The sequence below is a fragment of the Rhinolophus hipposideros genome (genome assembly GCF_964194185.1).
Source record: "Rhinolophus hipposideros genome assembly, chromosome: 6".
NCBI lineage: Eukaryota > Metazoa > Chordata > Mammalia > Chiroptera > Rhinolophidae > Rhinolophus > Rhinolophus hipposideros.
Window position 1 is genome coordinate 91,627,537 of NC_138052.1, and position 144,179 is coordinate 91,771,715.

Sequence of the window (144,179 nt, forward strand, 5' to 3'; positions counted from 1 at the left end):
CCCCAGCTTGTCCTTTGGGAAATGAGGGGCAGGGATGATTCCTAATGTGGATTCTTGCAGTGATTAAGAGATTTGGGTCCTGCAGTCTGACTGTCTGGGTTGGAATCCCAGCTTTCAGATATGTACCCTTGGGTAAATTTACTTAATCCCTGCAGAGCTTCAGCTTCTAGATTTTGTAAAGTGGAAAGAACCAGAATGCTTACCTCAAAGGGTTCTTGTGAGAATGAAAAGAGCTGCGGAATGCATTTATTCCATAAACCTAGCCTCTGGCTCTGGGAAGGGCCCAACAGTTTGGAGCCTGAAGGGAGATCACAGACAACACATAGTAAACACCAAATAAGAAGCAGGATGTCAGATAGGAAGAACTGTGAAGAAAACACTATACAGCCATGCCATGGAAAGCAACGTTGCAGGATGGTGGTGGGCTGCAACAATAAATGGGTCGATGGGGCTGCGGGAAGTTGCCTGCCTTGGACGCTTGGATGATGTCGCCTTCCTCGTAGTGGTTCTCAGCTGGTTGATTTCGTCTCCCATCTCCCACGGCTCCCCATCTGGCAATGTGTGGAGATTTTTGGTTGCCAAACTATGGGGGGGGGACGTCATTTTGGCATCTAACGGGTAAAGGGGCCGGATGCTGCTCAGCTTCTTACAACGCACAGCACCGTCCCCAATCCCCCAAATTATCTAGTCCCGTATGTCAGTCGTGGCAAGGTTGAGAAACCCTGATACAAACAGAAGAGCAAGGGCAAGAGTCCTGCGTGGGAAGAGAGCTTGCTGAGGTCCAGTGCAAAGAGAAATCCGGGGTGGTTGTGTAAACCAGGATGAAGTAGGGTAGGCTGGGCTAGCCGATGGGGCGCTGTTTAGGGCACGGTGAGGAACCTGGAATTATCCCCAAAGCAATGGGCAGCCCTTGGAGAGTTGTAAGCAGGGGAGGAAGGTAACCCATGTAATGCGCTTAGTACATTTAAGAGCTGAAACAAATATCGTCTACTGTCATCATCCCCTTTGTGTCTTGTCTTCCCTGCGTGCCCCAGCGGGAACTCGGGCCTCCGCGGGACCGCAGTGACTCCTCCTGGCCAGTAGGGGGCGCCGGCCGGCACTTGGCCTCGGGCCGCCCGGGGCGGGCCTCCTCTTGCCGTCCCCCTTCCTCGTCTTTTCCCCTCTGGAGAAGTCGGGAAGGTGGCGGCGGCGGCGGCGGTTGTCCCAGCCGGGCCGGTGGTGTAGCCCGTCAGCCCGCGCCCCGCAGCGCCCGCGCCGCGCCCAGCCCAGTCGAGCGGAGCGGCGGCGGCCAGGTCCGGCGCGGGCGGCGCGCGCGGACGGAGGGCGGCGGCCGCGGCCAGGGCGGCCCGTGGGACCGCGGGCCCCCGGCGCAGCGCCGCCCGGCTCCCGGCCCTGCCGGCCTCGTCCCTCGGCGCCGCGGCCATGGCGGCCAGCGCGAAGCGGAAGCAGGAGGAGAAGCACCTGAAGATGCTGCGGGACATGACGGGCCTCCCGCACAACCGAAAGTGCTTCGACTGCGACCAGCGCGGCCCCACCTACGTGAACATGACGGTCGGCTCCTTCGTCTGCACCTCCTGCTCCGGCAGCCTGTGAGTGGGGCCGCGGGCGGGCGGGGGCCCCTCCCGGCGCGGGGGGGGGCGGGGGCGGCCGTTGGGGCGCGGGCTCGCGTGCGGGGCTGGGGATGCGCTGTCGGTTTCGGGGCGGGGGTCCGGGCGGGGGCCGCGCGGGGGCGGGGCGGGGCGGGGCGGGGTCCGGACGGGCGCCCGGCGCCGGCGCCTCTGGTCCCCGGGGAGCCCGGCGCCCCCGCCCGCGGCCTCCGCTCTGCGCGGCGCGGACCCGGCAGCGGCCGGGGGAGCGCGGGCCTTTGTGCGCCCCGCCTCTCGGCGGCACCTGCCGGGCGCCCGCGGGGCGGGGGGGGGACACTGCGGGGGGGGCACTGCGGGGGGCGACACTGCGGGGGGGCGACACTGCGGGGGGCACGACACAAAGCCTGGGCTTCCCCCCCCCCCCGGGTCAGGAGTGCCCAGGTCCTGGGGGCGGCAGCCACTTGGGCGCAGTGGCGCGACGACGCTGTCCGGACGGCCCCGAGGTGCAGCCCCGGGGAAGGAGTCGCAGCGCACGGGAGCTGGAGGGTCTTGGGGCCCGGAGGGTCTCGAGGAGCCGCGGGAAAGTTTTAAGGCAGGTCCAGTGGTGACGCGGAGCCGCGTCGTTGTCAGCGTGGGGCGGTCTCTGTACGATTGCGCGCTCGGTCCCCGGGGGTCCTGACTGTGTGTGTGCGGAAATGGAAGGACAGCCGGGGTTTCAGCCACGTCTTGGATTATTAGGATGGTCTGTGTGTTTGTCCTTCGCTTCGCTAAGCTTCAGTTTGCGAAGATGTGTGTGGCTGTGCAATTCCTTTTGGAAAGTGTGCAGGGGCGTTTGGAACCGACGATGAGGCGCTTTTACGCACTGATTATCACAGATGCACAGTAAGGCCCCAGCGAAGTCGTGGTTCCTAAGTGTCTTTAAAAGCTTGGTTACTGAATATTTTTAAAAGCTTTTTAGAACATCTGAAGTTTTTTTCCTTTGTGCCATTCCTTCAGATAAAGTCATGTGGTTACCCCCTCCCCAAATTGAAAAAAAAACTTTGTAAGATTAATATCGCGACAAAGTACACGGTATATGAGAAAACTCATATTTGGGAAATGCAGGACTTCGTGTACGATTTACTTTTTTTTTTTTTAAGTTGGGCTAAGAGGCATTATTAGTCTCCCAGGACTATTATTTCATCAAGTATTTATTGAGTGCTGAGTAGGGTCTGTGTGAAGGCTTGGGGTGTTCTGATAAGTAAGCAAAATCCTTGTTTTCTTGGTGCTTATGTTCTAGGGGAGATGATAATGCGTAAGTAATTAAGTGAGAAAAATGTCAGAGGTAAGTATGCACTAAACAGTATGATAGGAGAGACCTTGTCTGAGAGTTGCTTTCAGATTGTGTAGTCAGAGAAGTACCCTGAGGAGTTGACAATTAATGATATTATTGAATTGCCTCAGAATCTTGGAGGTTCTCTGATTCATGCTTTTCATTTACAAATATTGGACAACTTTGGTTCTAAAATGAAGCCAATAGTCCCATTCGTTTTAAGTATATTTGACTTTTATTATGTGCATAAGTATGTCCTGCTTTTATGAAACACAAGGTCCTTCTATAGTATTTGGTTTGAAAAATGTATGTATATATTTACTGTTCTGGATTTCTGACATTTCGGTGTAGTCCTTTGTAAGTATAGCAGAGCAACATTTAGTTTATTGCAGAAAATGCATAATTATCAAGAAATATTTACAAATTTCTTCTAGATTACACATCTCAGAAACATTCTATATTGAAGTATACTTCAGTATGACAATTGTTTACTTTAATGGGATTTAACATATGATAAATAGGGCTTCATATCTCTGTTGAGTGGTGATTCCACAAATACTCATTGCTCACTTAGCTTGTGTCATACACCATGGGAGGCACTGGTGGTACTGGAGTCTCCTATCCTTAAGGAGCTTGCATTCTAAGAATATCAGCTTAGTACATTATAACATTTCCTTTCTCTGAATGAAATATGCAAATGACAGGAAAGTTTCACAGAGGATTTGGTGACTGAGCAAAAAGACCACTAAAGACAAGATCCATGTGGCAGGCGGGTTCCTGTATTTGAAAGAACAAGTATTTATGAGCTAGGTAAACCTGGTTTTGAATCCTGGTTAGTTATGTGGTATTGAGAATGTCACTCAGTCTCTTTGAACTTGAGTTTTCTTATCTATGAAGTGGTGAGGATAAGGTTTACCTTGTAGATTTCGGATGTAGATTAGTTTTCAGTATTTGAGATAATGTGTGTTTAACGGCTCATGCAATGGCTGGTACATGATGGATACCCAGTAGATGAGAGACATTAGTAATAACAAGGGGGCGAGGATGTCCCATGGAGTAGAGAACAATATGTGAAAGACATAGAAATGAGAAGCACCTTTTATCTCCATTTTGATTGTTTTAGATGTAACTCAAAACCTGACTCAAGTTGGTTTTAAAATGTGAAGGGAATTTATCATTTGGTTTTCATTTTAAGTAAGGCTTTATCCAATGGCCGAATGATGTTGCCTAGATTTCCCTCATCCAGAGATGGCTGCCTCCAGCTCTTGGAGCTATGTACTGTTGTTCCAACTTTTCCAGAAATTGTGCAGTTCACTCCGGGTTCGCATAGGTCATAAGGCTACCTTGAACCAGTTCCTTTATTGGTCACACGTTTTACACTGGCTTCATTGGAACAACAAGGATCCCAAAACAGAGTTCCTAAATCAGAAATCTGGGGTTCTTGGGAAGGAAGGAATGGATGCTGGATCAAATGTCTGCTGCAGAAATATTGAAGGGACAATAAATAGCTCTTAAGGGTTCTTTTCCTTTGAAAGGCAGTAGTGCAGGAAAATAACTTAAGAATAACAATCATCGTGTCTACTAATAATTATATATATTATTTAGATGACATGGTATAATTGAAGTCAGATTTTGACATTGCCACTAGCTTTGGGACTTAGGGCAAGGTATGAAGCCAGGCCACAATGTGCAGGTTGGCCTGGATCCATCCTCTCAGCCTCAGTTTCTTTATTTGTGATAAGATGATAATGTATAGTTTAAGATTGTTATGAAGATTAAATGTTACAGTTCACTGAGCAGTGAATATATGTATGTTAAATAAATCCTGCTAGCTGCCACTTGGAACCCTGGTGTGCCTAGAAAACGCTGGTACACAGTAAAGGGTGTCTACTATCAATTCTAACTTTTACATAGTCCTGTACCTTTTATCATGTAACAATCTTTGTTTAAATAAGTGTTAATATTACTAGACTCAGAGCTAATCTTTTTTCCCCAGAGGGCTGTCCTATAGGATGTTCATTCAGGGTATATAACAATTCAAATTGTGAAACTTTAAAATAGACTTTAGATTTAGATGTAGTTAAACTTCATTATTGAGGGAGGAAGGGGGTGATGTAACAGACTGATTTGTCACTTTCAGGTTCTATCTACAGAAATTCTTAAAATTATGAATTGACACTCTGTTGCAGCCAATAATAAAATATTCCCGTCCTGTTAAAGATGTTTTAGTTGAATTAAAGACTAGTTTTAGACCAAAGTATTTGTTTCGTGTAGAGTAACATTAATTTAATCAATAAATAATATAAGAATTGTTCTATCCTTAAAAAAGGATTCATTCAGAGAGGGTTTAGATAAAATAAAAAAGTAACATTTGAGAAACACTTTGTTTCTCTTAATACCAGCTATTTTATCTGGATAAATATTTGAACTTGGAATTTCACAAGTGGATAAATGTAGCTGGATAAATTATACTTTATTAATTTTGTGTGCATTTTGACTTATGGTGAACATTGCGAGAATTTTAACTTTTTAAAATTAAAGTTGGACAGATGCAAAGAGGCATTTAATTATCTTTTATACAATTATTAGCATTAGAGTGGATTGCAATCAAATACCCTTTAGGAGCTCTGCTTATAGTATTTAGGACCTTACATCTTTTCCCACCTTTTTTAGTACTCTACATTCAGGGAGATATTTTGACAAAGTAGTACAATTTCAGTTTACTGTCAGTGGGAAAACTATTTGATACGTTGTTGCAAGCTCTTTGATGGGGGAAGTATGAAAATGAGTACAACTAACAATGTGGGAAGATACGAAAACTTCCTTATTTCTCTCTTCATACCATTATCTCTTAATAAATTTTGGTGGCTCTAAATTGGAACACTAACTTGGAACAGTTGTATGCAGTAGGTACATACTGTGTTTACTCCAAAATAAGACCTAGCCAGACAATCAGCTCTAACAAGTCTTTCGGAGCAAAAATTAATATAAGACCCAGTCTTATTTTTACTATAAGACCGGGTCTTTATGTAAGACCAAATACAATATAATGAAATGTAATATAATATAATACCGGGTCTTATATAAGATCGGGTCTTACATTAATTTTTGTTCCAAAAGATGCATTAGAGCTGATTGTCCAGCAAGGTCTTATTTTCAGGGAAACAGGGTACTCATATAAAAAGATTGCTAGTGTTTCGTAAAGAAACTCGATATTTTTGAAATGCAAAAATTACTCAAGGTTTTTAGGAATGCTTTTTTCATCAGTTAAAGAAAACAACCTACATGTCAGTTAAGTTTAATTTTGACAAGATCCGTTTTTATTCCATTCTTTTTTGTTTAATTTTTGTTTAAATTTTAATTTTTATCAAAAGAATACATGCACATAATTTAAAAAAGGAAAGGCTATAGCGATCAAAACCAGTCATCTGCGTCTCCATTTCTGATCACCATAGACAGGGGCTTTGGACTCTTGTCTGTTTCCTCCTTCTGTATTTATCTTAATATTTCTAAGTAACATACTCAAAATGTAGCTTTTTTAAAATTTTTTTCAGTTTTAGCTTTTACTGACTACTGTACAAGGAGGAAGGTAAGGATACGACCCTCTTAACACAACCTTATTCCACTATACTTTGCTTCTACCATTAGTATAATTATATCCTAATTTTTGATTAAATCACTATTCAGTATTTGTCTTATTGCAACTGTGTACAGGTTATTCTCAGCTGTATTAAGTAGGTAGTATATTACTACTACAGATATTTTTCTTTTTGTACAACCTTCTTTCTGAAATTTACAATTGTCTAGTTTTCTTCATTTGCTTTGTTTTCCATGTATACTCGTATAGCATTAGTATATTCTCAGATAAATGATCTGTCTGAGGTATAAAACTTCTTTCAATATGATCAGACACATTAGGTACTTCCCTCACCCCCCAAACCTTTTCTGGGTACTTCTGTCATCCTCTGTTGTGGAAATGCTCTGGTCCTGCTGTGCAGCTGCCATCCTGGGACTTTTCTTCTGCCGCCGCCATAACATGCCTCACCTGTGTGCCACCCTCTCTTCCTGGGATCCCCACATCTCCATTAGCCTTCTGATGAAAGGTTAATGGGAGATCATTTTTGATCATTTTGGTCTCAGCTACGTGGCTAAGAATGTCTTATTCTGTCCTCCTTTTTAACCTAATAGTTCGTCTATGCTCACAAAGGTGAAATATTCTACCCTTGGAATGTTTAAGGCATTGCTTAGTTGTCTTCAAACCTGCAGTATTGCTGTCTGGCTATTCTTACCTCTGGTTTTTTTGTGTCCCATTCCTACCCCCCCCCCCCCTTTGGAAGTATGTATGATCCTCTTTTTTTAGTCCCACTGTTTTGAATTTTCTATTGAAGTATTTTGATATAGATCTTTTGTTCAATGTTTAGACATTTTTGGGACTCGTTGGTTTGGAAACTCATGCTTTTTTTTTTTTTAGTTCAAAGATATTTTCTCCGATCTTCTTGTTGGGGAAAAATCCTGGCTGCCACTCTTCCAGGAGCCATGTTGAGGCCGTGGACTGGGGGCATATATGAATTAGCGCTCAGCATGCGGAGTGCCAGACAAGCCCCCAGTTTTTAGTATGGTACCTAATAACAGTCCTCCTTTGGACTCTTGTCTGTTCCCTCCTCGGTATTTACCTTAATATTTCTATTAAGATATGCCTGAGTCCAGAGTCTGCTTGGTGTAATCTCTGCAGATTAAATTTCCTTCAGATTTTTCTGCCTGTGGCCTGGTATATAGGGGTAGTCTTGTGGCTGTTGGGAAACAGGCGATTTTTGACCCTATGTAAGTTGTCCCCCCTTCTGATTCCTGTGGTAATCTTTCCGGGGTTCTGTGGTCGTGTCTTCCCCCAGCTCTGTGGGAGCTTCCACTTTGGCTTTCTCGACTCTGTGAAGTCAGTTGCTGCTGGTATATTCACGTCCAATCATCTTAGTTTTCTTAGAGAACCAGTGTGCTCTTGGGCTCCTCCCTCGTTCTCTGTCCCTCTGTCTGTGATAAGACCTAGCTGGACAATCAGCTGTAATGCGGCTTTTGGAGCAAAAATTAATATAAGACCCGCTCTTATTTTTACTATAAGATCGGGTCTTAATATAAGACCGAATATAATATAAAATAAAATGTAATATAATATAAAACCGGGTCTTGTATTAATTTTTGCTCCAAAAGGTGCATTAGAGCTGGTTGTCCAGCCAGGTCTTATTTTCGGGGAAACAGGGCATTCGTATAAAAAGATTGCTAGTGTTTCATAAAGAAACTTGATATTTTTGAAATATAAAAATTACTCGTTTTTTAGGAATGCTTTTTTCATCAGTTAAAGAAAACAACCTATATGTCAGTTAAGTTTTATTCTTCTGCTTTTTATTCCTCTGCTGTCATTTCAGTGGGGTTTAGAGAGAGAGTGAAGTCACTCTTGGGTTGTGTCCACTTTTAACTAGAATACCTTAATTCGTTTAAATTGTTACTTGAGTATTTTTTTAAGTGCTTGCCCTAAGTGTGTTATGAGGAGCTTACAGTGTAATATTTTTGACTTTCAAAAAAATCCCCAAATAATAATTGTGGTTTACACTATGGGGGTGTGTGTGTGTGTGTGTGTGTGTGTTTTCAGTGTTTTAAAGTTGGGTTCTGGATAATATTTTGGACTATCCGATACATACAGTGCTTGGCGTCAACAGTCTGTAGAATCTTGATAGAATCTTGATAACCTGTTAAAGGCACCTTCCATCTGTTGTAGATTTTAAATGTATAATTTTTATACTATGAAACATTATATGGAATATCTTTACTTAATAGGATTGGAATAGATCTTAATGTCAAATTAACTTTATTACTTTATGCCAACAATAGCAACCACATAAAATTTCCGTAGCCTATTACAGTGTTTTAACCAACTTCTCCCCCAGCAGGAGAAAAACAATTAATAAAACTAAATAAGCTTTCTTAATCATCCAGCACATATTGTCATTTGAGTTGAACAAATGGCGATTAGCAAGATTGAGGCATAGTTAAGAGCAGCGCACTGGTGGACATATGGAGTGAGTCACACCATCTGGTTGCAGTCATACCTGGGTGGGGGTCGTTAAAACGAGCACCCCTGGGGATCTGCATATGACTTAATTACACTGCAGAAACATTGGGCTCCACCAGTAGGTGACTTTGGAACTTCTTGAAACCAATTAGCTGGCAAACATGCTTTCAGAATATCAATACTACTGTTACTAAATGAGTCATTATTTAAAAAAATTTTGCAGTAAACTGGAGATTTAAAATGTGTGTTTTAGACTCTGGAATGGGTGGTACTTTAATATCGGCACTGTAAAAATGTGTGGTATGAATCTGCCCCAACTTTTATCCAATAGTTATGACTAATGTCATTACAGTAAAGTGTTTTATAAACACTGAATTCACAGGGCAGTTACACTAGGCTTAGCAAAAGAGGGACGTGGCACCAGCTTCCAGGAACACACCTTAAAAAATAACTAGATAAATAAAAATTCAGTTTGATCAATTAAAATTTTGTTTATCTAAATGATCAAACCTGGTAGGTGAATGTGTTCTGCTAATGAGAAAAATGAGTGCCCCCTTGATTCAGCACAGTACCTTTAAGATTAATTCAAGTTAATCGTTATGTATACCAGTCATTTTTGTTTCTCCTTTTTTTCTGAGTAGTATTCCATTGCTTGTGTATTTATGCATTTCCCATTTAAGGGACAAATGGGCTGTTTCCAGTTTTTCATGCAGATGAATAAGTCTGCTGCAAATATTTAAGTACAGATTTGGGGGTGAACATAGTTTTTATTTCACCTGGGTAAATACCTACAAGTAGGTTTACTTGTCATAAGGCAAGGGTGTATTTATTTTTTGTTTTGATTTGATTTTCCTTTTATGCTGGGTTGGAAGCTGTAAATTCTGTGTGTGTGTGTGTGTGTGTGTGTGTGTGTGTGTGTGTGTTTGTGTGTTTTTATGGTCACCATTGAAATGTTATTCTCCATACTAGCATTCTAGAGTTGATCAGTATTTTAACCTTCCCCTAATGATGCAAGGTGTTTAATAATACAAAGTACCCTCACTTAAGTGCTATTGCTGATGAAATGTTATCTCCTCCCCCCATAAATTGGATATTTTTTAATCAGATGATGTTTGTTTAGGTTCGCCTAAGTATTTACCAGTTTCTTTGCTCACCCCTTTGTGTCTTACAACCTTCGTGGGGTCAATTTTTTTCTTTCTTAAAGTATGTATAATATATGTTGCTTGAGTGAAGATCTCCTGGGGTAAACTCTTGGTTTTAATTTATCTGAAAATATCATTATTTTGATCTTACACTTCAAAAACATAGTTTTGTTGGGTTTACATCTGTTATTTTTTCTTACTGCTTAAAGATAATATTCCGCTGTCTTCTGGTTTCTATTTTCTTGGATCCTTCTTTTTCTTCTGTTTATTTATTTATTTTTTATTTTTTCTAGTTTTTCTTTTTTCTTTTCCTTTTGGTTTCTATTGACAGGTCTGCTTTTAATCCAATTATTATTCCTTTGTCTTTTCTCTCCGATTGCTTTTAAGATGTTCTTTTTGTGTTTGAAGTTTCACCAAAATGTTTCCAACTGTGGATTTTATTCTGATTTTGATAAGTTATGCTTCCTCTATCTGTAGATGCATGCCTTTCATTGGATCTGAAAAATCTCCGCTCTTATCTCTTCACATATCACTTCCTTTATTCTTCAGTTCTCTCCAAAGCAAGGTTGTTGGTTAGATATATGTTATACCTCCTAATGTCCTCCCCCCCCCCCCAATCGCTTGTCTTTTCTGCCCCTTACAGCCTACGCTGCCCTCTTGGTTTCTTCTTTGCTATGTCTAATCTGCTCCTTAACTGATTTGTTGCATTTTTAATTTCTACATTTATAATTTTTCATTTCTAAGAGTTCTGAGTTTTAAATTTGCCTAGTTATTCTGATAATTACATATCTCTGTGTATTTTATTTCATATTTATTTTAATGTTTCCTGTATACTGTTTATTTTCCATTTTGTATTTGATAATCCCAATATTAAAAGTCTTGGGGCGAGGTGGTATACATCTGTTATTTCTACTGACTCAGGCTCAGTGGATTGTTTTGTTGTGTGATGATTTTTATTGCAACTTAATATTTTATTGAGTTTAATATTTCCAAATCCTGGTAGCATAGATTGGAAATGCGTTTATTTCTCTTCAGAGGATTTGCATTTTTTCCCATGGGGATATAAGGATTAAATATGCAAAATGCCAGTCTAGATATTTTATAATATTAATTTCCTTTTGCTGTATCAACTTATATTTTGTCTACCAAATTTTATGAGCATACTTGACATCATATAGTTGATTCTTCGTTATTTTTTGTGGCTACACCTTAGTCTATTTTAATTTAAAATTTATGTATTCTATACAGATTTTAAACTTGCGTATTATCATTTCATAGAAAAGTGTTCATTTCTATTTTCTGTTATGGAAATAGTAAATTATGGGATAATTTAAGTTTTTGTTGTGTATGGCGTGAATGTGTACAATGTTTTGTATAAGGTTGAACCCAGGTAGAAGTTATTACATCTCAATGGAGATCCAAAGGAATTCCACTAACTTTTTTTGCTTGATAATTAACATATTTAGAACAATGATTCTGAACTAGAGGGATTTTTACCACCCCCTCCTCCTGGGGGGGAGATTTGGCAGTATCTGGAAAACATTTTTGATTGCCTCTACTGGATTGGGGGTGCTGCTGGCATTCAGTGTGTAGAGGCCAGGGATGTCATTCTCCATCTTAAAATGCATAGGGCAGCCTCTTTTCCCCCCAGTAGAGAATTGTCTGGCCCAAAATGTTAATAGTGCCAAAGTTGAGACACCTTGAATTAGAGAAGTGAAGATGAAGTGTTACTGCTGGTACCATGTTTCCCTGAAAATAAGAGTAGGCCTTATATTAATTTTTGCTCCAAAAGACACATTAGGGCTTATGTTCAGGGGATGTCATCCTGAAAAATCGTGCTAGGGCTTATTTTCGGGGTAGGTTTTATTTTCGGAGTAATATGGTAGGTATATTTGGGAGAAAAAGTTTTCCACACCTTTTAAAGAAAAACGGAGAGAAAGACTTAGAAAGGAAAATTCCTTTTTCCTTCCCTATTTTCTTTCTCTAATTCTTAGCACAGACATTCACATCCATAAAGCCAGGACTAAATATTTTACTGTTACTATTAGGCAGTTGGACTTCCCATTATTTCTTACTATTTGTTATAGGGTAATGCAAATTAATTGTAGGAAACTTGGAGAGAATAGAAAAAAATCATTCAATCCATTACCTGTATGCAAGGACTGTTAAGATTTTGCAGAATTTGGTTTGTCTGTTTTCTTTACAGATATTTTTTATATAGTTTTGATAATTCTTAAATTAAAATTTAAGCATAAGTGTGCATAATATTATGCAGTTTTGTTGTCATTTATTTAACCATTTCCCCTTTGGTATCGAAGTGTTTCTAATGTTTTCCTGTTATGAGGAGCATTTTGTACATAGTTTGCTATGTTTCAGATTCCTTCTTCAGAAGAGATTCCTAAAAGAGTATTACTGGGTCAAAAGGCGTGAATGAGGTTCTTGATACGTTGGTAAATTTATCCTGTTATCAGTGTGTGAAGACTGCTCGCTTTCATTGCAGACCCATCAGTCTGCATTCTACTGAAGAGACTGAAAAAGTCAGTGTTTAACTTTTTTTTTACCAAATTATTTTATAAGCACATAATATCCACGTAGAAAGTATTTGGAGGCTAAAAGAAGAGAAAAATCCTTGTACATCTGTGCATAAAGAATCTAGTTAATCTGCTTGAATAAATTTAAAGAAAAGCTTTAAAGAAAGCTCATTTAAAGAAATCCTGTAGTAAGTGTTCTTGATAAGTGGGGGAAAAAAATGTCCTTTCATAGTTTGGTTATGAGCACATTTTGGTTGTATTTGTTTCATAAGTTCAAATTTTTGTTCACTTATTTAAGTAATGGATACTTTCTTGATGCATAAACGGACCCTGTGATATGGTAGGAATTCGAGATGTGTGACTGAATAAGGAATACACTGTACTGCTTTCATGAGATCACGTTTGTGTAATATAATTTAAAAAGAAAGAACTAGGGCTTTCCTCATGTAATGATTTGAGAAGTTTAGGGGAATGATTTGTTGCTGCAAAATTTCTATCCAAACCATACACCCGGTAACTGTGTTTGATATTTTCTCATTAGAAAGTAATTATTTTACTGTAGGGGAGGTGGAAAAGTAAAGGATTGGCTGAAACGAGGAGGTGTTAGGGAACAAGGAGAGATGGGGTAGCTGAGAGGAAGAGACAGGAATTTGAGAGAACAGTAACTTAATTCTTTCAGTTGTTTTGGAGCTAGGTAGGGTGTAAATACATACCATACATGAATGAGCTTCCCTGAAAATGGTGAATTTAGTCTTGTTCCCATACTAAAGATGAGTTGGGAAAAACAGTGTCATGATTTAAATGAATAATAATGACTTTCCAAAATTTTCACTTTTGGAAATTTAAAAGTAACCTTGAAAGCCTTAATTTGTTATTGCAAATTGTAAAGGTACTTGAAAGTAATTCACACTGTAACTATTTTTTCATAGTTAAATTTGATAATTTCACTAGGATGAAATTGCTGTGTTCAGTTTCTTTTGCTGTGAAATCTTTATTTCTGTCTTAGGACTTACCAAGGGCTAGAGGGAAAATAATTTGTTAATTGAAAATGTAAACAAAGCAAAACAAAGCAACAAAACCTAACTTAACGTTTCTCCACTTTGAAATGTGAAACAGATAAAGTGCAGCTTGTCATAATTCAAAGCATGATCTGAAAAGGGCGCCTGCCATCTCTCTCTGACAGGAGGAAGAGAAAGAAGCAGCTGCGTATAAAAGTTGAGCTTCTGTTAATTTTGAATCTCCTTATTGTTTTTAATTTGGACTACTGTGAATGTCTAGAATGTTACATACCACATTTAATTATTCTAAAATGTTTCCAGAAGTTTTTTGAAAGACTTGGTTCATGTGTTATTTCACCTCATTATTAAGTCTCTCATTTAATTAGCATGGATGATTGCAAGATGACTGACAAATTCTGTAAAAATATTGCTAATCTGCTCTAGGACCAAGTGAAGCCTTTACCAGCAGACATGACTGGGCAGTAAACTTTGCACAGATTATGTTGTTACTTTGCATGGAGTATTTAAGCCTTGTTCTTGTGGGTGAATAGCCACTTTATGGCATTTGGACAAGGTGTAAACAGTTCTTATTTTCTCCGAGTGCAGTGCTATTTACTTTTTCATGTGCATATAACACATCTTCAGGAAACTTAGGATAATGTCCTCTTAAGGCCATATGTGGAGAAAAGGCTTCAAGGTTGTAAAGGACCTTAAAAGTCATTTAATCATGTATCCAGCTGTTTCTTCAGTCCCTTCTCCTTGGCCCTGTTGTTTCTTCTTGAACACTTACCTGCCTCCCGAGGTGTTGCAAAATGTTCCTTATTGTCAATCCTAACTGAATTGATGGAGAGATGGGACTTTATTTTTATCGGTTAATAACTTCAAGTTTCCTTAGGTTCGTTTTAATTTTCTAAATTAGCCTCAAACTTACTATTTGATTAGAATATTTATATAGCTCCAAACTTTTTAGGAAGTATGAAAATACTTAAAAAATTAATTTTTGAATTCTTTACCGTAGAGCTCTTCACATATATTGTCTTTTCCCTCCATTAAAAACACACTAATGCAATATTTGTATTTCCTAGAAGCTAATGTGTTACAGGTACTATGTGTTCCTAACTAGTTGGTTACTTGAATTTATCTTTAAATATATTATTCAGTGTGGGTCTAGCCAAACTTATCTTGACATACCTGTTGTGGGGATTAATAGTTTCAAATAATTTTAAAATACTTTTAGTTTATGAAATGAAAATACTGTTCCAAATTTAAATGTACTAACTAAACATGTTTTGCAGTGATGTGTAATTTTAAAAGTATATAGTAATAAATTTATAAAATATTTTCTCTCTTAGGCGAGGATTAAATCCACCACACAGGGTGAAATCTATCTCCATGACAACATTCACACAACAGGAAATTGAATTCCTCCAAAAACATGGAAATGAAGTAAGTGTTTTTACAATTTCAACTTTTTTGTTGGCAGTCATTTTAGTAAAATTTAATAAGTTGTTTGGAATGATGTTCACTGTCTATAAAGTTTTTATATTTTATACGTAGGAATTTTAGAATGTGTTTGTTTAATAATATGTTTTGAATTAACATCTACTATCTAAGTACTTTGTTTTTAACCTGAGGTAAAACACATTTATTTAAAATTCTTCAGTGTTGACTGTAAAAGGCATTTTTGAAGGAGTGACTGTTAATCTTTGCTTTAAAAGATAAAAAAAGGGGAGGAAAAGAAGGAACTTGGTGGTATTACTGTAAACTTGTGTTAGGCTGTTGAGTGGTCAGCTTTTACTTGAGGTCCCCTCATTCCTTTTCACTACATTTTTAACTGTGGATGTGTATGTGATGTTTAATGTTGACCAGGTACTCAGTACGGAGGGGCTTAATAGTTCTCAGGGGACAGCTTGGTGTCGTGGGGAACGCAGTAGTTGTGAAGATTGGGAGAGGAGCTTTTCCTTCCACTCTGCTTGAATGGGCTTCCAGTAATTTCCATTCTGTTTGTGTGCTTTCTTCTTTTTAGTTTCATGTTTTGCATTAGTAAAAGTGGCAATCTAATACTTGAGGAAAGAACTGTAACATTAACAAAGAAAGTGGGCATCTTTAGAATCTTGAGTTAAAGATGAGCCATTCACCCCTTTGGTTAATAGTAGCCATTATTATTTCACAGGCAAGTTTTATCACTTTCCAGAAAGGAAATGATAGTTTAGTTGTACTATTCTAGTTGCATGTTTTTGAGAGAAGAGACAGAAAAGAAGTTAAATGTTAAGATTTTATTAGTTTCAGTCTTCTCTTTCCCCTTCAGAAGATGTATACAAGCATCTTGCCCTCTGCTTCCCTTTCTTCGTAACACTTTAATGGTAATTTCAAACTTTCCTGCATTCTTGTGATGCGTGTGTGCTTTTGTTTCTAAAATAGTGAAGAAGTGTAAATGAAAGATGATGAAATATTTTTAAATACATGACTTATGAAATGAGCACACTTTGAACTCTCCAAATTGCACTGATAAAAAATTATTTTGAATAATCAAGCCAGACTGATATGGGTACATTACAGGGAAATCTAAAGCTAGATGAAAGGGCGGAAGGTTTGTAATGACAGTTACGTATAGAATAATGTATTTATGGAATAAAATACAATTTGAACTACACGTATAAAGTTTGGCATTAGCCTAGCAGTGCATACTTGAAGTTATTTTCTTAGAATGTTGGCCTAGTGTGCAAAACTTTGGACATCAGAACAGAAGCAGAAATAAAAGAATATTATTCTGTTCTTAGATTAAAAGTCTAATGACAGTAGATAAAACCAGAGTAACAGAACTGGAAAGTTAAAAGTCTATTGGAGGGGTAAGTCAAAATATCTGAACCTCTGAGAAGATTAGGTTAGGTGGAGACTAGTCCCAGAATACTAAGATTTTTTTTAAATTGTGACAACTGCACTTAACATGATATCTATTCTCTTAAAACACTTTTAAGTGTCCAGTATAGAGTTACTAACTCGAGGCAGTGTTGTACAGCAGATCTCTAGCACTTTCTCAATTTGCATAACTGAACTTCATACCAATCAAACAGCAACTCCTCGTTTCCCCCTCCCAGCCCCTGGCAGCCACTGTTCTGCTTTGTGCTTCTGTGACTTTGGCTGTTTTAGATGCCTCGTATAAGTGGAATCATACAGTATTCATCCTTCTGTCACTGACTTATTTCACTTTAGCAAAATGCCCTCAAAGTTCATTCATGTGTCACATATGGCAGGATTTCTGAAGAAACATTTTTTTAAGACTAACATCAAAATAAATTTAGACTACGTGAAAGGAAATACTTGGTTTTAAGGCAACCTGTTATATCAAAAAGTAGAAACAAAAAGTAGAGATGACTGGAATGGACATATGAATCTTAAATTCTGAGGAGTCATGCAAATTGTAGGTCATTTGAAGCACTCACATGACAGTCACTGCTCCGAACTGTGGGTGCCATGACAGATGTGTTAGGAGGCCGACAGGGCACACAGTCTCGTTGAGGGAGAGGGATCTGTAACATAATTATAACACGGTGTTTGACAACGTGATCAGAATAAGAAGATACAGAAGTAATATGGAGGAGGGACTCAGTCTCTTGGTGAAAAGGAGAACATTAGGGTGATCTCACAAAGGAGGTAAATCATTTGCTGGTTTTGGAGGGTGACTACGACTTACGTTGGCTGAAAAGATGGTGAAGGCAGACCGAACAGTGCACAAAGGAAAAGGGAAATTTGCAATAGTTTTTACTACTAGAAGATGCACCAGCCTTTTAAGTACTTGTTAAGGAAGACAGACAAACCTTTTTGTGTCCCTAAGGACATCTTAGAACCGGAGTATCGGGTGAGGTATATTTACAATATTAGCAGCACCTGTGTTCTTGAAAACTTGGGCTGTGTAGGATTAATGTATTAGGGTGTGTGGGATAGTTGGTACAACTGCATAAAAATACTGATTTCAAGTGCTTTATTATCAGTTTATCTTATTGAAACATTTAAATCTTAAGTATACATGCATAGAGCAAAGTATAGGTTTTAATTTTTTATTTCAAAATATGTCACCATATTTCAGTTGTGTGTCATCTTGCGTTTGGAAAGAACCGTATCAGTCACATACGTTTTGGGTTACAAAGGCACTGGCATGCATCTTGTGCAGGAGTAGGTTGAGGCCTGAATCCAGATGAGTGTTCTGAAGTTAGAAGGTCAGGAAGTGTGCCGCCTCCAGGAGCAGTCTCAGGGCTTCTACCCCCACAGGGGAGTTGGGGTGTTCTGAGGGGCATGTCCGGTTTTCACGATTGGGGGTGTTACTGGCTTAAGCAGGTAAGCTCCGTGGTTGCTGGATGACTCACAATATGTTGAACAGAATTAACCTACATTCCACATGCTTTTCATATTCCTCCAGACATTTATATGTGGGAAAAGGCTGTTTACAATTATCTGCGTGTGTAACTTAAATCTATTTTATATGCTTGCATTATAGTTGTAAACAACTTAACTGCCAAATAGAGTCATGCTGCCAAGTCCAGAACCAGTAGGAGGGGACTACCAAGTGACAGGGCAAAGGGCATGGACATGGGGAAGCCATTGAGACCAGTGCAGTGGCTCAGCACATGTGTACCTCTAGGGAAGGTTTCACTTTTCATTCAGAGTTCTAAGAGTTGTTGGTGTTCTGATGGCAGCACAACTCATGATATCTGAGTCACTAGCAGAGTGTATCTGCATTGGTCTGCATTGGTAGCTGTGGTAAGCGAACAGTGTTATTACTATTTGTAAATATGTATCCACAACACGCTGAATATTTATAACAGTATATTAATACTAGTTTCTACATATACAGATTACAAATTACTTGAATGTTACTTTAGTTTGCTCAGACTCCTACAGTGTGTTCAGTGGAGCAGATTTGTACGTTATTAGATTATAGAATATATTAGGTTGGTGCAAAAGTAATTGTGGTTTAAAAGGTTAAAAATAATTGCAAAAACCCCAGTTACTTTTGCATCAACCTAATAGTATGCCAGATGTTAGTCAAATATTTTACAGCAAAGTACTTTACATGTATTATTTGCTGAAATGGTTTTGACATTTTTTTCCAAAAGTAAAATATTTCACAAAAAATTTCTACATATTGTAATGCTTTCTTTTGCATCAGAATTTACTTTAAAAATTGTGTGTGTGTGTGTGTGTGTGTGTGTGTGTGTGTGTGTGTGTGTGTAGTGCTTTCCTTCATATATGTCCTCTTCTAATATGTGGGTAAATCATGGCTCTGCAGTTAGAGGAATTTCACTATTGGCTTAACCTCTGATTATCAAAGTTAATGGTAGGAGGGCTGGTGAAGAGTGGTGTAGATAATTCAATAAAAAGAAAATGTAGCAGTATTTTTATTTTGAAACATAGTTTTTCTGTTCTAGTAGCAAATTAATCTTCCTGATTATGTTTTAGGACCGAGAGTAAAGGGGTTACTACTGATGCCCCACAGGCATATAGCCTGCATGTTGAAATAAAGTCAGGCGTTCGTTGATTGCCAGTATTTGATCTTTATGCTAGATCACAAAAATAATCCCCAAACAGCACCTATTACTTTTAAAAAGAATCCTTCTAAAACAGTACCCCATGAGGTAAGGTGCACATTTCCCTAGCTAACATTTATGATGGAGTCATTCTTCATTCCTTTTTTCCCCCCTTCTTCCGTCCCCCCCACCCCGTCCCACCACACACCGGTCCAAGCCGTTGTTTCTCAGTCTAGTTGTGTGGGACACAGCTCTCTGACCCACGCTGGTATTATGAGTCTTGTGCTGCCCCCGGCTGAGGCAGTCGGTCACCAGTCATCCGTCGGCAGTTCACTCTGGCTGCCGGCCACTCAGCTGGCCGCCGGCCGCTCCTGGAAGCACACAGCGGCTTACACCGACCTCCGCCTGCTCACAGCAGCCCAGCTCCAGGAAGAGCTGTTCACAATCTTAGCTGTAGAGGGCGCAGCTCACTGGCCCTTGTGGGAATTGAACCTGCAACCTCAGCGTTAGGGCGCTCCTATCACCTGAGCCACCGGGCCGGCCCCAGTCTTCATTCTTGAAGCAGGCATTTATTAATCACCGACTGTGTACCAGGGACTGTTCTTGGGTGTTAGGGGTACAGTGATGGGCAGAACCAGAGATGATACGTGCCCTGTTAAAGCTTATAGTCTGGTGGGGAGACAACACAAATTACTGTTTATTTCAATTCCCTTTTGGTGTAAGAGTGAGAAGGTCTTCAGTCTGGAGTCGCAGATGCTCGGGAGTGTAGACACAATATTCTTTAAACAGTTATACTTGGGGTTTAAATAGTCCTTATTTTATGAGACAGCTCTGTAGGCCTTTGGGCACTTAAATACCATCTTTGAGAAAGATTGGAGCTATTTTATAATCGGGAACAAGCAGTGCCACACATAAAAATATTTTTGTTTCTAAAAAAAATTTTAGATTCGAAATTCACATGCTGTGACAGCTTAAAATGCAGGTATCATTTGATGTACTATGCTCAGAATCTATTATGAGGTTAAAGAGGACACTAGTGGTTATTTCCTAAATCATCCTGTCCTATAAACTAATCAGTGTCGGTCATTCTCAGTACAGAAATAGTGGATTCTGAAGTGTCAGAAAGAGCCATGGACGTTATTAGAGCAAAGACACGAGCTTTTGAATGAATCCCAAGTCAGTGCATGGAAATGTCATTTAAGTTTCTTTTAAAAACTAACCAGTCTAACTCAAACTACTTCTCTATAGGGAAATTGATAAAATTGGGCAGGGCTTGTTAAATATTTCTTGAAGTGCAGTGGTCTTATGCCTAAAGGGTGAGATTTGGATTTGGCAGGCCAAGAATGTTGGACAAGATGCCCTGAGCCTCGATTTCTACAACTGTAAAGTAGTAACAATAATATCTTCATGTAGAAAGGTTAGAATATTTTGAACTCAGGGAACCTGTGAAAGTTACCAGCATATTTCTTGTTGAGTAATATAGTCAGATGTTCATTGAATTAGAACCTAAGATAGCAGATGTAATAGGAGAAGGATTGTTAGTATTTTCTTCACTCCTTGCTTAGAGTGGACTCCTTGGTGTTTTTCAGTTTTCATAGAACATAATGGTGTTATTTATTTTAATATTTAGGTTTTGTATTCAAACTCTGGGGCATTTTAATTTTGTGCAAGCTTAAATAACACAAATTGGCAGTTATTTTACATATTAAATGTCATTATTGAGTGGCAGAGTTAAGTTTCATACATACTACTCTAGGATTTACAATTTCCTTGTTGCTTATAGCAGAAGTGGACAAACTGTTTCTATAAAGAGCCAAATAGTAAATATTATAGGCTTTGTAGACTACCTACAGTCTCTGTTGCATATTCTTGTTTGAAATTATAACCCTTTAAACGTGTAAAAATCATTCTTAGGTCGGGGACAGTACAAAAATGTGCCAGTGGGCCAATTTGATCTGCAGGTGTTAATTGAAGACTCCTGGTCTGTGGAATTCCAAAGTTTTCAGTTCTCAATATAAATCCTTTTATAACCTGACGTTTTTTCCTAGTTAATCTTTTTCTTGCTTTATTTTCAGCAGAAATATTTAATTATAGTGATCTCTGTTTTTGTTTTCCATGTATGCTATCTGTATTCAAGTTTTCTTGCCATTTTGCTCATGCTGTTTTATTTATCCTGAATCTTTTTTTCCAAGCCCTATGAATTTTTTTTCTCTCCTACCAAGTCTTCTACTAGAAGTATATTAGCCCACAGACTAAAACCTCCACTCTTATTGTAAACTTTTTTTAAAAAAATGGCATTCACTGTAAGATTTTACATGTTTAAAAAAAATGCTTTCATAGTTTCTTCTGTATGGGTTTTATTGTCCTCAAAGTAATATAGACATTTTCATGGCATAATCTTCCATTCTTGTTCATTATACTTGTTTTGTGAGAATGTACAAGAGAACATTCCAAGGGAGTTTCAAGTTTTATACCCACGTGAGTTTCATTGAATTACTTGTGGTGGGTTTTAAAATTTTTTTCCATTTTGGTGGCTGTTTAGCTCAGTTTTAGAGCACGGTGCTGGTAGCACCAAGGTTGCTGGTTGGATCCCCACATGGGCCATTGTGAGCTGTGCCTTCCTTAAAAAAAAGAAAGATTGAATTAAAGAAAAAGTGTTTTTTTTTGGTAAAAATTCCTAGGCTCCACTCCCCAGAGATTCTGACCCTGGATGTGAGGTGAGGCACAGGAGTGTCTATTTGCATTTTCAGCCCGAATCCCATGTGATTCTCATGCTGACTGCTATGGACCATCATTTAAGAAAACCAGGATAATAACTAAAGGCCCCAGACTGGGACTCAAAACAACCTGTAGTCTAGTTGCAGTATCAGTAATTAATGACCCTCGTTACCTGGGCAGACTACTTTACCCTGAGCTTCCTTTTCCTTTGTAATCCATGGGAAGTACCTGTCCTGCCTGTTTTACGAGGTTGATTTGAAAACGGTGTATGTGAAAACATTTTGAAAACTGATGTATTGTGTAAATGTACGATGTCAGTTTTATGAGCAAAGATACTTTTTCAATTGATTCCTGAACTCAGGAAAAAAGTGTATTAGGAAGTGGTTTGATTTGCACTGAATTTAGTGAGTTTAGCGTAGAGAGATTTTTGCTGAATTTCAGTCAATATGATGGTATTAATAAATATGAAAAGTTACTTCAGTAATAATAGCAACATTTAAAAAACTAACTATAAAAATGTAATTATTTGAGAGAATATCTTCCTAGTGAGGCATTTGAGGTTTAAAACCATCTAACTAAAATATTGAGGCACACTTTTGTACTATTTAAGAGGATATTTGCTTAATTTTTGAATGTTTATGGGGAAATGCTTAACATGGTTTAAAGCTTGGCCTCTATTTTCAAAGGAAGGTATGGTTTTAAAGTTCTCTTTTTAATTCTAGCTGAATCTAATCAGTACTAACATAGTAATCTTTAAAATATTCAGTGTACTATTTGATATTAATTGTTGGGTTTTAGAGAATATTAACAAAAGAATGAAGGAACGGTAGCTTTGTTTTTGTACATGTTGTAACATGTGGGTTTTTTTGAACGATGACTTTAAACCCAAAGTATTGTAGGAGAAGCTAGATGTTAGTTTGTAACTACTGTGAGCATTTATTTAGCTTTTGGTTGGATTGATAATCCCAAGTCACATCGCAGGTCACATTATTTTCTTCTAGCTATTCATTCCTCTCAGGCATTATAGCTCCATCTCATCTGTTTTTCTTGTTTATATCTTTTTAAGTGTGTTATTTTTATCTAATTAAAATTATGAATTGTTAGACTTTTATTTTTTTTAAACTTTTATTTTGGAGATGTTCATATATTTATAAAAGTAGACAGAATAATATAAGACTCCCATCAATTTATAGTCCTGTCCCCCCCTTTTCCCTTCTTCCGCCCCACCCCCACTGTGGTTCAAGCCGTTGTTGCTCAGTCTAGCTGTATAGGACACAGCTCCCTGGCCCAGGCTGGTACTATGAGCCCCCCTGCCCCCCGCCCCCCGCAGTTGGTCGCTTCCAGTGGCGGATCAGCAGCTCACAGCAGTTTACTCCAACCTTCAGCGGCTCATGGCAGCCCAGCTCCAGGGAGAGCCATTGTCCACAATCTTAGCTGTAGAGGGCGCAGCTCACTGGCCCACGTGGGAATCCAACCGGCAACCTAGGCACTAGGAGCAGGGCGCTCCAACGACCTGAGCCACCGAGCCGGCCTGTTCCGTCCCTTTTTTATCATTTCGAAGCCATCCATGTCATACAGTTTTATCTGTAAATTCATCAACTAATGTTAATCTCTAAAAAACTAGGACTTAAAAAATATAATATCATTTTTGAGTCCATAAAAAGTTAACAATGATCTAGTTATCTAGCTAGTGTTCAAGTTTTCTTCAGTTGTATAAATTTTCTTTTTCCCCTTCCCTTAAGAGCCAGTTTGAATCAAGCTGCAACACAGGACTACGTGTTAGGAGTAGAAATACGGGTTATAAAACTGGACTGCTGGTCAAGGGTTGGCGGCTAGATGGATCCCAGTCTGACCTGCAAAGGCCTGGCTGGGAACAGGCAGCTACCTGAGGCCTGTGTCACTTGCTCTGGGATAGAGACATGTTTGTGTCAGGACGGGGGCCTCAGACCAGGTGTCAACTCTGGGTCTGGGTGCTCTGGGGCCTGGGGGCCCTGCCATCTTAAGACCCTGGGAAACAGCTGCTCAGGTGACTTCCCGGCCTTTGAGCAAACGTACAACACAAGTGCCCCGTAGTATACATTGTAGGTGGAGGAGTTGTAGCCTTTCACCTCTGTCTTTCCCATTGCTCCAGCATCAGCTGCGGCTCAGGCTCCTGAAAATCGACGCTGGGTTCTTCTTACAGAGCAGGAAGCCCATTTGGCTACTGGGGCAGCACCTGGCTTTCATCTTGGCAGCAGAGGGTGCTGTCTGGTTGTGGGTGCGTTATGATCCGGTAAGAAGAAACTCAAAGCAGGCTCTGGGCCCATAGATGTTTGAGGAATTGGTGATGACTGAAGTTTTCCTGGTTCTTTTTCATGAAATGCAAGCCATCCTGCATGGGTGAGATCAGCTATGAATAGAAATAGCCAGAGGCCATGGCCAGGAACTTCTTGAAGATTTAGATACGTTTTTTCAGTCTTCTACTGGACCATGATGCCACCACTTCCCCCACGATGAGCTCATACGGGCCTGTAATGCGAGGATCTCTCCAAGGCCAGGGTGGCTGTGAGCAGTCATCTTCTGGTACCAGAACTTGTTCTACTTTCTGCCGCCTGATGCAGGTGGTGCCGTGGGTCTCCCGGTAGTGTGAGTGCTGTGCTGCAGCCGCGGCCCTGCTTGCGGGGGGCCGGGCTGGGCTACCTGCCTGCCTGCTCAGAACCCCCTCTCATGGATGGATGGCTGTCACAAGACTGGGCTGGGTCAGAGGCTGCTCAAAGCCGCGGCACAACTGCCAGGTCTGTCTTCTCCTCCATGCCTCCCACCATTTTACTATGAAATATTTAAATATACGTAAAAGTTGAAAAATTATGCCTGTTCAGTAAACATTGTGTTATATTTGCTTTAGATACAAATATCTATGTATCCATTTGTCACCCATCTTTTATTTTTCTTGAATTTCAAAGTCAGGTGTGTACATTAGTTCACAGCACCTCTGAAACCTTTAATATATCATGAATTAGAATTCATAATTTGTTAATTTTTTGAGGTATAATTTACAGACAGTGAAATATAAAAATCTCAAGTGTATCACTGGAAAAGTTTTGATAAATGCATCTAGTTTGGTACCTCAAATCCCTAAAAAGATACAGAACATGGCCGTCTTCCCAGAAAGTTCCCTGACCTCCCTTCCTACTTAAAACCCTCTCCCTTCCAGAGGCAACTACTGTTTTCATTTGTATTCATGTTCCTATAAGTAAAATAATAAAGAATGTGCTTTTCTGTATAAAAGTTCTTTTGAGAGCTGTGCGTGTGGCTGCATGTAGCATGTTCCTTTATTACTGAGTACTGTTATGTGAATATACAGAACTTGTGTTCATTCTTCTTTATTGTTTAGTGAATATTTGCTCCCAGTCTGTGGCTTTCTGGTTTATTTTCTTACAGGTGTCTTTTGACAAGCAGAAGTTTGTCTTTTTGATGAAATGTATCAATTCTAAGTTTTATAATTACTGCTGTCTCTGCTCTGTCTTAAAAAGTCTCTGCCTGCTCCCAAAAATGAGAATTACCTCATTTTATTTCAGAAGCTTTGAAAGCTTTAGCTTTTATGTTTATATCTACGATCCATCTCAAATTAGTTTTAGTGTATGGAATAATAGAGGTCAGGGTTCATATTTTCCCCTGAATCTGTATAGTTTTCCAGCTCCATTTGTTAAAAACACTTTCCTCAGCCTTTGTCAAACTTGAAATGACCTTGTAAGTATGGATGTGTTTCTCTATTCAGTTTCACTTATTGATTCGTTGGTCCTTTTGCCTGTACCACAGTGTGTTGAAGTAAGTCTTGAAGTCAGGTAGTGCAAGTCCTCCACTTGCATTTTTAAAAGATTGCTTTATATATTCTAGGTCAGGGGCTGGCAAACTATGGCCACCTAGCCAAATGTGGCCTGTTGCTTGTTTTCATATGGCCCACTTGAGTGATCTACCATTGACATAGAGAGACCAAGTTCAGTTGTCCCCCTCTGCTCTCGCTAACTCCCTCCCTTTGGCAGCTGCTGGTACCAAGTGGTGGAATCTTAGGTGGGAGTTGGTGGCTCAGTCACCTTTGGCCAGCTGCTCAAATTGAGATGATTGGGCAATCTAAGAGTGCAGAAAGGACATTGAGATCTGAGTGCCATTGGGACAGAGGATGAAAGGGACAGCGGTGGTCATTCAGATTATGTGTTTTTCAAATCAGTGTTGATAAATTGTATTTCTCAGGGAATGTCCCCATTTTATCTAAGTTGTCATATTTATTGATATAAATTTATCCATAGCAGTCCCTGTTTTGTAATGTACAAGGGTATATGGTCTATAATAATTTTGCTTTTCATTATATCTTCTATTTATTTTGGGTTATTTGCATTTTATTAGCTTATTAAGGTGAAACCTGAGGTCATTGATTTGAGAGCTTTCTTTTCTAATATTATTTTAAGGCAATAAATTTCTGTCTAACCTCTGCTTTTACTACTTTGCATAAATTTTGATATGTTCTATTTTATCATTCAGTGCAAAATGTAGAGTATTAGCTGACATTGTTGTTTCTCTATAGTGATAGGCCACTTTGAAGCTTTTTAGCTTTGTTTTTCAGAGTGTGATCCATGTTTGCTGTGTGTGTGTGTGTGTGTGTGTGTGTGTGTGTGTGTGTGTATCTTTCTTGGGGTTTGTTGAGTTTCTTGATTTATAAATTTGTTTCATCAGATTGGAAAATTTTTGACCATTTGTTCTTCAGCTTTTTCTCCCCTCTTCATTCTCCCTCAGCTCTGTCTAAGGCTTCAACTGCATGCATGCCAGACATTTTGCTGTTTCCTCACAGTTTTTTGAGGCTCTGTTAATTTTTTTCCCCCCAATATTTCTATTTTTCAGACTTCTATTTAAGTCCAAGTTGACTACTTTTTTCATCTCCAGATTAAATGATTTCTTTCTGTTTATTTTCACCTGACTCTTCTGTTATCTACAAACTCAAAATTTTAATTTGGAGTTAATTTGACAGTATCTTTTCTGTTCTAGAATTTACATTTTGTTATTTTTTATAATTTTATAATTTTTAATAATTTCTATTTCTCTGCTGAGATTTTATACAGTTTTATTCATTGTAAGCATATTTTCTTTTATACTCTTGAATATACTATGTGTTCTTGCTGCTTTAAATCATGGTCTGCTAATTCCAAATTTTTTATCTTCGCAGATCTGTCTCCATAGATTGCCTTTGCTTTTGATTATGGGTCATATTTTCCTGTCTCTTTGAATATCTGGTGGTTTTGGATTATATTCAGAACATTGGAAAGGGTAGGTTGTGGAGCCTCTGGATTCTGTTTTGTTCCTCAAAAAGGGTTGGTTTTGTTCGTTTTACGCCTTGTTTACTGGATCACACTCTGCCTCTCCAGGTGGATGCCAGCTGAAATCCCTCTTCAGTTCCTTTGGTCTTGAATTGCGCTGCTGGGAGGCAGTCCTGCCTATGTATGTAGGTCAAGGGTGAGCCAGAGATTTGGACAAAGTTGGCATGCCAGTTTTACAGCTCCTACTCTGATTCTCTCCCTTCTTTGACTTACCCTTCACTTTCCAGTTGGCTGTGGTTGTGGAGAACTCTGCTGTACGCTTTAAGCTTCATGGATTTCTATTGAGTTTTAGCAGCTCCCCTTGGCCCTCGCTGGGGCCTGCTTTCAAATGATGATCCTTACAAAGACAGCAAGTATGTGGTCCTGTTTCTTTCTTACAACTCTTCCAGTTTCTGTTTGCTTGTGGTTGCTCCCTGGAGCCTTCTGATAGATTGTATAATGTATCCAGAGTTGGGTTTTAACATGAGCTGGAGGTGGTACCTACTCAGCGTACCTTTTAAGTCTTTTTTATTTTATAAATTTACCCTCCAGTTGTTTACTCCTGTTCTCTCTCCCCCTCTCCTCTCTCTCATCCTTTCTCCCTCCTTTTCTCCATTTCTCCCTCTCTAAGCCCAGTCATTTGTTCAGTAGCAGTTTCCCCCTCTCTGGACTTTGTTGATTCTATTCATGCAGTGTTAGTGTTCTCAGTCATCTCAGTTACCTGTAAATTGATCTGGTAGCTTCTTGGATCTAGTAGCTTCTTAAGATTCACATTTTATTTGGGTAAAGAGGAAGAACCACTGTTTAATAGGTTGGGTGGTGTGTTCATCTACGGAGATACACATTTTTTTTGGAGGAGGGAGGTGGTTATATTAGCTGCTGATACTAACTCTATGCCTGCATCCATGAATTAGGATTGTGAAATGATGATATTCTAATTTAATTATTTTCCAAGTATAGACTGGGAACCTGTGGGGGATGCTTGAGACCTTTTCCGGGATTCCGTAAAGTCAAAATTTAATTCTAAGACTAGATTTGCTGTTTTTCCTCCCATTCTCAGGAGTATACAGTGGAGTTTTCCAGGATCTCCATAAAATAAAAATGCAGAAGCAGAAGAGAAATCAGCTGTCTTTAACCAGATATTAATGAAATTTATAAAAACGTAAAACAGTGCCATTCTTTTCAGTCAGTAGTTTTTTGTTTTAGAAAACATCTTATTTTTATATGTAATAGGTATTTCCATTAACTTGCAGTAGTTTTACTGTTATTGGTAAGTACATTAAAACTACTCAGAAATGTCACTAGATACAAGGACTTTGCATGTAAACAAAGTCGTTTGTGGTTCTCGATATTTAACTGTTTTCAAAATACTGAGGTGGTTCCATAGCATCTTCTAACTGTTGGGTTTTTTTTCTATCACTACGAAATTATTTATGTGCTGTTTCGGTCACTTGCAATTATTCTTATTGATGCTCAAATTGTACCCTTTGGATCATGAGATGATAATCTGGTTTGGAAACTTAAAACTCACTTCTTCTGCAGATCGTATTTTTACTTAGAAAACCTTTGCCTGCATATTTCTTTATCTCTTTTTTTAATTAACCCGTGAGCCATTCATATGTTTGCAAATGTCCAAATGTTGCAAATGTTCAAAGAAAACTAAATGTTTCTTCTCCTCCTTATCATCAATTTACGTAAAATATGATGAAGATCAGGTGTACATCTGAGGCCTGTTTCGCCAGTTAGTCTGTGTCTTAGCCAGAAGGCTGCATTCCCAACTTAGCTGCCTGGCAAATGCATGCCTTTGGTCACCAGGGCAACCAGACAATAGAGTGTCAGTACAGATCCATCACTATCGTTGAGCCTTAGATTGACCCAAACAATGAATGAGCAGTGTTCATGTTAGAAGTGGTACTCTGGTATTGATGCTATTCCTAAAACAGCAATCATTCACAAACAGCTCTTATTTCATATCAAGACAAATAAATAAAACTTTGTTCTTAACGTTCAGTTCCACACGAAATATGGTCCGACCAGCTTGCCCATTCACCTCCCTTGCTCAGCTCTTCATTTGTTCTAATTGTATTCTGGAAAATGTAAAAAACGTAAAACGCACTCTGTGACAAGAGAGAAATGTAAGCCTTTGGTTAACTTTTCCTCCTTGGCCAGCTTGTTTTTCAGACTCACAGTGGTCTTTGAGAATGGAAATGCTTTGCCTTAAGAGGCTTCATAGATTAGGTTTCGAGCAACTGGAGCCAAAACACTGGAGAGAATTTTTTCTTTACTTTTTAGAACGTGATCCTAACGTTCATCCAAAAGAACAAAGATGTGAAACTAGCAGGGAAGAATTGTAAAACAATAAATAGGATTGGCTCTACTTAGATATTAAATATATCTCTGTAGGAATGTGCAATATAAACTTGTAATTACCGCAATCTGAAACTAGTGCAAGAAGAGGCACAGATCTGGGGACTAGATCTTGGGATATACTCTTAATTTTTATATACAGAAGTGCCAGGAAAATGTATACACATTTGAAGAAAGGAAAGAACTATAAAATTGTAATACTCAATATATACCAATAACAAAAGATGAACACAAGTCACATTTGACTTCTGCAGTTACAGAGGTGCTCTAAGTGGTTACCATCCAGACACTTCTGATTACAGCCAACTACTGCTTGAGCAATGCTGACCAAAGTGCCCACTTGTATCGCTGCGCATGCCATTTCAATTTCTTCACACAGGACCATGCGTCTCACACTTACCACAAATGTGTGCAGTTGTCAGGCGTGTTGGAGGTGCTGCTGCGTGCTCTCGCCTCCGTTGTCGTTGTGCTTCCACGACGTTTTCGAATTTCATATTCCACTTCAGAAGGGTCTTACGCTCCTCAAACGACAAGTATGCTTCCGCTGTTTTCTTTGACTAACCTTCGTGTCACATGGTGACGCTAGGATTCATTTGATTAATGCCATCTTTTGAGCAAACGTCATACTACACATTGCTCCCATAATTCAATTCAACTTCGCAAAGTAATACATAGATAACATCTTTTAAAATGTATATACGTTTTTTGGCACCACTGGTATGTTAAATGTGTGTATGACGTTATTATAAAAATAAGAAGTTCAGCATCCCAGTGTGGGAAGAAGTAGTTATTCAGTAAATAGCGAGTCAATTAGAATGTTAACTGACTCGGTATACCAAAATAAATTTCATAAAAGTTTTAGAGTTAAAATTTTAAAGCCATAACGGAAGCCATAAAAATGTAGAAAATAGTTTCAGAGTAGTTCCCTACACGGTACTTACTAATCCTAAATGGAAAAAATAGTGACTTAACTATAGAGAAATTTGGCATATATAATTTTAACCAAGTAACCAAAGTTGACACCACCAGGAATGGAACAAATTGAACATGGGCCTCCTGATATGATGCACAAGGATACAGCATCACTTGCATGGTATTTTCCCCCGAAATTCCGTGATTAAATAACAGGAATTTAATTGTAATGAGGAAAACCTAAATTAAGAAACGTAGTACAAAACAATTGGCTTGTACTCTTCAAAGATGCCAAGGTCACGAAAGGCAAAGACAGACTATGGAACTGTTCCAGATCAAATGAGACTCAGGAGACAGGCAGTCATGGATTCTGTACCAGGGGGAAGCTTTTCGTTTTGCTGTGTAGGACCTTAGGATAATTGGCTATCCTGTGGATTAGATAATAATATAAAATGTTGATTTCCTGGTGTTGATAATTTAGCTGTGGTTATTTAAAAGAATGTCCTTATTTTTAGGAGATACACATTTATGGGTAAAGATTTATGTTTCTAGATAGTTTGAAAAAAATTTCGTTTGAGAGAATGATAAAGCAAATGTTAACATTAGAGACTGAATAAAGAATATATGGGACTTCTTTTGACTATACTTGCAACTTTTCTGTAAAACAAATTATTTCTTAACTGTGAAAAACAGGCAAAACTAAATTGTAGTGTTTAAGGATACGAGTATATACACTTAGGTTTGGACATTAAAAAGCAAAGCAGCGATTACCGTACAAATTAGTAGAAAATATAGCTGACTGTGTTTAATATTAAAATGTGTAAGGACTTTATAGACTAAAAGCAGTGGAAGAAATAAAAAAGTGAAAATTGATAAATGTAACTAGCTGAAAACATGGAAACTAATTAAAGACAGCAAACAGTTCAAGGGCAGACCAATTGTTTTGTTACCCATACAGGCTAATTTACACATGTCATCTTAGTTTGAGAAAGTAGGACAATTGGTAATTTTTTTTGAAAGTACTGTGACTTTAAAATCTTATAAAGCTTTTTGGAATTTGCAAAGTACATTCATGAATAAACGTGTGTTTAGGGGTGGGATATGCTTACTAAGCTCATGCTCCTTGCTGAACGAAGAAAGTGGGGAAGGCTTCCTGGACACTTAAACCTGGGGAGTCAGGGACTAATCGGATCTGTTCTTAAGAAATTGAATTAAGGCTCACGGAGGCTGGAGTCAAATGATGGACCACTGAACGGAAGAGGCAATATGTAGTTGGGCCATGTGCAGTCTAACAACAAAAGAAACCGTACTGAGATAGTCAGCGCAGGGATTAGACATAATGAGAAGCAAAAGTGATAAACTACGTTTGAGAGAAGGCTAGGAAACAGTACTCAGACCACCTAGGTCTCAGATGGCTTCCTATTTGCAACCCAGATTCCCGTAACGTTTTTGTCTTGTTTTCTTGAAGCGTTGCTTATGCTTCCCATAAACTTGTTTTATGTGACCTTGTGGCTGGGTTTTGGTTCTTTGCAGCCTAAGTGGAACACGATTCTGACATTAGACATTAAATGAAATAAGGCATGGGAGTGTGCTGAGCTGTATGTGCCTTTTACTAAGTCTCCACAAGAGGTGTCTGAATTAGAGCTACTGGTGTCTTCACAACCCAAAGATAGGTGCTAGTACTGTTGTTGTTTCCACTGCATTTACTTTCTGTCTAGTGTTGTAAACATTTGCTTCCTTTATCTTTTCTTACCAGTTATTTAGAAAGAAAGTATCAAATACCTATTCATCTTCCCTTGAAACTTACCCTGGTACCTTTTCTCCTTTATTCTCAAGGGAATAGGTGTGTATAAGAAATTGGCCCTTAGGTATTGGAAAGTTCTTCTTCCATTCTATGCTTATCTTTCTGCTATTTCCCATGCACATTATAAAACCAGCCTCTAAAACAGGCTTTTATTTATTATCCTATTTAAATTGTTACTATTCTTGGATGCTGGGATGGTATCAAAGTAAGTTGCAGGTAAGTCAGGGGTCCGCAAACTTTTTCTGTCAAGTGTCAGGTAGTACATATTAGGTGTGGGGAACCATACAGTCTGCTGCAACTACCCCCTAAAGCAGCCCTAGACAGATACACAAGTGGGTGTGACTGTGTTTCAGTTCAACTTCAGCTGCAAACAGGCCATTGGGCATAATTCACCTGGGAAGGGTCGTTTGCTCACCTCTGGCCTGTGTATGATGAGAATGTGGATCCGTTAATTTATTACTTCTGCATGAGTAAGTTGGTGAGCTAAATAATTCTAGGTCAGCATGTATATTTTGTTAGGTTGGGGCAAAAGTAATTGCAGTTTAAAAAGTTAAAAATAATTACAAAAACCGCAGTTACTTTTGTACCAACCTAATAGATGGAACAAAGGGGAAAAAAGATGATTTCTTATATTTCAGGACGGTTAGGAAGTTGCTTTTACTTGCACATCAGGTATTTATTTAGTGTCCACTATGTATGGCACTGAGAATACAAATAGTGCTGACTTGGAGAGAGAAGCTTCCTGCCTCATGAAAGTTGTACGTGGAAATTGTGAGATGAAGGGTGTGAAAATAAATATCATGTTGAGATAATTGGTACCTGAGGTTTGGTGTGTGTGTGTGTGTGGGGGGGGTGTTGCCCCTTTGGATTGGTTGGGCAGGGAAGACTTCCTGAGCAGGCTCTGTGGCTGGAAAGAGTTTATCAGAGGTTAGAATCTTGTGGGGCCTGTAAGTAGGCTGTGATGAGGAATTTGATTCTTACAAACACCAGGATTAAATAAATTGGGTGTGATATTTCATAAATCTGGTCATCCTTCACATAGCCATTTATGTTTCTGGTGTCTTAGTCATCTGCACATGCAGCTTGTGTTTGCCTGTTTTCAGCAACTCCGATGTGTTATGTTCTAGTTCTTGCTAGTACATTTTTATAAAACCAAGTTTTAAGATGGAATATACCATGCATTTGTGGGGCACAAAAATTAATTTTCCTCCCACCTTTCTAAGTTCTTCTGACTGGGCTGATAATGTAATTAACATGAAACACATTAACAGGAGAAATGTCCAAAGTTTATTCTGGATGTGCATGCAGGGCTGATGTAAGAATATGAGACCTGAAACCCACTGGGCGGTTGAGGCTTGTATGTCATTCTGGAACTAAGGAGAAGAGAGGAATGGGGGGTCTAGAGTTTCTAAGAGAAAGTAGGCAGTTCACAGGTAGAGGAGAAAGAGAAAACGTGTGGTAAACAAATGCTTGCCTGGCCACCCAGAAACAGTGGAACATAGGGAAGTCTGAGGGACGTGCTTTGCTAGATTTGTCACTGGCTGCGGTACTGAGTTTCTATTACGCTGCTAAGGGAATGCTCCCTTCCTTTCAGCAGGTCTTTCTGTCTTAATTCCTTTAGGCAGGTAACGGGGAGGGTCAGAGGTTCTTTCTGAATCTTGTTTCTTAACCAGCTTAAAATCAATATTGCAAAAGGCATACTTTGGGGTGGCAAAGCTTTGATCCCCTTTACAGTCCTAAAAAAGAGTCCCAGGTACCATGTATGGATATGAAAGTTGGACAGAGAAGAGGCTGATAAGAAAAATGCTGATTCAGTTGCAATCCATATTGGGGCAAAGCTCTATGGAGACCATGGACCACCAGAAAGATGAACAAATGGGTTCCAGAGCAGCAGATTAAGTCTGAAACATCACTGGAGGCAAAAATAACAAAACTGAAATTGTTCTGCTTAGGGCACGTCATGAGAAGGCCAGGTTCTTTGGAAAAGATGACAATGCTGGGAAACCGAAGGCAGCAGGAAGAGAGGAGAACCAAATATGAGATGGATTGACTCCAGGAAGGAAGCTATGGGCATGAGTCTGCAGGCGCTGAGCAGGGCTGTGAGGACAGGACATTGCGGATGTCACTCGTTCACAGGGTCGCCAGGAGTCAGAGCCACCTCACGGGCATGTAACACACCCCCAAAACGATGGATATAAACGCAAGACTCTGTTTCTCTTGCATAAAGCATGTGGATAGTGTTTTTCCTGCAAGCTTAGAATGAGTATTCTTCAGATAGCCTATTACTGAGAAATACCCATCAGTCGATGGTCTGAACTGTTTCATAGTCGTGCTAATGGAGGCTGGATGCGTGCAGGAGATGGGAGTAATGGACTTGTTTTCCAGTATTTGACTTGAGGCATGACATATACCTATATGATGTATTTGAGATGTTTTTCTTATTGTAAATTTTTAGGAAAAAATAATTTAGGGCAAAACGTTTCCTCCTTTTAAGGCAAAATCATATGTTGATCATAGAATTTTGTATAAATTCATGGTATAGGTCTCTAGAGAGCTTCTAATGGTATTTCCGATTTGTTGATATTTATTTTTGTTCCTTTTTTCTTCCAAGAAGTAGATATTAGTTACTTGTTCATGAATTTTTCAATTCTTTAAGTCTCCTATTCCTGTAATTTGTGGGCAGTACTGTGAAATGGTGTAACTATATCTCACGTACAGAAGGAGACAGTTATCCTCCATCTTCCACTAAGGAGAGAAAGAACAAAAAAGTGGTATGAAATCTAGTTGGATGTATATAGATTGGCTTAATGAAAAAAGATTTTCTAATTCCAGAGCGTTTTTTCTGTCCTTTCCATATTTTTGACACTCATAAACGAGTTTGAGAAATTGCTTACACTGCATGTATTTGTTATTACGATTTGGGCATTGCGCTGGGATGGCTCCATCTGCCCTTCCAGCACTAGTCTGTACCATGCTCTGGCTCCAGGCAGCTGGTTTGTCTGGCTACACAATGGGCTTTCTTGCCTTCTGGCTTCCGGTTGCGTCCAGTTGATAGGGGACATTGTCAGCAGCTGAAAGAAAGGAATGAGGGAGAGGTTACGCACAGCACTTTCTTCACTTCTTCCCTGTGGGATTTCTGTAGCCTGGTTCTATCCTTCCATTGGAGGTCACAGCTCGCATCAAGTAGCCCTCTTTGTCGAAGCGTCTGCTGCCCTTTTCCTCTCCTCCCCTCCCCTCACTGCCCACGGCTGGGTCAGGCCCTGCTGCTCCTAACCCTGCATCCTCCCCTCTCACTTGTGATCTCCTCACAGCCTTCCTACCTACGTAAAGTCTCCTGGTTAAACTTTGAAGTGAGGGTGCCGTCTGTTTCTTATGGCACTCTTGACTGATAAATATACTTTAAAAGATTTTAGATTCTGCCAGTAGCTATTGGAATTCTAAAGGGATTAGCACTAGAATAAGGAACAAGATTATTCAGAAAATTTCATGAATTTATTCTTTTGGCTAGTGTGTGGTTTTTATTTTTAATTCCTCTATAAGATCTGCTTTTGGGTATTATCAGTTGGTTTATTGAACAATTAATATGAGACTACCCGTTTTAAGCGTTGTGGGGAATTCAAAAGTAAGTGAGACACGTGCTCAGTCATTCTGATGTAAGGCTGTTTGTAGAGTTTCATGTGAGAGGCACAGAGGGCTCGCTGTAGAAGTTCAGAGGAGGGAGCTTGTTCCCTTGGAACCACTTGGCTTCTGTCTGCAGCAGGAATGCACTCAGGTACCTGGCTCCTGGTGAGACCTCTGCTCCCCCAGCCCTTGCTTACCTCATCCCTCCATAACCCACTGCAGGCCCCAAAGCAATAATAAGGACCACTGTTTGAAGCTCATCATACCTGCCTGCTCTGAGTGCAAGACGTAGATTAACTCATTTATTCCTCCCAACATTCCTAGGAAGCGTGGGTTACTATTAAACAGCTGGAATTCAAACTTAGGCCGTCTGGTTCCCTAACAGAGGCTCAGAACTACCACAACCACCGCCGTATTCTGGAATGAGAACGGATTATCCCTCCCACCTACCCCCCGACTCCCAAAGAGGCCATCACAGTGAATTCCGTCATGTGTGCAGCCCTTTCCGGAGATGGCTTTTAGGCAGCATTCTTGCTGGCCAGTTATGTTTCTAGTCCCCTTGCCCCATATTCCTCAAGTCGGTAGATTCTGTCACTTGCTGTATCTTATTGCAGTCATACCTGTCAGCTCCCCTCATTCATTATAGATTTTAGCCCCTTACGTAATTTCTTTCCCACTAGTGTTAATCATATCTGCCAATCCCAGCATCCACATAGGTTATCGTAATAATGGATCATTCAGCGTCCTGGGCTCCCTGGCCTCTTTCCTCCAGTGACCCTTCATCGTATTATAGACTTTATTTACCAATAACTTAGATTTCAAGGAATCCCGTTCTCTACCACTGCTGCTTCTCTTCCCTGCTCATTCCCTCTAGTTTTTCTAACTCCAACAATTTTGGGACAACTATCAGGAGCTCCAGTCTCAGGAGCTCCAGTCCACTGAGGCTAAAACTTCTTTGTTGTCCGTGTCTTCGTTTTCCTTTTTCTTTTTTTTTGTGATCGGTTTTTTTTTATTCCCCCCCATCTTCTGCCTCACCCCCCCCCCCCACTCCGGTTCAAGCCGTTGTTTCTCAGTCTAGTTGTGTAGGACACAGCTCCCTGGCCCAGGCTGGTGTTATGAGCCTTGTGCTCCCCTCAGCTGAGGCCGTCGGTCGCCGGTCATTGGTCGGCCTCTCACGATGGCTACTGGACGGCCTAGGTGGCACACGGTAGCCCATGGCAGCACACAGCAGCTGGCTGCCTGCCACTCACGCTGGCCGCTGGTAGCCCATGGCAGCACAGCTGCTCATGGCAGCTCACGCCAAACCTCTGGCCGCTCGGCAGCCCAGCTCCAGGGAGAGCCGTTGTTCACAATCTTAGCTGTAGAGGGAGGGCACAGCTCACTGGCCCATGTGGGACTTGAACCTGCCACCTCTGCGGTAGGAGCATGGCGCTCCAATGACTTGAGCCACCAGGTCGGCCCTAGTCTTCGTTTTTCTTAACCTAACTTAGATTCCATGGTCTGTTCTAACCATTTTCTAACTAACTCCTTTCTTATTTAACGTGACTCCAGCCGACATTCTACCTACTTTATACCTAAACAGCCAGACGAGGCTGGAGGAAACCACCCAACTATTCTGACTAGTTTCATTTTAAATATTCATGACCACAGGTCCTCAGTACTGCCCTCAGTTTTGGTTGATTCACTCCCCCATTCTCCCTTCAACTTCGAGAAGCCCTCCCTTTTCAGTTGATGATGTTTATTATTTTACTAAAACAAAAAAACTAACAAAACAAGCAGAAAAAAGAACTTTATACTTGCCTATCAGCAAATCTACAAACCTGGAAGAGCAATTTAGTAGAATGGTGGGAGCAGAAGCCAACTTTTCAAGGACTGAAATGTGAATGGATCACGAGGAGATAGAGACTGACATCCCGGATGTGTCCCTGGAACACTGTCTCTATTAAAGGATTCTTGCCCAATGACATGTTTAGTGGCCAAGTAAATTTGAGAAATGCTGAAAGCTATATACAAGTATAGTACATACCAGAGGGTGCCAAAAAAAGTGTACATACATTTTAAGAAAGGAAAACTGTATTAAAATTGTAATAATATATACCGATAACAAAAGATGAATACAAGTCATGTTTGACTTCTGCAGTTACAAGAGGTGCTCAAAGTGGTTACCGTCAGTGTCCAGAGACTTTCGATGATGTCAAACTATTGCTTGAGCAACATTGACCGAAGTGTCCACTGGTATACAGTTTTTTGGCACCTCCGGTATATGGGAAGGAAGTTTCCATCTGTTGGCTTAAGATTTTACTGCAGCATTGGTTTTCAAACTTTAACCTGTTTCACAGTCACCTGGAGGGTTGCTAAAACAGATTGCTGGGCACCACCTCCAGAGGTTCTGATTTCGTAGGTCTTGGGTTGCTCCTGAAAATTTGCATTACAAGTTTTTAGGTGACTCAGGTGCTGCCAGTCCAGGTAAATTGGGGAATTCCATTTTGAGAGCCACTTCACTTAAGAAAGAATTCAACAACTGCCAGGAGTGGCTGGTATGGTTAGGATTTTGAGCAACAGAAAATAGTCATGTGGGGTGACACATTCAGAAATAAGAGCTAAGAACACCAAGGAACTTTAATAGTGATGTAGCATTGATTTGTAGTGGGCCCAAGCAGCAAGTTTTAATGATTTCCCCAGCAGTTTGACCTGAGAGCTGGAGCAGAACTACCAGAAGTTAGTCCAGGAGTGAAATTAGCCTGCGGCTGCTCGTGTCGAATATCTGTGGTACAGAGTGGACCATCAAGCTCTCCTTGCTTTGTCTTACTGTGACGTGTGCTAAGATAGTAACTTTATGATCTGTCTGTCTTCAGCCCATCTTTTTACTTGTTTGTATGTTTATTTATTGTTCATTAATTGTTCTTAGTTTAAAACATTGCACATGGTAGTTAATAGGGATTTTGGAATGCAAAGACTAAATGTTTATGGCATTTAGAATCGTGAACTAATCTTTCAGTTACAGTTAATAATTCTTTGGCTTTGGGCAAAAGATTACCATGTCTCTTGTTTTCTTGTTTGGGAATTTTTTAATAGAGGAATTAGAAATTTCCAACTTTCCCTTTATGAATATAATTGTAAAGCCACAGAATCTTCTAAAATTACATTTTGGGAGAATCATTAGTTTTCTGCCTAAGGACAGTCCCATGTGGTTCTTTTTAAGTAGCTAAATATTTATTGGAGAAGCTGGGCTTTTACAAGGTTCATGGTATTTCTGGTGGTTAGTTGCCTTACCATTCCTGGGTGTCTGCATTTTTCTGGCTTTGCCTCTGAAATATTTTTGTAATGAGATTGTGTCTTAGCCTAGGCCTCACGCGTGTCAGCTGTTACTGCCTTAATGACTATAATATCTGTACTGAGCCTGGAGTAGCAGGGAGCCACAAGAAATGTTGTTGAAACATGCTTGGGGTACATGATAGGAGAGGAAACGGGTGAGTCCTTTTTCCTGTCCTTTGTCTTTCTTCTCCCTTACCCACTTCAGTGAGCAAGATTGAGAAGGATGCTGCTTTTCCTTCTCTGATTTCTCAAATCTTTGTCAGGTTTTTGAAGCTAGATACTGTGTTCTTTTCACAGTGTTATAATTGATTATTCTTTAAAATAATATAATTTGGGAAACTTGTGGACTTATGGACTTGTTTTGTATGGCTTTACTGATGAATAATTAATTACAATAACTTGTACATATTTAAAATGTCTAATTTGATGAGTTTTTTGTTTGTTTTTCCTCCTTCTTCCCCTCCCTCAAGTTGTTGTTGCTCAGTCTAGTTGTGTAGGGCACAGCTCCCTGGCCTGTGCTGGTATTATGAGCCTTGCGCTCCCCCCCACCCCCGCTGAGGCAGTTGGTCTGCCGCTCACAGCAGCTCACAGAAGCTCACAGTAGCTCTTGATGGCTGCCGGCCGCTCACACTGGCCACCGGCCACTCATGGCAGCACATGGTAGCCCACAGCAGCTCACGCTGGCTGCTGGCTGTTTGTTTTTTTAAGGAGGGTGCAGCTCACAGTGGTCCATGTGGGGATTGAACCGGTAGCCTTGGTGTTATTAGCACCATGCTCTAACCAACTGAACTAACTGGCTACCCTCTAATTCGACGAATTTTGACATATGTGAAGCCATTGCAATAATAAGATAGCACACATTGTCATCATCCCCAAGAATATTTTTGTGTCCCTTTGTAATGCATCCATTGATCTGCTTTCCATCACTATAGATAAGTTTATGTTTTTCTAAAAATTTAATTAAATGGAATCCTACAGTATGTATGCACTTTTGGGGGTGGCTGTCTGACTTCTCTCAGTCAGCGTAATTATCTTGAAGTTTATTCATATAGTTGCTTACATCAGTTGTTCCCTTTTATTGCCTGTGAGTCTTCTTGGATATTCCAAAATTTACCCATTTATCTGTTGGTGATGGATATTGGGTTGTTTCCAGTTTGGAGTTATTGCCAATAAAGCTGCTGTCAGCATTTGTATACAGATCTGAATATGGACATGTGCTTTTATTTTTCTCAGGTTGATACTTAGAAATGGAATGGCAGGGTCATATGATAGGTATATGCTTCATTCGTAAGAAACTGCCAACTATTCCAAAGTGGCTGTACCATTTTACATTCTTGAGACTTCTAGTTGTTCTGCATTCTCACTAGTACATGATAAGGTCAGTCTTATTTTTAGCCATTCTTGTGGTACCTATGGTTATCCACGTAGTGGGGTCTCAGTGTTGTTTTAACTCGCATTTTCCGTATGACTAATGGTGTTGGGCTGCTTATTTGGTGAAATGTCTGTCAAATTTTCTGCCCACTGTTAAAAATTTTTTTTGGTCTTTTATAATAGAGTTTTAAGAATTCTCTATGTGTTCTGGATTCTAGTTTTTTCAAGTTTTTACATGTTTTGCAAATACTTTTTATAAGTTGTAGCCTACCTTTTCATTTTTTTAAGTTTTGTGAAGAGCAACAATTTTTAATTTTATGAGGACCACTTTATCAAGTTTTTATCGTTCCCTTTATGCTTTTTGTTCACTTTGTCCAGTTTTAGTACATGTGCTGCGGAAGCGAGCACTGCCCCCTTTATCCTGTTTGAGTTCTGTATCATTTCATTTCTTTGATTTTTGTAAAAAAGAAATATCTCAGGTTCTCATTTTTTAGCCATTAGGGGTAAAAAAAGAATAGGAGGCAACTATGTAAAGCTAGAGTTGTATTTACCTTTTATTTTTGTTACTGTTATACTTTAATAGCAAATGGCTTATGACTCTAGTAATTTTTGTTCTTTTTTGGTTGATTTTTGATTTTTGTTCTTTTTTGGTTGATTTTTTTGGTTGAATTTGAAAGAAACTTTCAAATTGCTACTGGTCTAGTTGCTCTGTTTTATGGGGTGAGGGAACTGAGATGTATAAAGATTACATGACTTTACTAATGGAGTACAGTTTATGGTTGTCCCAAGACGAAAACTTCCCAGGTCCTCCCCCATCCCATTTCACTATTTGTTTCCCTGTGAGGTGCTGTTCTTTGTGATGGTGTTGCTAAGATTTTACTGCGTACTGTAACATATCTTAATAAATTTAGTAACGTCATTTGTTCATCTTCATTTCTCATGTGATAAATATCCTCGGCAGTATTATTACAATTAAGTAGATTAGTTTTCTGAGAGAATCATACTTTCCCTTAACATTTCGTTAAGTGAAGATGTTGATTTTTAACACTATTGTTTTTTTTAATTCTTTCCAAAGGTCTGTAAACAGATTTGGCTAGGATTATTTGATGATAGATCTTCAGCAATTCCAGACTTCAGGGATCCACAAAAAGTGAAAGAGTTCCTACAAGAAAAATATGAAAAGAAAAGATGGTGAGTGAATAGTTTGTATTTAGAGCAAAGCTCCCCAAATCACATTAATTATGGGTAAGATTAGTCTGACACAGGAAGGGAGGGAAGGAGGGAGGGAGGAAGGAAGAAAGGAAATAGATAAGTAGGTAGATAGAATCCCATTACACTTTGGCTTTTTTATTGTGTTTGGTTTCCAAAAACCTTTACCTGTACTTTATCTTAACTCACCTGTGCCTAGCAGCAGCCTGTTCCTTGTAATTACCAGGCCTCCTACCCCCTTTTTGGAAAGTTACGGATCCTTTCTTCCAATCCTTTTCTAGCCAGTTAGCATCTCTAGACATTTTCAATCTTATGAAGCCTCCCTTCCTAAAATCTTCATTCAATTAGCAAGTACTGATTCCACATCTTCCATACGCTCGACACTGTGCTGACGCTCTCGTCAGTCCCTTCGCAGTCCGTCCGCTCACTTGCATCTTTGCTCAAAATATCCATCGCTTCCTACCCAAGAAATCATTTCACTACCTGGTTAAGAAGGGAGTGTTTATACTCCCCTAGCTAAGTCCATCAGATGTCAATTTTTAAAAAACAATGGGTTGGACATATGGTTAGTAAGCCCTTTAAAGCAGAGCAGGGAGTAGCATATCCTTAGAACTAGTTTTTAACTACTTTGGGCTCTTAATTTTTAACTATATGAGCACGGTGTAAGTCAATTTGCTAAGACTCATTAACAGTGAACTCTTGGTTGTTTATCAGTATTCAACAGTGTATATTTCCTTCTTGAGGGACAAGAAGATGAGGGAGAGAGTCACAAATCGAGGGGATAGATAATGAAAAGTCAATGGCCCATTGTTTTCCTGAGGAGCTGTATTTTAACTCAGAGGATGATCCAGTCAGGGCCTGTTTCGGTCCTAAGGGAATCCTTGTTGTGGTTATGGGTGAGCTCTCTGCTTTCATTCATTGAGCACATTAGAGAGCAGGAGCTCTGCTTTTTATGCTCTACAGACATTGTGTTCTTACTGTTATCTAGAGGAGACGGCTTTTTGTAAGGCAGGATTATCCAGGCTATTCAGCAGCACTGGATACATACATTAGGTATGACTATAGATAAAACATACTAGTAAAACTTTAGTTCAGGAAAGAGGAGAATTTTAGAAGATGGGGTGATAGTAAAAACATGGCATCATAAATGGTTCTCTTAAAATGAAGTATATAATTATCATTTTAGTTCTTAATTTCTTAGACCTGTAGTTAGACTTTTCTTCTTGTATAGCCCAGCCTAATTTTTTATTTTCCCAATAGTTTTACCAACTCAGAATGTTAGTTTGAATAGGATTTAGCTGGGACTTTAGATAGTTTAGCTTCAGTTAGCAAGAGAAAGTGTGTGTGAATAAGAGTTGATAGAATTAAAACCATAGATTCCCCCCATTTATAATAATAGTAGCAATAGTAGTATTAGTAAACAATAATAAAATTTACTCATTCAAACCATAACCCAATTACCTGTAAACCTTATATAACTATAACTTGTGTTTTGTTTTATTTTGTGCCCTAAGAAACAGGGTAGTAGTAACAAGAGTATCAGCAGATACAAACTTTAATGGGTGAGGGGCAGGAGGGAGTGACCAACATTCAGGAGGGCCCGGACCTGTGCGTTTTAAACCCACGCGCCTGCACACCTGTGTCATGTACCTGGTGAGCAGGGCAGTGGGTTTTTAATGTGGCCCAAGACCTACCCAGAGGCGGACTCCCCAACAGTCCTTCCTGTGGCAGCTATACCTAAAACAGCGAGGCAGTTGTCATCTATTGAAAGTGTTCCTTTGACCAATTTTGAAACTTACTTCCTATGTTATACAAGTTTAATTCACTTCCAGTCAGATGAGTCTTTTGAACCAAATAGTATTACCTGGTTTTATCGTTCGATAAGGTGTGGCTGTACTCAAAAATTGGAATCATCAGTGATATGCCAAATTATGGGAAAGCGTAACTTCACGTGTTCATTCTCATATTCCGCCATCTCATTTACTGGGAAAAACAAAGCAGTTTTACTATTTGTGATTATTACATAATTTGGAAATAGCTAACACTCTGTAGCTAACACCTGTACCAAGAGCTGTTCTGATAAGTACGTCACAAATGTTAACTGATTTACACCTCACAGCAACCATACCTTCATTTCATAGATGAAAAATCAGAGGCACAAAGAGTTCAAGTAATTTGCCTTAGGTTTCACAACTATTGGGTGGTGGAGCTGAGATTTGAACTGTCTCTGGAATAGCTGGCGCTGTGAACCATTCTGTTTTCCTACTTTCTCCACATGCTTGATGGGGGAGGGGTGTGGAGAGGGTAGGACAAAACCCATAAGTAGAGAGCGAAATCCCTCGCAAAATCCTTGCCCTAAAGATTAGTATTGCCAATGTTTGGGCATTTTATCTTACTGCCTTTCCTTCCTCTTCTCTTCTTCCTGCCATGAATCCTGTATTTACGGGACTGGGGTCAAACCGGAAAGACCCATAAAGTAATATGGACACAGCTTTCTGTGTCAGAAGAATAGCCGTGTAGTATTCTATTAAAGAGCCTTAGGGCTGCTGTGGGAACATCCTGGACATGGACCTGTGTACACTTACCCAGTGAGTTCCTGAGGATGAGTTTCTGCGCAGGGTACTCGGAGCACAGAGCGTACCTATTGATGTTTCTTGATAGACTGTAGCAGAATTTGTAACGTCTGCACTCAGATCGAATGTTAATGAATTCGGTATGAGTGTTTTCATTTCTGTGTCTCCCGTTGTGAATTGCTTCTGTCCATTTAAAAATTGGGCTCTTAATCTTATTCTTAAAGACTTGTATAGGCTTTTTATTTTAGGCTATTAACTATGGTATAATAGTAAAAGCTTCCCTTCCTTCTGTTCTCTTTCCACATGTTGTATATGATGTTTTGATACTTTAATTATTAAAAAGTGTAGTATTAACTATTCATCATGATAGGTCCCCTGTTAAGTAAAAAAACAGTTATTTATTGTATTTATCTTCGAAAAACTCATAGTTGAAAACGGTTTTGTGCCAGTCTTTATTGCCCTTTCTCTGAGTATTTCAATTAAGTATAGTCTCCGGCTGTCAATTCTAAGAGGGTTTTAAAATAAGATTAATATCAACAGTCTTGTACAGCATAAGAATTAAGCTTATCGTTTTTGAGTATATTTTTCTTAGTTAACTGCCTGTTCAACTTTTCATGTGTTTCAGGTATGTCCCACCTGAACAAGCCAAAGTGGTGGCATCAGTTCATGCGTCTATTTCCGGGTCCTCTGCCAGTAGCACAAGCAGCACACCTGAGGTCAAACCACTGAAATCTCTTTTAGGAGATTCAGCACCAGCACTGCACTTAAATAAGGGTACACCTAGTCAGGTAAGTAGTCAAGTCTTTGTAGGGGCTTCGACTTAAGGAGGGACCGAGTCTCAGAATTTGAGAGTTCTTTAAGACAGTAGTATAATCTTGTATGGCAGTGGCCTCATGTGCTAATGGTTTATGATGCATTAAAAGATCGTTGCTTAAGTGGTTGGAATGTATATGCAATATGCATTTGCTCCTTTGTGATAGGAGTTTCTTTGATTCTCCACAGCTTTTTAAAGATATATGGGAACATTGCTATAGCTTCTGTCAGACAACAGACAATGAGGAAGACAAATCTGTGGTGACCATCAGTTAGAACAGTATAGCCTCTGTGATGTACTTTTAAAGGACAGGATTTCTCAAGCGGTAGAATTTTCCCTCATACCTGATTGTAAAGCATGTTTATCATGGAAACACAAGTGACTTTGTATTCTGTACTTTAGTCTAAAAAACTGAACGGACTGAAGTCTTTGTTGGTACCTAAAGTTTGTGCTTCTGCACTTCATTACAGTTGATTGAGCAGTGACAAATCTGTTACCATGTGACATTATAATGTCTGCCCTACACAAGAATGATTCCGAGGCGTGGTACTATTTGAATTAAATCCTCATACTAGGGCATCTGGATAAATTGTTTTTACAAAAGGTGTGAGGGAAAATGAAAAGAAGTGTTATGTCAGTATATTGTAACTTTCTGCATATAAAGGATGTGTTCTAGGAAAGCCTCATCACTCTGTCTTAGCAGTAAGACTGCCTTGTGTCACAAGGTATAACAACTGTTGTAATTATATTCCTTTGCTTTTGATTCTGTATTTAAAATTGAGAGATAACTTGGGAATAGATGTTGAAAACTGGTACCTTTCAAAAAATATCAGACTCCAAACTACAAATAAAAGATTATGTAATCTTTAAACTGTTTTAAGCTTGGTTTGTTGGGACTAGTGTTATAACGATTTAGGTGATGTGACTGGAAACTCTTTATAGCTAATGCGTGGTTTGCAGTCCCCTGTTGTAGGTCGCTCTCAAGGACAGCAGCAGGAGAAGAAACAGTTTGACCTTTTAAGTGATCTCGGCTCGGACATATTTGCTGCTCCAGCTCCTCAGTCAACAGCGACAGCCAATTTTGCTAACTTTGCACATTTCAACAGTCATGCAGGTAACATGTTGTTTCCTAAGTACTTTCGCCAGAGATGTACATGAAACATCAAGAAACAACTTTTCTTTTTAAAACTTAAGTACCAGTAAACATGTTCTGTTGAGAATGTTTGATCACTCTTAGCTGTTGAGGTGTAATATGTACTCATGTAACCCTGCTGATTTTTCATCTCAAAAGAGACTATACTTCATGTCAGATATTGACATGACCTGTTTCCAACGAAAAATGAAAAAAGACTTTTAAGAATTTTTTTTACTCTTTGACATGGACAATTTCAAATATTCAAACGTGACCAGATAAATATAACCTTCATGTACTCATCACTCATGGCTAATCTAGTTTCATTTCTCATTGTACTCATTTCTTCCACTCGTTACTTTGAAGCAAATTTTAGACATTAGTTTATCCTTAAATACCTATTTTATCTGTATCTGTAAAAATGGGACTTTTCTGTGTTAAACATAATCTTGGTAGTATTACCACTCCTTGAGTAATAGCAATAATAATAATTCATTACTACTCAAGTTTCCATTCCAGTTCAAACACACACACTCGCACCGCGCGCGCGCGCGCACACACACACACACACACAGTTAAAGTCTGCACACTGCAGTTGTGAAATATGTCTTAGTCTGTAGGTTCTTCATCCTTTTTCTCCTCTTGTAATTTATTTGTTAAGAAACTAGGTTATTTGTTCGGTTGAGTTTTAAGCAGTCTGAGCTTGTTGATTGCACCAATGCGGGGTCCTTATCAGGTTCCTCTCCTGTGGGGTTCCTGTAAATTGATAGACTTGATCAGTTGCAGGTGTTTTTTTTGTTTTTGTTCTTTTTTTGAGAGGGGTAGTGGTAGAGGAGGCAAGCCTGCTTACTTAGGAGTTTAAAAGCACATCATTTTGATTGTCTTGTTTTTGTAATGTTAGCTATTAATGCCCAGTACCGGGATTCATTATACAAAATTGTAATATTCTGAATTTATCATTCCTTCAGTCATCAGCTGAAGTATTTCTTTACAAACTTGGTTATCTTCTACAGAAATATGCATGCAGTTAGAAACATAATTTACCTACAGAATTTAATGGTTATTTTGCCTGGTAATAAACATCACAAAACCTGTGAACTCTAAACTGTAATTAATTTTTGTTACATCTTATACTAGGGGTGTCAAACTCAATTGCCTTGCCACCCCATTAACATAGATGAGTGTGGAAGGAACCCTGTGCTCTTTATAAAGGATGTTCTAACCTATTGCCACATGGATTATTAAATATATTAATTTTCTTTTAAGAGAAGCAAGAAATATTATTTAATATGAAATTTTCTCTTTAAATGTTAGGGATTTATGGAAATATTTAAAATATTGTATAGGTGAAACAAAGTGTATCTGTCAGTTGAATTTGATGAGGGCTGTTAGTTTCCATCCTTGGTCTCTATATTTATCTTCCTTTTTCAGGAGAACCTGTTTCTCACTGAAGAGGAAACAGCTCTCAGATTCAGGCTCATTAACTTGGTGCCTTAAATTCTAAACTTAGTTGACCTGTTTTGTACTTTTTAAAATAAAATCATTTAAAACACATATTTACTGTTTTGTCACATTCTGTTTAGTTTGGATTTCTTTGTGTACAGATTGCTTAAGGTTCCAGACAGTAATTTTTGTGTTATTGAATTTATTAGTGCTTAATTTCCAAAGTGTGTTTACCAAAGCTTCATTCTACAGCACTTAGAAATTTTAAAAGTTACTATAGCCAATTGTTGAAGACATTGAGTAGATACAGTCTACAAATAAAAACTGATAGAAATATTACAAAGCCCTGTCTTGCCATAATGAAGAAGTATTTGATTAACGTGTTTGGTGCTTTGATTAACATGTTTGGTGCTCTGGTTGGACAACACTGGGAAAATACAAATGTGATAAAATAGGCTTGGCTAACAATGGTTTGCATTGAACTCATTTGTTCCCTGGTGATGTTTGAAACATGTTTAATGTATATTTTGCCTCCTGTGACGTTCTAAATGTAAGTTAAATGTAGAATATATATTATTATATACTACGTATTCTTAATATGTTTGATGTTATGAGTGATATACTAGCTTAGGGACCGAATTCCTATTTTTACAAGGAACAGATGTATTTCATTTGTTGTTCTCAAATGTATAACTAAATTGTTCAAAAAACTTAAAAACGTACCTTTTGAAATATAGCCCACTCTAAATTTGAGAACTTCTGTATACCATGTTCTCTATTCGTTTGGTTTTATAGTTATATTATCTATATGTATATTATGTATGTTGGCCTTATGAACTTGGAATTTTCTTCTTTTTGGCCTAGGATTTCAAAGCTTTTAAAGAGTTTATTCCCATTGCCTCACGAGTCGTAGAATCATAGTGCTGGATTTGCAAGCAGAGACATTCTAGTGAATGCTCTCATTTTGCTAATGAGAAAACTGGGGAGCCAGAACAACTGAGGGACTTGGCCAAGGATATACAGTTACTTACGTTGGGGTGCAATTCTCTGATTCTCGTCTCAGATTCCCTTTGCACTAAACTGTACTTGCTTACTGTTCTCTGCAATACTAAAAGTAACTATGTTTAAACATGTACTATATTTATTATTAAAACTTGTATAGATGTTCCGAAATATTTTTCTGGAAATTAATTTTTAAACTTAATTATTCATTTATTAGTACTTCTTCCATGATATTTATTTTGGGGAAAGTGAAATTTCAGCCTATAAAGAAATTGAATTTTAAGCAAAAATAATGACAGAAGATTGCAGGGTATCCAGAAAATACAGAAATTATATTGTTAAGCAATAAGCAGCCTTTTAAATTAGGTACTTCTGTATAGTGTTTGAGAGCTAGGACAAATGTGTTTAATTTTTTTTTTTAAGAACATAATGTGAGCAGTGATATGTGGGATAGCACCACATTTCAGAAGTACTAGGTGTGAGTATGCCAATAGGGAAGAGGTACAGGTACCTAGTAAAATGGGATCTATTTTAGGTATAATTCCTCCCCTACTGCTGTACCCTTTCAGATATATGCACCACAATAATTACATAAACTGCTGTAAGTTCTCCTCATTTTCTTCCTACAATAATATTTTACTTTTTTAATGGAAAAATGTTTTGTTTAGTAACTTTTTTATTTGCTTACAAGAAGAATACATACTCATTGCAAAAGCTTGGTAAACTCAGGCAAACAAGGGAGAAAATAATACCTATCTGAAATCTTATTACTTTGAGTTAATTAAAATGCAGATTTTCTATGTATGTTCATAATACCACGTTTAGCAACTTTGTTAGACAGTGTCAGATGAAAAGGTATCTTTATTAACCTGTTTATTTACTTTGTCAAACATTTTTGTACAGGATTGAATATTTTTTACATGAATTATTTAATGGTCACATTATATCCATCATGCACTGTTTCATAATATATTTAACTGATCCCTCATTGCTGGCCATATGAGTTTCTAATGTTTTCATTAGAATTGCCTGCATAGGATTTAAAGTGGTTGACTTGACTGTGTTGATGACATTTAACGTTTATCTTTTAAGACGTTATTTTCATTCTTACCACTTAGCATTCCCTTCCCCTCATATCAACTACTTATTCTCATCATATCCTCTATAAAAATCTTATCTAGCATCTGTTTCGGCCTTTAACAGTTTCTTGAATTGTTTTATTTACTAATTACATGATTTAGAGAAGCCTAGAATTTTGCTCTTAGGTTGATGACCAGTGGGAAATACCAGTAGGTCTTGTACACTGAGTATGAGGTGTACTTACTTTATATAATTTTTACTAGTTCTCGTTTCCTACATTTTAGTGTGTTTGAAAATGGCAGGCTTTTTTTTTAACTTTAAAGTACTTTTAAAAAAAACTGTTGTTGTTTATACCATCATAATCTACTTACCCCCTGAATTATTCCAAATTTACTTTTTGTTTTAGCACATTTTTAAAATTAGTTTCAGGTTTAAAAAACAATATAATAGACATTTCACCCCTCACAAAGTGGTAACCCACTCCCCCAATCTGTTACCCCTCTAACATCATATATAGCTGTTACAATTCCATGACACTATTCCCTATGCTGTACTCCATATTCCGTGAGTGTATATATATATATATATGTATGATTATAGTTGACATTCAATATTATTCAGCTTCAGGTGTACAGCACAGTGGTCAGGCATCTACACCGTCCATGACATGGCCTCCCTAATAAGACAAGTGCCCATATCTGACACCCTACAAAATCTTTACAACATTATTGATTATATTCCCCAAACTCTCTTTCATACCCCGTGGCAATATTGTAACTTGGCAATCCTCGTGCTTTCTAATCCCTCACTTTTGTCCCTCATCCCCACTCCCCTCCCAGCTAGCAACCATCAGTTTTTCCTCTCTATGTCTGAGACTATTTCTGTTTAGTTTGCTCATTTATTCAGTTCTTTAGACTCCACATATAAGTGAGATCATATTGTATTAGGTTAGTGCAAAAGTAACTGCGGTTTAAAAGATTAAAAATAATTGCAAAACCTCAGTTATTTTTGCACCAACCTAATATTTGTCTTTCTCCGTCTGACTTACTTCACTTAGTGTAATATTCTCTAGGTCCATCCATATCGTTACAAGTGGTAATATTTCATTCTTCTTTATGGCTGAGTAATACTCCATTGTCTAAATGTACCACAATTTCTTAATCCAGTTGTCTATCCGAAGGGTATTTCGGTTGTTTCCAAGTCTTGGCTATTGTGAATAGAAAATGGCAGGCTTATAGAATGTGACTATCTTCAATTTATTTGGCAATCATGTGCTACTTGTTATACATTCATGTTTGTTTTTTTTTTTATTTTTATATGCCATGGTGTGACATAGTTGTGAACTTAAAAAAACAAAACAAAACAAAAAGAGCACTAATGTAACCAAACCATCTTTATATCAATATTTTAGATTCATCCAACTGATGAATCACTCGTTACAATTTTAAATCTAAATTTCCCAGAATGTATCACATCCCAAATTTCTTTCTGTTTTAGTATAACTCATGTAATTAAATGCTCTTAACTCAGAGTTTGTTTTAATAGAGTCACATTGATAGTCTTTTTCCTGAGGTCACTCAAAGGGTATTGTGTGCAAATTTATCATTGTTTTTAGAAATTTCTGCATACCCTTTAATAAATTGCTTGAAATTGGGCTAAAGAAATATTGGTAGGATTTAAAATACGATTTCTAAATGAATCTCTTTAAAGTGAGTTCTGAGATATAGAAAATTTCATAAAATTCTTAAATTCATTTGTCATGTTTTTCATTTATAGTTGTCATATTCATTAACATATATTGTTCCTTACCATTTACAGCTCAGAATTCTGCAAATGCAGATTTTGCAAACTTTGATGCATTTGGACAGTCTAGTGGTTCGAGTAATTTTGGAGGTTTCCCCACAGCAAGCCACTCTCCTTTTCAGCCCCAAACTACAGGTAGAGCTTCTCCAGCATTGTGCTTCAATGTTTACTTTAAAAAACAAAGTAAAACTCTCTAGATGTAGTTTTGAAAATTACTCTTAAATTCTATAATTAATCTGATTTTAAAATAGTTCTGTCTTACAGAGCTCTGGGGAAACCTGAAATCTTTATTTTTTTTTCCTGTGTTCATTTGTTTATCTGAATTCTTTGGTATGTTGTCTGATTCACAACATATATTCTCTTTCTTTTCCTGCACATGAATCTTTCTTAAACTTCTTAGGCACAGAGGAATTAAAGTACTGAAAGTTTTTTAGTTTCGCAGAACTCAGTAGTTTAGGCTCTAAGTGAAGGAAACTAATTGATTGCTTCCATGGAACTAAAAGTATGAGTAATTTTCAGGGTAACAAGCTTGAAAAAATAAATATTATTAGTCAAGAGTTATTTAAGGATAACTTGAATCAAACTTGGAAATAGTTTTCTGTGCAGGAATTGGTCTTTAAACATTGAATGCTCCCCCATGAACTGCGTTGTGTTCAGAAATTCATTGATCCTTGCTTATTAGATCTTTGGCTGATGACTTTTCTTTCAACTTGAACTCTGTGTATTGTCTTAAAGCTTTTTTTTTTCAATTTTCTTTTTTTTTTCCTTTAAATTTCATCATTTACATAATTTCTGGCTGTCCAGCATTTAGAATGCTTTCATCTAGCTGCAGTTTTGGTGAATTTACTTCAGCTTTTCCTCTCCTGGCTACCAACAGTAAGTTGTGTTGTCAAGTAGGCATCTTCTCCTAGTTTGTATGTTTTATGATATGTTTCATGGGGTTTTTAATCACAGATTATTAATCATTTTAATAATGATCCTTCAGAAATTCTCTCCTTTACTCCTTGTTCACTATTACTAAACTCAGAGAACACAGAATTAGTTGATTTAATAATTTTAACAATTGAAGTAAATTTCTTCATACAAACTTTGAAAGTTTTAGTGTGTACTTCGTTCATCTGCTACTTGAAACAGATCACAATCTTTTAAATACACACATAGTTTTAATTGAAAACAACCAGTTTTGATTCCAGAGAGGAATTTTATGAGTATATATTTGTTTTAGAATGTTTTAAAAAGTGATTGATAGTGGTTGTTTTTTTAATAGGGGTGTATCCATTGTTTTTATAATATCTGTGTATACTTTGCTGTCACGTTAGTATATAACTATATATACTATTTTGATTGCTGAAACTAATGTGTAGGCCAGTATCAAAGAACCAGTATCAAAAGTGTAGGATCAAAAGCATAGAATGAAGTATGTTGGCCTTAGTATTTTTAAGAAGTCTCTAGATTATAGAACAGACTTTAAAATCTTAGCGGGATGTATACAGTAGTGACCTTTAGGTGAATTATGCTCTATGAAGTCAAAAACTGCTATAATATTTAAGTTATTTTTATATTGCATACTATAATTTTTATTCCTTGAACTATATATATAATAGGACATGATTTCACTAAGGATATCATAGTGTTGTATGCACTTTAAATTGTTATGTGGAATTAAATAATGACTCTTCAAATAAAATAAATCTGAAGCTCAAGGACCACTTTTTAAGAAATTCTGGATCAAAATACTACATCTTAAGACATTTTAAATTTCTACCCTGGGATTTGATTCAACCAAGTCTTCATTAGAGCTACAGAAGCTTGTAGTGTAAGACATTGCATCTTGTTTGCAGAGTCTGTTTAAAGAGAACTAGTAAAAGGTCATAATATATAAGTGAATGTTCTCTAAAGTAAAGCCTCAAACCAGGTAGCGTGGAGAATTATATTCTTTACGCCATGGTAGAGAATTCCAGGTAGAAACTTGTGACTGATTCTTTATGTTGCCATGGCCTTTGAAAATCTAGTTTTGCAAATTATAAAAAGTCACGTGTAGATGGTTCAAGTTGAATAGTCTTTGCCAGTTACTATTTTTAAGAATTTAGGATTGCTTATAGAACACGTAATTTGGAAAGAAATAATCATATAATCTGTCAAAGGATATTGGGAAAGTCTAGAAATTTCAAGTGTTCTGTTTATTCTGTTGCAGGTGGAAGTGCTGGATCAGTAAATGCTAATTTTGCTCATTTTGATAACTTCCCCAAATCCTCCAGCGCTGATTTTGGAACCTTCAATACTTCCCAGAGTCATCCAACAGCATCAGCTGTTAGTAAAGTTTCAACGAATAAAGCTGGTCTACAGACTGCAGACAAATATGCGGCACTTGCTAATTTAGACAATATCTTCAGTGCTGGGCAAGGTAATCAAGCTTTAAATAGAACAAATACAGATTTATACATTAAACAGTCCTTTAAATTTGGTTGTATTTATTAAAATCTGAGGATGTTACTTTTTTTAAATTAAAATTTATTGGGGTTTACTAACAATGGTTAGTAAAATTACATAGGTTTCAAGTATACAATTCTGTAATACATTGTGTATCACATTGTGTATTCACCACTCAGAGTCAGTTCTCCTTCTGTCACCATATATTTGATTCCTTTTACCCTCTTCTGTCAACACCTTCTGGTAACCACTAAACTATTAATCTGTGTCTATGAGTTTTTATTTGTTTGTCTTGTTCCTTTGTTGCTTTCAGTTTTATATCCCACATGAGTGAAGTCATGGTTCTTGACTTTTTCTGTCTGATTTATTTCGTTTAGCATAATAATCTCAAGATTTATCTATGTTGTCGCAAATGGCAGTATTTCATCTTTTCTTATGGCAGAGTAGTATTCCATTATGTATATAAACCACATCTGCTTTCTGCAATCAACTATTGAAGGACACTTTAGTTGTTTTCATGTCTTGGCCACCATAAATAAAGCTGCAGTAAACATCGGCGCACATAGTATATCTTTACGGAAAAATGTTTTCAGATTTTTTGGGTATGTACCTAGGAGAAGGATTGCTGTGTCATACATGTTACTTTTCATAGTTGTGTAGAAATTTTGTTTAAATGTTCATGGTTTTTTGGATCTGAAATATCAACTACAAAAATGAGGGCATAGAAACTAATTTGTATACTTCTAGTTTTAAAAGAAAACAATTGACAGAAACTTAATTTTATCTTAGAAAGCGGGCTTTAGTGTTCTAAGGCCACACAGGGTTAAGAAATCTTACCGATCATACTGACTAGGTTATTAGGTGGCTTCTATAATATGTTCATTTTGAACTATTTTCTATTAGTCTTCATATTTATTTTTTTAAACCATTATTTTTACAGTATGTTGTTATGCCCAGTTCCATCATAGTGCCAGTATTTTGCCTCTCAAAATGCATAGTACGGTGGGGAAGAGCAAGGGTCTGCTTTTGGGCTGGATTCTATATCCTGATCTCTGGGCCTGCTTTCTCATCTCCAAAATGAAGGTAGTAAATAGCATTGAACTCATGGAGTCGCATTTCTCTGAAAATAAGACCTAGCTGGATGGACAGTCAGCTCTAATGCATCTTTTGGAGCAAAAATTAATATAAGACCCAGTATTATATTATATTTATTATATTATTATACCCAGTCTTCTATAAGACCCAGTCTTATAGTAAAATAAGATTGGGTCTTGTATTACTTTTTGCTCCAAAAGGCGCATTAGAGCTGATTGTCCAGCTAGATCTTATTTTCAAGGGAAACATGGTAGTAAGTGCTCAGTAACTATTTCTTCTTATTACTGCCTCTAATTTTTTAATGTACAACTCTGGGAAAATAGTATTAATAAGTTGTTCACATCAGGGTCCAGCACTTTATGAATTTATATGTTCACTTGAATAAAATGCACCTGTTTTAGAGATGTTCAGTGCAGTTTTTGAGAATTTCTTCTTTATACACAGCCTGGACATGTGTTACAATCTTAGTTTTTAGTATAGAAGCAGTACTCTGTCTTTACCACAGTAGTATATATCACAACTAGTCTTGTCCAGTATTTTCTAGATTGTTTATTAGATAAGACTTTAGACTCCTGTCCATTTATTTGCTTAGCTCCTTACCAGTTTTACATTTACACATGTTACATGGCAAATGTGGTTGATAAGTTGAAAGTGTAACTTTAAATGTTTGGTGTAATTTGTTTTTGATTGTTCACAGGTGGTGATCAGGCGAGTGGCTTTGGGACCACAGGTAAAGCTCCTGTTAGTTCTGTGGTTTCCGTTCCTAGTCATTCAAGTGCGTCTTCAGACAAGTATGCAGCCCTGGCAGAACTAGACAGCGTGTTCAGCTCTGCAGCCACCTCCAGCAATGCGTACACGTCCACGAGTAATGCTAGCAGGTACCTTGTCTGCGTCTGCTCCTGCTTCGTCTGCTGTCTTCATGTTTGTTCATCTCCGAATGATCATATGGTTAAATAATGACTGTTTGGGGGCATCATTTTAAAATCATTGAATATTTTTATAAATTTGAGGAAACAGAGTTTAAATTTGCTAATTAAAATATTGTTCTTGAATAATTGCCATAATTTTATATTTTCATGTAATCAAAGGTTTGATTACCTTTCTTCCTTGAACACCAAAACATCTCAAAATAGACAGTTATATACAGATTTAAATGTACTCAGCAGAGAATCTATTTAGCAGATTACGTATTTTTAAGGTACAGTTTTCAGTCACGAAGACTAAACACTGAAAAGTAACATGTTATAGCCTTAGTTGTAAATACACAGTTTTAGAAATGTTTGCACCAGAACCCAACACTAATTTTGTATCTCTTCAGTGTCATACTGGTATTTATAAATAGACATACACATCTGTTACTGTGTTTAAATATATCTGGCACAGAGGAATCCTTGGCAGCAGGAAGTCTAACACATTTTAACATTAACAACATTAGGTCTTTAAGGACTCTTACAGTTTTGACTTCTTCATTTTAGAATAAAGGAAACAGACCCAGGAGTACAGATGACTTGCCCATACAATGTTTTATCCATGTCTTTGTTTTTCATTCCGGGGGATTATCTTCTTTCGTTATCCTAGTTGGTTTTTATTTCTCTTTAGCACCTTTTCTAGAGAGAAACGGTAGGATTATGACACTAACTACATACTTGCGTTCTCCAGTAATAAATTTTCCATATGCCAGATGGGAAAAATTAAATCCAAAGAATAAAATTTAGAGTATTTATATATTTTTTCTTTATTAATATTGTGTAATTAGACTTATATAACAGTGAACTAGAACAAAGTGGCCCTAAAAATCCGGAAACATAGGTATACATACCACGGTTTAATGATATTATATTACAGTGGTCCATGGAGTATTTGGAATACTTAAGACACTTTGAAAAGCTCTGTGAGGTTAAAATGACATTCATAGTAATTCTGAACAATTATTTGTGTTTTCATTAATTGCCATTTGTATTGATGGTGCAAAAACAATGGCAAGTAAAACTTGTTGACTCCTTAGCATGATTTAAGGCCGATGGCACCAAACTTTACAAGTAATTATATTTCTTATCAGTCCACATTCGCTTTTATTAATCAGTATTCCTGATTCGGTTTTTCTTATGAATATTCTTGAAGCGGTTAAAAAAATTAATTTGATTAGATCTCGATCCTAAACTTATCTACTTCCTGTGTGTCGAAGCAGGTATGTGTCAGGTGGTTCTTAGTATTGAAGTGTGATAGCTGTCTTGAGGAAAGTCAGCTGCTTTGGTTGAGTTGTGGAATGAACCAGCCTGTTGTTTTATGGGACACCATTTTTCCTTCGAAGATGACTGAGAGACAAACCATGATTATTCAGATTTGGGTAGTTAGATATTTTCTAAAAAATTAAATATTTAAGTGTCTCACTTAAAGGAAAATGATAATATTCACACATTGAAGCAAATACTGGAATTTTGGAAAATTCGTTGACTCCACCATGAGATTGACAGCTTCCCATTACTTTTCCCCAGAGTTATTTATCATAGAAATGCTCCTTACGTTAGCATGTAATGGCTTTATTGTTATTTTTAAATGAATTAAAATGTTTTAAATTCTCTACGATATGTAGATGGATAGATAAGTATAGCATACAGAAACAGGCTTTTTGAGGTTTTCAGTAATTTTTCAGAATGTAAATGAGTCCTGAGACTTAAAGTGTGGAATGTCTGTGTTATATGATGTGTTCATAATTACCTGTTTCCACATTTTTTATGGCCACCCTGTAGATAAATTAACCCTTGCTTTTTCTTTTTATTATATGAACTCTTTCAATATTTGTTTTCAGCAGTGTTTTTGGAACAGTGCCAGTGGGTGCTTCTGTACAGACACAGCCTGCTTCTTCAAGTGTGCCTGCTCCATTTGGAGGTATGTGTTTCTGGTATACAGTAGTCCCCCATTATCTGTGGGGCACGTTCCAAGACCCACGATGCCTGAAAGTGGATAGTACCAAACCCTATATGTACTATGTTTTTCCTGTGCATATATACCTTTGATAAAGTTTATAAAATTTGGCAGTGTCATGAATAGAAGATTTATTCTTCCCATAGATCTTGGGAACCTCAGCGTACAATCCTTTTCTTACCAAGTTGAGAACTTTCACCTTGTCACTTAAAGGACTCACTTTACAGGTTCTCTTTGGCATATCCAAATTGTCAGCGTCATTGCTCTTGCACATAGGGGTCATCATTAAGTAAAAATATTTGAAAACAAGCACTACAGTCTGTTGCAGTTGATCTGATAACCGAGACAGATGGCTGCTAAGTGACTAACAGGTGATAGTGTACACAGCACAGACATGCTGCATGAAGGGATGTTCCATGTCCCCAGAGGAGGAAGCAAGATTTCATCACACTATCAGAATATCGTGCAGTTTAGAACTTATAGTTTATTTCCGGAATTTTCCATTTAATATTTTTGAACTCCTGTTGATTATTGGTAACTGAAACCTCGGAAAGAGGAACTATGGATAAGGGAGGACTAATGTAAACAAGGTCAGACAATTAAGTTCATGAACTCATCCTAGAAAAAGCGCTACATACATACCTCATTGCTGAATACCGCTGCGGTCACCTTTGAAGCACTGCCCTTGGGAAGCAATGCACCGACCTCAGTGCCTAGTCCACCCTTCAAAGCAATTTTGGAACTCTTTCTGGAATGGCCATTAGAGCTGTTGTATTACCCTTCCATGTCCTGAATGTCATCAAAATGTCTTCCTTTCAATATTTCCTTTATCTTCGGGTAAAGAAAGAAGTCATTGGGCATCAGATCAGGTGAGTGGGGAGGGTGTTCCAATACAGTTCTTTGTTTACTGGCTAAAAACTTCCTCACAGACAGTTCCGTGGAAGCTGGTACATTGTTGTGATAACACGCAAGAGCCATGAATTGTTGGTGAAAAGTTCAGGTCGTCTAACTTTTTCATGCAGCCTTTTCAGCACTTGCAAATAGTAAACTTGGTTAACTGTTTGTCCTGTTGGTACAAATTCATGATGAATAATCCCTCTGGTATCAAGAAAAGGTTAGCAGTATCATTGCAACAAGTTCGCGACCTTAATTGTCTGACCTTGTCCATTGGTTTTTGTAAAGAGCCCACATGTGTATTATATAGTATTACCTAGGTCTACCAGAAGACAGAGCAACAATCTATTATGAGAAAGCTCTAGTTTTCTATCTTCATAAATATATGAACAAATATTTTAAATAATTTAATACGAATGTGTTAGGATTTTACAGTGTATCTTATAATTTTTTAAAGCTACTCCTTCCACAAATCCATTTGTTGCTGCTGGTGGTCCTTCTGTGGCATCTTCTACAAATCCATTTCAGACCAATGCCAGAGGAGCAACAGGTAAGAAGTAAAGACAGAGTACAGAACAGCGAGCTTTGGAAAAGGTATTTATTCCTCCCCCCCAAAAAAAATGTGAAAAAGATTAGAAAATAAGGTTTCTTACTGATGTGAATGGGAGTTTGTAGGAGAAATGCTAGCTGAAAGTTTATAATATCCCAGAATTTAATATTTGAGAAGGACTGTAGGAGTTATCTAGTGCCCACCACTCCGCAGTCAGAGCTTTCAGTTCTCAGATGAGGAAGCCCAGACATGGAGACGAGACTTCCTGGAGCCACACACAGCCAGTTTCTGACGGAGATGGTACTTGAACATAGTGATTCTGACTTACTCAGTGGTCTGGTTTCAGAATTGCTGGTTATAACACATTCAATCTTAATAGTAAAAATTTATGAGAAGTTTTTGTGTTCGTGTTTTTATCTCTTGACATGAGATTGCAGGGGATGAATGGACTTTGTTACATGAATTGATAATAATCAGGTATATATCTCTTTTAGGACATTAACATTTAAAAAATTGTAGGAGTTTTAATTTTGGGTATAATATTTGAGTATTTTCTCTTTCGATAACTTTTTTTCTTAATTGTCTTTATCTTTCCCCTTTTTTTGTTTCATGCTGTAACCCAGTCCTATCTTTCTTGCATTGTATCTTTTTGACTTTTATCTTACCACCCTGAACACCAGAGCTGTTTGCCAGTACCTCGGAGTGTCAGCACGGGCACGTGGTATGGCTCGATCCCCATTAAGTCGAGAGTTGGTCGGCTTTGTTTTTGTGTATGTGTTGCAGTAATTTTAGAACCATAGCCTAAGTCCAATTATAGCATATGTTGATGTGAAATTTTGAGAGAGTAAGGTGCTTGTAACATTACAGTTAAACGTGTACCATTAACAATTAGTAATTATTAACAAATCTCTTTGTCATTGGCAAGATTAAGAATTGTGGTATTGGGAGTTTGAATTATAACTTCCCTTTTCGCGTAAATGTCTCCAGTCATCATTTGTTGGTATCTTATATAATAATGCTTAATTAGTTGAATTTCACACAATTTATTTTTTTAAAAATGTTTTAATTCTGGCCTACCTAAGTGTTTAAATATCTATTGTGTTTTGGACAAAAATATTTATACTATTCATCAGTTGTGATATATGTAATACGTCTGTCTTTTGATATATTTCAACTTGGTGGAATGAACTTGTAAAAGGTCGTGACACAGGGGTTTTGTGTCATAAGTCTCATCAAGTAAATGTTTTAATCACTCTGACAGCTGAGGGAACTCAGGCTCAGAAAAGTTAAGTGAGTAGGTTTGGGGTACATCCAGAATTGTCTCTAAACCCTGTTTTAGTATTTATTTGCGGGGGTGGGGTGTGTGTGTGTGTGTGTGTGTGTGTGTGTGTTGGACTGTTTAATGTTAATTTGCAAGATGCTGTTGTGATGTTTATAGTTATTATGACCCCATTTAACAACTGAAGAATGGGAAGTCACATTATACCTTGACTGAGGGTCTGTTGATCTAACTTCTCTGAGATTTATTGTTATCTTTTCTATAGAATGTGAACAATATTTTCTGACTGGCAGGGTTGTTATGAGAATTGGTGCATGGTTTTTGCATTATTGTATATACTTGGTAAATCTTTCCCCTTATTTTCCTTTTTATGACTGTACCTCTGAATTGGTTCTGTCATTAGGATTAAGGGCTTTTTTGTGTGTATTTTATTTAGAGTATGAAACTTCTTTAAAGTTAAGGTTCTACATGGGATGTAAAAGAATATAAAATGTGCAGTATATGTTCAGATGACATAAAGTAATTTTAATATTAATCTAAGCAAAATTTATTGAAAGGTAAATCTATGTCCCCAAATTTTATGTCAGGGTAAAATATTTTTTCCATTATAAATCATTTTGAATTTATCACATTGATCATCTTTATTACATTATTGAATTGACTAAATCAAAGGAAATGTTTAAATATGTATGTTTCTATTGAAGCTGAAGTACAAACAATGCTTTGGCAAATACACTATGTTTAGGAATTTCCAATGTTTTATACCATCAACCTTAATATTCTTTAGGAAATAGTGTTTGTTCTCAAATATATTGCTATTGTTAATTCCATTTGAGGTAGCTTTTGATGGAAGAGGGTATTGCATAAAAGCTCCATGTGAAATTTTGAAAGGTTTTCATTCTTCAAATACACATTTTAATTTTTTTTCTTGCGTTTACAAAGCTTTGAGGCTTTAACTTGATGTTAACATAGAGATCTTCATTAAGAAATCAGCCAGTCTGCCCTAAGACCTTTTTTTATTTTAGGATTCTTTAATATTTAGCATTTCCCCCCAGAGCCTTTGATCCCTTAAATCTAATTAATAGAGTCAGTATAGTTTTCAATTATTAGGAAATTCTCTTAGAAATGTGAACGCATAGGCTTTATTTCCTAGTACTCATTTTAGTGAATGAATGAATGATTTTCAAGATTTTTTTCCTCAAGGAGATAGACTAATAGAAATGTAGAGCTGAAAGAATCATAGAAACATCAGTCCAACCTCGTTTTATTACTTAAGTGGGAGCCAAATTGATGGATTTGCCTTAACAGTTCAAAATTAATGCCTAATCTTAGTATCCAGAACTCTTTAAACCAGCAATATTTCCATTCCAGTAAAGGATAATAGCCTCCATATTTATAATTTAGTTTTGTTTTGGTGAAACACATACAAATCAACATTATGTGCTATTCCTTTTTTATGCTAGATATTCAGTAGGCCCACCTCATCTGTCTAGTACATGAGTATTCTGGAAGTGAGAATTAATACAAAAATGGAACAGGCATGGTTAAGGAAACGCAAAGGGGAAAAAAAAACTTTTATAGAAAGCTGCATTGATTGTGTAGGACGTGTTTACAGAGGAAGTGATTTACTCTCTTTACGGTCTTACCCTCAATTACTCTTAATATTTGGACATCCCGGGACCGGCCCGGTGGCTCAGGTGGTTGGAGCGCCGTGTTCCTAATGCCGAGGTCGCCCGTTCAATTCCCACACGGGCCAGTGAACTGCGCCTTCTACAGCTAAGATTGTGAACAATGACTCTCCCTGGAGCTGGGCTCCTGTGAGCAGCCGGAGGTCGTCCGTGTGAGCTGTTGAATGCTGCCGTGGGCTGCTGTGTGCTGCCACAGGCTACTGTGAGCCATCGTGGCGACCCCCGACTTCCAGGCGCTGCTGTGAGCGGCCGACTGATGAGTAGCGATCGATGACCTCAGCCCGGGGGAGCGCAAGGCTCATATAACACCAGCCTGGGCCAGGGAGTTGTGTCCTACACAACTAGACTGAGACACAACGGCTTGAACCAGAGTGGGGGGAGGAGGCAGAAGAAGGGGGAAAAATATTTGGACATCCCAAACGTAGTAATAATCTGCAGTCGGCAGTTTTAGCAGCCAGTAGAGACAGTAAGTAACACCCCAAAAAAATTAAACTTAGAGCAGTCTAGAGAAAATATTTGCAAATCATGTATTTGATAAGGGACTTGTTTATCCAGAACATAAAAAATATTCTTACAACTTAATATTAAAGTGTCTTTGCTCAGTTCAAAAGTGAACAAAGGATTTGAATAGACATTACTTCAAAAATGTATAGATGGCCGATGACCACATGAAAAGATGATGAATATCTTTAGTCATTAGGGAAATACCAACCAAAATAGCAGGGAGATACCACTTTATACCCACTAAGGTGGTTGTAATAAAAAAGAGACAATAATAAGCATTGAGCAAATTACAAACCTGATAATGTGGGTAGGACTGTAAAATGGTATATATAACTCCTTTTGAAAATAGTTTTATAGTTTTTCAAAAAGTTAAACAGAGTTACCGTATGACCTAGCAATTCTACTGATAGGAATATACCCAAGAGAAATGAAAACATATATCTACACAAAAACTTGTACATCAATGTTCATAGTAGCATTATTCATAATGGCCAAAAAGTAGAAACAACCCCAAAATGTCCGTCAACTACTGAATGGATAGACTAAATGTGGTATATCCATATAGTAAAGTTAGAATTTGTTTGATAATAAATGAAATTGAACTACTGATACATACTACATACAACAATGATGAGCCTTGAAAACATTAGGCTAAATGAAAAGCTAGTCACAAAATTTCATAACATGAAACCATTTACATGATATATCCAGAATGGGCAAATCTATAGAGACAAAGTAGGTGGGGCAAAATGCAGAGTGACAACTAAAAGCTATGGCATTTCTTTTAGGGGGAATGAAAATATTCTAAAATTAGATTGTGATGATGGTTGTACAATCCTGTGAATATATTAAAATACATTGAAGTCTACACGTTAAGTGGACAAATTGTGTGATACATGGTTTATATCTCTAAAAGCTGTTAAAAAGAGTCTAAAAATGTTTTTATAGCTGCCTGAAACAAGAACTTAGGAAGGCATCACTTTTGCAGACCAAGGTGTAGTGATTATTATTCGTTAACAGTTACTGATGACTACAAGTTTTTGCCAAGTGTATTTTGTAGAACATGTCTCCTGAGATGTTTCTAGTACTCTGGAAAAGGCTTCTATGCCCAAACACATTTGGGAAATGCTAGTAGGATAAACAAAATTTAACCAATATTATTAATGCAGGACTTCTCAGCCTTTAATATGCTCTTAAGAAAAGAGAGAAACATAAAGTGACCAAATTTGTTTATCACAGAACCCTTCTCCCTCAATCCTATTTTGAATTCAGAACATAATACAGAAAATGGTCATTTTTTTAAGTTACTGTAGCAGGAAAAACATATTCATTGAATATTTACAGCACTTTTTAAATTAATTGTTACGTTTAATATTCACAGCAACTCCGTAAGTAGGTTCTATTATTTCTGTCCCTTCACCTCCCATTTGCAAATGATAAAACTGAAGTTTATAAAAGTTAAGTCATTTCCTGTAGTTAGAAAATGACAGAACCTTGACTCAGAACTACTCCAATCCCTCAGTCGCTTTGCTTCCTCAAATTTAATTGGTTAAATATGCCGATTTAAAATGCGTGGACATATATGTATTTTAGAAATGAGATAATTTCCCTTGAGATAGTTAAACAACATAAAACGGTTATCTATATTTGTTTTCTATTAATGACATTTATTTATATGTAACCCCTCAGTCGTGCCAGGTGGGTAAGAATGGCACCAGATGCATTTTTCTTCTCTCTCTTTTCAGTCATTATATTTGAAACTGGAGGTGCCTCTACCTTTCTCATGAATGACATTGATTAATTTCCCCCTCATAATACTTAATTAGTTCACTTGAGTTATCATTATATATTTCTTGTTAATGTGCCGAGTTGTAAATAAAACAATCAAGGATTATTTAGGTGCTCTCTCCAAGATCTGACTTTTTAGATGCTGAAGATAGATGATAGATTATTTTAGATGACCCTATGAAGAGCATTTTTGGGTGTAAGTCATGAGGCCTGCAGTCTTTTTATGGATATGGTTGTATCTTCACATGGAAGAAAATGTTAATCTTTATTATTAAAAACAGATTTCATAAATGTTACTTCATTTGGTATTTATTATTCGAATCTCCCCATTATTCCAAACTGTAAATTAGACCATGAATATAGTCGAAATATAAAGACTGTGGATATGTTTTATAATGTATTCTTATGCTACCCACTTTGTAACAGTCCATTCTAATTTTAGAACTTCTTAATGAAATAAGTTTACTTTTATTTTGACAATAGTTACCATAAGTTAATTGACATTGGTCTCTTTACGGCTTTCCATAAGGCCTCTCTGGAGCAATGCATTCTCAAGTGTTTCCTCACGCTCATTTTGGTAGGTGGCCACACTGTGTCTAGATTTATGTGGCAGTTTGTCTACCTGCTTGTGGAAGCTTCTGCTAGTGTTCTGGACCCCTGCATGTGGAATTAAGCTTTTTCTGTGTTTTAAAAAGGAGGGGCATGAATGTGTGGCATCGGGATTATGTTATATTTAAAGTTAAATGAAAATCTTTTGCAGTGATTTATGTTTCAATGCTGAAAAGCATTGTTGCTCACCTCCATGGTCACATTAGAATGTCAATAGCTTTTCCGATTATTTTTCTTGAATTTGAATTCATAACAGTGACACCTTTTTGATATGTGAAACTATTTTACCACATTGTTCCATGGAGTTTGGTTTTGCTTAACTGTATCCAAGTTTTGCTTTTTAGTCATGTCAGTGCATCATTGTCTGTTATGAAACCCTCCTGTTACCCTTGCAGTGTGCTTATTATTCTTTAATTCACTTGCTTCTCAGTGGCTTGTTTCCCTTTTTTCTCCTCAGTAATAAAAAAGTAATTTGAAAAATTTTGCCATTCTAATTAGGTTCATGAGGTTCATTGTAATATACATTAGGATTATAAGGATAACTTGGGACAACATCTATAACACGTCTTTACGGTTTTTTAAGAAAAATAAGATAATTACGTGATGTAACTTTTAGTATTTTTTTTCTGTGCTTTTAAATCAGTTAAGTTGGTAATTTTTTTAAATCAAGAAATTAAGTGAATTATGATTTTGATAGCATCACACTAACAATATTTCACTATGTAAGTATCATTGGCTCTTATTTCATTGGGACCTTAAAACACGTAGTTGGAGTGTTTTTAATCTTCTCTAGCAATACGTAATATACCGTTCTGCTACTACATGTGTTTCTGTAATGCAGATTAGGTCATAAGTAATTCATAAACGGGGGAATGGTAGCAACATAGCACATTGCGAGTTCACAGCAGATTTCCCCAACCTGTGAAGGCTCTATTCCAAGGAGTGATGGTGGTTGGACGTGGCATGCCGTGAGGGGGTAGGGGTTGTGCAGTGTCTCTTCTGAGGTTGCTTACTGCACTTGCGTTTCAGTCTTTGTGTATTTTGCCCTCATTTCTGTAACTCAGCAGTGCTAACCTTCCTTAAAGCTTTTATCCAAACCACTCTTGTTTACCTTCCCCCCAAAAAAGGAATGTGAGAATCCATGTATTTCCTTTGGAATTGATTTATTAGGAGTGTAACATATCCTTTTAATTGTGTTGTGTTTTTATTAAACCCTCCTCCCCCGCTCTCATTACAAAGCTGCATAGTTTTTGTGTGGCCTGCCTCTAACCCTATGTATTTCTCCTGTAAGTCTTGTTATTTTTAGTGAGCTATTTTGCAGAGGTTTTAAAAAATTTTTTCCCCAGGAATGCACAAATTACGTTATAGCAGATAATTCAGTAGATAAAATTAAGTTTTTGACTATTTTACTCTATATAGCAAAACTAAAACCAAAAATGTATACTAGTATACATGTGAATTGCATGATGATGGGCTTTAAAAGTAGGCTGCTGTTCACACTTGAACTTTATATAATTACTTTGAAAAGTCTTGTGATTTCACTTGGTAGCTTTGTTAGTCTTATTCTGGTCATTGGGTTTTAGGAAAACACAATTTCATAGATTGTTACACTGTATAGTAAACTTACTATTAATAGTAACTTTGTTGTGTTTTGGATTCTTTTTTTTGTTTATGGTTTGTTTGTTTTTTGAGTTTTGGAATTTAAAATACCTTTAATGTACCTCTTAATATTTTTGGTGTCTCTAATGTTGAATATGGAAACAAAATGTACTTTTGTATGTGAGTGATCAGGCCTTCTTCTCTCCCATCAGCTGCCACCTTTGGCACTGCGTCCATGAGCATGCCCACGGGGTTCGGCTCCCCTGCTCCCTACAGTCTTCCCACCAGCTTCAGTGGCAGCTTCCAGCAGCCTGCCTTCCCAGCCCAAGCCGCTTTCCCTCAACAGACAGCTTTTTCGCAACAGCCCAATGGTAAGAGCTAACATGTGGCTGGCCGCAAGTCCCCTTAGGTATTGTTTATATGTGCTTATGTTACGTGTTTGGACAAAAATCTAAAAAATGCTGCTATAACATTGTCTACTGAATGTTTACTACATAAACATTTGTATAGTAAAACCGCCTTTGGTGATTCAGGCCTCAGAAAATTGATTGAAGTAGTCAAGTTTTGTGACCAGGTTACAGATTTAGGAGAAATCAGAGACTAAAGAGTACTCCTTCTTTCTCAGAATCTCCAGTGTCTTTCTTATTTTCTATGTTCGAATACATTTCCTGATTTTTAAAAGGCAACTTTATAAACCTAGAGTGTTCTTGTGTTACATCAGAAAACTACCATATTTCCCCGAAAATAAGACCTAGCTGGACAATCAGCTCTGATGTGTCTTTTGGAGCAAAAATTAATATAAGATCCGGTGTTATGTTACATTATGTTATATTATGTTATATTATATTATATTATATTAACACTGTAGCATACCATACTATATTATATTGTACCTGGTCTTATATTAATTTTTGCTCCAAAAGACGCATTAGAGCTGATTGTCCAGCTAGATCTTATTTTCAGGGAAACAGTATTTGTGCGCCATTTCATGTAAGGTGTTTTTTTTTTTTTTGGTGGGTGTTTTTTTCTTTTTTGTTGTGACGTAGACTAGTTTTCTAACTAGGTAACTATATTATGGTTAGAATTTGTTACTTATTTTTAGGAAGATTCACTAGACACCACTTTATTATTATTTTTTTAACCCAGCTTGCTCATGGCTAAAGTTTGAATACCATAGATTTGAAGGTTATTCTTGAATTACAATTACATTATTTTCTTTTTGAAAACCAGTGGTTAGAGAAAAATTTGGAAATAGGGTCCATGGCAGACCCATAATGATGAAACGTTTCTTAAGAAATACTGGGATGTCTACATAGAAACTTTTGGGTGGTTGTAAGGAGAACTCTTCTTAGATAGTCACAAGCTCATCTACTAATTAAATCCTTTGCATGTCAGCGGTTGACGTAACTGAGACAAATTGGAGCTAACCATTTCTGGAGAGCTGTATAAAAGCTCTTTTAAAAAAGAAATGCCGCAGGAAATTTGTCTCTGGTATTTGAAAGAGCATGATGCCTAACAATTTAACATTGATATTTTATTGTTGCTGTGGTAGGACTTTCTCTGAAATGCAGTATGAGGCTTTATAAACATCAGGTTGTCTCTCAAAGGTGTGGGTTATAATTGGTGGTTCTGTTTTAACAAGGTGCAGGTTTTGCAGCATTTGGACAAACAAAGCCAGTGGTAACCCCTTTTGGTCAAGTTGCAGCTGCTGGAGTATCTAGTAATCCTTTTATGGTGAGTGGGATGCGATTTTAAGCACTTTATAAGTTGTATGTTATTTTCCAATTAGGAAAAACAGGATGTGACTCTTAGATGCTGTTCGGTATTCTGTTAAGATGTAAAATTGCAAATTGAGGCAACCATTATACTTTTTTGACTTAAAAAAAAAGAAACCACATTAATCAGTTATAAATCAGCATTGACAATAAATAAGCTGTTTTATAACATGAAACTTGTTTGCTTTCTTGTCAAAGTAACACTCTCCTTGAGGCTGTAGACTTAGGACATTGTGAAAAGCCATCTTGGAGTCAGATTTAGTTGGAATTATAAAAGCATTTTTTTAAGCACCAAGTCCTTTTTAGAATCTATTTTGAGGATTATCTGAAATAATGGGTATAAAAGGCACAACACAGTGCCTGACACCTAATAGTTTTATTATAGTATGCTGTTAATAATTATAATGAATAAATTTGATTACCAACAATTAATCCTAATCTAAGTACTGTTTAATATTTTCATCTTTTCCACACACACCATTATTTGTCTGTTTATAACATTTTGTCTTATGTTTTACTTTAGACTGGTGCACCGACGGGACAATTTCCAACAGGAAGCTCATCAACCAATCCTTTCTTATAGCCTTATATAGATATTTTACTGGAACGAACTTTTACGTGGTCACATTACATCTCTCCGCCTCTTGCACTGTTGTCTTGTTTCACTGATCTTAGCTTTAAACACAAGAGAAGTCTTTAAAAAGCCTGCATTGTGTATTAAACACCAGGTAATATGTGCAAAACAGAAGGCTCCAGTAACAACTTTTATCCTGTGAATTGGCAGAAAAAGGTAGCAGTATCATGTATATTAAAAATTGGCTAATATTAAGTTATTGCAGATCCCACATTCATTATGCTGCAGTACTGTACATATTTTTCTTAGAAATTAGCTATTTGTGCATATCAGTATTTGTAACTTTTAACACATTGTTATGTGAAAAATGTTACTGAGGAAATAGATCAGCCTCTTTTAAGGTGCTGTCATATATCTTGGAATGAATGACCTAAAATCATTTTAACTATTGCTACTGGAAAGTTACAAAGTCAAAATTGGAAGGTTTTATTCGTTCTTGAATTTTTCCTTTCTAAAGAGCTCTTCTATTTATACATGCCGAAATTCTTCAAAAATGTAGAAGGTTACCTGTCTGCGTAATAAAGCTGATCATGTTTTGCTACAGTTTGCAGGTGAAAAAATAAATATTAGAAAATATACGACTGTTTTTGTGTTCTTGCTGCAATGCCTTTACCAAAGTGGCCTTAAATATGAGTAGTGAATTGAGAACATCTCGAATTCTTAAATTAGAATTTCAGAAGACTTCTAGTGACTAACTTTTATGTCTAAAAGAGAAAATTTTATAAAAAGGCCATGTAGAAAATGTATTAAAACTACTATGACTGCTATATTCAGGAATATGTCAGTGGTAAAGCATTTAAATGTAGCTTGTCAGATTCACCGTAATCCTTCTAATTTCTTTGCAACTTCTTAATTTTGTGAAATTTGTATATATGAAGAATTTGCATGTATGTGTATTTACAAATTTTTAAAAGTATCTTGAATTCTCAGACTGCAAAAGGCCTATTTTAAATATTGATTTAAAAAATATTGTCTTTGAATGTATTGGAAGCAGACATGCATTAACTGTGACATGATTGCACCTCAGTTTTTTCCCCCCCTTTGGACAAACTGATAATATTAATAGGACATTTGTTTATGTTCATTTCTGGGGGCAAAGAAACTGGAACCCAGTGTTACCTTAAAGTTATAGAATACTTTGTTTAAAAGACAACGATACTAATGTTTAGTTATATCTTTTTGTTAATATTCAAATGAACTTGTTTAAATGTTTATGTATAGTAATGCCTCATTCATCCAGAGATAATCTGGCAATCTCATCAAAACAGATGTAACAGAGAAACTTGGAATAGTTTTTTTCTTTTTAATGCCTTTGAGCATCCTACATAAGTTACAACAACGCCTTTTCTGATTATTTGATTTTCCAGCCCCATAGCATATTAGCAGTTCAGAAGTGGTGTCTTGAAAGGAAGGAGATAGAAAAAACTATGAAGAGCACATATTGTTGAAGACCATTTAGTTTAGGGACAGCCAGCCCAGCCTAGAGGACACCACTGTATTGCATGATCATCTGATAATTGTCTATTCCTATGACTCTCATCAAGGAAAGGTGAAATCACATACACAAATATGTAATACATGTTTGTAAAGTTTTATCTTACAATGATTGGAAATTTTTTTAAAAGCTTTGGTATTAAAAGAGGTGAACAGTAGTTTCCTCAAACATTTTATTCATGTTGAATACCTTTTTCAATGGTGACTACATGAGTTATCATACTGTATTAAAATCTATGTAGCATTTTACATTTTAGACTTGTTAAAACATTGCTGTCCATTGCATATCTAGCTGAATGTGCGGTGTATCTGAACCATTTTGATAAGCAAGAAGACTGGGAAATCTCTGCCCCTTTTCTGAGCAGTATGCCTCTTCTTTTAGAATTAAATGAATGCTGCAAAGGTCTTGGTGTGTGTTGGTGTATACTTGAAATGTCTCTACATTTTTGGGGTCTTCCTCCAACCCCTTTTTCATGGAAGGAAAACTTAAATGTCCTTGAATTTCTATGTATTAGATTGTATTGGGTCCCAATCAATTCATATGTACAGAGTTCTAATATATCATTGTAGGCCATTACCCCAGTAATCTAACAGGCTTTCCATTTAAGAAATAAGTAAATTAAACAGCTGTTATCAAAATAATTTTAAAGACTATTTTTTTCTGGGTAAATTTTGAAGTTTGTAACTAAATGGGAACTTACTGACTTAGTTGAAACAAGTGCTTATAAAATCACAATACTTAATATAAGAAGCGATCCAGCTTTAAAGTGGGTTTAAATCAACTTCTGTTAGACTTTCATATTCAGATTTGCTTCTGGTTTTATATAGACCATCAGAATTGTGTTGAGTACTGAAGGAGAGAAAATTCTCGAAGGGGACAAGGCTGAAGACCTTCATGTTTCCTGGCTTACTGGTTGAAGCACATCATCTCTCCTGTTCCATCTTTACTCAGGAAAGAAAATATTTCTTTTCTTTTAGGGTGGTGAACTTTGTTGATGAAGTTTAAAGGCATTTTTTATTTTTGTGAAAATAGAGATTACATAATCACTTTCTTCTTTAAAATAATTCCTTCTTTGAATTTGAAGAATCTGAGTTGCACCTGCCCCCAACATACACACTCTTTGTTGCAGTTCCTATAAATTGGCAAAATGGAGAGAATACTGGCTGCTTCCACTGCACCAAGCAGTGCCAGAACATTTTGGTCTCGGGACCATAGCTCTTAAAAATCATTGATGATGCCCAAAGAGCTTTCGTTTATGTAACTTGTGTTGATCAGAATTTACTGTATTAGAAATTAATACTGAGTCATTTAAATATAACAATATTTAAATATAACAATAAATCCATTACATGTTAACAAATACTATTTTTGATTAAAGTGTTACCAAAAACAATGAGAAGGACATTATTTTACATTTTACACATCTCTTTTATATCTGGCTCAAGAGAAGCAGTTGGATCCTCATTGCAAGTCTTTGGACATCACGTGGCAGACAGGTGGAGCCTGGAAAACTCCCCTGTGTACTTAGGAAATCAGGAATCACCAGATACGGCATTTTAGTAGCATTACAGACATAATGTTGGCCTTGGGTTTGGGAGACCCTCATGGGTCCTCAGACCACACTGAGAACCACTGCACTTTGCTTTAAGTTTGTATGTTTCTGGAACAACAGTGTCTAGTTATAAGGTAAACGTACTATATACTCCCTGAACTTCTAAGTGTTTTTGTTTGCTTGGTGGGAAAAATTGAAATTCCAGTCGAAATCGCCAACGTTAACATGTTTTCTGGTGAGTATCTCCTTTAAAAAGGATATAACAAGTTCTGATTCATGGTTATTGGTGTTTATTTTTTAATCATTTACTATTATGGAAATGGTGTAATTGTTTTGGGTGACTGTCAGATAGCTATTTTAAAATTTTAATAGCACAGCTTGCTGAAGTTTGCGTGTGTGTGTGTGTGTGCATGCACACGCTCGTGTGTTTTAATGAAAAGTGTATTCCTCTAACAAAAATCACTACCCTCCTGGAAGTCGGCTAGTACAATTAAAGGATGGTATTTTCCCCCAAAGGCTTTTTACGCTTTGTTCATTTTTAAACAGAATGCTTGCCATTGCTTCTCCCTTAAAATGTTTTGAAAGTCTTTTGAAGACATAGTGACTTCTTAAAGGTCGTGAGATAAGTGGTCACCACACTCTATAAACCATCCTCTGTCCCTGCGTTTGTGCTTCTGTGATGAACTCCTGCTTAGAACGACGGCCTCATCTTCCGCCTCCACTGGCACTCTCAGACTTTCACTCTCTCGGGAGCCATTATGAAGATAACGTCTTTTTAAAAAGCAACAACTTCAAAGTCATGTGGCTTTATGGGGTGTGGTTTATTAAGCCCTTTCCATGTATCAAACTTGCTAAATGCTTTTCATGTATTATACAGTCACCTGCTAAGGGTGAAAGAAGCAAGGCATAGAGAGGTTAAGCCAGTGACAGCTTTTGCTGGGGGGGAGGAGGTGAAGTATTTTATTGTTGAATTAAAATGCTGTCACATTTATGTGTATGTACATTTTTTTTAAAATCTTGGAAATTCCAAGAGAGTTTGTATATCCTGTATACCTAATAAAACTTAATCATTTACTTTGGGTTCCATTTATAATTTGATGAAATCAGTATAAGTTTATTCTTTAGGATTTTATTTAAACTTTACAAGTAAATCGATGGGGTAATTAGTGGAGCTTGTTTTAAACTAAAGAGACATCTGAAGTATTACAATGACTCCTATTTTGTGAAACATTCTGGCTTTATTGACAGTTTGTGCCCTAGACAGTTTTGAAATTTACTTTCTCAAAGATGCTGTTGTTAAAATGTATATTAGCATGTTATATTGAATTCATCCTCATTAGTTACGTTTTTCTCTATATTTTAAAGCATTAGAATGTCATTAATTAAAATTTTTATGTGGTGTATTTGGACAAATGAATATCTAACCAGGATGTAATTCAGTGTTTTGCTGGTGAATGTTTGATAGCTTTTTCTCTCAGGAAAAAGTGCCCTGTTTTGTAATGTTTACTGATTTGTGTAGTGTAAACACTCACCATGGTTGATTTCACCTACCAATCTGATAATAAACTTGGAGTTTGAGAAAGGTGATTTGCCAGCAGCTCTCCAGCACAGTACTGACATAATTTCACAGCTCATTCGTTTGTGGGTTATTTGATGATTGTATCCAATATCTGAAGAGCCTTTTGTTTTATGTTCAGAAAGATGTGGGCACTAATTCATTTCTAGATGTGCACTGGGCACTGAGGTATTTCATCTGGAGTGACCTAAGTATTGTGAAGCCTGGTTTTAAAAGGTCCAGTTATGGTGCTAACATCGGGTTGTACATCATGGTATGGGCTCTGAATTCTGCCTGCAGTTTTGTTTGATCATGACTGTGTTTTAAAAACTTGGATTTTCAATAGTATTAAGGGAGTGTGTGCTCTGAAGATTGCCGGCCACTCCCCTACCTACCACTCCCAGCTTTCTTAGCCTCAAACGTTCAAGTGAATTTAAGGCCATTGAATTGGATAGTCCTGAGTAGACAGAAAAGGGTTCTTATGTCTCTTACTCTGATTTTGGAGTCAGCCCTGTAAGATTTCAATTTATGATACTTTCCAGTGAGGACTAATGCCAAGAATGGATTTTCTTTCAAACCTAATGTCTGTGTATTCTGCTAATTTTATGCCAATAGTTAAGAATTCAACATATTTAAATATGTTTTTGAAACCTCGTTCAACTCACAGGGCTGAAGAGTTTAATGACAATAGGATGTTGTGATTCAGGCTTTTGTGTAAAGGGAAGGCGATTCTAAATAAAATATTTCAGTTGGTGATTACAATGCCCATTGGGTTTTTAATTGGTTCTCTGGCATCAGTAGATGTTACCCAAGTTACAGTTTAAGCAATAGAGTAACATTTAAATCCTCAACATTTTCCCTCCATCTTGAGCAGAGGGACTTGGGGAAACCACCCAGGAGCCTTCTAATTTTGATTAAATGACCATTAAGTAAAAGGCAGCAAAGGATTGTAAGCTGAGGTTACGTCGTCAGTGTTTCGTAGATGGGTAGATGGCTGTGGGTTGACTCAGGTTTTTAAAAGGCTTTAAGCGTCTTTATGATGTTATAAAATAATACATGCTTATGATTTTTAAAAACTGCAATATGCAATAAACTGAGTGTCTCCTTCCTGTGACTTCATTCCCATATCCCAGAGGAATATAGTTCCTGTATAGCCTTTCAGAAATGTTATCATTAATCATATAGATCTCTGTATACATGTACATGCTTCTCACTGTCCTCCCTTATTTTAGACCTGCAATTTTGAAAATGGATTCTTTTTAAACTTGGTTATCTTTCTGTATTATCACATCCAGCCCCAATTCATTATTTTAATGGCTCCAAGATTTCATTATATGGCTGTTCCTTTCAAAGAACATTTGTTTATAGATTTTACTACTAAAAACGTGACAATGAGACTATCCTTATGCATATATGAAGATTACTCTTAATTCTGCCTGACTGGAAACTCAATAAAAGAGATATTCTGTTTTGAGGCTCACCAGCTGTCTAAATGTGAGCTTCCAGTTAGGACATTCCTCCGTTTGAGGAAGGAAAAAAATTACTCAAGTTGATGACCTTAAAAATGTGAAAAAAATCTTGTTCTTTTAGATTGAACTAAGAAGGCATTCAGTCAGTTCGTTAAAAGATTGTGCAAGTTCACATCTATTTTACACCTTAATTTTTCACTGTCTGTACCCATGACTTGGGAGTTTCTACAAGGACAGTTTGAGACTATTTTCTGTTACTACTTGTTGGTATTGTGCCTTGTCTACATTAGCTTATAATATACCTTATTTCTAAAGAACAAATAAGTTTGCTATGGCAAAATCTATTTCGGCACAGCCACGTTTTATTCATTATTAAAAATTAACTCCCTTTGCCTTAGAAAAGATCTGAGTAATCCCCAAAAGCTGATTCTCATTCTTTACAAGATGAGAGTCCAGAAAACTTAACATGTACTTACCATTATTAATTAGTCAAAGACAGGATTTGCTTTCTGGCAGTTCGTTTGTGAGGAATAATACCAGCCACCATAATTGATAGAAAAAGTACCTTAGAACGTGAGGACTAGAAATAGGGAGCCAGAGAACCTACTGAGAAGTCGGAAGGAAAGAGCCAGGCCTTGTAGTTAGCAGTGTGCATCTTGGAAGTCTTTAATATGCCAAGATTTATGAAGACCCATCTTAGCGCAGGACACGGTCTTAGGTATTGGATGAAAACTTAAAAGGCTGATTTCAGTGTTCATTTCTGAAGCCCTTTAAGAAGTTTGGTTAATAAATTCGTGTTCCTTGTGAAATATTGTTGGGAGAACTTTTTCAAAATAAAGTGCTGAATTTGTATACCATTTGAAAATAGCTTCTTTGTCACATAAGACATCTGGAATATTGGAAGAATACACTTGTCATTCATATTGTGTGTGTCTGTAAGGAAGCTAGTACATCTACTTCCAGCTTAACCTTTTCTGTTGCATTAAGTGTACAATACCTGCTTTTGTCACTCTTTAAATTACAAAATATTTTTTAAAGCACGTTTGTTACTGACCTTCCAATATTGATTCCCCCCATCCCCAAAGGATGACATTTTTTCTTGAAATACATACTGGTGTAGCTTGGTTTAAGACAGTATGTAATTGTAATTGGACTTTACCTACTCTGTGACCTATAGAAGTTAAGATAAATAGTGGAACGATGAATAGCTCTTCATATCTTTAATGCTATTTCCTGGTAATGGTCATGATTATTTGTTGTGTGTCCATTCCAGTTGTGTACAGTTTTGTTGTTTAAATTACTTTCATTAACCATCACCAGACCCAGAAAAAAAAATTTACTTTCCTTAGAATCACTGTTTCCACCATCATCATCCCCTTGTCCCCAGGTAAACCATTTATTTCAGTCTCCCTTATTTAATAGAAAAGATTCAAGATCTTTTTAACCATTTTTTCTCCTTAAATGGTATACTAACAACTATTACTGAACATCGGGATTGGGGCTTTGAAAAGTAACAACCCGAGTCAAGATTCCCGAGTTCCAGTCTTCAGGTTCCCCATTAGCTGGCATATGGGCAGGTAATTTAGATGCTTTGAGTTACCTAATTTTAAAATGAAATCTCTTCCGAATGGTAAAACATGCATCCCATCAGCCATTTGGAATCCCATCAAACATCCCATCAAACATTTGGAATGTTTAAATTGGAGAGTGATTAGTTTGGGGAATTGGAATTAAATGTTTCAGAATAATTGCTGTTAGGTTAAATATATGAAACTGGTTTTTGTAGATAAAAATACCAGCTGTCAACATATAGTTTAATACTGTGGTCATTATTAATTACCAACTTTGTGTGCATTTCATATAATGTCATTTCAAGGCTACAATAACTACTTCCAGGCAGTATTTGTTACAAGACAATGGATGTTTAGGTATTTACTTGGCTGGGATTGTACAGCTAAGGGACAGGAGTAGAATTCTCTCTGACTAATATTCATTGTCTCATTTACATTGTATTACTACTTCGAAACTCTTAGTTCCAGCAGTTTTAATAAGAGTGTGGGTTTAAAAACAACCTGTTTCATTAATAGAAGTTAAAAAATCTCAACAGCCTTGCTATCCAAAATCCAATTTTGTTTTATTTCCTTCGATATTTACTTTGTGCCCGTAGGAAATTTTGCATTGTGATCATAGCCAGTTAATATTGTATTTTTCCCACACACCAGTTTTCTTCCAAGCTGGAAATCTTTTTTTCTGATTGTGAAAATATGCCTATTGTAAAAAATCTGAAAATACAGCAAATTGTTTTGTTAAAAAACTAATCCTGTGCAAGTATATTGTAAGTGCTGTACGTCTGGATTCTGTTCCATGTATGAGTAAGTACAAAGATCTCTCACGGAGTGGAGTCCTGTAACGCTTACTTACTATTTTGTAATCTTTTCCTCACTATCATGGGTTCCTTTTTAAAATACGGACCTACATTCTCTTCCAGTGACGTTTCGCTATGTGGGGTTTTCATCCCTATGATGAACTTGAGTTCTTTCCAATTTTTCAGCATCAGAAATGTTGCCTATACCTTTGCACACCTGCAGTTTGGCATCATGTCTTAGAAATGGAATTGCAGAGTGAACAATGTACATCTCAAACATTTTCTATATTGCTCTCTAGTCTTCGTGGTCATCTATCATTTTTTTCACAATTTAATGTTAATTGAATGCCTTGCTGTGTATAACCTTTCGTTTGTATTATAACGTGGAATAAATTCTTATAAAATCACACTGTTGGCTTATAAGAATTAACATTTGTCCTCAACTAAATTACTACTCAAAGGGATTGTTTTAATTTTAAAATGCCAAAAAGCCATGTGGGCCATTTTTACTTCAATCTTCAGTTGGCAGAGGGAATTCTTTCTGATGAGTGCTAATTTAAAGGATGTGAAATAATGTCTCATCTTACATCCTTTCTTTAATTACTGCTGAGATTGATTTCCCCGGTGCTTTTCATACTAGTTGCATTTTCTCACTTATGAATTTAAAAGTTACTTTAAAAATATCAATTGGATCATCTAGATTTATATTTTATTCATCACATTCTATATTGTTTGCTAATGGTATCACTTAATTTTTATGCTGAATAACTTCATCTGTAATGGGATTTCAAACCTAGATAACTGCTAAGTTTCCTTCTACAGGACCACAAGTGATTTTTTGTTTGTTTGTTTTTTAATCAGAGAGGATTATTTACTCAGATCTGTTATTGAACTGCTCATGATTCAAGCTCAGAAGCTCATCTTTTCTCTTTGCCCTGTGTTTGCTGCACACAGAAATATGTGTGTGTTTTGCTCTGATGTATTTGAGTGTGGGTGTTTATTTTATGCTTTGAATTTGGTGGGCTTCTTGAGTCTTGATTGCTGGTTTTACCGACCCTTCTTCTAATGTTATCTCTACCACATACTTTTCTACAGTAACTTTTAAGGTTTTTAAGAAAGAAAGGTTTTAATGAAGGAACTGAAATTCAGTGTTATTCTAGAAGAATTTTAAACATTTAAAATGTTAATGGTTGTAAATAATCGTTTGGACCAAATTTCCATAAATTTGAATATTGTAAATTTATAGAATATGTTACGATTTTAGAATAGTACAGTTCCTTTCAAGCCTTAATGTTTTTTTTAATTACTAAGTACAGAGGGTGCCAAAAAATGTATACACATTTTAAGAAAGGAAAAACCTATTCAAATTACGCTGATGGTAGCTACTTTGAGCACCTCTTGTAATTGCAGAAGTCAAATGTGACTTGTATTCATCTTTTGTTATCGGTATATATTGAGTATTACAATTTTAATACAGTTTTTTTTTCTTTCTTAAAATGTTTATACACTTTTTTGGGACTCTGTATATGTGGGTAGCTCTGTCAAAGAAGAGAGGAATTGCCGGGCCATCCAGATGTTTAAATCCTAAACTGGGGGAATTTTAGAGAAACTTGCAAATAAATCCTAGTAAGCCATTTAAAGACTGCCAATATTTTGAGTTTCTCTTACTTAGAAATAATACCTTTAAAAATGCCAAACAATTTTGATGTTTAAAGTGATGTTTCAAGAACTGCCCATGTGAATGAAACTAGACTAAACGGTGTATGTTGTCCTGATAGCATCCATTTAGTGGGTGTTACTTTGGTGCCACTTTGCTGAATGATGTTTAAACAGTTCCTATAATCCTCACAACCTTATCTGTAGGAAAAATTTCTATTTCACCAGCTAAAGCAGGCCTCGAGGTGGTGGTTGACTTGCTCAAGTAAAGTATGTGGCAGAACTGAGCTTTGAAGCAGCTCTGACTCGGGCTCAGCCCCACTCACCATGAGGCCCTGAAGGACCTGCTGGGGAAGCTCGTAAAGAACTGACGGCTTTGGCCCGGACGATGGGAGGCTCCCCTGTGCTGGCATCGTGGGCTCAGCTTGCTTTCACCTCTAGAAACTGCCCAAGGACACGGCCTTGAGATACTAGTAATGGTTTGACGAGACTCTGCACTGGGTATGTGACCCCCGTTAGGGCCTCTGTGTGAACTTTGAAGATTTGGAAGGTGAATGTGGAAAATGACTCATCTTGTGTCTGCCCAAGACAAGCCTGTATGTAAGTTTCCCTTGCTAATTACACCCGCCACCTCCCCTTCTGGAGTGCTCTACCTCTTACTTCAGTGTCGCCTTGCCCTCTGTGTGTAGGCGCCGGTTTCAGATGCCACCCCGGAAGCTCCCAAACTTGAACAGATCATCTAGTTGGGGAAGGCTGATGTGTATCTCAGTGCAGATCAAGAGCAGGAAGGGGCCTCTGAAGAGAAGAAGAAATCTCAGTCCTGCCTGTTGTCGCCTTATAAGGTGTAAGTACCTTCAAGGAGGATCCTGTGTATTGTGGGACATGTTTTTCCTTAGAGCATTTGATTAAAAATGTGAGTGTGCGTGTGTGTGTAGGAGTACTTGTTGCAAATAATTCCAGGTTCGTAGGGTATGAAGAACATGGAAAGCAGTGTAAGAATCAATAATTCTTTAGCTTGTGCAAAATAATATTAGTTTGAAATTCTCTACGTCATATGTATTGCACCTATTGTAGTAAAGATGGTGATTGTGGTCATTTATTATTCAGTGTACTCTGAGGACCTACAGCCTGGATGTCGCCTGGGAACTTGTTAGCCATGCAAATTCTTGTCCCTAGGTCACAATAATCAGAATCTGCCTTTTAACAAATCCCAGGTGATTGTTATGCATATTCAAGATCATATTCAAGCAGCACTGATTTAGGTCCTCTCTAGGTTAGATAAATAATTTTGGTATCTAGCTTTTAAAAATCTTTATAGAAGTTAATTTGCTATGCTAAAATTGCTCTAGAGAATCTTCGAAAGATAAAAGAAAACTCATCGAGAGAAATTATGTAAAAGCACACCTGCATTAAGTTCCCGGTTAAGCATCTTCAGTTTTAAATAATGATTCTAGGAAATAGAGGAGTCATTGCAGAGGGTATCGCATTCGTTAAAAAACGAGTTAGTGAAGAAATGTGCTAGTATTGACCTCTTAACTCATGAAGGCATCAGGTGACAATGCTAAAAAGCTAGAAAGTGTGTGTGAAGGAGGCAGTACTGGCCCCTGCAGAGTGCTGTGGAGGAGGTGAACTTGGAGAGCACAGGTTTTACCACCGGTATGAAGCCATCACTGGAAAAGAGAAGGAGGTGCTGTAGGGGAAAACAGGACCATCTAAGGACACCGCAGCATTTTTTGGCGGCACTGGTTGAACCATGCCAGTCCACGGGAGCACTGGGCTCAGAAGAGCGGTGGCTTAGAGGACTGATATGTCCATGTCCCACACTCCACGGGCCCAGCCACTGGAGACTGGCTGAAGAAGAGGGGTAGTTGTTCCTATAAAGAAATGGTGTTTAAAACTGTTTTTCTTATACTCTATTCATTTACCTCAGAAACATTAAAAGCAGTCACTTCACAGATCAGTGGTTTTTCATTTGTAGAAAAGTAAAGTATGTTCATTGGAGAAAACTTTTAAAGAGAGTCACCCCCTTAAAATGACCCCATTGCCCTGAGATCACCAGTATCAATCAACATCTGGGTGTAGAACTTTCTCCAACTATATATGCATAAATTGCGTACAATTTATGCAAGTGTTATAATGTCTGCTCTTAAATTTTAACAATTGGTGAGTACCTTTCTCCATCATTAAATGGTGTATAAAGTTATTTTTCATGGCTGTGATATCTGTCTTTTTGGTCACATCATAAATTTCTTTATTAGTCTTATAAATTAGGGGTGTGCAAACCTTAAATGTCTAGATGGTATATTATTTTCAATCATGCAGGCCATGTGCTCTCTGTCCCAATTCCTGGACGCCACCTTAGTGGAGCAAAGCAGCCGTGAGTGAGTTCACGTCCCAGGGAAACTTCTCACAAAACCAGATCCGCTGGCTGTGGTCTTCCCACCATGCTCTAGTCAAATCTTTAGGTTGTTACATTCTCTCTAATCATGAACCTTTTTCAGCATCTTTGCCCAACTGTAGTTCCATCAATTAACCCCTAGAATGGATATTTTTGGTCCACAGGGTATGCAAAACTTCAACTTATATTAAAGTTCTCCAAAAACTTTTCCCAACTTAGGGTTCCCACAGTTTTTAAGTGTTTATTCCTCTGGAACATTGACAGCACTGGTTATTTTTAAGAATCAATTTGTCAAGTTAATAAATTTGTCAATTTGGTAGCTGAAAGCTATTACCTAACACTTAATATTTCATTTTTTGTTGTTTGGATTACTAGTAAGGTTGATCATCTTTTCATTCTTTGTGAATTACTGTTTCATAAGATTTACCGCTTTTCAAGTATGCTCATCTTTTAAAAATTGTTTTGTTAGATCTTTTTGTGTATTGATATTAAGTATAACCACTTATATGATTTTATATTTTGAAAATATTTCTCCTACTTTGTTTTCATGTATCAAATTTCTATGTTTTTATAGTCAAATCTTATCAATCTTTTCTATAATTTCTAACTTTGAATTGATGCTCAAATTCTTAACCAAACCAGTATTACATGAATATTCACCTGTGTATTCGCATACGTTTCTGTGGTTTAGTTTTTATGTATAAATATTCAAGGTTGATAAAATTATTGAACTTTGGATGAAGGTTATTAGGAATAATACTAGAGAGAAAGTTCTATGTTGATTAGATACTACCGTGTTTCCCCCAAAATAAGACCTAGCCGGACAATCAGCTCTAAAGCGTCTTTTGGAGCAAAAATTAAGATCCAGTCTTATTTTATTATAAGATCGGGTATAATATAATAATTAATATAATATAATATAATATAATACCCGGTCTTATTTTACTATAAGGCCTTATATAATATAATACCGGGTCTTATATTCATTTTTGCTCCAAAAGACTCATTAGAGCTGATTGGCTAGGTCTTATTTTAGGAGAAACACGGTATCATAGTTTCCATGGAAAGTTGGAAGTCAAGGATATGAAGCTTCTATCAAAAGCCCAGACAATGGCAGTGCTGTGATCTCCTGCTGCCTAGGCTGAGTTTGGCTTTGAAATTTTCAAGTACAGAAGAGAAGTAAAGGACAATTTTACACCTACTGAAATGGCTATAGTCAACAAGGTGAACAGTAACAAGTGTTAACGAGGACATGGAGAAACTGGAACCTTCATATGTTGCTGGTGACAATTTAACATGACGCAGTTGCTTTGTAAGACAGTTTAGCAGTTCCTGAAAAGTTCAACATAGAGTTACCATATGACCCAGCAATTCCACTGCTAGGTATCTACCCCAGAAAATAAATGAAAACACGTCTACGCAAAAACTTGTATACAGATGTTCATAGCAGCATTATTCATAACAGCCAAAAAGTGGAAACAACCCAAATACCCATCAACTGGTAAATGGATAAACAAAATGCGGTCTATCCATACAATGGAATAATTTTCAGCCGTAAAAAGGAATGAGGTACTGATTCATGCTGTAGCACAGATGAACCTTCAAAACATTATGTGAAGTGAAATAAGCCAGATCTAAAAGGCCGCATGTTTATGATTCCATTTATATGGAATGTTCTGAACAGGCAAATCCACAGAGACAGAAAGTAGGTGAGTGGTTTCCAGGATTTGTGGGGATGGAAGAATAGGAAATGATCACTAATGGGTACAGGGGTTTTGTTTGTTTGTTTGTTTGTTTTGGGGGGGTGATAAAAATGTACTAAAATTAGTGAATTTTGTAAATATAATAACCATTGAATTGTACACTTTAAAAAGGTAAATTTATGGTATGTGAGTTATATCTCAAAAAAATGCAAAAATGAAAGAACTGCATAGATAAATTATTCAAATGCCTAACCTCCCCTCCTGGACTACGGACGCGTCATTTGACTCCAAAGCACAAATCAGGTGGGAGGCACTCCTTTTTTCTTTTTGAGCAATCAAACTAACTATATTTGTCATCCTAAATTTAATTCTGTGACTCACTTCCCAGGGGTGATAAACTGGGTCCTTATGACTCACTTCCCAGTGATGAGGTGGCCTGACCCCCTGCTGGTGGTTCCATGGCTTCCCTTCCTGGAATGGCTATTGCCATCGACCACTTACCAAGTGGTTCTTCACATGAATTTGGGATGGGCAGCTTAGTCAGAACGGATTATGTTTCAGCACTTTATTGACAATTATTTTAAGATTTCACATCGGATGCCGTGTAACATGGGCGAAGGAACCAGACGGGACGTTTCAGCTGTGACACAATCAGCTACTTTTCTCATGTCACAAATGGCTTGACAAACGTATGACCATGGCGGGAGGAAGGGAAGACACAAGTAGCAGTGAGAAAAGCAAGAGGAGGAGTAGCCAAGTTTCAAATGGAAAAACCATCCTGCCCCCACTTGAGGCTGATACATTTCTCTGCTACTTTTAAAGTGATAGAAAGCTGACACTGCTGAGCTGAAGAGTTTGCTTGTCCTTCAAACATTTCTTGATAAATTGGTTCTTATCCAGAAAGAATGAGCAATGCTAGTAGTTACTGCTGTAAATATAACGAGGACATCCAGTCATCCCACCCCACCATCTGCCCTTGTTGATCCAGCAGTGCCCTCCCCCACCCCCACTTCTGGTCTGTGACTGCTGGTGTTTGCAGTGCAGAAATTAAGAGTATGGGCGGCAGAATGTCTCAAAGCTGGATTCAGTCTCCAGCTCCACACCTCAGAAAGCCTTGCACCTTTGGCAGAAGAATGTCCCTGAACGTTAGTTTTTCCATTTGTAAAATATGGATCATGATATTGATCGTTCAGGGTTGTCATCAGAATTAAATTGGATTGATGTATGTATGCTCTCAGTAGGCAGTAACTATGATTATGGCCTCATCATCATGGGTTTTATTTTCAAGTTTTTACTTGTTCAGAGTCTAAATTTCTTTTAGATCAGGCCTAATTTTTAAGAATAAAATGTGGGGCTATAGGCTTATATTAATTTGAACTACAATTCTAGCATTGTCTGCTTCACCTCTCATCATGAAAATAAATTGGACTGAAATCACTTCACACAGTAGTGGTATACTTCAAGTTAATAAAGAAATCTTCAATCCAGCTCAAATAGAAATGACTCCTGCCCTCTGTAGACAGATCAGTAATTTCCTTAATAAGCACACATCTAGGGAATACTTTTTAGTTAAAACGGACCATTCCGTGTTATCACTGAACTCACTGAAGAATTTAAGAGCTGGAAGAGACCCTTGACAGAGTCTGAGCCCAAAGTTTACAAGGGCAGAAATGGCTGCTTATGAGGTTTAGCAACTCAACAACCACAGGCAGACCGCTGCACGGTGACATGGACAAAACCCGGTCACACTGTCCCCTCATTCCCATTCGATGCTTATTCCAAGGCATCAACTCCTGAATTAAGAAAAAAGACAAATAGCAATACTAGTCCCTTGCCCTTAAGGTTTTGCTCTGTTATCCCTTCAATTACCCGTTTGAACTCTCCAATGTACACCTTCCATCTCTCACACCCCCCCCCCGACCCATCCTAGTTCATCAGCCTTTCAACACCCAGGTTCTTTTCTGACCTCAAGTTCAAAGACTTTGTAGAGCTGCCTGTAGCAATTATAGCCTCCCACACTGTAGTCCCACAGTCTTAAGAACGATTACAGAGCAGGTTATTTCTGGGTAAATATGCTCAGTCCTATATCCCGTGGCTCCCATCGAGAAGTATTTGATGAGAACTGGCTCCTAGTGGGTGAGAAATTTCCCAGACACTTGTTTTATGTTACCTTCAATGGCTCTTTAGTTTTTAATTCTTTATTCTGTTCTGTTTCAGAACAACTCAAAGGGAAAACAATATCCACTAACCTCCTCCCTGAAAAACAGTCAAAAGCTATTTTGAAGACCTTGGGTTCCAGGGAATAGGTGAGTCATGTTGTTCTTGCCTTGGTCCTGCTGGCAAAACGTCTCACCTTGGGATCAAGAGGCTGGTGACTGAACAGAACGAAGGCACTGCACACTGAGCTAGTGCCACTGTGACCTGTGGGTGGGGGCTGGGTGGGAGATGGGGGCGGGGCTCTACCTTCTCTCTCGAGGTTGAATTTCCAGCCTGTTGAAACATGTTCAGACATGAACATGGAGGTAATGTATTATGAAGTATCCACATAGATTAGACATTTTAGGTACCTCATTCCAAAGAGTTTATTGCCCAACTATTTGGCCTGTACTTTTTTTTTTGGTAGCTCAATTTTGTTTGTATCTAATTATACTTTGTTCTTCTGTAAGAAGCAACAAAAACTACAATAATAGCAAAAAATCTAGATGAATTGGGGGATCATTTTAATGTCTTTTAAAAAGAGTATCAGCACGATCTTATTATAGCATGCATTAAAAAACAGAAAGGTCTGCATTCAGAATGATGTTGTTTTCTGAGTTTCCATCACCTGCTCTGGTGACCTCCCGGAAGCTTGGGAGACCCCAGAGGTCATTTGGGCATCCCTTATGAAAATTACTGATTTTACTTTGAATGAAATTTGTTGCATTGTTCTTATGGGGCTTCATTATCCCTGCTGTTTTAGATAATGTGCCTTTTTAAAAACGTGTTTCAATTCAAATTCTTTCTAGAAGACACAATGTGCTTTTGGTTTGCGGCTTTGCACCTTTGTTTGGTGAGTTTTCTGTGAAAGATGTATTTGGCCAGAAGCCTAATGATGCAGCTGAATTGTGTACTTTACCGAGGAGGGAAGGGTCAGGTCTTCTGTGTCTGACCCACATGCCTCACATAAGACACTGTTCAATACCCAACCTCACTGGCCTTGTAAATGGCTTTAAATGGATTGTTGGTGATGTGGTCGCCTGGAGTCATCTCCTGGAAAGAGGGTGAAGTCATTCATTCTTCAAATATTAATTGATGCCTTACCCTGTGAAAAGACCTGAGAATGTAAACAGACACATGCATGACTATCCACATACCAGTCAGGGCATGAAAAAGGCAGGTGCTCGTACAGGTAAGGGAATAATCGACTTTGCGAATGACTTTCATTCATTTAGCAGCCATTTACTGAGTGGCCTGGCACTATTTCAGGCACCAAGAACATGCACTGAGTGCATAGATAGGCAGAGAGGATTCGACCCTGATGGAGGGAGACACAAAAAAAGTAAGGACCAACCAACAGGCAAACAGCAGGCGTTTACAGACAACGTAGCCAAGGGCTACTTCACATCCAGTCGTCAGGAAAGATCACTCTGAGGGGGTGCGATTTAATTTTAGACCTGATAGTTAAGCAGGAGTCAATTGTGCAAAGATTTGGAAAATTTTTTCCAGGCAGAGGAAAGAGCTAGGGCAAGAGTGTTCAAGTAGGCACAAGCATTAGGTGTTGGAGAACTAGAAAGAAAACCAGCATGACTGACCGGTGAGGCTGATGAAGGGTCAGCTCATGCAGGGCCTTGTGGACAGGGGTAAGGGGTCACCACAACCCCAAAGTGTGAAAGGATGCCATTGGTAGGTCGTCGGCATGTGCGAGCTGCAGTGTGGAAAATGGAATTGAGTGGGGACAAGAGTGAAGCACGGATACCATGGGGATATTATACCAATAGCTCAGGTAAAAGAGAGAGTGGCTGGTACCAGGGGCCACTGATACTGCAGAAAGTGGACATTTGTGAAAGAGGAAAGGAATTCAAATATACAAGGCAAAGGTAGGACAATCCAGATGGAGAAGTGATTATGGAAGAATCATAATCAATTCTTCATGGTCAGGGCTGAGAGTGAGCAAGTGGAAGGGCCAGAGAGAAGTCGGAAAGGAGGGCTTTGGGGTCTCATTCGGCCCAGATGCCCCATTAATCTAGACATGTTCTTGCAGTTTATTACTATTATTTTTAATTTTCTATTTGGAGATACTTGTAGATTCACATGCCCTTGTAAGAAATCATACAGAGAGGTCCTGCACAGCCTTCACCCAGCTTCTCCCAATAGTGATGTCTTGTGTAACTATAGTACAATATCAGAGCTGAGAAAGACGTTACACTGACCCTCAGATCTCACCAGTTTTATAGGTACTCCTTTGTGTATATTTACTTCTATGCATTTTTTTTACATGTGTAGATTTCTGTGACCACCACCAGTCAAGATACAGACAGTTCTATCACAAGGTATTGACACTATTTTTTATTTCAGCCATTCTGGTAGGTAAGTATGATATCTCATGGTGGTTTTAATTTGCATTTCCCTAATGGCTCATGATGTTAAACATCTTTCCATGTGCGTATTTGCCATCTGTATATCCTCTTTGGCGAAATGTCTGTTCATGTCTTTGCCCGTTTTCTAATTGGTTGTTTCTTACTGTTGAGTTTTGAGAGTTCTTTATGTATTCTAGCTACAAGTCCTTTGCCAGATATGTGGTTTGTAAATATTTTCTCCAAGGCTGTACCTTGTCTCCTCATCTCTTGAGGTCTTTCACAGAGCAAATGTTTTTAATTTTGATGAAGTCCAGTTTATCAATTTTTTTCTTTTATGGTTTGTCCTTTAGGTGTCAAGTCTGAGAACTCTTCACCTAGCTCTAGGTCCCAAAGATTTTGTCCTGTTTTTTGCTAATTTTTTTTTAATAATTTTATGTTTTACCTTCAAGTCCGTTATCAATTTTGAGTTCATTTTTGTAGAAGATGTGAGGTTTAGGTTGCGATTCATTCTTGTGTCCAGTTGCATGTCGAGTTGCTCCAGCATCACCTGTTATGAAGGCTGTCCTTCCTCTATTGAATTGCTTTTGCTCCTTTGCCAAAAATCAATTGGGCATATTTGTATTGGTCCTTTTCTGGATCTTCTATTCTGTTCTTTTGATCTGCGTGTCTGTCCCTCTTCCCATTCCATGCTGTCTCGATTATTGTATCTGTGTAATAATCCTGTACATCAGGCGGAGTTATTCTTTTTTACTTCATTTTTCTTTTTCAAAATTGTTTTTCTATTGTAAGTCCTGTGCTTTTCCGTACAAATTTTAGAATAAGCTTGTCTGTGTCTACAAAATACCTGGCTGAAAATTTGGAATTGCTTTAAACCTTTAGATCGATTTGGGAAGAATTGGCATCTTTACTACATTGAGTCTTCTAATCCATGTATATATGTCTCTCCATTGATTTAGGTCTTCTTTGATTTCTTCCACCTGCATTTCGTAACTTGCAGGATACAATCCTGTACATGTTTTGTTATATTACTACATAAGTATTTCATTTTCTTTGGAGCCATTGTAAGTGGTATGGTTATAAATCTGTTTGCATGTGTTTTTTGTTAATATGTAGTTTATTTTGTGGTCTCCTTTTTTCAAAAATCTGTTCTCAGGTGGAAGATTGTTACTGGCAGTGAACATAAATCACTAAGATAATTGCTAGTCCCAGAATTGCAATTTCTCAAACACAATTTCCATCTTGATTTTCCTAAATCCTCATCTGGATAAGGGTTAGACTGCCTGTGTATCCCTGGAAATCTGTGATGTTTGATTGGGATTCATTGGGACTTTGTGTGTGTACGACAGGTTTCTAGGAAAGGGATTTTGTTGTTGTCCAGATGGCAACACTGCTCTCTGCATTAGCTATTTTTGGCTCTTTGGATGTGTCTAGAATTAGGCTGCAGGCCTAGAAGAACTTTCATACAAGCTGTATTTATTTTATTCTCTTTGAGTTTTATATTTTCTTGTGAAATACTGAATATACTTGCTGTAAGAACATGCTTCTATTTTCTTCACTTAGTCTAAGAACCAATTAGAAAGTGAGTAATTTGCAGGGATGGTTATACTGGTCACAGAGGAAAGGGCATTGACACATGGTTTAGCTTGCCAGCAGCTGTAGAGTCAAGAACTGTTACTGTATTTCTTATTGGGTAACTAACTGTCATCATGAAAAGCGTGTTCAACACTTGGTATTGTTGGGGTGATTACACTTCCAAACCTCAAACTGGGCATTATACTTGAGTAATTGTGTTCTGAGTTATTATTTGTTTACATGAAAATTACCTGTTGAGATGTGTATGTATGTTGAGATATGAGCCTAGACGTACAAGGTAATTATTAGGAACTGCTATATTTTGGGTAATAGTGTGCAAATTCAGAAGATGATGAAGTATTAGTGAGGAAAAATGCTGCTTTCAAAATAGCTCAAAGCTCAAAAAATAGCTCAAAAAAATATACGTGGAAAGAAAATACTAAAGGCAAAAGTAAACATGAGAAAAGTGAGTAATGCAAAATAGTAAAAAGTTATCTTCACTATTTTTAAAAAGTCTTCACTGGAAAATGAGAAATAGTTAACTAGGCACCTATTATAATGGAATGGCACCCCCAATCTAAAGAGAAACTAGTTCGTCCCCTATATTGACACAAAGGTCTCAGAGTTGAGCATGCATCAGAATCACCTGGAGGGATTATTAAACCCAGTTTATTGCTCTCCTCCCCCAGACTCTCTGAGAATTTGTGGTGCTGATGTTGCTGGTCCCAGGGGCCCCACTTTGAGATCTACTAATATAGTCTATTCCTAACTTCACTGAAGGCTAAAGAAATTAGGGTTGTTGGGTATTGCAAGAAAAAAGATTGTCTTTAGGTCTATAGAGAGTTTTGATGATCAGATACCTAGATTTTACTCTTGGGTCTACAGTGGACAAGAGGAAACCTGAAAGCAGGAAAGATTACAGTTGTACATGTGGAAGACATTAAGTACCAGGGGGATAGGGCATTGGGATGGGTCAACAATGGACGGCGTGGATTTTCTACACCTAGAGAAAGAAAACAGGCCATAGGCCATCCTTTGTTCTGTTTAGACATTCTCCTGTCTAAAGGCAAATGATTAAGTATCTGAAAATGTGGGATATGCCACAAAATTGATGTAGACCAATTCTTTCCAATTTTTAAATCTACTGAGTATAGTCATTGAATTCTTTAATTATTTGGTGTTTCCTCTCTATGTTTGATTTCCTAAGTCTTAACACTCAGATACTCATGGTACGCTCTTGGTTTGGCGGGGAGAGGCTAAGAGTCATTACAATCCTTATCCCCATATCAACACAGAGATTTCAAAAATCTTCATCCTCTTGCATATGACCAGGCAACAAATAGCATAATGGGTCCTTGATCAATGTCTTGGATCCATTTTGCATATTTACTTTGTTCTTCTCATGGGAATGAGGTAGAGACTCGCTCTCAGAAATTGGCAAATACAAAATTAAAACATTTTCACCATTTCTAAGAATGATGCCAGAGGAAAAACAAAGAGATTGGGACTGAAATCTGCAAGTGTAGCCTAACCTACGGTCAGTGCCCTTTGATAGCCCCTGAATACACATCCGCTCTCAATCCAGCTTCATCCCTCCTGGCATAGAGCCATTTCCACATTAGAGCCCAATGCCTGCTTGCCTGACCTGGTCACGACCTCTTCCAAAAGCACTCTCCGTGAGAAGCATTTTGTGGTGAAGGCCCTACACTTCTAATTGGGATTAGAAAAGAAAAGGTTTAAGACAGATTTGAAAATGCATTACATTTGTCTTCAGAATATGCTTTTCAGGGATGGGTTAGGCAGATTTGGGGGAAGACCTCTCTGTTCTACTCAAGTAGCAACAAATCAAATGGTTGTTCCTTCACCCCAAAGTAAGATATAGGCAGTTTTGGAATAAATAATAACATTTCCACGGACCTCAAAGAAATGAGTGTCACAACAGTGAGATAAGGAAATTGAACTTGGATAAATGAGGCTGCTTGGCGACCTGTTTGTGATGGTGAACAGTGTGTTTGCCCCCAATGTGTCTGAGTGCCACTGTGATCGTGATAGACATGAATCTGACAGTACGCAAAACTCTTCCCAGCAAGGGTTTTTTATTTATTGAGCGTGCATAAATTCACAGAACACAAAATATCCTTTCATAGCAATAGAATGAATAAAGGTAAAAAATAAAATCTTTCATCATCATCATGTGGTGTGTTGCTCTATGTATGCATTTAATTTTCAGCAGTACAGCACTGTGGGGCATAAGATTATACTAGAAATGGCATGTAATGTATGGGTACTGTGGGAACAGAGTCCCAGAGAGCAGTTTCCAGGCTCTTGGCCGCACGTGGAAAGGTGCTGGCTCGGGTAGTAGATGGTCATCAGCTGTGACTAGTTGGCCATCAACTGTTACCGGTTAGCCATTAGCCACTAATATAACTGCCTGGCTAAGCTAGCAAGCACTGATTGCAGTTAGCAAATGGGGTGGGTTGGCAGACAAGCGGACGGCAGATTGCGGATCTTGTGGCTCCTGCTTCCTGTGTCTCCAACCCAGCCACCAGGGAGACTATAGTGGTATGACTCCCCTATCTGTGGCTCCATGGGTGTTCCTTTTGGCCTCACCATATCCTGTGTTCTTATATGGGGAGCAGGAGCTGAGACCCTGCATGACACCCTGCATGACAGGAATAGTGGAAGTACAGGCACTGAAGTTGTGTGAAAGAATTTCAGAAAAACAAAAAGTTAGTAGTGATGATTCCATTTTTGGTTTATTCAACATGTGACTTGTCTCCTGTAGCTGGTTGTCTCCTGTTTTCATTGTTCTTGGTGTTCACATCAGCAGGGTCTTTTGAAACGATTGCTTTGTGATGGGACAGAGAGGAGAGTATCCAGTTACAGTCCTTGACCGCATGTGAGTGACTTCCTGGTCACAGAAAGAGAAATGGGGAGGGTTGGAGGAAAGTCTTCCCAACGGTCTAGTGCAATCCCAATCTAGCAAACTCTGCCAGAACCTCTGCTAGCCGGCCTGGCAGCCACAGAAAAAAAATCACATAGCTATGGGGTTGGGGAACAGCACGCAAAAACCTCATCAGTGACTTGTTAAAAAAAGAAAAGAAACTTAAACATTGTGCCCAACTTTACATGTTATATGTTTTAGAATATATAAATCCTGAAATGAATATGGCACTTTCCCTTGAAAAAGACCTGAAGTTTGTGTGTGGAAATGGTCAGAAGAGTGGCAGCTTGTGTTATTGTCATGTGGTGGAAGGAGGCATATCTAAAATGAGAGGGAATGTTGTCACTGCAGGAGTGGGTGAGCTTAGCTCATGACACCCAGGGCACACAGGTAGCTGGTAGTTACTCATTGGAAGTGGATGCGTGCATTTTAGCTCAGTGCAGTTTTCTGCATTTATTTGGTGTGTCTCATGGACAAAATCCCGCTTAAGCAAAAACACAAAATTTGCATGGTGCTCAAATTGTTCCCTAATATTTCAGTCTCCTTGGAAAATTGTTTTCTCAGATGTATTGAGGTGTAATTGACAAATAAAAATTATATAATTTAAGGTGTGCAATATGATGATTTGATATATATACATAGTATGAAATGATTACCATAATCAGTTAACACATCCATCCATCCATCACCTCACATAGTTACCATTTTTTTTTGTGTGGTGAGAACATTGAAGGTCTAATTTCTTAAGCAAACTTCAACTATACAATACAGTATTATTAACTATAGTTAATGCTGTGCATTAGATCTCCAGAAGTTATTCATCCTCCATAACTGCGACTTTGTACCCTGTGATCACATCTCCCCATTTCCCCACCCTCCTAGCCCATGGCAACCAGCATTCTACTCTTGGTTCTATGAGTTGGACTTTTTTAGATTCCACACATGTAAGGGAGATCATGCAATATTTGTCTTTCTATGCCTGGCTTATTTCACTTAGCATAATGTCTTCCTTGGAAAAATTTTGCCTTTTCTAAACAAGCGTTACAGCCGAACTGACTGTATTATGTATCAGAAATTATGCTAGGCGTTGGGAATTTCATTAATTGATCTTCTGTATACTTTCCATTTGGCCTATTGTTATAGGGCTTTTCATATTACATTACTATGGTTTGCTTCTGTGTCTCTTTTTTGATGGACTTAGTATGCTTCTGTAGGGCAAGCTTCATCTCTCATTCATTTTACTCTCCCAAGTGCTACACAGTGTCTGGAATGTAGTAGACAATTATTAAAATTATGACGAAACTACAAAGAAGGATGAGGCGTGGCTCCTCCTTTCAAAGTTCTGTCAGTCTGCAGCTGTGCTCCCCAGTAGGGCAGCCACTCACCACACAGGGCTATATAAATATAAATGAATCAAAATTAAATAAAGTAAAACATTTTGTTCTTCAGCCTCATTAGTCATATTTTAAGTACTCAATAACCTCGTGTGGCAAGAGGCTGCCATATTGATCAGCTCAGAAGAGAACATTTCTCCACCACTGCCAGAAGTTCTATTGGTCAGTGCTGGTTTAGACTCTAGTAGATGTAGAATGCTAGCTCTGTTGTTATCCAGATCGTTCTCAGAAAATCTGGTGACATCTCCCACCTCTCCATAAAAAAGAAAAAGTTATGATCCCATATTTGGGAAACTATTGTTGAAAATGGGTCAGACTGAAATTCTTCTTCAGAAAAATGCACATTTTATAAGAAGGTAGACCCATGTGATAAAGTCTACAGTATATAACACAGGAGTAAGTAAGATATAAAGAAAGTGAGTTTTCCCAAAGAGACAACAGCAAGACTATGTTCCAAGCCTCCTTAACAGAGTCCCTTCTTGTAAAGCAGACTGAGGAGGAATGGCAGAGCAAAGCAGAATTCTGTCTCATAAAAGCCTAGAGATGAGAATGTGAAAGAGAATTGCCAAGTGCATAATGCCGAGAAATCATTTGATAAGATGCCCGGAGAGCGTACACTAGCTTAGCTGCATGGAGGCCATTAGGGACATAACTTAGAGCAGTTCCAGTGAATTGCTTGTCCAGGGAGGAAAGGAGAAGTTTGGGGGATTTGGGGGGAAGACTTTTTATTTATCATAGCAAGTGAAGAAAAACAATAACAGCCAGCGTATACACTGTAATTCCCAGTTGTGGTTTTGAACGAGGCTTGTGTACATACACAAAATTCTAGAAGAAAATTACAATGCGAATAGTAGTTATTTCAGTAAGGTGTGATTGTGGGTAATACTTTTTTTTTTTGTATTTCTGTGTAGTTTTCAAATTTTCTACAATGACCATGCACAGCTTTCATGATCAGAAAAAGCCAAAATTATATTAAATAGACCTATGTCTGTGTTATCAAAGTATCGGTAATTACGCTTAAATAGTGAAGGTATGGGTAATTTTTTGTTTCTTTATATTTTTCTATATTTTAAAAGATTTTAATTTCATATAAATTTATGTATAATTTGGTGACTGTCCTTTCCCTCTCACTCAATTCCTATTTTTTCTCTGATGTTTACTGATGTAAGTGTAATAAATAAATAGGTTAAGATTTATGGTAAGACAAATAAAATGGTAAGATCGCTTTCCTTTATTATAATGTAATGGAGGTATAACCAAAACAGAAGGGAAAAAAGAAAAAAATTATTCCAACTGGAGTGATGGGCCATGGCTACCCTTTGAACTGTATCTTTCGACTCGCATTTTGATGGTGGAAGAGGGCATTTTCAGGTAACTTCCTCGTGGTGATGAGGAAGGCATGCCTGTACAAAAGGTCAAGTGATGACTGTGTGGCTATTGAGTTTGCTTTATGAAAGCAAAAGGATCTGTGTCAAAGGAGCAATCTAGGGCGTGCCCTGCATTTGCCACTTTTGTCCTGATGGGCCCTCCCCTCTGCTCTCTTGTCACCTTTCCTTTCTATACCTCGTGTTCCTTCCAGAATCTTGCCAGTTTTATTGCTGTTGTCTGTCTCATTTCTAAGTGCTTAGAACACTGTTCACACAAAGTACCTATACCACGAAGATTAAGTATTACTTAACCAAGCTGCCCCTTCTCATGCAGCCCCAGGTTACCCTACAGCCCGCACAGAAGACTGGGCTATAAGGGACACTTGAAACCAAATTGTTGGAGGCAATTAATGCCTTTGTGGTGAGTGTAGACTTTATGTTAAAGACAAGGGCCATCAACTGAAGATTGTTGAGGAGAATTAAAATCTGCACCATTGGAAACCCTAGCAGCACAAGGTAGCATTCATATATGTAGAAGCCCTGAAATTTCATAAAATGGCATTAAGCCATCATTCAACCACACACTGACCATGGACAGAGATTTATACTTAAGGCTAAAGTCAAGAGTTGGGAACATTTTTAAGTAGTTGGTTTCCTCAGGGACCAAAATGTTCTGAATCTCTACGCCGGTAGTCCTCAAAGTATTCAACGACCCCTGGGGGCCTTGTGGGAATAAGATCAGCCTCCTTTTATGGGCTGCGTATCCTGAGGCTGGATTTTCTTCACGTCCATCAACCAAAACCACGAGACACAATAGTTTCAAAACAGAAGTAGACAGGCAAATTCAGCTTTCTTTGCTTAAGGCAGACAGAGAGAGATTTGTGAAAGTATAAAACAATGCCACTGTGCTTACCAAATTTTTGGAAAATATAGTTATTCCCCCACCCTCCAAAAGTGTGATTTATGTGAGTGTGTAATGGGTTTACATTGTTATATTAAATACATTAAAAATATTTTTAAATGTCTCAGTGTTAATTTATGATACAGTGAATATCAATAGATATAAAGTACACAGCAGAACCCAGTGGAGTCCTTGAGACATTTTAAGAGCATAATGTGTCCGGAGACTAAAAAGTTTGAGAAGCATTGGTTTTTCTTTCTATTCTCTGCAGTTAATGTGCTAATGTGCTTTTCTAAATTCGCCATCAAGATCTGAATTGGGGACAGTCCTGGGAGTGCTCACCTCAGGAGTGAAGAAAAGTGGGACTTTCTACGGTGAGAGTAAGCTTAGTGTCTGGTAGGTTTGACCCTGTGAGGGTCACAGAACACATGATCAACTGAAGCCTCTGAGGAGATCTAGAGTGAAAAAGCCTACTAAGCTTTACTTAAGTTTTATACTTTTCAAATATATTTGAGTCATTTTTTGTGTCATATATTTTAACATCCTACAGAACTCGTATTCTAATAACTACATTTTGGGGAGCCCTATATTCATTACAGTGCTCCTGAGGCCCATGATCTTTGTGAGTCCTGAGCTAATGCTGCAGAAGTGAGCCATCCGATGAGAGAGTCCCCCAGAGGGACCAAGGAGCTTCCTAGGGCCACTGAAACCTGAGTTCACGGCCTTGTCACCAGCTCTAGGGACTCGTGCAAGAAGGCAGAATTACGAGGCAGTAATTCAAAGGTGAGGAAATCCTGAAGATGGAGCCGGAAACTGTGAGCTTCCCAAGTGAGGGTGATTTTTATAATTCACTGGATGAGTTCACCGTTTGCAGTCAGGGCATTTATGCCAGATAGAAGAAACAGACATATCCTCTTGTTTAGATACATGTAGCCCCTTTGATCTGTGACAAGCAGACCAATGGTGGCAACAGTGATGTTGGAAGTTACCTTCTTTACTTAGGGTTCTATGTTCTCCTTCTCTTACTAAAAAGACCCCTAGGAATGTTCCATGGAGAGATGTCAAGGGAAATATATGATGCTGCTGGAAAATATCAGTGAGCAAGGAAAACATCCCAGCTCATCTACTCTAAGACCGGCTATATTTGAAAAAAGGGATAGGTCCTTTGCTAAATATTCCCACTGAGTGAGACAGTGACTTAAAACTAAAGTTTTTAGGTTTCAGCTAAACTGAAACCATGTGACTTAAAAGGCTAAAAATGTGTGGCAAGGAAATAAACAGGAGAAGTGTGAAAGTTTTCCTATAGAAACTGAAATAATAACAAGGAAGTAGTCATGTGTCTTCCCTCTCCCATCCCCAGGGTTGGTATATAAGGGGCCCCCAGCAGAAGGGGCATCAGACCTCCCTCACCTCCTGAATATCTCTCCTCACTTCACTCAAGTCCTCTCTACTGACACCATGGGGTGCTGTGGCTGTGGTGGTCGCTGTGGTGGCTGCGGTGGTGGCTGCGGTGGTGGCTGTGGTGGTGGCTGCGGTGGTGGCTGCGGTGGTGGCTGTGGTGGTGGCTGTGGTGGTGGCTGCGGTGGTGGCTGTGGCACCTGCAGAAGCTACCGGGTTGGCTGCTGCTCCAGCTGCTGTCCCTGCTGCTGTGGCTGCTGTGGGGGCTGCTGCAGCGTCCCCATGGTCTGCTGCTGCCGCCGCTCCTATGGCTGTGGCTCGTGTGGCTGCGGCTCATATGGCTGCGGCTGCGGGAAGGGCTGCTGTCAGCAGAAATGCTGTTGTCAGCGGAAGTGCTGCTGCCAGAAGCAATGCTGCTGCTAGGCGGCCAGCCTCGCTGTGCCTGGCCCAGGAGCTGCAGGAGGCCACACTCTCTCCTGCTGGTAAGACTTTGCTCACTCCATTCCATCTATTTCTTTCCCCTGACCCCTCTGTCACCAGCTTCCCCCCTCATGCTTCCTGTACCTCACACTTTTTCCTTCCGAGATCTTCCTTTGCCCACACTCTGCACAAATTTGCCCAAACCACAAACATGAAACAAATATGCCACCAAAGGACTGATACGATCCCCGAGCAAAGTCCCAGTCTCCTGGGAACCCTAATAGTCTCTTCATTTGTAATGTTCAGTCTTTTATAATTTCTCCCTCCTGCATTTGGCTGTTGTGGAGTTTTCTGCCCGTCGGCAGTCTTTTCTATCGCTCTGTCTACATTTGATGTTTTAAATTTCCTAATAAAGTGACGTGATGCACCATCAAATCTCTTTGTTAGTCGCATGCTGTATGATTCCTTGTTGGCTAATCCGGCCTCTGCACGGGGAATCCAGTCTGGTTCTCACACTTCTGTGTCCACCTGAAGTCAGCTGGGGGCCTGCACTCTGCACCCACAGCTGTTCATTAGAGGGGCACACAGCCCCCTTTGCTGCCACCCTGAAATGACATTTTCCCTTAGGGAGTCTCTGTACTCAGACTCATCTAAGGGTTTTCCAAGATGGGGTGAATGTGGGGATTGGTGGTAATGGGGGGTGGAGGGACTTTGTTTCTTGAAACTTTTCCAAAAAATGAAAAAAATGGGCCCCAGGGGCCGGAAGAATTCATGCAAGGTCCCTACCCTGCGGTTCCCAGTGTTTCTGGAGAAACTGGAAAGCCTCAGCCAGGGCGTGACCGTGAGCACTGTGGAGGGTTTTGTGAAGTTCTTGTTCTCGCCCGTGTCCTTGGCCTTGCTTCCTTCAGCTGCATATTTTCTCTCTGCTTCTGTTGATTTCATACAGTCAGCTCAGCAGGCAGGCCCTGGGGTGGGGGGGGGGCGGGGACACCCCCGTTCCCAGGTGCTGACTTGGGGTGGGGGGAGTAATTTACCTCAGTAGGCAGAAGTCAGAGCTGCATTTTGATGTCCGGTCCAAGCCCTCATTTCCATCCCCACTCCACAGCAGCACAGCACAGGGATCTTCTTTCCATTTGCAACCTGCTTCCATATCCATTCAGAAAAGAAGGGATGGGGGTGGTGAGTTCCCTGGACTCCCCCTCTTCACACATGGCTGCTTCTTTTCCTCACTAAGACCCTTCACAGAGGAAGGGGCTGAGGCTGGGGCAGTTAAGAAACTCACCTGAAGAAAAGCAAGTAATAAATCCTGATTTCATCCCAGGTTTCTCTGACACCAAACTGACAAGCCTTTTTCTACATGTTGATTCTCAAAGTTTAGGCCTGTTTCCTTGTTCACTCCTTCTTCACCGTGTTCCATTTTCCCAAGTTCACACATACACATACTAGTAGATGTCGTATTACAAAGTTATGCACGAAATTTATATAATGTTATTGACCAATGTTACCCTGATAAGTTGTTTAAAAGAATGAGATAGTAAATGTTTTCTGCTTTGCAGGCCATGTGATCTCTGTTGCAACCACTCAGTTCAGCCATTGTCACTTGAAATAACCATAGATAGCACTTAAATGTATGAGGGGATTTGTTGCAAAAAACAAACACCCTCATTTACGGAAACAGGTGGCAGGCCAAAAGTGGGCCTCAGTTTGTTGATCCCTGACCTGGACATCGAACTGCGCAGATAAGAAGTGTAGTGTTGCATAGTGGTTCAGAGGGCTGGCTCTGAGATCAGGCTGCTGGGGTTTCCTGATTCTCAAATTCCTTTGTGACCTTCGACAATTAATGTTTCAATATCTTACTTTTTCCTTTTGGGAGTATATTGACAGTATATTCATTGGAAGGTAATTGCAAAACTTAAGTCAAATGATACATGTAAAATACTTAGAATTATGCCTGGAGCATTATAAGAGCTCAAAAATGTTGGTGCAGAGAACCAGAAAAGGGAAAACACATCTTGGTGCTTGAATGTGCTGGTAGACCCCAATCCTGGCTGGACCAGGCATGGAACCTGAGGCCCTTCAGCGAATGGGCTCTCTCCTCATTCCTCAGGGTTTAGCTCAGATCTCATCTCCTTTCACAGACTGGGTTCTGTGAATGCTCTCTCTGAGGAACCACAGTCCCATCACATATCTCTAACAAAACTTTGGCTTTGGAGAGAGAGCATCTGCTCTGTTTCCCTCAGCCTATGAGACGATCACAGCACAGGCCAGGAACCCTGCCTCAAGTCACTCTGTGGATGACACCTCCCATCCTTACCCAAAGCCAGTGCCCAGCACAATGTATGGCCAAGGAGACTATGACTCAGTTTGGTTGTCCGTCAGCTGGAAGTAACAGGGAGCACGTTCAGCTGTCTCTTTGTCATCAACTGTGGTTACTTTGAAGGAATATCTTCATTGTATTAATTAATGTAACGTATTGTGAGGAACCAAATTTTAATAAGAAGGTTTGCATTTGAGAATCTTGCAGTTTTAATTGGGATGAGATTCCCTACCTATAGCCATCTAACTGGTCTCTCTCTAGGTTTTCTTCTTCAATGTACCCTCTAAGCTACTGCCAGATATGTTTTCCTAAAATACCACATGTACCATCCTACATAATTCACTTGCAAAAGAAACAGCAACATCTCCATGCCCTAAAGTTCATAACTAGTCTCAACGTGTATTTGCAGCTTGAAAACCTACTAACTTCCTCAAATAAACTTTCCCCTATAGGCAATCCTGCTTTCCTTTCCGTTTCCTCAATAAGTCTTGCATTATTTTCCTTTACAATGTGTAGCTTACCCCAAAATACTAATACTGGCCAACATTTATTGAGCCCTTATTATGTCCCAAGCTTTATTCCAAGTGTTTTACATGTTATCACATTTACATTTCACAATAATCCTATGGTGTAGGTATTAGTATTTTCATCAAGAAATTGAGATATAAAATGATCAGGTCACACACGTGAGGTGGGGGGAGAAAGCAGCACAAGCAAGATGATCCCAGACTGCCCCCTTCCCTCCTCCTCCCCACCTAGTCATGTCCAGTTTCCCATTCAAGACCCAGCTCAAGCTTTATCTTCTTAAAGCCTTCCTTTCTTTATTATGTAATTGGAAGAAATTTGGAACTCTTGTATGTCTTAATATTCATTTGGAACCTGATCAGCCAGTACTCGGAGTCAACTCTTCTTTTATTGGGCCAGCATTTTAAGTCTTTTTTCTTCCTTAATTTATCCAATTATTTTTTTCTCATCTCTCTTGTTAGTTTGGAGTTACCTTGAGGTACATTTCTTTGTATGGCCCACATGCCCTGGCACGTAACTTGGGTTCAACAAATATTTGTTGATTTGGTTTGCATTTGCTTGTGTTTATCTTTCGCAGTAGAACTATAAGCAGGAAGTTAATTGATGGATGTGCTAAATAGTACCCCTCTATTTAGGACATCAACACCAGGTTATTTTTAACTGGTATGCTTATACACTTGAGCCACTTCTTAGATAGGAATGCATGCTACTGACTAATGGTGGCACATTTGAAAGCCCTGTGCTTTCCGATGACCTGGTTGTAGTTTGGGAACTGAGATTGATGTCTATCCATCCCTGCAGAGTGGAGACAAGCTGACAGCCCTGTAGGAAGTAGGATTTCATACGGTATAGTCACACTTTAAATGAGTTCTGATCATTGCCCAGTGTTATTTTTTCTAACTTTGGTTAAAAGATCCAGAAAAGCAAAGAATCCATTATGGTATCTATGTAGGCATCTCGTTTAGTCTTTGGGTACTTAGAAGGATTCTTGCACTCTTTTACAATGGAAGGCATTGTTGTTAAGGCTAAATATGGTGGCCTAGAATCTGGCTGATTTTGGTGTGCTCTGAGTCCATATTTTTTTGGCCTCTACCTGCCTTCTCTCAGCTTAACCAGTCCTGTCTATCACATCTTTGGCTCTGTGAAGTGTCCAAAACAGGGACACATCCGTTGACATCTGTTCTTTCCTTAAGGGCAGTGTATAGAAACGCCCTGTCCTTCTTATAAGAAGGAAAGAGAAACAGATTATTGTTATTTTTTTTTAACGTAAGTGTTCTCCCCCCTGTACTGCATGCAGAAATTTACATTTTAACCTAATTGTGTAGAGGATTGGTGCAAAAAGAGTGAGCCGCAATAAGTATATAAGAAAAAGTTGTAAAGTTGACTAGCTTAGTTGACTAGCTTATAAAACTGGAAAAAGTAATTAGAAAGCCATTTGGATAACCACAAACTTTGATCAATTCTACTTCCATGATGCCATTTACACTTAGGCAGTGACTGTCTCAGCTTGAACTTAAACTCTGCTGGTCTGAGCATTTTGACATATCTGATTAGGTTTAGAGAAATGTGAAGTGGGCCCGCCAGGGGTCCCTTGGGATAAAGACTGAGAGATATCTTAACAAAAACAAAAGCAAATAAAGTCATTATAGGAGAAAGGAGTCAGCAATGAAGTTTGGCTCCATGACAGTGCCCCAGTTACTAGAGATCTTCTGAGCCGTCCACATCATGGACCTGTAACAACTGTAACCACTATGGACTTCTGCCTGAGACACATGAAGGAAAGGCCGTGAGAAAATTGAAATTCCTGTGAGACACAGAGAGTTCAGGGTAGCACGGTGGGACTGTGTAACAGAATGTGGTGCAAGGTGGGGGGAGGACATTCATTCCATTGCAGTTGAGTGACGTCAGGGCAGGGTGACATTGATACAGAGCTGGCAGCAGCTATGATACAGTGTGGTAGCTGGTGGCAGTGGTGGGCTCCTTCATGGTATAGCTTTGGTTTAGGACTTGGCAAACAGCACCTGTAGGAGGTGCCATCTACCTTGTGCCTTCATGGTTTTTCCTGCTTCTGAGGCCTCAGAGTTGTATCATCACTGGCCCAGGGAGACTAGCCAGGGTGGAAAATGAGGCAAATGAAAGGCCAGATGAGTGTTCTGTGTTCCTAAGCTTACTGATACCTCTTGGGGACTGCCAGAATAATGGGAGGGCTTTAAAGAGGGCAAGAGGACTCACATGGCATATATGTGGATTAATTTAATTATCAACCAATTGATCAACACATTCAACAAGTATTTACTGACCATTTATTAAGTGACTAAGTAGCCGATCTAATTAACATTGTTCGCTACTCTTAAAGTGACGCTGTTTTTTCTCCTGTGATGATGTTCCCTGGGGAATGCTCAATGCCCAGCCTACTTCTCTTTCCCTCCCTCACCGCCCCAGCCTTTGGCCCACTGACGCCCATATTCTATCTGGCCAACACTGTTGCAAAAGTCTTTTAACTAGTCCCATTTTCAGTGTCACTTCCCAAGTCCTTGGTTCCATTGTCAGTTACCTCCTTAAAACAGGAATCCCAGTATCCACTGACTTCCAAGCCTCTGATGCTCCTTCATTGTGGTACCTGAGGATTTCTACCTTTCAATTCTATCTATATTTCCAGGCTTGGTTCTCACTGTTGTTTCCCAGAGTCTCATCCTAGAAGTCCCATCTGAAGGCCTAGGTGGATGCTGTCTGACCACCCCTCACATTTTCCTATCTTGAATCTTTACTTAAGCTCTTACGTGGAAAGCTCTTTCTTTTGAGGTTAGTCCCCATCCTAGTTTTCCCAATTTCCCTTCTCTCACATACATTCAGAACCAACTTATTTTTCCCATAACTCTGAGAAAGTCAATTTATGAGGCTATTCTAGTTATCATCCCACTGTATTGGAATCTCTTTATATGCTTTTCTTATCAGATTGAGAGCCTGTGGATTCATCTTGTTATGTTCTCACAGTTCCCTCAGAGTCACTTCCTCATAAGAGAAGAGGAATTCAATAACTATTAATTAAACTGAATATACTGACTCCCCTACCCCCAGTTTATATGATGGAAAAGTACTAAGGTACATTAAAGCAGGAGTTCATATGCCCATTTAAATAAAAAGAAATGTATACTAGCTAAAGGCATGGCAGAAATGCTTGTTCATTGTGTGTTTTCCCATGTAATTATCTAAACAATTTACTGTTTTGTCTTTCCTTTGGTACAGGAAAGAAAAACTACCAAACATTCACAGGAAGTGATTACATTTCAAAATTTCAGCAAAAAAGTATCAACCAAAAATGAATGGGCTATTTTACCCAGGGGTTTTCCTGGAAATGTAATGCCTGATGCCAGGTAATGGAAGGCGGAATTTAGAGGGCTGTACAAAGCCATGGCATTAAACCTGTGTACTATCTTTCTGGTTTGATGAGTAGTACACAGTTGTATTCTCAAAGAAATCATCTTTAAGACTTCTTTAACCATAGCTAAAAATTAAAATTAAGATAGGTCTGTGTTAAAAGCCCAGTCAGAACATTATTCCAGGGGAATTACAAGTTCCTTCCACTCAGGGTCCTGCAGGGGGCTGAAAGGACACGGGCTTTCCTTGGCTGTGTGATGCTTGGACTAGCTTAGGGTGACCAATAATAGCACTTTTATATTTTGAGGACAGTCAACAGAAACAGATCCTCAGGTGCCCCTGATTGCCTTTATTATTGACTGCTAACAGAAAGGAGTGTCTGTGTAGATACGGCCAACTGGAAGCGGCCATTTCAAGTAAGCATTCCATGAGGGACCAATCCATGGTCACCTGGGCACCAGGTGTAATTGTTGCAAATATGATCCATGGTCACCTGGGCACCAGGTGTAATTGTTGCAAATATGCCCTCCTATCTAGTGGGCTGATGACAGCAGAAGCTTGATCGAGTTTGTCAAGTGACTTGGGAATGTTCTGCTCAGGATATGCTTCTATCATCTGTCATGATGCTAAGGACACTCTGTAATAACCCCTGATTACGCAGGATCCCCTCTCCTATGATTCAGAGTCCTAACCTGTGTTACAGGATGCAGAAATACTGAAGGAATTCTGCCTCTGGATAGTGAAATAATAGGACCCGGGGTCATGCTTCACCTTTTGTTTTTCAAAATGTTCTCCTCTGTCTAAAGAGATGTTTTACAACTTAGCAAATGGTGATATGGTATGGGAATGAAAAATCTTTGTCCTGGGCTGATATAATTGAAAAATGCAAAAGTAACTAGGGGAACATGGGATGCTCCTAAGACTTTTATAATTACCCAAAAAGAAAAGGGACTCAGTAGTTGTTTTCTGTTCTATTTTAAAGATGGCTTTAAAAAGACAAGTAAAAGCTAAATTTAGCAAGTTTTTCAAGTCAGAAGGACCCATTAAGGAAGTGCACAGAAGGCCCTGTGAGATGCTGCTGTGGATATTTGCCTTGACAACAGGGAAGTGGCCTTGAGTCTTGGGTCAGTACTGTCTCCTGTGTTGGTATATAAGGGGCCCCCAGCAGAAGGGGCATCAGACCTCCCTCACCTCCTGAATATCTCTCCTCACTTCACTCAAGTCCTCTCTACTGACAACATGGGGTGCTGTGGCTGTGGTGGTCGCTGTGGCGGTGGCTGTGGTGGTGGTCGCTGTGGTGGCTGTGGCGGTGGCTGTGGTGGTGGCTGTGGTGGTGGCTGTGGTGGTGGCTGCGGTGGTGGCTGTGGCACCTGCAGAAGCTACCGGGTCGGCTGCTGCTCCAGCTGCTGTCCCTGCTGCTGTGGCTGCTGTGGGGGCTGCTGCAGTGTCCCCGTGGTCTGCTGCTGCCGCCGCTCCTATGGCTGTGGCTCGTGTGGCTGCGGCTCATATGGCTGCGGCTGCGGGAAGGGCTGCTGTCAGCAGAAATGCTGTTGTCAGCGAAAGTGCTGCTGCCAGAAGCAATGCTGCTGCTAGGTGGCCGGCCTCGCCTCTGGGCAGAGATGCTGAAATCTTTCCTCCACTCTATGCACCTGCTCTACCTGTCATCACCTGGTAGTCTGGGATTGTCTCTTGAGCTGTGTGGCTTTGCCCCTGGATTTGAATTCCTACCCTTTCAGCTTTGGATGTTTCCCATTTTCCTATCTGAAACATTTCCAATTGAATAACAAACAGCCAAGACAAAGACTTGCATGCAGTCTCGCTCCTAACGAAGTGTTGACATCACTGAGCTCAATCAGACAGGACCACGATTCCCAATATTCTTTAGCTGTGATGATTATTTCATTCCATTTATATGTTTTTATCTCTGCCCCCTTTCTATCCTGTATTCCTATTTGTCAACAGCTCTTCTTTAAATTCCTAATAAATTAAATGTATCATTAAAAGTTTCTGTTTGCCTTTATTTTGTTTTGACCACATGCCACCTCATTGAAGATCTACACCTCCCTTAACAAGCCCTTTGTGAGGGCAGAGTCAGGCAAGGACCAGGAGAATAGCTTTCCTGTACTGCAGTCTCAGTGCTCCATTTACCAATTCAAACAGAACACTTGAAAGCATGGCTTTTATCTACAATTCAGATTCTATTTCAAGGCAACAGTTTCATTTACAGATAGACAAGTTTTCCTAATTCATTTTTTAAAATCCTGTTTCATTCACAAGGAACCAATTTAAATAAAATTTCAGCAACACACTTACTACCCAGATATGGACGTCTAAATTTGCTTTAGATTTCCATCTACTGGGGCCATTCCTCTCTGCTTGGAGGGCACAGTTCCACCCCTGCAGTGCACCCCTTTATTTTTTCCCCCTATAAATTCAGCCAGAAGCGCATGTTTAGAATGTTGGTATTGTTGGTTTAGTTTTCCAGCTCCCCAAGTACGAAAAATAATGCCATCAGGTTGTGCTGAATGAGTCATCATTGATGGACATGGAATTTGTTTTAGTGCTCTTGGTTCTCTGGTACCAGCCTTGGGTCTCCCTGTTTCTTTTCAAGTGCACTGCTGTTTGCTTTTCTGTCTAAATTAATTTAACCTTGATTGGGATATTGTTAAGGCTTAGGGTTTCTTTCAAATTCATTTCAGATCTTAATAATTAAACTATGATTCATGTTTTTGTCTATTTCTTCCCAAGCCTACAGGGACTTTCAGCAGTCGTTTAATCTGTTCCCTTTTGTCAGACTGTGGTACACTATTTCTGATGAAAAAATCATTAGATGGGTAGGATTTACTTCTTTTACACCTAGAGAGAAACTAGACTTTAGTTAATCCTCAATAGCCATCTTTTAGTTTTTTTTTTTTTTTAATTAATTTTATTGGGGTGACAATTGTTAGTAAATTTACATAGATTTCAGGTGTACAATTCTGTATTACATCGTCTATAAATCCCATTGTGTGTTCACCACCCAGAGTCAGTTCTCCTTCCATCACCATATATTTGATCCCCTTTACCCTCATCACCCACCCCCCACCCCCTTACCCTCTGGTAACCACTAAATTATTGTCTGTGTCTATGAGTTTTTGTTTCTCATTTGTTTGTCTTGTTCTTTTTGGTTTATATACCACATATCAGTGAAATCATAGGGTTCTCTGCTTTTTCTGTCTGACTTGTTTCACTTAGCATTATTCTCTCGAGATCCATCCATGTTGTCACAAATGTTTCTATATCATCTTTCCTTAACGCCGAATAGTATTCCATTGTGTATATGTACCACAACTTCTTTATCCATTCATCTATCGAAGGACATTTTGGTTGTTTCCATGTCTTGGCCACCGTAAACAAAGCTGCAATGAACATTGGCGTACACGTGTCTCTATAGAGAAATGCTTTTATATTTTTGGGGTAGATACCCAGGAGAGCGATTGCTGGGTCATATGGTAATTCTATTCGTAATTTCTTGAGGAACCTCCACACTGCCTTCCATAGCGGCTGCACCAGTCTGCATTCCCACCAACAGTGTATGAGAGTTCCTTTTTCTCCACAGCCTCTCCAACACTTGTTACTATTTGTTTTGTTGATGAAAGCCATTCTGACTGGGGTGAGGTGATATCTCATTGTGGTTTTCATTTGCATTTCTCTGATGATTAGCGATGTTGAGCATTTTTTCATATGTCTATTTGCCATTTGTATATCCTCTTTGGAGAAATGTCTCTTCAGGTCCTCTGTCCATTTTTCAATTGGGTTGTTTGTTTTTTTGTTGTTGAGTTTCATGAGTTCCTTGTATATTTTGGATATTAGCCCCTTATCAGAGGAACTGTTTGCAAAAATCTTCTCCCATTCAGTTGGTTGCCTCATTATTTTGTCAATAGTTTCTTTTGCTGCGCAGAAGCTTTTCAGTTTCATATAATCCCATTTGTTTATTTTAGTTTTTACTTCCATTGCCTTTGGAGTCAAATTCATAAAATGCTCTTTGAACCCAAGGTCCATAAGTTTAGTACCTATGTTTTCTTCAATGCAGTTTATTGTGTCAGGTCTTATGCTTAAGTCTTTGATCCATTTTGAATTAATTTTGGTACATGGTGACAGATAGCAGTCCAGTTTCATTCTTTTGCACGTAGCTATCCAATTCTGCCAGCACCATTTATTGAAGAGGCTGTCTTTCCTCCATTGTATGTTTTTAGCTTCTTTGTCAAAAATTATCTGTCCATATTTATGTGGTTTTATTTCTGGGTTCTCAATTCTATTCCATTGGTCTATGTGTCTGTTTTTCCGCCAATACCAAGCTGTTTTGATTATCGTAGCCCTGTAGTACAAGGAAAAATCAGGGAGTGTGATACCTCCAGTATTGTTCTTTTTTTTTAATATTGCTTTGGCTATTCGGGGTCTTTTGTGGTTCCAAACAAATCTGATGATTTTTTGTTCTATTTCTTTAAAAAATGCCATTGGGATTTTAATGGGGATTGCATTAAATCTGTATATGGCTTTGGGTAATATGGCCATTTTAACTATGTTGATTCTTCCAATCCATGAGCACGGAATGTCTTTCCATTTCTTTGTGTCTTCTTCAATTTCTTTCAAAAATGTCTTATAGTTTTCAGCATATAAATCCTTCACATCCTTGGTTAAGTTTATTCCTAGGTATTTTATTCTTTTTGCTGCAATTGCAAAAGGAATTGTTTTTTCTATCTCTTTTTCTGAGATTTCATTGTTGGTATATAGGAAAGCAATGGACTTTTGTACGTTGATTTTGTAGCCAGCAACTTTACTATATTCATTGATTGTTTCTAATAGCTTTTTGGTGGAGTCTTTAGGGTTTTCTATGTATAGCATCATGTCATCTGCAAAGAGTGACAATTTAACTTCTTCATTCCCAATTTGAATGCCTTTTATTTCTTTCTCTTGCCTGATAGCTCTGGCGAGGACTTCCAACACTATGTTGAAAAGCAGAGGTGATAGGGGACAACCTTGTCGTGTTCCTGAACGTAGAGCAAAGGGCTTCAGCTTTTCACCATTAATTATGAGGTTAGCTGAGGGTTTGTCGTATATGGCCTTTATTATGTTGAGGTATTTTCCTTCTATACCAATTTTAGTAAGTGTTTTAATCATAAATGGATGTTGTATCTTATCAAATGCTTTTTCTGCATCAATTGATAGAATCATATGATTTTTGTCCTTTATTTTGTTTATGTGATGTATCACATTGATGGATTTGCGAATGTTGAACCATCCTTGTGCCCCGGGGATGAACCTCACTTGGTCGTGATGAATAATCTTTTTAATGCATTGTTGTATTCGATTTGCTAGAATTTTGTTTAGGATTTTAGCATCTGTATTCATCAGAGATATAGGTCTGTAGTTTTCTTTTTTTGTGTTGTCCTTACCAGGTTTTGGTATCAGGGTAATGTTGGCCTCATAAAATGAGTTAGGAAGTACTGACTCTTCTTCAATTTTTTGGAAGAGTTTGAGCAGGATTGGTATTAGATCCTCTTTGAAGGTTTGGTAGAATTCACTGGTGAAGCCATCTGGTCCAGGACTTTTGATTTTGGGAAGGTTTTTGATGACTGATTCAATTTCCTTACTGGTGATCGGCCTGTTAAGATTTTCCAGTTCTTCATGATTCAGCCTTGGAAGGCTATATGTTTCTAAGAACTTGTCCATTTCTTCTAAGTTATTAAATTTGGTGGCATATAGTCCTTCATAGTATTCTTGGATAATCCTTTGTATTTCTGTGGTGTCCGTGATAACTTCCCCTTTTTCATTTCTGATTTTGTTAATTAGTGTCTTCTCTCTTTTTATCTTAGTGAGTCTAGCCAAGGGTTTGTCGATTTTGTTAATCTTTTCAAAGAACCAGCTTTTTGTCACATTAATTTTTTCTATTGTCTTTTTGTTCTCTATTTCATTTAGTTCTGCTCTGATTTTTGTTATTTCCTTTCTTCTGCTGACCTTGGGTTTCGCTTGTTCTTCTTTTTCTAGTTTTTTAAGGTGTAACATGAGGTTATTTATTTGGGATTTTTCTTGTTTCTTGAGATAGGCCTGTAATGATATAAATTTCCCTTTTAAAACTGCTTTCGCGGCATCCCAAAAATTTTGGTAGGATGTATTTTCATTGTCATTTGTTTCTATGTATCTTTTGAGCTCTCCTCTAATTTCTTCTTTGACCCAGTCGTTCTTTAAAAGTATGTTGTTTAATCTCCATGTATTTGTGTTTTTTCCTGCTTTCTTTTTGCAGTTGATATCCAATTTCAAAGCTTTGTGATCAGAGAATATGCTTGGTATGATTTCAATCCTCTTAAATTTGCTGAGGCTGATTTTGTGTCCCAATATATGGTCTATCCTTGAGAATGTTCCATGTACACTAGAAAAGAATGTATAGTCTGATGTTTTAGGATGAAGTGCTCTATATATGTCAATTATGTCCAATTCATCTAATGTGTCATTTAGGGCTGCGATTTCGTTATTTATCTTCTGTTTGGATGATCTATCCATAGCTGTCAATGATGTATTTAAGTCCCCTAGTATAATTGTGTTTTGGTCAATTTCACCCTTTAGTTCTGTTAGTAGTTGCTTGGTATATTTCGGTGCTCCCTGATTGGGGGCATAAATATTGATGACTGTTATGTCTTCTTGTTGTATAGTCCCCTTTACCATTATGAAGTGTCCATCTTTGTCTCTTGTTATCTTTTTCACCCTGAAGTCTGTTTCATCGGAAATCATTATGGCTACACCTGATTTTTTCTGGGTACCATTTGCTTGAAGTGTCAATTTCCACCCTTTCACTTTGAGTCTATGCTTGTCCTTGTAGCTGAGATGTGTCTCTTGTAGGCAGCATATGGTTGGGTTTAGTTTTTTGATCCAATCTGCTACTCTGTGTCTCTTTATTGGTGAGTTCAGTCCATTTACATTCAGGGTGATTATTGATATGTGAGGATTTCCTGTCATTCTGTCTTTAGTTTTCTGGTAAGGCTGTGTCTCCATTGTTTCTTTGCCTTTTTGTTGTTGTCTGTTATTTCTGTGTGGTAGTATTCTATGATGTTTCCCTCTGTTTCTTCTTTTGTTACAGTATATATTTCAGATTTGGATGTTTTTTGAGTGGTTACCCTTGAGTTTATGTAAAAGAAAGTTTGATATTTAGAGTATTCCAGTTTCTTCAGTACGCTTACTTTCTCTATTCCCATATTCCAGTTCAGGCCTTTACGCTCCCCCTTTTTATGTTTCGGTTGCCACAAGTTGTCCCTGTTGATGGTGGTCTAATAGCCTCCTTTAGTATTTCTTGTAGTGCAGGTCGTGTATTAGAAAATTCCCTCAGCTTCTGGATGTCTGGAAAGGTCTTTATTCCTCCTTCATATCTAAAGGAGATCTTTGCTGGATATATTATTCTTGGCTCATGATTTCTCTCTTTCAATAGTTTGAATATTTGGTTCCATTCCCTCCTAGCTTGTAGAGTTTCTGCTGAAAAATCTGATGATAATCTAATGGGCTTTCCTTTGTAAGTTACCGTCTTCTTTTCCCTGGCTGCCTTGAGGATTCTTTCTTTATCATTGATTTTAGACAGCTTCAATACAATGTGCCTTGGTGAAGGCCTGTTGGGATTGAGGTAATTAGGTGTTCTATTTGCTTCTTGGATTCGAGGATCCAGTTCTGTCCACAAGTTTGGGAAGTTCTCATCGACAATTTGTTTGAATATATTCTCTGTTCCCTTCCCTCTTTCTTCTCCTTCTGGTATACCCATTATTCTTATATTGCTCTTTCTGATGGAGTCAGAAAGTTCTTGCAGAGTTCTTTCATTTCTTTTAAGTCTCAAGTCTCTTTCTTCTTCCCTCTGTGTAAATTCCAGGTTCCTATCTTCGATGTCACTGATTCTTTCCTCCATCTGGTCAACTCTACTACCTAAGCTGGATATTTTATTGTTGATTTCTTCTATTGAGTTCTTAATCTCCAGAAATTCTATTTGGTTCTTTTTCAAGATTTCAATCTCTTTTGTAAAATGCTCATGGTGTTCTTTGATTGTGTTTCTGAGTTCATTAAACTGCCTTTCTGTGTTTTCTTGCATCTCGTTCAGTTTTTTCAGAATTGCGATCTTGAATTCTCTGTCATTTAAATCACAAAGGTCCATATCTCTAAGTTCCTTTTCTGGAGACTTTTCACTTTCTTTCTGAGCTATCTTGTTGCCTTGGTTATTCATGGCAATCACTGATTTACTATTTCTCTTCCTAGACATCTACAGGAGTGTCTTCTGCAACAGGTTGATAGGTATGCGAAGAGCTTTTGGAGTTCCAAAGCTCTTTCTGCACCAGATTCAGAGCCCGTTTGTTTCAGCAGTTCTGTTTACTCCTGCAGGGATCCGCCCAGATAGGTGGGGCCAGGGGCGGGGTGAGTTGTGAGAGGTGGCCCAGAGCAATGGAGGCGACCACCACCACAGCCAGTCCTGCTTCCACAGCTCCCTCCCCTTTGCCGGAACTAGTTGAGCTGCGAATCTGTGTCTGCGGTCCACAGTTCTCAGAGCAGCAAATATTCTGTCCTTTGATCCGACACTGCTACTTTATCGCTTCTAGCACCGGGCAGGTGGGGGCGGGGCGAGCTCTGGGAGGGTAGGGAGGGGGCGGCTAGTCTCTGTGCCTAAGGCTTCCGTTCTCCGCTCGGCAGTGAGGGCTTAAACCACCGATTTCAGCCCTCTTCCCTCAGTCTTTGCTCCGAGGTCTGCCGCGAGTGAGCGTTGGGTTCAGCGGTTTTATATGCTGCCCCCTCAGCCCTGTGGGCCGTAAGCGGAGCCCTAGCAGTCCGAGTCCTTCCCTCTCCCGCAGCTGCGGAAGATCCGGGCGCAGCGGGCTCCGAGCACTGAGCTAGGTCTGTGTCCTGCGCCCGCGCGGCTCCGTCTCCGCACTTCTCCTCTCCCTCCTCCCCTGCTCGCGCGATTCACCCACCTGGAGGTGAATTCAGTAGTCGGCCTCTTCGTCTTGCCTGTCTGCTGTGGAAGGAGTCCTTTGTGGAGTTATTGTTGTCCGATTCGTTGTAAATTCCAGGGGAGCGTTACAGAGGCTCACCTCACGCCGCCATTTTTTTTTCCTCCAGTCGCCATCTTTTAGTTTGAAGATACAAATTGAAATATAAATAATATTTTATGATTCAGGCCATGAGTAGTATTCAGGATTTAAATATTTTAGAAGAGTCTTTACTTTCTGTTGACAAATGTTCCTCAAGAAACACCTAGATATAAAGTCAGGCCTGAGCCCAGTAAAACAGATCCTGCCCTGAAGTGTCTTTGGGTGGGGTGGGTTTTGTTCAATAATTATAATCCAAAGCCAAGTGTGATACCTGCCGAAGGTGTTCCGATCAGAGGTGGAAAGATTGCTCTTGGGAACATCCAGAATGACTTCATAACATTGAGTCTTGTGGCTTCTTGTTCCTGGTGGGCTTTTCAGTATATGCTCTCTCATCACATTTGGTTTATTTTGGACCAGAGCCAGTGTGGCAGAGGCTGTTGCCCCTGCAATGTGAAGGTCAGCCATCATTGTCTTTGCAGTAAATTTCTACATCCCTTTGCCACAAAGTGTGAGTTTTTCAGATGGACTAAGTACTGACGAGAAGAAGTGGGTCAGTTAAAAATATTTTAGTAGTTCAATTGACCTCAGCAATCTTTTTCATTTTTCAATCTGATATTATTCTCACTTAGCTTTCAAGTCCTTATAGGACCAGGTTATAAATTTCTCACAGTAAGGGAAATAGACCATGTTTATGCCAACTATTCAGATAACCTAAAGAAAGACTAAATTTGTAATCAGATTATGGAGAGAAACCTGCAGCCATTCACCAAGTGAGGTGAGGTGCAAGATGTGTATACGTAGAGCGTTCTTCCCATACTCTTCAGCCTCCATCACAACACTCTGCCGTGCATAGATCCTGTCTGATTTCCTTGTGAAGTATGTAGTATTATAGCTTCCTGCGGTGGGAATTGTGTGGACCGTGCTCTAGAGGAGGAAGACAGAGCTGAGTACGTCAAGGAAAGGCAGGCACCACACTGTACCCACCTGCCACATCGTGGTACACTAACAGTATGTTCCTTTCATTTAAACAGCAAGGATGACTCATCACACAGGTTCACTTAAGCCACAGCACCTCTTTAGGCACACAGCTCAGCACGAACACAAATACATGTGCATTGCTGACCCTCACCATGCATGACCAAGAAAGGATATTACTTTGCTAGGGCCGCCATAATAAAGTACCACAGACGGGATGGCTTAGACAACAGGGATTTATTTTCTCCCAAGTCTAGAGGTTAGAAGTCCAAGATCAAGGTGTTGGCAGATTTGGTTTCTTCTGCAGCCTCTCTCCTTGGCTTGCAGATGGCCACCTTCTGTGTCCTCACATGGTCTTCCCTCTGTACATGTCTGAGTCCTAATTCCCTCTTCTTAGAAGAACACCAGCCATATTTCTTTAGGGCCCACCTTAATGACCCTCTTTTAAATTAATTACGTCTTTGAAGATTCAATCTCCAAGTAAAGTCACATTCTGAGGTACTAGGAGTTAGGAACTCAACATAGAGATTTTGGGGGGATGCCATTCAGGCTATAACTAAAGACTAACAAAATACAAAGATGTTATGTGCTTTGCCCTTAATTCATGTGATTTTCTAGTGACCTATGTTCAATATAATATGCCCTTCGTTCTTTGTTTTTAAATAGCCATTATGGATTTATACTTATCTTCTTTTGCATATCAAGTTGTCATCTATTTAACTGTAGGAATTGTGTCTCAGTGTCCCCCAAAGGACCTAGAATGATGTTTGACAAATAAATGTTCAGTAACTGTCACTGGTTTACCCTGGTCCCTGGGTCCTTTATTCACAAATCATTGTCAATATTGAGTATTACATCTCAATGGATCCTAACAACCGCTTGTCTCCTACTTACACTGACTGAAAGCAAGCTCACATTGCTAGTGAGTGGGACAGGAAAAGCAAGAGCCTAAGAAGCTTTAAATCTCTGTCACTAAGAGTGGCCTCAGGTTCCAGAACTGCGTCAATTAACCTTACTTTGTGAGAAAGTAAGGAAAAGCTAGGTAAGATAAATGGACCGGGACATCTCTTCTGACTCCCCCACTTCTCACTGAGAACAGCCATGTGACAAGAGGTGGTCCTAAAGGTGGAATCTGGTCCGAAGGGGAAGGATGAGTCAGAGGGTGGGGACCCCCAAGGATAAATCCTGGAGGCTGAGAGTAAGGGGTTCTGGCCAGCCAGAGGGCACTAAAAGCTTAAGACTCTTGGAAGTAGAAAAAGAAATGGAAACAGAGCCAGGTGAGTACCCCAACCTACCTTGTCAACTCAGAATCTGGGGAGGGTCATCTCATACCTCACTCCTCAAATTTTATCTTCTGAATCCCATTAAGGAAGACCCCCTTTGGGAGTTTTATTTGACATGGTTATTCAACTCATGTTTCCTTTGATTATTTCATTCTATTCAGTCAGTTCCACCTGTTTAAGCATTCATCTCTGTCAGTCTCTGCTTAGAGTTACAAGAAAACAACCCAAGTGAGCCTTGTGGGATTTGTGCAAGAATGCTCTCCTGGGAGATATTCCCAAGGGGGTTGGCTGGCTTTGACCCCATTGTCCCCTTTCCCTCTCACCTTGTTCTATACCAGCCATGAAGAATCTGGAGGGTCTGGAGTCCACACAGAAACAGGCCAGGAAGCACTGTGGGAAATTAACAGAAGAGGGGTTTGGGGACACATTTTATTGTATCTGTGGACTCCTTCAGAGAATGCTGAGGGGGTGGGATGGAAGTTGAGCATAATGTGATTATTTTGAATCTAATGCTTATCTTCTGAGGTTACAACTGAAAGCAGATTTTGTAGTTTGCAGAGACTGATAGACTTCTACGGTGCCTGCCATGACTACAGCTCAACTTCATTCTCTGGGCTGAATGGGTTGAGTTATGGGACACAGAAGCTTAGTGAGTGGTGATGGCTGAATGGGAAGCATATATAGACTATAGAGCTAATGGTCAGAGAAATGCGATGACACCATTTATGTTCTATTTTGGAGTAATTCTCAGCAATGAAGCCATGTCAGTCAAGATCAATGTACAGTACAAGGGGACTCTAGAATTATACAACAGTGGCTATACTAAATGATGAACCTCAAAAGTGACATGCTTCTAAGTGATCGTATGATCAGGCAGGGTCTGTACACATATTCACACACTCAGACTTCTGTTGCTAAGACTATGAAGGGAGAGAGATTTGGGGAGAGTTCAGTTTATGACATTTTAATGCTAAAATGGAGGATGTGCCTTTAAGTCCCTCACTTCTTCCTAAACCCACGACGGAGTCTTCATTCATTACTCTACTTACATCAATCACAAACCATTTATCTAGTTTTTGATTTATTGCTGCCTTTACACATATAATGTCTGCCTCATCTGATGGGATCAAAACACATTTCCCCCCATGGACACGCAGTTTAGAAACTGGAAAGAGAAAAAAGAGATGTTTTTTTGCGGCTGATTTAATATAATTTATTAAGGTAGTTGTTTTTGAGTGTACAGAGATGACAATGCAGTGGTAAGAACAGGACATAAATAAAGAAGCATTTCAAGAAGGTGGAACAAACTGTCTTGACTGTTTTGTAGAGGACGTGATTTGAATGGTAATGACAGACAAGACAGCACATTTATCACTTTGTTTGGTATTTATTTAATGCAGGCATGATCACAGAAACTACAGAAATGTGAGATTCTTATGGGCTGGTGATAAGGTTCAGGTCATGCTCCTGACTTACAATTGAGAGAGGAGCAGACGGGGGTGGGGGGGGGCAGGAAGGGGACGGGGGGGGGGGGATATCACCTGCAGTGCAGTCACCTGCAGTACCTGCCCAGAGGCCAGGCCCGCCGCCTAGCAGCAGCATTGCTTCTGGCAGCAGCACTTCCGCTGACAACAGCATTTCTGCTGACAGCAGCCCTTCCCGCAGCCGCAGCCATACGAGCCGCAGCCACACGAGCCACAGCCATAGGAGCGGCGGCAGCAGCAGACCACGGGGACGCTGCAGCAGCCCCCACAGCAGCCACAGCAGCAGGGACAGCAGCTGGAGCAGCAGCCAACCCGGTAGCTTCTGCAGGTGCCACAGCCACCGCCGCAGCCACCACCACAACCACCACCACAGCCACCACCACAGCCACCACCACAGCCACCACAGCGACCACCACCGCAGCCACCACAGCGACCCCCACCACAGCCACAGCACCCCATGGTGTCAGTAGAGAGGACTTGAGTGAAGTGAGGAGAGATACTCAGGAGGTGAGGGAGGTCTGATGCCCCTTCTGTTGGGGGCCCCTTATATACCGACCCTGGGGATGGGAGAGGAAGACACGTGACCACTTCCTTGTTGCTATTTGGCTCCATCTACACTGAAGAATCCATCATCTATTTACTTCCCTTGTAAATGTCCTCACCACATTTTCAGTTTTGTTTATTTTTTTTCATAAGACTACATTCCAATGTAAGTAAAAACAGGCTAAGCGTTCTAGGGAAGCATTCTGGGAACCAGGCTGCCACCAGGAATGAAGGGGCAGACTCCTCTGTCCTCACATGATGCCCAGGGAACATCACTGTGTGTGTGAGCTGTCAGCAGGCCTTACAGACCACACACGTCATCAGGCAGGTGGAACAGGTGATCTGTGAGCTCCCAATGGGTGGGCACAGTGAGTTAAGGCACAGTTCCTGACTTCACAAAACTTGCAATAGAATGTAGCACTGGGAGTTGGGAATGTGAAAATGGTGGCAGAATCAAAGGCCTCTGCCAAGGCCAGATGCCATCACTGGGTTTGTTGACCAGTGGAAAATGCTAAGGCTGGAAACTTTTACTTTTTTACTTCGTCATTTGAAGCATACCATTGTGATTTGTCTTTTCACATCTAGGCTGCAATGATTATTTTTAAGCTAGAAATAAATCCCCTTACATGTTTGCATTTTCATGATATAATTCTTGGTGTTTGCTTTGGATGAGGCACTAATTTTTGTCCTGGATTATATGATATCAATTGATGTCTGAGAGAAACACCCCTGTGCTAAGTAGCCTGAGCTCAGTGACTTTGAGAGCAGGTGGGTCCCTCAGGCGTGCAGAGGCCAGAGAAGCAAGGAGAGGCCGGATGTAGGGAGAGAAGCAGTGTGTGGCCTTAAGGAGGTGAGTGTCGCTGTTGACGCTGGTGAGATTCGATGGCTGGTGACCAACACGGAGGCTGTGAAAAGATAAGGCAAGAAACATGAGAGTGAATGTGGGCTGCCATCACGCATGCTGATGAAGGAGCATCTCGGGCCATCACTGCGAGTTCAGAGGACCTGGATGGGGATATTTGGTGGCTGACACATCCCCGGAGCTTCATTTGGTAGCAGGTTTGCTGCTCAGAGCCTATTTTCCCAATCTGGTAAGACTGTTTTTCAGGAATTTGAATGAGAGGAAATACTGCAGTGTCCCTAGAGCTGATTGACATTGTTAATGATTCTAAACCATTTCTGTGGTAAGTGGACCAAAAAGAGCACTTCTATTGCTTTGAGGGGTCTTGAACTGGGGTGAGGGGTGCTGTGGAGCTAGAGATATGTGAATAAGTTTGAGAGCTTTTAAGGAGGTAGAATCAACCGAGTTTGGTGAAAGACTAGATAGGCTGAGAGAAAGGAAAGATTCAAAGATAACCCCCACCCCCTTTTTAAAGGATTGCCAACTTGATGGATAAAGAGAAGGAGAGGAACATTTTACTCTTTGGTGGTGGTTTGTAGTTGGGCAAGGAAGATTATGATTTGTGTATGGGGCCTGTGACACTGGAGGGGCCACTGAGACACCCAGGGGGAGAAGATGGTGTCATGTGGTAGCCACCAATGGATATGGAATCTGATGGAGAGTCTAAGCTGGAGGTGTATATTCAAGGAACAAATCTGGAAATCTACATGTGGAAATTGAAACTGGGGGTATGGATGTGAACACTAAGGGAGGGGAGAGTGAGAGGAGGGAGCATTGGATCAAGACTGAAAACACAATGTTTGGGATTAAAAAGAAAGAAGGTCATTTAGTTTAAAAACAGCCCTAATCCCTTTGGAAACACAGCTGTGAACGTGTAACAACTTCATAAGAATTACAATGGCCAATGTAATGAGATCTAAGGTACACAAAAGTAGTAGGTGTAAAATTTGAAAGAAAATGGGTTATGGATTTTGGACATTCATATTGACTCTTTCATACTTTGGAATTTTCTGTTAATGCAGGGTGATTTCAACTGAATATATGGAAAGGAAACCATTGAGGAGAAATGGAAAAGGAAGTGGGTGGCCATTGAATGCCTTCATAACTCAAAATCTCAAAGATTCAACAATGTTTCAATGAAGATCTCCTCCAATATGTTAGCATCTCTTGCTTTGCTTCTAACATGACCTTAAAGAGAAAAGCTAAAATTAGCAAATGTCAAATATAGTTCATAAGAATGTAAACAGGAATAACCCTAAAACAACAAGGAAGTGACCACTGGTCATGTGTCCTGGGTCACTCCCTCTCCCATCCCCAGGGTTGGTATATAAGGGGCCCCCAGCAGAAGGGGCATCAGACCTCCCTCACCTCCTGAATATCTCTCCTCACTTCACTCAAGTCCTCTCTACTGACACCATGGGGTGCTGTGGCTGTGGTGGTCGCTGTGGTGGCTGTGGTGGTGGCTGCGGTGGTGGCTGTGGTGGTGGCTGCGGTGGTGGCTGCGGTGGTGGCTGTGGTGGTGGCTGCGGTGGTGGCTGCGGCGGTGGCTGTGGCACCTGCAGAAGCTACCGGGTTGGCTGCTGCTCCAGCTGCTGTCCCTGCTGCTGTGGCTGCTGTGGGGGCTGCTGCAGTGTCCCCATGGTCTGCTGCTGCCGCCGCTCCTATGGCTGTGGCTCGCGTGGCTGTGGCTCGTATGGCTGTGGCTGCGGGAAGGGCTGCTGCCAGCACAAATGCTGTTGTCAGCGGAAGTGCTGCTGATAGAAGCAATGTTGCTGCTCGGCGGCCGGTTTGCAGGTGCTGCTGGTACCCAGCCTGTTGGTAAGACTTCCCTCCGTTTCATCCTATCATTCTCCCTCCTCTCCAGGTCCTGAACTTTCTTCCCATCTTTTCTTTGATGCCTCAAGTTTTTCCATCTGAAAGTTTCCAAACAAATAGGCACCATCTCATGGAATAGACATGAGTGCTGCCCAGCACCTGCATGATTGTGCAAATCACTAAATTCAGCTGAATAAAATCATGATTCCTAATGTTTGGTTTGATGGCTATGTTTGTTCAATGCCTTTCAACTCTGTTTCACTTTTTTCTGTCTGCATGCAGTTTCTTTCCTTTGTTGGTGTGTGTTCTCAGTTATCACAAATTTCCTAATAAAATGAAAAACTAGATGCTTATAAAGATTCTTTTTTGCCTTTGTTGTGTATGACCCCAGGGAATCCTGGTTTGTCTGTTCTAAAACCTGAGGATTTATCTTTGCACAAAGCCTTTAAAACAGTTGCAATGGTATCACAAACAAAGGTCCTACAAGAAGCTCTGGTCAGGTCTCTGGGAACCAAACTCTCCCCTCAGTGAAACATCACTATGCCTCAATGACTCCTTCTTCCTTACACCCCAGTGTGTTGTCGCTCAGGAGATAGGTTCCCCATTTTATTGATGTAACATGACATTGTCCTTCAGAGGCTGCCCCACAAGCCAAACTTGGGCATTTCCATCAGGACCCAAATACAGACTTGAATGCCGGCACCCCCATTTGGACTTTCGATGGGTTTATTTTATTGGTATGTTTCATCTCCCCACCCTTTCTCTTTTTGGTGCATGAAGTTTTCTTCTTTTCAATTTTTTTGGTACCCTGAAACATTCAATAAAAGACATGTAAAACATTTAAAAATACAGTCATGCGCCACTGATCCCGGTAATATGTTCTGAGAAATGTGTTATTAGTCAATTTCATCATTGTATGCACATCGCAGAGCGTTTTCACACAAAACTAGATCGCATAGCCTGCAACACACCTACGCTCTATGGGGTAGCCTATTGCTCTTAGGCTACAAGCCTTTACAGCATGTTACTGTACAAAACAACACGAGATCCTCAAGCACAGAAGGAAATGATGCAATCTGTAAACACACGAAGTACGAAGCTGTGGCTGGTGTAACACGGCACACTGTTTTACAGCAAACTTTTTTTTTTTAATGAGTAGAAAGAGTCCACTCTAAAATAACAATAAAAAGCATAATATAGTAAATACATAAACCAGTAACATAGTTACTATCATTATCAAATATTATGCACGGTGCATAATTATATGTGCTACACTTTTATACGACTGGCAGTCCAGTAGGTCTGTTTACACCAGCATCACAACAAACACATATGTTTGTGAGTAATGTGTTGGGCTATGACATCACGACGGCTACGATGTCACTAGGGGATACGACTATTTCAGCTCCATTATAATGTTATGGGGTCACCATCAGATATGTGGTCCGTCATTGACCAAAACATTGTTATGGGACACGTGACTATAAATCAAGTTAGGTTGTTACATCCTCTCCCCATGCCTCTGTATTCTCAACTATCTTTAGCAAAAGTAATAAATGAAGTTAAGTCCTGATGAAAAGAAGCTCAGGGGACAGGGGATCTTCAATCCTTCTTTGAAGGAGAAAGACTTCTGCTTCAATTTCATTCAAAAAAACAAGGTAACTTTCTTATTTCCCTTTCCTTCTCTTTTCCTTTTTCTTTCCTTTTCCATTGCTTTGCTTTCCTTCCTCTCCTCTTCCTTCTCTTTCCTTTCCTTTTTTCTTTTTCTGATTGTTTTCTATCGCTTTTTCCAACTGTTGAGATTCTTCTGTTTTTTTTGTTTTGTTTTGTTTTGTTTTTGTTTTTTGAGATTCTTCTGTTTTATTAGCAGTAGATCCCGCAGGCTGAGGCACTCTTGGATCACAGTGGCTCAATATTTTCACACTTCGATACAGTCTCTCTGTTCACAAAAGAGGGGTGGGGGCACTATGCTGGAGAACATATAAAAAATAATGTCGCTTCTTGGCCTTTTGGCTCAGATCAAGTGTAAAAAATAAAATAAATGAACAACATAGCTGGGCTCAAAACCAAGTTCAATATCTCTGTGGACCAGATATAGAATGGAAATGCAGAACACAAGGCTGAAGCCAGGGTCTCATTGGGTTCTGGGCCTAAAAGAAGGCTGTAAGTACATGGAGAGTAGAAACAGGATAATAAAGATGAAATATTCCACCTGAGAGCAAGGACTGGAGCCAGGCTTACATTTGATGTTAGGTGCCAAGGTGGGGTCCCATTGGTCTCAAAAAAAAAAAAATAATAATCTACTGCTCTTTGCTGCCTGGGGCTATGGCTGATAAAATGCTGTTGGCCAGAAAGACTGGAAGATATAGATATGGCCCTGAAAACACAAATTGACGAATCATCTATAGACTGAGAATAATCTCTGATATCTATTACTACTATGGGAAAGGACTTGGAGGTGGAGCAGGAAAATGTAACTGCAGAACTCCTAGGAAGAAGCAAAGGCGGGGTGTTGGGGTGAGAAGAGAGAGTGAGAGAAATGAAAACAAAAATGGAAACACCTTGCACTTAAAGTAAATCTGTAAGTAGGAAACTCTTCGTAGTAGGAAGCCTTGAAGATGGCCCCCAATGATCCCTGCCTCTTGCTGTTCACACCCTTGTGTGAAGACCTTCTCTTGAGTATGCATTGGATCTAGTGACTAAAGAATAGAAGACCACAAAAGTGATAGATTTCACATCCTTGATTAGGTTACAAAAGTCTATACTTCCATCTTCAAGTTGACTTGATTTCTTGGCTTGCACTCTTTGATGACGCATGCTCCACGTTGGAGAGACCCGTATGGCAAGGAATGGAGGGCAGTTTCCAGTCAACAGTAGGCAAGAAATTGAAGCCCTGGGCTCAACAGCTGTGAGGAACTGAATCTTACTAACAATCACATGAACTTGGAAAGGGATCCTGCTTCGGTCAAGCCTTGGGATGACAACTGCCCTGTCAACACCTTGACTGCAGCCTACAAGAGAAGTTGAAGCAGAGGACTCAGTTAAGCTTGCCCAGGTTCCTGATTTCTGAATCAGGAAACTGTGAGATAATAAATCTGTGCTGTTTGAAGTCATGAAATGATGGAGTAATTTTTTTATGCAGTAATAAATAATATGCATTTGAAAACATCTAATGTTAATAAATAACAACAAAATAAAACTCAGAACGTGAATTCATTGCAGATGAAATTGACTGAAAATGCTGTTTAAATAGTTTTTGTTTTGATTCTCAAAGAGAAAAAGGAATAAGTCCATTTAAAAATAAACAAAAAAGAATTTATAGGGCAAACAGGTAGAAATGAAATAAGAATAGGTTCATATCAAAACAATTTGAAATTTTGGGAATAAAACATGAGAACTGAAATAAAAACTCAAGCAACAAAATAAATGCGGGCGTCGTCAAAGAGAATTGGTGAATTGAAAAATAGATATGAGGTGTTTACTCAGTACACAGCAGAGAGAGGCAGAGACCTGGAGTAGAAACTGAAGTAATTTGTCTCAACATGATATTTAATTTGAGAATGAAAGTTCTGAAAACTTTCCCAATAGGGCTGCCTCCTATACCACAGTATTTCTTTCCACTACCCCAAAACTTATTCACCTTGGATTTAAGTTCCTGATACCCTTAGGTGGATTAAAATTTCAAGCCGCTTTTATTCTTTTAAAAACATTGGACTCCAATTATCACAAATCAATGATACCAGAATTTTCCATTATGACTGTTAGTGAATACTGAGTTGCTTAAAATTAACTAGAATGCTTCCACTTATACAGGCCAAGTAAGAATTTAGTAGATCGCTCATCTATTTCTTTACTAGGAACACCAACTAGCCAACCCCATAGGTTTCTGTGAGTTAGACTATTCTGATAATGGCACTGACTCCATTGTCCATTATGGTAACCATGCCCACCTTGGTGCCCCTACTTGGCTCCTGCCACACTAGGATTACATTATCCCCATTGCATTTAAGTATCCCAGTTCCCATTGTAATTTGTGACCTATAGAAAAGAATGATCACAAAGTTCTTCAAGAACGTTGGGCTCCCCTCACAAATGGATTTCTCACAGTCATGGTACAAGGTGTGTCCTCTGGACCTTCCTAAGGTGGGTGAGCAAATCTTACATGATTAATCCACTCTAGCATTACAATTTCCCTAAACTTTTGAAATTGTATACCATGGTAGTTGTAGCACTTCAACTTGTTTAGTGTAGGCCACCCGTGGGTCCATGTTTCAGCTAACCAACCAAACTGTTAGAGCTCTGTGATGCTAAAGCATTGAGTCCAGAATCTTTCTTTAGAAAGCCCATATTAACAAATTCTGCCTAATCTACCTTTATGTTCTTTCTACCATGATATCACACCCTTAAGATTCATTCCCACACATATTCTCCAGATATCTGTCCATGAAAAATGGGAGAATCATACAGCTTTTTCAGAATGTAGTGATCTCGTGGCTCATACTTTGTTCCTCACCTATTTGGGTCCTGCTGAGATGTAAATCTAGGTATAGGTCTAGAAGCACAGAGGGATAATGGTGATTTCTGAGGAGACACAGCAACGCATCACAAGGCACTGCCTCAGGGAAGGCCATTACTGCACTACCTCTTTGGGCAGGGGTGGAAGGGCTGCTTCTATCAGCAAAGACTTGGCAGACAGAAGGGTTAGGTGGCTCCAGCTTTATTGGGATCTGTCTCCATTCCAATTTTCAGGATTCCATATTTTCCCAATGACTGCCCCCTCACTTTATCAGAAGACATTCTGCAAGGCTAAGAATTCAATTTGCATTGTAATTCAGTCACTTACAGAATGAGACTGTGAGTTTAGTTATCAGAAATCTCAGCTCTGTGGCTGAAGGAGATAAAGATTTATTTCATGGCAGCTATTGAAGCTTTCAGGTCATTAATGCAGCATTTAACCTGGAAATTTGAAGCCCTGAGCTCATCCTTTTCCCTTTCATTTTCTTCAGTGCTGTTAGGAGCAACCAGCCTTTTCTATTATACTCCTTATTTTAACTAAAAGTTTCTAAGGTGACAAACACAGAGCGACTCAGAACTTCACTTTTTATAGATATTTATACTGGGTTGAATATTGTCCCGCCCCCCAATTTATGTTCACCTGGAACCTGTGAACGTGACCTTATGTGGAAATGGGACTTTGAAGATATAATGAAGTTAATTTGAGGTCATAAAGGATTAGGGTGGGCCTGAAATCCAATATGATTGGTCTCCTGATGTGAAGAGGGGAATTTGGACATAGAAACACAGACACACAGGGAAGATACCACGTGACAATTGGAGGAAGAGGTTAGAGCGATGTGTCATATAAGCCTAGTACTACTAAGAATTGCTAGCAACTGCCAGAAGCTAGGAAGAGGCAAGGAAGGGTGCCCATCTAGGTGAGCTTTCAAAGTGAGTATGGCCTTGCTAACATCATGATTTCAGACCTCTACGCTCCAGAACTCGGAGAGAATCAATTTCGATTGTTTTGAGCCACTCAGTTGGTGATAATTTGTTATGAGCACCCTGGGAAAATAATACAGTTTTTGAACTATCCAATGGCGATAGTTCATATGTCTGTAGACACATCATCCCATGACAATAGCGACCTCTTTATGACTGAAAATAGATTCATTAGTGGCTCTAAATCTAGCCTGATTGGATAACCAGTTCCAGAAACACACAGAAGCAGTTCAGAAACATTCAGAAACTACAGAAGCAGTTCAGAAACATTCATCCTTAAGATCCTGTCCTCTACAACTACCAATACTAAAACCTGTATCAGTCACGGTTCAGCCTGAGAAACAAAACCTGTACAAGATATACAATTATGTTAACGGATTTCTTTCAAAGAATCGGCTTTCTTCATTGTGGATGCTGGTGAGTCCAAGTCCAAAGTGTAGTCCATCAGTATGGAATTCTGAGGTATGAGCTGAAGCTCCCCTTATCACAGATGGAATTTCTCCTTCTGGGAGCTGTCAGTTGTCCTCTTAAGGCCTTTGAACTGATTGAATCAGGCCCACCCAGATTATCTAGGATAATCTCCTTTATTTAAAGTCAACTGATTATGGAGTTTAATCACATCTGCAAAATACTTCCTAGCAACCCCTAAAATAGTACTTGAGTGAATAAATGAGGAATGTAGCTTAGCCAAGTTGACATAGAACTGACCATCACAAATTAGTTGGAGAAGAAAATTGAAATCATTTGATATTCAGTCTTTTCATGCAGGGTCATGATAAAGATAAATTTAATTTTTTTCCTTAATATTTTGCCCCAGTTTGTGGAAATTAAATACTCCCAGGTGAATCTGATATTTGCTTGATCACCCAGGTGGGATCTCGTGGTTTGCACATTGACTTACTCACGTGGATCAAAGGTGAAGATGGTCAATTTCTTCCAGTACTGAAACATCCTTTTTAACCTTATAATTGTGACTTTGAAGAAAAATATACTATTTTGTTAAGTGCTCACAGGCAATGGTATCTGAGCAGCCCTGGATCGCCCTAGAAATACTGCCAGGTGTGAAAGATTAATATATGCATTATGGCCTCTTTTCCCAGCCTCAGTAGCTGTGGGGACAGAGCCAGGAATGCAGTTTCCAGGCTCTTGGCCTCACATGGAAAGGTGCTGGCTCAGGTAGTAAATGGCCATTAACTGTGATTGGATGGCCATCGGCTGTGGCTAGTTGGCCATCAGCTGTAACCAGTGAGCCATTGGCCATTAATATAACTGCCATGGCTACGCTAGCAGGAAATGGGGCTAGCAAGAAGATGGTGGCTGAGCTAGCAAGAGCAGATTGCAGTTATGGTGGATTGCAGTTAGCAAGTGAGGTTGGGTGGCAGAGAGAAGTGAACAGCAGCTTGCGGATAGTGTGGCTCCTGCTTCCTGTGTCTCCAACCCAGCCGCCAGCGAGACTATAGTGGTATGACTCCCCTACCTATGGCTCCATGGGTGTTCCTTTTTGGCCTCATCATCTCCTGCATTCTTATGTGGGTAGCGGGAGCTGAGACCCCGCCTGACACCCTGCAGGACAATAGCTTATGCAGATCAAATTATAATTCAAACATGTAAGAAGCAGATAACTCAGAGCAATATCTGCTCTTTCTTTGCACCTGGAAGAATGAATCCAAATCTGTCATCTTCGCAGTTTGTTTTCTTGAATTTCAGTTTCTCATGGCTTTCACAGTATTGTCAGAAATTCATGTAAAGTCTCAGAATGGACCCACTTTGGCATGAGCCAAAAGTTCTACAGTTCACCATGTAGCAGTAGAAGCAACCTTTGGGGGTAAGTATACATGACTTTATCTCCTCAAAGTGCAGGAAATGCGTTTCTTCAAGTCGTGTTCTGGGATAAATTTGTTGCAGTGATTTCTACATTGAATACCAAATACTTTGAAAAAAGAAAAGCGCTTTTGTTGCAAAATTTAAAAGAAACAATGAATATAATAAATTGTTGATAAAGCTATACATGAAAGGCAAAGTTTCAACCATCCCTAAAAACAGAAACTACAAATTGGTGTCCCACTAGCCAAACATAGTTAAACAATCAAACCTTTTCCCTCTCTCTAACCTCTCAGTAACTCAAGTCTTTAAACTGCGGTTTGCAAGCTATAAATATGAGGTGGGCCAATGATGACCCGTGGGCTACCATAGCTAATAATTTTCACATTTTTAAAGAGGTTGTAATGGGGAAAGAAAAAAATATTTGACAAGGGTTGTAAAAAGTTAACTCCAGCCAAACAACCCAACAAAAACAAAGAAGATGTGACCCACACGCCTAAAATATTAATTGTCTGCCCTTTACAGAATATAGATCTTGAAACCAACTTAGTGGATTTCTGACCAGCATTTTTAAATCAAAGAATAAAATGGAATGGAATGGAATGGAATGGAATAGAATAGAATGGAGAGCATATCAGCTTGTAAGGTTAAGTTCTGTTTTGTGAAAATTCTGTTTACACACACATGTATGTGTACTGGTTGACCTATAAAATATGTTTCTTTCTCAGACTATGTTCAAAGAAGTTTGAAAGCTACTGCTTTAGGAGCTACCTTATTATTTCAGTTAGAATAATACTTAATGCAGACTGGATTCTTACAACCTTCCATTCTGTCTCCTTTCCACAATTAAGTTATTGTATTATACTCTATAATTCCTTTCTCTGGTCTTCTATACATATTGTACTTTCATTCAGTTGTCATTAATAAGAACCTGGGACATAGTATCTCTTAAAAATAGTAAGCCTTGCTTTAGGTGAAAACAGCAGCAGATGACAAAGTCCACTAGGGAAACGGGAAAGACAAGGTGTGACAAATGGGGAGAGGCAGGCCCTTCAAGAGAACATGAGTATATCTGAGCATGTATGCTTTTCCTTGAGTTGGCTGGTAAGTGTCTGCTTCATCCTTATGTATCTACAAGTGGATTCTGATATTGCATTATGTCCAATAGGAAAAGGCGGAGAGACTGAGTGATCTAGAGAAGCCTTGAGAGGGTCTCTGGGGGATGGATGGTTTCCAGCTGCTGCTACTAGGTTCACCCTTCAGCCTCTCCTGGGATTTCTGCTTTGGCAAAATTTCTCTCTCAGCTGAAAAGCTACAGTGGTTTTGGGGATTTAAGATATTTGTTCAAACACTCTTCCTTTTTCCCAGAACATATTTTGTGATGTTTGAAACATGCTTCCAAAGGGAGTAAGGTACAGAGAGGGAGGGAAAGTGGGCTAATGCAAGAGTTAATGCTCTGAAATGAGAAGGGCAGAACCTGGAGATGTCTTTGAAGTGAGCCCAACAATGCACTTGGATTTCCCTGACATAATGAAGCGTCCACATCAAATCAGACTTTGAAGATATTTATTTTTGAAGTTGGGGTGTTCCACACCCACGTGTTTATGGAACATTCTGGGATCCATTGTTGAGCTGATATTCTTCTCCTGTGCTTTCTGAAAATCCCAGTTAACTCCTAGAAATCTGTTCTAGGATTTGGTTCACCTTATACTCGTTTCCCTGGTAAGAACTTGCTCCTGGGGAGAAGGGGAAAAAGTCCTCTTCTCTTCAGATAATGTGCCCTTACTGAGGACATGTGTAGAAAAGGTAAAATTGTCATAAAAATCATTCTCTAACAGCTCTTTAAACACATAGTCCTTAGTTTCCTTGTGATAGTAGAGGCTCTCGTTAGTGTCTAATTTTTAGACAAAACCAGGTGAAGTAGGATTGACCCAAGGCCTCACGTATATTAAACCATGTCATTAAGAAAGAAACCTGACAGCTAATTCCTTAGTTCACAGCACACTGTAATAACACATTATTTGTTCATCCAAATAATGCATGTTATAAAACGGATTCCTCCTGGGGATGTCTTGTGGCTGCGTGTGCTTCGAGCACATGATTTGTTGGGTCAGGGTTCCTCATCCTCAGCAACACTGACATTTTGGGCAGGGCAATTCTTTGTCATGGCGGCTGTCCTGTGTATCTGTGTATTGTAGTCTATGTGCTGCCGAAGCGAGCACATGTCTGTGTATTGCAGGATGTCAGCAGTATCACTGGCCTCAAAACCACTAGATCCTATTAGTACACTACCCCCCCACCAAGTCATGACAGCTAAAAATGCTTCCAGATATAGCCATCTGTCCCCTGGAGGGCAAAAACATCCCTGGTGAGAACCACTGGGTTAGGCGTAGGTTAGATTTCTATTAGGCCCAGTGCTTTTACAAACCTTATCACACTCCACTAAAACTATAAACTTATTTTTCAAATTTCCCTACTAGGTTATATGACTTTCAAGAGCGAGGATCCGAAGCTTACCACTATATTTTCCCACAGAGAAGCTCAAAAATGCTTGATGGATGAATCAGTGAATGAACAAATGAATGAATGAATGAATGGAATGATCAAACACTCCAATGGGGAAGAAGTATGTAGAGATATTTCTTAAAAAGAAGTTTGGTGTCTATCAAGGATCTCAAAGAAAAATTTTAAATGATGTAACAGAGAAGATAGAGAAAACAGAGACAAGGTCAAAGAGGGAGGCCATTCTTGTTCAAGCATCAGTAACTTGGCATGGAGAATGGGCATAGGAGAAAGAGCTGGCATTCAGATAGAAGAACTGGCACCTCACTCCATCACCAAACATTCTCCAGTTGCCCATTTCTTATGCTCTGCGATGTCTTGACCAAATATTAATCAGGCGCCTCTCTTTTCTACAAAGCCCTACACCGTGCTTGCCCCAACCCTGAACAAACACACCCAAAAAGTGTGGAATGTGCCCCACATTATGCCCCATCTTACTAGCTTCTCTTGGGAATTAGCTGAGCACGGAAACACTTTCCTGTCTGATGCCACTGGTCATTTCTTGCCTTGCTTGTCTAGCTTTCCCTCCAAAGATCCCGTTTCTCTCCGCCTTGTAGCACAGCATTATCCTACAAAAGAAAACCCTTCTTCTGTTTGATTGTAAGACACAGATTTCAGTGCTGTGTTCTCCCTATGGCAATACTATTTCTTATAAAAACAAACAAACCTCTTCCTAGCGAAGTCTGCATTTGTTTTTATTTGACACCAGGTATCTGAGCCTGAGTTTTATCTTCTGCAAAGAGAAGAGGAAAGAAAACTGCCTCTATGGGTGCTTTCCAGTCTATGATTTATTGAAATCTTAACTCAGTTGGTCTATTTCAAACTGTAAGGAAAAAAGATATGTACAGTTCATAGAATTGGGTGAAGTGATTTTTCATTCCATCCAAGTTCACAAGTCAACATTTTCACCAGAGCTTGGAAATGTTTCAGTGGTTATACCAGTGGGTTTTAATAAATCAGTATGCTACTCTACTATGCAGAGAACAGCAAGATGTAATATTCGTTGATTCCTTCGTTTTCAGGAGCTGTGGCAGCATTCAAGAGTGGGCCGTGTGAAAATCTATGGGGGTCTCCTGCGGGGGGGTGGCTCTGGGGATCTTCTCAGTAATTCATACATGTTCCCTATTTCTCATGTATTTCACAACTATTAATAACATGTGGGTGTGTTATGCTGGTTGTTATACAACTTTCACTGAGGTTCTTTCATGAAAAGTTATTTTAAAACTCAGCTCCTAAAGAAAGGATGAGTTTACCCAGGGGTCAGAGCAGGGTAAGCAAAACATATACAGTCTAAACGCATCACAGAAGATAAATCTTATTTCTATAAAATATTTTCCTAAACCAAAATGTGTTATTGGAGATACCTGCTTTTTAAAAGAAAGCTTTTTAAAAAATTGATTTTTTGGAGGGTAGGAATCTAATTAAATATGCTTGAATTAAACTTCTAATAGCCAAGAATATAGAGGTATATTGATTACGAACTCCCAAATCTCAATCATAAATATGCATTTATCATTGATTATGCTCTTAGGATATCCCATGGGCTCCTTAATATAATGCCAAATGCCATTTTAAAAGATTAGAATCTAAAAAATAGAAAATATAACCTGAGTCAGCATTTTTATATGACACAGAGATTCATCAGAGAGAAGGCTTCATTGAGACATCCTGAAGTAATTCTTCCTTTTTTTTTTTTTGGCATTTCTGAAATTGTTGTCACAATATAGGCTATTTATGGATTTCCCAATTTTAAAGGACCGTGGAGGTCTTAAAAAGAGGTTTCAAACACATCTTGAAGGTTATTAATAGGTTAGGAAAAAAAGGCCCATGAGAAAAGCTAAAAGAATCTTTTTACCTCATCTAGAAAAAGCTAAGGAATAATTTAGTAATAATCTTTAAGTATACATCTAGTTATGTAAGAAGTGGTAAGTATAAAGTCTCTATCTTTACTTAAGAAATAAGAATATACTGTGGTATACCGATGATATGAAGTAATGTTCTGGGGAAATCTTGTTTAAAAAAAATAGATGAAATTCATAAGTCTGAAGTATGAGGGGTTTTTGAAGGGAGACTAAACTTTTGGAGGTAACTAAACTCTCAAAAAAGGTTAATTTAAAAAAAAATAATCCTTTAGTTAGGTAAATGAAATAATAACATCCTACAAGGGTCACATCAAAACACCCAACTAGTGACACATTGGTTACCTGCTACTACATCTCTCCATCCCTCTCACCCCCAACCCAGTTCCACCTTCCAATTTGCAGAGATACCCTTTGGGATGGGGAACAAATTGGGTGAACATCAATTTCTTTTTGATTAAGGGAGTTGACAGTAAGCCCCTTCTCCCATTCAAGAATCTCATTGCCTTCACCCTCTTCCTCCCCACTTGGTCATGAGACTTAAGATGAAAAGCAATTCTTAATACTGTAGGAGAGGAAAATTATTATTTTTCCTCCTACTCTATTTGCTAATCGTTGCGTCTCTGTAACAAAAGACAGATTAACAAGAAAGAAGCACACACATTTATTTGGTATAACTTTTATGTAACACGGGAGCCTTTATAAGGAAAGGAAAACCCAAAGAAACAGTTAAACCTGAATGTTTTCACACTAGATTTGATGAAGAATGGAGAATCATGAAAAAATGTGATAGGACAAAAAGGATATGAACTGAGTTATAAACAGGGAGAACTTCGCGTGGCCTTTTCATTCAGATTCCTCTTGGTGTCCCTTCATCTTCACAGATACGGATGCACCTTTCTTCTGGGTCTAGGAGGGCACCTCTCACATCAGGTTTCTGTGACCTGCTTCAGAGGAAAGTCAGAAAGTCCTTCCTGCACTTGTCATGTCTCAAAATCCTTTAATTAAAAATATTCAGCCGCCAAGGTGTCATATCTTGGGGTAGCATATCCCGAATCCCGTCACGAGTGAGTTTGGGAATACACATGAAAAAGAAAAGGAAAAAGCCAGTGGTGCAAAGTGACCCCTTGGTATCGTGAAAACCACAGAGGCTGTGCTGCTCTGTCTTTCGCATCCTCACTGGGAAATGCAGAGTGATCTTCTCTAGCTCTCTTGGCAGGAAGCCATTGCACTCAGCCACTCTGGGACCAGCCAGATGGTTCCTGATTGCACTCTCCATTAGATTATCGAGTTAGGATAACTGGTACTTTTATCTACCTTAAATTAAATAAAAATTAGAATCACGAAAATGGATTTTCAGTTGTAACCCCAAAGGGCTTAGCAAGGGAAGGGCACTCTAAACAGAAAGATTACTTCAAAGTAGAACAGTGATGCTATTATTTTAAGTGCATGAAATGAGGAATCATTCAGATATGGGGTAGCTTCACATACGTCAAAATTGAAAATTTCCCATGTGTGTAAAGCATATTTGCCAGTCCAGACAGCTCAGTTGAGTGTTTTCACTTCACATTCACTAACTCAAACCTATGATTTTTTTGTGGTCTGTCTTCCTTAGGTTTCACTATTTCATAATCCATTTTGGTGTCTTAACTCAAAGAATAGCTAAAATTGAAGGCCTGATTTTCATTATCAACCAAAACAGCGACTTGTATAGATTTTCAGTGAGTTTGGGTCGTGGTCATTCAGACGTTGTCTTGTTTTCTTACTATTTCAATGGAGATGGTCTCAGTGCAGCTACCTTCAGGGCAATGGGATGGAGGGGTTGGGTTTAAAGGTGAAGGGATCCTGCGTTGTTTGAAATTTAAACAATTTTCAACAAGTGTTTTTAAAAATATTAAATGAAGAAAGACTGACTTCCATTAAAGCAACAACAGACTAGATATTAGAAAAATCCTTACACTACAAAACATCTAAAGTTCCTGGATGTAAAATTTTACAATAAATTGCTGAAGTGGTAAGGAATAAAAAAGAAAATCCTCAGAGGCCAAAGCAAGGACAGGAAGCAAAATAGGTAAGGAAGCTCTGAATCTGTCATGTGCTCAAGGCATCTGCTGATTCTCCCAGTGACCTGGAATTTGGGATTGAATGGCAACCGCAGAGGGCTACATCCTCAGTGAGTAGTGCAACAGAACAAAATATGAAATTACAGGGGAAAAAAACCCTAACAAAGAAGGTTAATCTGGGTGGTGTCAGAAGAACTTACCCTAGGAAATTTGTCTTCATAAACCCGCATTCACATAATCTGGGGCCCAATTCCTACAGGCTAAATTAAAAAAAAAAAAAGCTGAGAATTGTCTTGGCTGGCAATGGCCCTAGGCACCCATATGTATCAAAATCATGTCCTTCACTATAGGAATTAAAAAAAAATTCCATCAAATATGAGCTTATGATTAAAAAAATTCAAAATCATATAAGGACATAAAGTATGAGTTAAGGTAACTGAAATAATAAGTAGCAGAATCAGACCAACAAAGACGTACGACATAGGAATTATCACTATTAGAATATAAAATGAGATACTTAATATGTTTATATACAAAGGAAAATAACATAAAAACGGCACAAGATACAACATGAATGATCATAAATATTTGGGAAAAATAGAACTAATCAGAATTAGAAACTTAATAAACATGTTAAGGGCAATTTAGATACATATACAGGAAAAATTACTGAACTGAAAGAAATCATCTAGAATGCAGCACAGAGAGAGAGAGAGAACTGGAAAAATTATTAACACACATGGAGACCAAAATGCGAAAGTTCAACAAATATCTCTTTAGAGTTCCTTGAGGGGATAACAGAAGTAGTAAAGAGAGACAGGTAAAGAAATAGTGAGTGTGAATTTTTCCAGAGTAATAAAAGGCATGTATTCTCAGAATTAAGAAGCTTAAAATCTCAAAAAGAATAAGTGAAAAGAAATTCATATCTAAACACACTACAGTGAAACTGCAGAAAAACAAAGCAAAAAATCTTAAAAACAGTCAGAGAAATACAAAGAACAATAGTTACAGAGAAATGACCAGTAGATTGACAACTGACTTCTCAGAAGCACACAGTGGAAGCCAGAAAAACAATGGCTTCAAAGTGCAGGGGGAAATAATTGCCAGCCTAGAATTGTATACAAAGAGAAACTACATTTCATTAAGGGAGGGCAAAATGAAGACATTTTTAGACAAACAGGAATGGAACGAGTGTCAGTACCAACAGATCCTTCTGAAAGCAATTTCTAAAGGATGCACTGGAGAAAGAAGAACATTATCCCAAAAGAAGGTCTCTGATGCAAGAAGGAATGTCTCCTGGAAGTGCCTGTTGAAAACACAGCCATTGGAGCAAACAAGATTTTCTAACTGATGAGAAAAATTCAAATAATAAGAACAGGATGTTTTCCAAGTGTTCTAGTTATGTAAAGTTCTTTTGACTGGAAAGTACAAGCCACCACTTGATTCTCAACCATATGTAGGTTACTCTTAAAGTAGTTTGGGAATAATGAACAGAAGATTTGCTGGTGAGAAGAATATGGGGCTATGCAGTTGAGCAAATTCAAATTTCTAACCCACACTTTCAAGTCGTGTGACCCTGGAAAAATTTCTTAATGTGCTGGGGCCTCAGTTTCCCTCACCTGCACAGGTGGACTGTAATATCCATCATGAAATGTAGTTAGAGGAAATAACCGAGCCTTTCATTGCTGCGGATGTTTCACGTGGGTTAGATTCCTGCCTCTACCTGGAGAATCCACACTTAGCTTCCAGTGAGTCAGGGAAGTACCATCTTTACAGACAGTGTTGGCATTTGCCACTGCTGCTCTGGTTTGTGTGAATTGCTTAAACCACAGGAAGGTTCTAGAACGTGGGGCAATTAGGGTTTAAGTGAGGTTAAGTAACTGAGATTGTTGTGCACACGATCAGTCCTCCTGGCAGTGAAAGGGAGCAACTAGGGGAGATTTCTGGTCACTTGAACGAATCCCCTGGGGAGTGACATATTAAATAATTGCATACTTTATAAAAAGTCATAATTTCTCACTGTCAGATCCATGGCAGTTTTTGAAATTCTTAGAGAGTAGCAAAAATGCGGAGTGGAAGCAGACAGTTTCTAACAGAGGTTGTAGCAAGGAAATCACAAATCCTCCTTCTGAATCCATGTCTCAGGTATTGGGTGTGGAGAAAACATCACTTAGCATTTCTGAGACCAGCAACTTTGGTTCCAAAGAGACCAAGGCTTCAGGTTTTTATATTGGATATAACTTCTGATTCTACCCTTAATGTGGACAGCCAGCTTGTGAAAGCAGAATGTTGAACTCAAAAAGGCTGTTTGGATGCTTTGATTAGATTATGGAATCTATTACCACCACAACGAAAAAGCTTCCCGAAGAAACAGCTACAAGTCCTCGTGAATGTTGACATTTCCCCTATTCTGGTTAGGCTCCAAGTGCGCCCCCTGCTGGTATTTTTATGCATTGCAAAAACATGGCCTGTTTTTATTTTATTGGCAGGTGTTTGTGCCTGCAGGAGTCCCTCTGAATTGAATGGCTTTCCTTGTGGCTTATGGAAAACTTACAGCTCCCTAGGAAGAACTTTGAAAACATGAGGAGTACAAGATTCCTTGGTTATGTGGCCTCTGCGGAGACTGAAGGGAGCAAAGAACTCAACAGGAAAGACGAAAACACTTCTTAGAGCTCTTTGGCTAATTCCAAAGCATTTTTGTTTTTAAAAATTTAATGGTAGAGTTATAACTGTAAAACAAACAAACAAATAGATAAATAAAAGGACACATAATGAATTTACAACCCTAGGTTATCCCAGTGGCATAATTTTTAACGTTTCAAGCAGGTGGCAATTTTTAGTTAAGCTTCAACCTGTTGTTTCAAAGTTCATTGGAAAATCAGTTAAAATGTTACCAAATGCTCTCATTTGTTCCTGATTAGGTTAAAATGCAAATTTCTAGCCTTCACAAGGAAGTTGGGAGCATTGAAAGTAGTGGGCTTCTGTTTCAGAATACTGGTCTATCCTTGAGTAGTTTCAGCAAGAGCGGGGAGGGGGTAGGAGTCCTGGAACCTGGGGCCCTACCTGTTTTCAGACCTGGCACAGGATAGACTTTTAATAAATATTCCAGCTATTACTGTGAGGTGGACCATCAGATATTTTTTTCCCTGTTGTACTTAATCATAACTGGCTGACCGTATTCAAATTCCTTAGCATCTCTGATTAAAGGAAGATAAAAATGATCTCCTTAATGGGTTGGAAGGGGTAAATGAGGTCAGCCCGAGAGGACTGAGGGCAGTGCTTACCTAGCACAATACCAGTGCTTTTCCCTTGCCTGTCTTTGAGAATCTGGTCTAATCCCAGTGACCCAGAAAATCACAAGGAACAATGAATTACTGATAAAATAAAAGCTCATAGTGTCAGACCCAGCTAATCGAAATTATTGATAATCAGCACAAAATGTGGAATTAATTTCAAGGTTATTTTAAGAGAATAAGGCGTGATTGAAAAAGTAAACTTAAGTTGTAAAGAAAACTATTTCTTTAAGGAATTACATTGTCTAAAAGCCCTTTGTAAATGCTAACTTACATAAGTCATAAATCATATTTATTTGCCCTTTAATCAAATCTTTACCATCTTTTACTATTGGGAACACTCGGCTGGTCTAGTTAGGTTCTGCTTGGAATACATGCTGTCCACACAATGTCCTCCTCCATTCAGATGCTTTACTAATTCATTTAGATTCTTCTCTGCATAGTCTAACTTAGTGAACGTTTACTGGATGTGCTTTAAAAAAAATTGAAAGGATGCGATCTCTATATTCCAGCTTATTGTGACTCGAAATTGAAAGTATTTTTTAAATCCAGATTACTTAAATCAACATTCCATGCCAATGTTTTCCATCTGAACCTTGCTTGGCCCTTTCGAGCCAGCAGTGTTGGTTAATACACACTGACCAGGCAGGCTCATCATTCTTTAAAGGTGATTGCCCAGATTTTCTCCTAATTCACGTTCAATAGTCACATCACCCATCCTGCTATTTGGATGCTATGAGCTAGAACTAGTGGCTCATTTCAATGAAATATTTCCCTGGCACCCAGAAAACCACAAGGATTAATGAATTGTTGATCCCAATTTTGGGACTGGGAAATGGGGTGCTGCTGCTGTAAGAAATACCTAAATGTGTGGAAGTAGCTTTGGAACTGGATAATGGGTAGAGTTTGTAGGAGATTTGAGGTACTTGGTAGACAAACCTTAAATGCTTTGAGGAGATTGTTGGTAGAAATATGGATATTAAAGGCAATTCTGGTGAGGGCTCAGAAAGAAGAGAGGAGAGCTATAGAGAAAGAGTCTATCATCTTAGAGAATATATATATCATCACGAACAGAATGTTGCTAGAAATGTGAAGGGTAAAGGTGCTTTGGTCAGCTCAGATGGAAAGGAGGAACATTAGTGGACACTGGCGGTAAGGTGATTTGTGTTATAGAATGGCAGAGAACATGGTTGAATTATGTTCTGTTGTTGGGAGGTAAGTAAGAACTTGAACATTTTGCTTGGAGATTTCCAACCAGTGTGGAAGGTGCAGCCCAGCTTTTCCTTGCTGCTCATGGTAAAATGTGAAAGGAAAGAAATTAATAAAGGAAGGAACTGCAAAGTACAAAGGAGTCAGTGCTTGATGATTTGGAAGATTCTCAGCCTATCCAGAGAGCTACTTTAGAAACAAGGCAAAGGGTGTGTGTGACTGGATCATCATTTGCTAAAGAGGTTAGGTGTGTGGCTGATGGATCCAATCAACTATCTCAGCAGAAGCCAGGAATAGAGATGGGAATATCCAGGGAAGCTCTGTGGAAGACCCTCTTGTCTTACGGTTTGGACACCTGTGAATTTCATGGGTGATTGAGAAGGTTTTTGAGAATTTCATACAAGCAGAAACACTATCATCCTGGATTAAAATGGACAGAGAAAGTATAAAATGAAGAATGACTCTGAGGGCAGGGCCCTAGATGCAGAAGCTTGGGCTGATGGGACCTCCTCAGGTTAAGAGGGGTACGCTGCCATCCTGTCAGGCCCAGAGGACAGCATCAAGTCATAGACGATTATTCTCAGACTTTGAAATCTAATGGAACTTGCCCTGCTAGCTTTTAAAGCTTGCTTGGGAACTATTACCCCTCTTTTGCCTTCCAATTTCTCCCCTTGGAATGAGAAAGTCTATGCTATGGCTGGATATTGTATTTTGTAAGCAGACAACTTGTTCTCTGGTTTCACAGATTCGCAGATGGAGAGAAATTTTACCCAAGAATGAATCATACCCTAGGTCATTCTGTGGGTTACCACACAGATTTAGATGATGAAATTCAGGATAGTTAGATGAGGTTTTGGACTAAGAGTTGATGCTGGAATGGATAACATTTGGGAATGTTGGGAATGAGGTGAATGAATGTATTTTGTGTGTGGGAAGGATGTGAATTGGGAAGAGGGGCAAGAGGGTGCAGCGTTATGGATTGAATTATGCCTCTCCCAGATATGTTGAAGTCCTAACTCGCAGTACCTCAAAAAGGTACTTATTTGGGATTAGGATTGTTGCAGACGTAATTAGTTAAGATGAGGTCATGCTGGAGTAGGGTGGGCCCTTAACCCAACATAAGTGAGACGCTTATAAGGAGAAGAGACACTGATACAAAGAGCCACAGTGAGAAGGTGGCCATGTGACACACAGTGACTGGAATAATGCATCTACAAACCAAGGAACACTGAGGATTTTCAGCAAACACCACAAGCCAGCAGAAGCACGGAATGGTGAATGGTCTCACTGACACCTTAGTTTTGGACTGCTAGTCCCCAGAACTCTGAGACAATAAATTTCCGTTGTGTTAAACCACCCAGTTTTGTAGTACTGTGTTACAGCCACCCTAGGAACCTGATATAGATTTGGATACACGTAATTTGAATTTTTGATTATTTGGACAAAATGTGTGATGCATTTCACATTGAAATTTTTTATTAAATGCACCCTAGCCTGGAATTCCATATATCTACACTTTCATTATTGTTAAATATAAATAGAACAAACGAGTCTTTATTTACATATGGAATGAAATTTATCAGTTTATTTTTGTAGCTACCCATAAATATCTTTAGCTCGATAATGAACGTGGGTTATACCTCATATGTTGGTTGTTTGAAAACTTAGGTGTTCTCCTAAAAGACTGAAATGTTAGTTTTTTAAATTTAACATTCTATGAAATACAGCAATGATCAAGGGGTGCCTTACCCTTTTAGGTGACCTGATTTTCTTAGTGAGTTGTAATTTTCAAATACAAAACTATACATTTCCTTATAGCTTATTATTATTACTTTATATTGATTTTTCACCTGGGATACTGATGTTTTCATCTATTGATGTCCTTTATACTGAGTCTGTCTTCTTCGTCCAAGTTATCTGCTTTTGGAAACAATGGGCCAAACAAGTGGGTGTTTTCAGCCAACAGAGCCTTTGTCTCCTAAGTACTCAAGCAGCCTTTGGCGGAAGGAAACAGGAGCAAAGGAGGGAAAAACACCATTTTTTCCTCATAGTTGTAGCAAAATTGCAGTAGTCCATTTATACACCTTTATCTGGCCTTCCTGGTCATGAACAGAGCGTAACGTCAGCATGGTTGGCCAGAAAAAATAAATGCTAGCAGTACATCCTGTGTACGTGTTCGACACGTTAGCTTTACAGGGTTTTCACCTCTCCTTCTCAACACAAACCCTATTTTTTTTACAATGGGTATTGTCAGCACAGAAAGGAAAGGAAAGACCACGAGGTCCATTCTAAAGCCTTCTTTTGTTATTTATGGCAGTGCTACAAAGAAATTGGGTCCATTGATATCGTTGGAATGGATGTAACTCAGATTGAGTCTGAAAGCATGGCACAAAGTGAAAACTGCCAGACAAATGCTAAGTATAGACACTTTTCCGTTTATGAACTTTTTGGTTTTCAACAGGCTGTTCACAAGTCCGTTTTTTTTCTTAATTGAAAGCAATATGATATAACATTTTGCTACTCCCACCCGTGGTGATGGGTTGAGTCTTGATTTTGCACCTCATCTGGAGGACTTGTTTAAATACCAATAGTTGGGTCCCCCGCCCCAACTTTTTACTGATTCAGCAGGTCTGGTGAGGGAGGGGTTGAGACTGAGAATTTTCCTGTCTAACAAGTTCTAACAGGTGATGCTGCTGCTGGCTGGACACCTCATTTGTCACCGCTCAGCAAATAGCAGGCTTGGTCAACTTCTTGGCTGAAATTTAAGATTTCTGTAGTATAAGAATTTAGCTTCACTTTCTTTGAAGATTAGACACTAGAGGGCGCCGTGATCACAGCACACGGGGCTAGAAAGCCGAAGGACTTGGCACTGGACTTCACACTAAATCCCGGACCAGGTCTACACTACTTCTGCTTCAGCCCAGGTATATTTGGTTTAACGTGTTTTGTTTATTGACGTTCCATATAAGAATTTATATGTAAAAAAAGTTGTGCTGCTAAAAAAAGTAAATTTAAGAGCTGCTCTCTCTCCAGTCCTTTCTTTTTAAAGTCACAGCCTGTTAGTTGGAGAGCTAGGGCCATGGATGTGTGTGATCTTATGTCCTATTATGCAGACAACTTTAGAATTAAAAAGTGAATTGGCTCCTGAGTCCAGTGTTCCTAAAAGCGTTTTTCAATGAGCCCAAATTCTATTAATGATGGAAATAGGGCTGTGAGACCAAATATGTTCGGAAAAACACATTGGGTTAACAAAAGTTACATGGGTTTCTTTACTGGAACGTTCCTCAGAGCCTTTATTTGTACATTGGAAACCACTGGGAGAAAAAAGTGAAATGTGGGAACTCTGTGGGTATTTTGGACAGGAAACAGAGATCTGGTCCTAATCCTTCATCAAGTAAAGACTGGAAGATAAAAGTGGCTGCTGGGCAGTGACAGGAACTGTCTCCTGACTGCAGGGTAGGGTACTTTCCACAAGACCCAAATACCTACAGGATGGTGTGCAATGACAATACCCAGGGAAGCGGAATGCACTCCGTCTTCAGGGCCTGGGTCTTCCTATTCTACAAGTTGGAATACTCTTGTTTCAGGTGATGTAGGATAATTTCTGTGTCCCCGAATAACGGGGAATTTTCTGTGATTGAGAGCCAGGATCGTGTCTTGTGAAACCGAAGAATGGAAGCATGGACCAAGGAGAGGAGAGGAGTTGTAAAAGAGGATAGTTTATTAAAAGTAAAGAGTCAGAACTCCCGAGTGGGCGGGGGTCCCGAATGGGGGTGCCCAGTGACTGAGACAAAAGCTCTTACTTTTATACCTTCCCCTGCCTGCTTGGGGAAGGGGGCTGGAGCCTTCTAATGGAATTAATCTATCAGGTTTGTCCTGTTTGCTCATCTTGGAGGGATTAAAGAACCAACCCATTCCTATCTATCAGATCTGCTCCGTTTCTTCGGTCAAAAGGGTTTTATGAGATAATTTATTAACCTCAAGGTGCATTCTTATATCTTTGTGCTGGAGTGAAGGAACCATTCTAGAACCTGGAGTTTCAGGATATGGCTGCCTTTTGTTTATTCCACTAGGAACCTCCCTGTCTACCTAACAACATGCTAACTAACTTGTCTCATAGGCAGCTGCAGATTGTGCCCCATCACTTCATACAGACTGTGCTCAAATTCTCCTTATGAGAGAGGACTTCGCAGGCTGCCCTGTCCAAAATGGCCTCCTCCTGTCACTCTCTCTTTCCTTACCTTGTTTTGTCACCACCAGTTATATATTGATATGCTTAATTGGTTTTTGTCTGCTTCTTCCCTCTAAAATAGAAGGGCCATAAAAGAACGGATTTTATCCATCTTGCCTGCTAAAATCCTAATTTAAAATTTCACATTTTTTGGATAAATTAACTAATGCTATCAAAGCACATAACATAAGGTTGATTATTGTGTCAGTCAGAGTTCTCCAGAGATACAGAACCAAAAGGAGTTACATGAGAAATGTGTGAAAATGGGAAAAACTAGAGTGTCTTATGAAATAGTTCTAACAAGATCCAGATAATCTGAGCACTATCTGAATTTATAGGAATATTTACATTTGCATTTCTGAGTTTGAAAGTACAATGCCTGACACTTTCTAGTAATTGTTTAAATTTAATGATTAAAAAAAATATACTCAGGTTATATTAGAGGCTATTTTTACAGGCTACAGGAAGTCTGAATTTAAATGTTGTTAAGGTACTGGGTATTTATATGCATGCAAAGGCCTCTCTGCGAAGGAATTCTATGGTTGGTTTGACTACAATTGAAATAACTGCCATGTAGAATACCAGCCATTTTTAAATTAATTATCTTCACATCTCACAGTGCCTCCAATGGGCAGAGTGACCTGTAGCCACCAGGCAAGTGAATTCAGGCAAATGTCCCAGGCTTCTTCCATGCAGGAGGGAGGAGACCCAGGGAAGTGGTGGTGGTGGTGGTAGGGTTGTTGAGTTGCCAACAGATAAGGAAACACAGAGCCTTTTGTGGGGACAGAGCCCACAAAGCAGTTTCCAGAGAGCCCCAGAGAGCAGTTTCCAGGCTCTTGGTCTCACATGGAAAGGTGCTGGCTAGGGTAGTAGATGGCCATCAGCTGTTACACGTTAGCCATTAGCCACTGATATAACTGCCGTGGCTAAGCTAGCAAGCGCTGATTGCAGTTAGCATGGCGGATTGCAGTTAGCAAGTGGGATGAGTTGGTAGACAAGCGGACCGCAGATTGCGGATCGTGTGGCTCCTGCTTCCTGTGTCTCCAACCCAGCTGCCAGTGAGAATATAGCGGTATGACTCCCCTATCTATGGCTCCGTGGGTGTTCCTTTTTGGCCTCAGCATATCCTGCGTTCTTATGTGGGGAGCAGGAGCTGAGACCCCGC

The 144,179-nt window shown here is 39.0% G+C and overlaps 5 protein-coding genes across 21 annotated transcripts; 4 read left to right on the plus strand and 1 right to left on the minus strand.

Moving 5' to 3' along the window:
- Positions 1–1,313: 1,313 nt before the first annotated feature.
- Positions 1,314–72,296, plus strand: AGFG1 (ArfGAP with FG repeats 1). 17 transcript variants are annotated; one of them, XM_081051340.1, is made up of 15 exons: positions 1,315–1,589; positions 14,983–15,076; positions 41,666–41,781; positions 44,998–45,160; positions 46,147–46,300; positions 51,662–51,781; positions 52,451–52,522; positions 53,841–54,050; positions 55,869–56,049; positions 57,981–58,060; positions 59,448–59,540; positions 65,329–65,376; positions 67,220–67,378; positions 68,656–68,741; positions 69,306–72,296. In XM_081051340.1, the coding sequence occupies exons 1-15, from the start codon at positions 1,423–1,425 to the stop codon at positions 69,363–69,365; spliced, it is 1,803 nt and encodes a 600-aa protein (XP_080907466.1). In that variant the 5' UTR covers positions 1,315–1,422; the 3' UTR covers positions 69,366–72,296. The 17 variants fall into 17 exon arrangements, with proteins under 17 accessions (XP_080907468.1, XP_080907458.1, XP_080907466.1 ...); XM_081051339.1 differs by having other exon boundaries at positions 57,984–58,060; positions 68,650–68,741; positions 69,306–71,545; XM_081051330.1 differs by having other exon boundaries at positions 1,316–1,589; positions 68,650–68,741; positions 69,306–71,545.
- A 25,505-nt stretch (positions 72,297–97,801) lies between these two features.
- On the plus strand, positions 97,802–98,164 carry LOC308498944 (small cysteine and glycine repeat-containing protein 8-like; the record flags this gene model as incomplete). Its single annotated transcript, XM_081051740.1, has 1 exon — positions 97,802–98,164. The coding sequence occupies one exon, from the start codon at positions 97,802–97,804 to the stop codon at positions 98,162–98,164; it is 363 nt and encodes a 120-aa protein (XP_080907866.1).
- A 7,456-nt stretch (positions 98,165–105,620) lies between these two features.
- LOC308499028 (small cysteine and glycine repeat-containing protein 8-like) lies at positions 105,621–105,974 on the plus strand (the record flags this gene model as incomplete). The annotated part of the gene is made up of 1 exon (XM_081051818.1): positions 105,621–105,974. The coding sequence occupies one exon, from the start codon at positions 105,621–105,623 to the stop codon at positions 105,972–105,974; it is 354 nt and encodes a 117-aa protein (XP_080907944.1).
- An 11,349-nt stretch (positions 105,975–117,323) lies between these two features.
- On the minus strand, positions 117,324–117,677 carry LOC308498720 (small cysteine and glycine repeat-containing protein 9-like; the record flags this gene model as incomplete). Its single annotated transcript, XM_081051208.1, has 1 exon — positions 117,324–117,677. The coding sequence occupies one exon, from the start codon at positions 117,675–117,677 to the stop codon at positions 117,324–117,326; it is 354 nt and encodes a 117-aa protein (XP_080907334.1).
- Positions 117,678–120,078: 2,401 nt separating this feature from the next.
- Positions 120,079–120,420, plus strand: LOC308499270 (small cysteine and glycine repeat-containing protein 8-like; the record flags this gene model as incomplete). Its single annotated transcript, XM_081052370.1, has 1 exon — positions 120,079–120,420. One exon carries the CDS (start codon positions 120,079–120,081, stop codon positions 120,418–120,420), a length of 342 nt encoding a protein of 113 aa, XP_080908496.1.
- Positions 120,421–144,179: the final 23,759 nt, after the last annotated feature.

Excerpts from the sequence above, each read along its gene's own strand:
- AGFG1 (XM_081051330.1), top strand. The coding sequence starts at position 1,423 with ATGGCGGCCAGCGCGAAGCGGAAGCAGGAGGAGAAGCACCTGAAGATG. Across the intron at positions 54,051-55,868 it reads TATCTTCAGTGCTGGGCAAG|GTGGTGATCAGGCGAGTGGC; the intron begins GTAATCAAGCTT and ends GATTGTTCACAG. Across the intron at positions 59,541-65,328 it reads CAATGCCAGAGGAGCAACAG|GCCTCTCTGGAGCAATGCAT; the intron begins GTAAGAAGTAAA and ends GCTTTCCATAAG.